The sequence below is a fragment of the Heterodontus francisci genome, chromosome 50 (genome assembly GCF_036365525.1).
Source record: "Heterodontus francisci isolate sHetFra1 chromosome 50, sHetFra1.hap1, whole genome shotgun sequence".
Classification (NCBI taxonomy): domain Eukaryota; kingdom Metazoa; phylum Chordata; class Chondrichthyes; order Heterodontiformes; family Heterodontidae; genus Heterodontus; species Heterodontus francisci.
In genome coordinates, this window is record NC_090420.1 from 7,978,496 (window position 1) to 8,120,653 (window position 142,158).

The following is a 142,158-nucleotide window of genomic DNA, read 5'->3' on the forward strand; positions in this document are numbered from 1 at the left end:
TGTTTCAATTGGTTAAATTTGAAAATTCCTGTTAATGCTTCAATTAGTTATCTTTGGTGATTCCTGCTGGTGTTTCAATTAGTTATCTTTGGAGATTCCTGTTAATGTTTCAATTAGTTAACTTTGTAGATTCCTGTACGTGTTTCAATTAATTATCTTTGGAGATTCCTGTTAGTGTTTCAATTCGTTAACTTTCGAGTTTCCTGTTAGTGTTTCAATTTGAAAACTTTGGCGATCCCTGTTAGTGTTTCAATTAGTAAACTTTGGTTCTCCATGTTAGAGTTTCTATTAGTTAACTTTGGAGATTCCTGAGATGTTTTCAATTATTTAACTTTGGAAATTACTGTTAGTGTTTCAATTTGCTATCTTTGGAGATTCATGTTCGTGTTTCAATTAGTTAACTTTGGAAATTCCTGTACGAGATTGAATTAGTTACCTTTGGGGATTCCTGTTAATGTTTCAAATAGATATCTTTGGAGACTCCGGTTAGTGTTTCAATTAGTTAACTTTGGGAATTCGTGTTAGTGTTTCAATTGGTTAAATTTGAAAATTCCTGTCAATGCTTCAATTAGTTATGTTTGGTGATTCCTGCTGGTGTTTCAAATAGATATCTTTGGAGATTCCTGTTAGTGTTTCAATTAGTTAACTTTGGGAATTCCTGTTAGTGTTTCAATTGGTTAAATTTGAAAATTCCTGTTAATGCTTCAATTAGATATCTTTGGTGATTGCTGCTGGTGTTTCAATTAGTTAACTTTGGAGATTCCAGTTAATGTTTCAATTAGTTAACTTTGTAGATTCCTGGACATGTTTGAATTAATTATCTTTGGAGATTCCTGTTAATGTTTCAATTTGTGAACTTTGGAAATTCCAGTTTGTGTTTCAATGAGTTATATTTGGAGATTCCTGTTAGTGTTTCAATTAGTTAAATTTCGAGATTCCTGTGAGTGTTTCAATTATAAAACTTTGGCGATCCCTGTTAGTGTTTCAATTTGCTATCTTTGGAGAATCATGTTCGTGTTTCAATTAGTCAACTTTGGAAATTCCTGTACGAGATTGAATTAGTTAACTTTGGGGATTCCTGTTAATGTTTCAATTAGTTATCTTTGGAGATTCCTGTTAGTGCTTCAAATAGATATCTTTGGAGATTCCTGTTAGTGTTTCAATTAGTTAACTTTGGGAATTCCTGTTAGTGTTTCAATTGGTTAAATTTGAAAATTCCTGTTAATGCTTCAATTAGTTATCTTTGGTGATTCCTGCTGGTGTTTCAATTAGTTATCTTTGGAGATTCCTGTTAATGTTTCAATTAGTTAACTTTGTAGATTCCTGTACGTGTTTCAATTAATTATCTTTGGAGATTCCTGTTAGTGTTTCAATTAGTTAACTTTCGAGTTTCCTGTTAGTGTTTCAATTTGAAAACTTTGGCGATCCCTGTTAGTGTTTCAATTAGTAATCTTTGGTTCTCCATGTTAGAGTTTCTATTAGTTAACTTTGGAGATTCCTGAGATGTTTTCAATTATTTAACTTTGGAAATTACTGTTAGTGTTTCAATTTGCTATCTTTGGAGATTCATGTTCGTGTTTCAATTAGTTAACTTTGGAAATTCCTGTACGAGATTGAATTAGTTACCTTTGGGGATTCCTGTTAATGTTTCAAATAGATATCTTTGGAGACTCCGGTTAGTGTTTCAATTAGTTAACTTTGGGAATTCCTGTTAGTGTTTCAATTGGTTAAATTTGAAAATTCCTGTCAATGCTTCAATTAGTTATCTTTGGTGATTCCTGCTGGTGTTTCAAATAGATATCTTTGGAGATTCCTGTTAGTGTTTCAATTAGTTAACTTTGGGAATTCCTGTTAGTGTTTCAATTGGTTAAATTTGAAAATTCCTGTTAATGCTTCAATTAGATATCTTTGGTGATTGCTGCTGGTGTTTCAATTAGTTAACTTTGGAGATTCCTGTTAATGTTTCAATTAGTTAACTTTGTAGATTCCTGGACATGTTTGAATTAATTATCTTTGGAGATTCCTGTTAATGTTTCAATTTGTGAACTTTGGAAATTCCAGTTTGTGTTTCAATGAGTTATCTTTGGAGATTCCTGTTAGTGTTTCAATTAGTTAAATTTCGAGATTCCTGTGAGTGTTTCAATTATAAAACTTTGGAGATCCCTGTTAGTGTTTCAATTAGTTAACTTTGGAGATTCCTGTTAATGTTTCAATTAGTTCACTTTGTAGATTCCTGGACATGTTTGAATTAATTATCTTTGGAGATTCCTGTTAATGTTTCAATTTGTGAACTTTGGAAATTCCAGTTTGTGTTTCAATGAGTTATCTTTGGAGATTCCTGTTAGTGTTTCAATTAGTTAAATTTCGAGATTCCTGTGAGTGTTTCAATTATAAAACTTTGGCGATCCCTGTTAGTGTTTCAATTAGTAAACTTTGGATCTCCATGTTAGAGTTTTTATTAGTTATCTTTGGAGATTCCTGTTCGTGTTTCAATTAGTTAACTTTGGAGATTCCTGAGAGGTTTTCAATTATTTAACTTTGGAAATTACTGTTGGTGTTTCAATTTGCTATCTTTGGAGATTCCTGTTAATGTTTCAATTAGTTAACTTTGTAGATTCCTGGACATGTTTGAATTAATTATCTTTGGAGATTCCTGTTAATGTTTCAATTTGTGAACTTTGGAAATTCCAGTTTGTGTTTCAATGAGTTATCTTTGGAGATTCCTGTTAGTGTTTCAATTAGTTAAATTTCGAGATTCCTGTGAGTGTTTCAATTATAAAACTTTGGCGATCCCTGTTAGTGTTTCAATTAGTAAACTTTGGATCTCCATGTTAGAGTTTTTATTAGTTATCTTTGGAGATTCCTGTTCGTGTTTCAATTAGTTATCTTTGGAGATTCCTGTTAGTGCATCAAATAGATATCACTGGTGATTGCTGCTGGTGTTTCAATTAGTTAACTTTGGAGATTCCTGTTAATGTTTCAATTAGTTCACTTTGTAGATTCCTGGACATGTTTGAATTAATTATCTTTGGAGATTCCTGTTAATGTTTCAATTTGTGAACTTTGGAAATTCCAGTTTGTGTTTCAATGAGTTATCTTTGGAGATCCTTCTGAGTGTTTCAATTAGAAAACTTTGGAGATCCCTCTGAGTGTTTCAATTAGTTATCTTTGGAGATCCCTGTTAGTGTTTCAATTAGTTAACTTTCGAGATTCCTGATAGTGTTTCAATTAATTATCTTTGTAGATTCCTGTTCGTGTTTCAATTAGTTAACTTTGGAGATCCCTCTTAGTGTTTCCATTAGATATCTTTGGAGATCCCTGTTAGTGTTTCTAATAGAAAACTTTGGCGATCCCTGTTAGTGTTTCAATTATTTAACTTTGGAGATCCCTCTTAGTGTTACAATTAGATATCTTTGGAGTTCCCTCTTAGTGTTTCAATTAGTTAACTTTGGAGATCCCTGTAAGTGTTTCCATTAGATAACTTTGGAGATCCCTGTTAGTGTCTCAATTAGTTAACTTTGGAGATCCCTGTTAGTGTCTCAATTAGTTAAATTTCGAGATTCCTGTTAGAGATTCAATTATAAAACTTTGGCGATCCCTGTTAGTGTTTCAATTAGTAAACTTTGGATCTCCATGTTAGAGTTTCAATTAGTTAACTTTGGAGATTCCTGAGAGGTTTTCAATTATTTAACTTTGGAAATTACTGTTAGTGTTTCAATTTGCTATCTTTGGAGAATCATGTTCGTGTTTCAATTAGTCAACTTTGGAAATTCCTGCACGAGATTGAATTAGTTAACTTTGGGGATTCATGTTAATGTTTCAATTAGTTATCTTTGGAGATTCCTGTTAGTGCTTCAAATAGATAGCTTTGGAGATTCCTGTTAGTGTTTCAATTAGTTAACTTTGGGAATTCCTGTTAGTGTTTCAATTGGTTAAATTTGAAAATTCCTGTTAATGCTTCAATTAGTTATCTTTGGTGATTCCTGCTGGTGTTTCAATTAGTTATCTTTGGAGATTCCTGTTAATGTTTCAGTTAGTTAACTTTCGAGTTTCCTGTTAGTGTTTCAATTTGAAAACTTTGGCGATCCCTGTTAGTGTTTCAATTAGTAAACTTTGGTTCTCCATGTTAGAGTTTCAATTTGTTAACTTTGGAGATTCCTGAGATGTTTTCAATTATTTAAGTTTGGAAATTACTGTTAGTGTTTCAATTTGCTATCTTTGGAGATTCATGTTCGTGTTTCAATTAGTTAACTTTGGAAATTCCTGTACGAGATTGAATTAGTTACCTTTGGGGATTCCTGTTAATGTTTCAAATAGATAGCTTTGGAGACTCCGGTTAGTGTTTCAATTAGTTAACTTTGGGAATTCCTGTTAGTGTTTCAATTGGTTAAATTTGAAAATTCCTGTCAATGCTTCAATTAGTTATCTTTGGTGATTCCTGCTGGTGTTTCAAATAGATATCTTTGGAGATTCCTGTTAGTGTTTCAATTAGTTATCTTTGGAGATTCCTGTTCGTGTTTCAATTGGTTAAATTTGAAAATTCCTGTTAATGCTTCAATTAGATATCTTTGGTGATTGCTGCTGGTGTTTCAATTAGTTAACTTTGGAGATTCCTGTTAATGTTTCAATTAGTTCACTTTGTAGGTTCCTGGACATGTTTGAATTAATTATCTTTGGAGATTCCTGTTAATGTTTCAATTTGTGAACTTTGGAAATTCCAGTTTGTGTTTCAATGAGTTATCTTTGGAGATTCCTGTTAGTGTTTCAATTAGTTAAATTTCGAGATTCCTGTGAGTGTTTCAATTATACAACTTTGGCGATCCCTGTTAGTGTTTCAATTAGTAAACTTTGGATCTCCATGTTAGAGTTTTTATTAGTTATCTTTGGAGATTCCTGTTCGTGTTTCAATTAGTTAACTTTGGAGATTCCTGAGAGGTTTTCAATTATTTAACTTTGGAAATTACTGTTGGTGTTTCAATTTGCTATCTTTGGAGATTCATGTTCGTGTTTCAATTAGACAACTTCGGAAATCCTGTACGAGATTGAATTAGTTAACTTTGGTGATTCCTGCTAGTGTTTCAATTAGTTATCATTGGAGATTCCTGTTAATGTTTCTATTGGTTAACTTTGTAGATTCCTGTACGTGTTTCAATTAATTATCTTTGGAGTTTCCTGTTCGTGTTTCAATTAGTTAACTTTGGAGATCCTTCTTAGTGTTTCAATTAGTTATCTTTGGAGATCCCTGTTAGTGTTTCGATTAGTTAACTTTGGAGATCCCTGTTAGTGTTTCAATTAGTTAACTTTGGAGATTGCTGTTAGTGTTTCAATTAGAAAACTTTGGCGATCCCTGTTCGTGTTTCAATTTGTTAACTTTGGAGATTCCTGTTCGTGTTCCAGTTTGGTAACTTTGGTGATTCCTGTTACTGTTTCAATTTGTTAACTTTGGAAATTCCTGTTAATGCTTCAATTAGTTATCTTTGGAGATTCCTGTTGGTGTTTCAATTAGTTATCTTTGGAGATTCCTGTTAATGTTTCAATTAGTTAACTTTGTAGATTCCTGTACGTGTTTCAATTAATTATCTTTGGAGATTCCTGTTAGTTTATCAATTAGTTAACTTTGGAGATTCCTGTTAATGTTTCAATTAGTTAACATTGTAGATTCCTGCACGTGTTTGAATTAATTATCTTTGGAGATTCCTGTTAATGTTTCAATTAGATAACTTTGGAGATCCCTGTTAGTGTTTCAATTTGTGAACTTTGGAAATTCCTGTTTGTGTTTCAATGAGTTATCTTTGGTGATTCCTGTTACTGTTTCAATTAGATAACTTTTGACATCCCTCTTAGTGTTTCAATTAGTTATCTTTGGAGATCCCTGTAAGTGTTTCAATTTGATAACTTTGGAGATCTCTGTTAGTGTTTCAATTAGTTAACTATCGATTTTCCTGTTAGTGTTTCAATTTGAAAACTTTGGCGATCCCTGTTAGTGTTTCAATTAGTAAACTTTGGTTCTCCATGTTAGAGTTTCTATTAGTTAACTTTGGAGATTCCTGAGAGGTTTTCAATTATTTAACTTTGGAAATTACTTGTTGGTGTTTCAATTTGCGATCTTTGGAGATTCATGTTCGTGTTTCAATTAGTTAACTTTGGAAATTCCTGTACGAGATTGAATTAGTTAACTTTGGGGATTCCTGTTAATGTTTCAAATAGATATCTTTGGAGACTCCTGTAAGTGTTTCAATTAGTTAACTTTGGAGATTCCTGTTCGTGTTCCAGTTTGGTAACTTTGGTGATTCCTGTTACTCTTTCAATTTGTTAACTTTGGAAATTCCTGTTTATTCTTCAATTAGTTATCTTTGGTGATTCCTGCTGGTGTTTCAATTAGTTATCTTTGGAGATTCCTGTTAATGTTTCAATTAGTTAACTTTGTAGATTCCTGTACGTGTTTCAATTAATTATCTTTGGAGATTCCTGTTAGTTTTTCAATTAGTTAACTTTGGAGATTCCCGTTAATGTTTCAATTAGTTAACTTTGTAGATTCCTGTCCGTGTTTGAATTAGTTATCTTTGGAGATTCCTTTTAATGTTTCAATTAGTTAACTTTGGAGATCCCTGTTAGTGTTTCAATTTGTGAACTTTGGAAATTCCTGTTTGTGTTTCAATGAGTTATCTTTGGAGTTTCCTGTCAGTGTTTCAATTAGATAACTTTGGACATCCCTCTTAGTGTTTCAATTAGTTATATCTGGAGATCCCTCTAAGCGATTCCTGTTTGTGTTTCAATGAGTTATCTTTGGAGTTTCCTGTCAGTGTTTCAATTAGATAAGTTTGGACATCCCTCTTAGTGTTTCAATTAGTTATATCTGGAGATCCCTCTAAGCGTTTCAATTTGAAAACTTTGGCGATCCCTGTTAGTGTTTCAATTAGTAAACTTTGGTTCTCCATGTTAGAGTTTCTATTAGTTAACTTTGGAGATTCCTGAGAGGTTTTCAATTATTTAACTTTGGAAATTACTGTTTGTGTTTCAATTTGCGAGCTTTGGAGATACATGTTCGTGTTTCAATTAGTTAACTTTGGAAATTCCTGTACGAGACTGAATTAGTTAACTTTGGGGATTCCTGTTAATGTTTCAAATAGATATCTTTGGAGACTCCTGTTAGTGTTTCAATTGGTTAATTTTGGGAATTCCTGTTAGTGTTTCATTTTGGTTAAACTTGAAAATTCCTGTCAAATCTTCAATTAGTTATCTTTGGTGATTCCTGCTGGTGTTTCAAATAGATATCTTTGGAGATTCCTGTTAGTGTTTCAATTAGTTAACTTTGGGAATTCCTGTTAGTGTTTCAATTGGTTAAATTTGAAAATTCCTGTTAATGCTTCAATTAGTTATCTTTGGTGATTCCTGCTGATGTTTCAATTAGTTAACTTTGGAGATTCCTGTTAATGTTTCAATTAGTTAACTTTATCGATTTCTGTACGTGTTTGAATTAATTATCTTTGGAGCTTCCTGTTAATGTTTCAATTTGTGAACTTTGGAAATTCCTGTTTGTGTTTCAATGAGTTATCTTTGGAGATTCCTGGTAGTGTTTCAATTCGATAAGTTTGGAGATTCCTGTGAGTGTTTCAATTAGTTAACTTTCGAGTTTCCTGTTAGTGTTTCAATTTGAAAACTTTGGCGATCCCTGTTAGTGTTTCAATTCGTAAACTTTGGATCTCCATGTTAGACTTTCTATTAGTTAACTTTGGAGATCCCTGTTACTGTTTTCATCAGTTATCTTTGGAGATTCCTGTTCGTGTTTCATCAGCTAAATTTCGAGATTCCGGTTAGTGTTTCAATTCATTATCTTTGGGGACCTGTCAGTGTTTCAATTTTTTAACTTTGGAAATTTCTGTTAGTGTTTCAATTGGTTAACTTTGGAGAGTCCTGTTAGTGTTTCAATTAGTTATCTTTGGAGATTCCTGTTCATGTTTCAATTAGTTAACTTTGGCGATCCCTGTTCGTGTTTCAATTAGTTAATTATGGAGATTCCAGTTAGTGTTTCAATTAACTAACTTTGGAGATTCCTTTTAGTGTTTCAATTAGGTAACTTTGGAAATTACTGTTAGTATCTCAATTAGTTTTGTTTGGAGATTACTGTTAGTGTTTCAATTCGAAAACTTTGGATCTCCATGTTCGAGTTTCTATTAGTGATCTTTCGAGATTCCCTTTAGTGTTTCAATCAGTTAATTTTGGAGATCCCAGTTAGTGTTGCAATTAACTATCTTTGGAGATTCCTTTTAGTGTTTCAATTCGTTACATTTGGAGATCCCTGTGTGTGTTTCAATTGGTTAACTTTGGAGATTCCTGTTAGTGTTTCAATGAGTTAACTTTGGAGATCCCTGTTATTCTTTCCATCAGTAATCTTTGGAGATTCCTGTTCGTGTTGAATCAGCTAACTTTGGAAATTCCTGTTAGTGTTTCAATTGGTTAACTATGGAGAGTCCTCTTAGTGTTTCAGTTAGTTATCTTTTGAGATTCCTGTTAATGTTTCAATTAGTTAACTTTGGCGATCCCTGTTAGTGTTTCAATTAGTTAATTTTGGAGATCCCAGATACTGCTTCAATTAACTAACTTATGAGATTCCTGTTAGTGTTTCAATTAGTTATTTTTGGAGATTCCTGTTAGTGTTTCAATTAGTTAACTTTGGAGATTCCTGTTAATGTTTCAATTAGTTCACTTTGTAGATTCCTGGACATGTTTGAATTAATTATCTTTGGAGATTCCTGTTAATGTTTCAATTTGTGAACTTTGGAAATTCCAATTTGTGTTTCAATGAGTTATCTTTGGAGATTCCTGTTAGTGTTTCAATTAGTTAAATTTCGAGATTCCTGTGAGTGTTTCAATTATAAAACTTTGGCGATCCCTGTTAGTGTTTCAATTAGTAAACTTTGGATCTCCATGTTAGAGTTTTTATTAGTTATCTTTGGAGATTCCTGTTCGTGTTTCAATTAGTTAACTTTGGAGATTCCTGAGAGGTTTTCAATTATTTAACTTTGGAAATTACTGTTGGTGTTTCAATTTGCTATCTTTGGAGATTCCTGTTAATGTTTCAATTAGTTAACTTTGTAGATTCCTGGACATGTTTGAATTAATTATCTTTGGAGATTCCTGTTAATGTTTCAATTTGTGAACTTTGGAAATTCCAGTTTGTGTTTCAATGAGTTATCTTTGGAGATTCCTGTTAGTGTTTCAATTAGTTAAATTTCGAGATTCCTGTGAGTGTTTCAATTATAAAACTTTGGCGATCCCTGTTAGTGTTTCAATTAGTAAACTTTGGATCTCCATGTTAGAGTTTTTATTAGTTATCTTTGGAGATTCCTGTTCGTGTTTCAATTAGTTATCTTTGGAGATTCCTGTTAGTGCATCAAATAGATATCACTGGTGATTGCTGCTGGTGTTTCAATTAGTTAACTTTGGAGATTCCTGTTAATGTTTCAATTAGTTCACTTTGTAGATTCCTGGACATGTTTGAATTAATTATCTTTGGAGATTCCTGTTAATGTTTCAATTTGTGAACTTTGGAAATTCCAGTTTGTGTTTCAATGAGTTATCTTTGGAGATCCTTCTGAGTGTTTCAATTAGAAAACTTTGGAGATCCCTCTGAGTGTTTCAATTAGTTATCTTTGGAGATCCCTGTTAGTGTTTCAATTAGTTAACTTTCGAGATTCCTGATAGTGTTTCAATTAATTATCTTTGTAGATTCCTGTTCGTGTTTCAATTAGTTAACTTTGGAGATCCCTCTTAGTGTTTCCATTAGATATCTTTGGAGATCCCTGTTAGTGTTTCTAATAGAAAACTTTGGCGATCCCTGTTAGTGTTTCAATTATTTAACTTTGGAGATCCCTCTTCGTGTTACAATTAGATATCTTTGGAGTTCCCTCTTAGTGTTTCAATTAGTTAACTTTGGAGATCCCTGTAAGTGTTTCCATTAGATAACTTTGGAGATCCCTGTTAGTGTCTCAATTAGTTAACTTTGGAGATCCCTGTTAGTGTCTCAATTAGTTAAATTTCGAGATTCCGGTTAGAGATTCAATTATAAAACTTTGGCGATCCCTGTTAGTGTTTCAATTAGTAAACTTTGGATCTCCATGTTAGAGTTTCAATTAGTTAACTTTGGAGATTCCTGAGAGGTTTTCAATTATTTAACTTTGGAAATTACTGTTAGTGTTTCAATTTGCTATCTTTGGAGAATCATGTTCGTGTTTCAATTAGTCAACTTTGGAAATTCCTGCACGAGATTGAATTAGTTAACTTTGGGGATTCATGTTAATGTTTCAATTAGTTATCTTTGGAGATTCCTGTTAGTGCTTCAAATAGATATCTTTGGAGATTCCTGTTAGTGTTTCAATTAGTTAACTTTGGGAATTCCTGTTAGTGTTTCAATTGGTTAAATTTGAAAATTCCTGTTAATGCTTCAATTAGTTATCTTTGGTGATTCCTGCTGGTGTTTCAATTAGTTATCTTTGGAGATTCCTGTTAATGTTTCAATTAGTTAACTTTGTAGATTCCTGTACGTGTTTCAATTAATTATCTTTGGAGATTCCTGTTAGTGTTTCAGTTAGTTAACTTTCGAGTTTCCTGTTAGTGTTTCAATTTGAAAACCTTGGCGATCCCTGTTAGTGTTTCAATTAGTAAACTTTGGTTCTCCATGTTAGAGTTTCTATTAGTTAACTTTGGAGATTCCTGAGATGTTTTCAATTATTTAACTTTGGAAATTACTGTTAGTGTTTCAATTTGCTATCTTTGGAGATTCATGTTCGTGTTTCAATTAGTTAACTTTGGAAATTCCTGTACGAGATTGAATTAGTTACCTTTGGGGATTCCTGTTAATGTTTCAAATAGATATCTTTGGAGACTCCGGTTAGTGTTTCAATTAGTTAACTTTGGGAATTCCTGTTAGTGTTTCAATTGGTTAAATTTGAAAATTCCTGTCAATGCTTCAATTAGTTATCTTTGGTGATTCCTGCTGGTGTTTCAAATAGATATCTTTGGAGATTCCTGTTAGTGTTTCAATTAGTTAACTTTGGGAATTCCTGTTAGTGTTTCAATTGGTTAAATTTGAAAATTCCTGTTAATGCTTCAATTAGATATCTTTGGTGATTGCTGCTGGTGTTTCAATTAGTTAACTTTGGAGATTCCTGTTAATGTTTCAATTAGTTAACTTTGTAGATTCCTGGACATGTTTGAATTAATTATCTTTGGAGATTCCTGTTAATGTTTCAATTTGTGAACTTTGGAAATTCCAGTTTGTGTTTCAATGAGTTATCTTTGGAGATTCCTGTTAGTGTTTCAATTAGTTAAATTTCGAGATTCCTGTGAGTGTTTCAATTATAAAACTTTGGCGATCCCTGTTAGTGTTTCAATTAGTAAACTTTGGATCTCCATGTTAGAGTTTTTATTAGTTATCTTTGGAGATTCCTGTTCGTGTTTCAATTAGTTATCTTTGGAGATTCCTGTTAGTGCATCAAATAGATATCACTGGTGATTGCTGCTGGTGTTTCAATTAGTTAACTTTGGAGATTCCTGTTAATGTTTCAATTAGTTCACTTTGTAGATTCCTGGACATGTTTGAATTAATTATCTTTGGAGATTCCTGGTAATGTTTCAATTTGTGAACTTTGGAAATTCCAGTTTGTGTTTCAATGAGTTATCTTTGGAGATTCCTGTTAGTGTTTCAATTAGTTAAATTTCGAGATTCCTGTGAGTGTTTCAATTATACAACTTTGGCGATCCCTGTTAGTGTTTCAATTAGTAAACTTTGGATCTCCATGTTAGAGTTTTTATTAGTTATCTTTGGAGATTCCTGTTCGTGTTTCAGTTAGTTAACTTTGGAGATTCCTGAGAGGTTTTCAATTATTTAACTTTGGAAATTACTGTTGGTGTTTCAATTTGCTATCTTTGGAGATTCATGTTCGTGTTTCAATTAGACAACTTCGGAAATCCTGTACGAGATTGAATTAGTTAACTTTGGTGATTCCTGCTAGTGTTTCAATTAGTTATCATTGGAGATTCCTGTTAATGTTTCTATTGGTTAACTTTGTAGATTCCTGTACGTGTTTCAATTAATTATCTTTGGAGTTTCCTGTTCGTGTTTCAATTAGTTAACTTTGGAGATCCTTCTTAGTGTTTCAATTTGTTATCTTTGGAGATCCCTGTTAGTGTTTCGATTAGTTAACTTTGGAGATCCCTGTTAGTGTTTCAATTAGTTAACTTTGGAGATTGCTGTTAGTGTTTCAATTAGAAAACTTTGGCGATCCCTGTTCGTGTTTCAATTTGGTAACTTTGGTGATTCCTGTTACTGTTTCAATTTGTTAACTTTGGAAATTCCTGTTAATGCTTCAATTAGTTATCTTTGGTGATTCCTGTTGGTGTTTCAATTAGTTATCTTTGGAGATTCCTGTTAATGTTTCAATTAGTTAACTTTGTAGATTCCTGTACGTGTTTCAATTAATTATCTTTGGAGATTCCTGTTAGTTTATCAATTAGTTAACTTTGGAGATTCATGTTAATGTTACAATTAGTTAACATTGTAGATTCCTGCACGTGTTTGAATTAATTATCTTTGGAGATTCCTGTTAATGTTTCAATTAGATAACTTTGGAGATCCCTGTTAGTGTTTCAATTTGTGAACTTTGGAAATTCCTGTTTGTGTTTCAATGAGTTATCTTTGGTGATTCCTGTTAGTGTTTCAATTAGATAACTTTTGACATCCCTCTTAGTGTTTCAATTAGTTATCTTTGGAGATCCCTGTAAGTGTTTCAATTTGATAACTTTGGAGATCTCTGTTAGTGTTTCAATTAGTTAACTATCGATTTTCCTGTTAGTGTTTCAATTAGTAAACTTTGGTGATCCCTGTTAGAGTTTCTATTAGTTAACTTTGGAGATTCCTGAGAGGTTTTCAATTATTTAACTTTGGAAATTACTTGTTGGTGTTTCAATTTGCGATCTTTGGAGATTCATGTTCGTGTTTCAATTAGTTAACTTTGGAAATTCCTGTACGAGATTGAATTAGTTAACTTTGGGGATTCCTGTTAATGTTTCAAATAGATATCTTTGGAGACTCCTGTAAGTGTTTCAATTAGTTAACTTTGGAGATTCCTGTTCGTGTTCCAGTTTGGTAACTTTGGTGATTCCTGTTACTCTTTCAATTTGTTAACTTTGGAAATTCCTGTTTATTCTTCAATTAGTTATCTTTGGTGATTCCTGCTGGTGTTTCAATTAGTTATCTTTGGAGATTCCTGTTAATGTTTCAATTAGTTAACTTTGTAGATTCCTGTACGTGTTTCAATTAATTATCTTTGGAGATTCCTGTTAGTTTTTCAATTAGTTAACTTTGGAGATTCCCGTTAATGTTTCAATTAGTTAACTTTGTAGATTCCTGTCCGTGTTTGAATTAGTTATCTTTGGAGATCCCTGTTAGTGTTTCAATTTGTGAACTTTGGAAATTCCTGTTTGTGTTTCAATGAGTTATCTTTGGAGTTTCCTGTCAGTGTTTCAATTAGATAACTTTGGACATCCCTCTTAGTGTTTCAATTAGTTATATCTGGAGATCCCTCTAAGCGTTTCAATTAGATAACTTTGGAGATCTCTGTTAGTGTTTCAATTAGTTAACTTTCGAGTTTCATGTTAGTGTTTCAATTTGAAAACTTTGGCGATCCCTGTTAGTGTTTCAATTAGTAAACTTTGGTTCTCCATGTTAGAGTTTCTATTAGTTAACTTTGGAGATTCCTGAGAGGTTTTCAATTATTTAACTTTGGAAATTACTGTTTGTGTTTCAATTTGCGAGCTTTGGAGATACATGTTCGTGTTTCAATTAGTTAACTTTGGAAATTCCTGTACGAGACTGAATTAGTTAACTTTGGGGATTCCTGTTAATGTTTCAAATAGATATCTTTGGAGACTCCTGTTAGTGTTTCAATTGGTTAATTTTGGGAATTCCTGTTAGTGTTTCATTTGGTTAAACTTGAAAATTCCTGTCAATGCTTCAATTAGTTATCTTTGGTGATTCCTGCTGGTGTTTCAAATAGATATCTTTGGAGATTCCTGTTAGTGTTTCAATTAGTTAACTTTGGGAATTCCTGTTAGTGTTTCAATTGGTTAAATTTGAAAATTCCTGTTAATGCTTCAATTAGTTATCTTTGGTGATTCCTGCTGATGTTTCAATTAGTTAACTTTGGAGATTCCTGTTAATGTTTCAATTAGTTAACTTTATCGATTTCTGTACGTGTTTGAATTAATTATCTTTGGAGCTTCCTGTTAATGTTTCAATTTGTGAACTTTGGAAATTCCTGTTTGTGTTTCAATGAGTTATCTTTGGAGATTCCTGGTAGTGTTTCAATTCGATAAGTTTGGAGATTCCTGTGAGTGTTTCAATTAGTTAACTTTCGAGTTTCCTGTTAGTGTTTCAATTTGAAAACTTTGGCGATCCCTGTTAGTGTTTCAATTCGTAAACTTTGGATCTCCATGTTAGACTTTCTATTAGTTAACTTTGGAGATCCCTGTTACTGTTTCCATCAGTTATCTTTGGAGATTCCTGTTCGTGTTTCATCAGCTAAATTTCGAGATTCCGGTTAGTGTTTCAATTCATTATCTTTGGGGACCTGTCAGTGTTTCAATTTTTTAACTTTGGAAATTTCTGTTAGTGTTTCAATTGGTTAACTTTGGAGAGTCCTGTTAGTGTTTCAATTAGTTATCTTTGGAGATTCCTGTTCATGTTTCAATTAGTTAACTTTGGCGATCCCTGTTCGTGTTTCAATTAGTTAATTATGGAGATTCCAGTTAGTGTTTCAATTAACTAACTTTGGAGATTCCTTTTAGTGTTTCAATTAGGTAACTTTGGAAATTACTGTTAGTATCTCAATTAGTTTTGTTTGGAGATTACTGTTAGTGTTTCAATTCGAAAACTTTGGATCTCCATGTTCGAGTTTCTATTAGTTATCTTTCGAGATTCCCTTTAGTGTTTCAATCAGTTAATTTTGGAGATCCCAGTTAGTGTTGCAATTAACTATCTTTGGAGATTCCTTTTAGTGTTTCAATTCGTTACATTTGGAGATCCCTGTGTGTGTTTCAATTGGTTAACTTTGGAGATTCCTGTTAGTGTTTCAATGAGTTAACTTTGGAGATCCCTGTTATTCTTTCCATCAGTAATCTTTGGAGATTCCTGTTCGTGTTGAATCAGCTAACTTTGGAAATTCCTGTTAGTGTTTCAATTGGTTAACTTTGGAGAGTCCTCTTAGTGTTTCAGTTAGTTATCTTTTGAGATTCCTGTTAATGTTTCAATTAGTTAACTTTGGCGATCCCTGTTAGTGTTTCAATTAGTTAATTTTGGAGATCCCAGATACTGCTTCAATTAACTAACTTAGGAGATTCCTGTTAGTGTTTCAATTAGTTATTTTTGGAGATTCCTGTTAGTGTTTCAATTAGTTAACTTTGGCAATTACTGTTAGTGTTTCAATTAGTTTTATTTGGAGATTACTGTTAGTGTTTCAATTGGAAAACTTTGGCGATCCCTGTTAGTGTTTCAATTATTTAACTTAGGATATCCCTGTTAGTGTTACAATTAGTTAACTTTGGAGATTCCTCTTCGTGTTTCCATTAGTTAACTTTGGATATCCCTGTTAGTGTTTCAATTAGTTATCTTTGGAGATTCCTTTTAGTGTTTCAATTAGTTAACTTTTAAATTCCTGTTAGTGTTTCAATTAGTTATCGTTGGAGATTCCTGTAAGTGTTTTCATAAGATAACTTTGGAGATCCATGTTAGTGTTTCAATTAGTTATCTTTGGAGATTCCTGTTAGTGTTTCAATTTATTAAATTTGGAGATCCCTGTTATTGTTTCAATTAATTAACTTTCGAGATTCCTGTTAGTGTTTCAATTAGTTAACTTTGGAGATCCATGTTAGTGTTTCAATTAGTTAGCTTTGGCGATTCCTGTTCCTGTTTCAATCAGTTAACTTTGGAAATTCCTGTTAGTGTTTAAATTGGTTATCTTTGGCGATTCCTGTTTGAGTTTCAATTTGTTAACTTTGGAGAGTCCTGTTTGTGTTTCAAATAGATATATTTGGATATTCCTGTTAGTGTTTCAATTAGTTAACTTTGGGAATTCCTGTTAGTGTTTCAATTGGTTAAATTTCAAATTTCCTATCAATGCTTCAATTAGTTATCTTTAGTGATTCCTGCTGGTGTTGCAATTAGTTATCTTTGGAGATTCCTGTTAATGTTTCAATTAGTTAACTTTGGAGATCCTTCTTAGTGTTTCAATTAGTTATCTTTGGAGATCCCTGTTAGTGTTTCAATTAGTTAACTTTGGAGATCCCTGTTAGTGTTTCAATTAGTTAACTTTGGAGATCCCTGTCAGTGTTTCAATTAGAAAACATTGGCGATCCCTGTTAGTGTTTCAATTATTTAACTTAGGAGATCCATGTTAGTGTTTCAATTAGTTAACTTTGGAGATTCCTGTTCGTGTTCCAATGAGTTAACTTTGGCGATTCCTGTTCCTGTTTCAATTAGTTAACTTTGGAAATTCCTGTTAGTGTTTAAATTGGTTATCTTTGGAGATTCCTGTTTGAGTTTCAATTTGTTAACTTTGGAGATTCCTGTTCGTGTTCCAATGAGTTAACTTTGGCGATTCCTGTTCCTGTTTCAATATGTTAACTTTGGAAATTCCTGTTAGTGTTTCAATTAGTTAACTTTGGAGATCCATGTTCGTGCTTCAATTATTTAACTTTGGAGATCCCTGTTTGTGTTTCAATTGGTTAACTTTGGAGATCCCACTTAGTGTTTCATTGAGTTATCTTTGGCGATTCCTGTTAATATTTCAATTTGGTAACTTTGGAGATCCCTGTTATTGTTTCCATCAGTTATCTTTGGAGATTCCTGTTCGTGTTACATCAGCTAACTTTCGAGATTCCTGTCAGTGTTTCAATTCGTTATCTTTGGGGACCTGTTAGTGTTTCAATTTGTTAACTTTGGAAATTCCTGCTCGTGTTTCAATTGGTTAACTTTGGAGAGTCCTGTTAGAGTTTCAATTAGTTATCTTTGGAGATTCCTGTTAATGTTTCAATTAGTTAACTTTGGCGATCCCTGTTAGTGTTTCAATTAGTTAATTTTGGAGATCTCAGTTAGTGTTTCAATTGACTAACTTTGGAAATTACTGTTAGTGTTTCAATTCGTTTAATTTGGAGATTCCTGTTAGTGTTTCAATTGGAAAAGTTTGGAGATCCCTGTTTGTGTTTCAATTAGTTAACTTTGGAGATCCCTGTTTGTGTTTAAATTAGTTAACTTTGGAGATCCCTGTTTGTGTTTCAATTTGTTAACTTTGGAGATTCCTGTTCGTGTTTCAGACAGTTAACTTTGGCGATCACTGACAATGATTCAATTAGTTAATTTTGGGATACTGTTCGTGTTTCAATTACTTATCTTTGGAAATTACTGTTCGTGTTTCAATTAGTTATCGTTGGAGATTCCTGTTAGTGTTTCAATTAGTTAACTTTGGAGATCCCTGTTAGTGTTTCAATTAGCTAACTTTGGAGATCCCTGTTAGTGTTTCAATGAGTTAACTTTGGAGATTCCTGTCAGTGTTTCAATTAGAAAACTTTGGCGATCCCTGTTAGTGTTTCAATTATTTAACTTAGGAGATCCCTGTTAGTGTTTCAATTTGTTAACTTTGGAGATTCCTGTTCGTGTTCCAATGAGTTAACTTTGGCGATTCCTGTTCCTGTTTCAATTTGTTAACTTTGGAAATTCCTGTTAATGTTTCAATTAGTTATCTTTGGAGAGTCCTGCTTGTGTTTCAATTAGTTAACTTTGGGAATTCCTGTTAGTGTTTCAATTGGTTAAATTTCAAAATTCCTGTTAATGCTTCAATTAGTTATCTTTGGTGATTCCTGCTGGTGTTTCAATTAGTTATCTTTGGAGATCCCTGTTAATGTTTCTATTAGTTAACTTCGTAGATTCCTGTTCGTGTGTCAATTAATTATCTTTGGAGATTCCAGTGAGTGTTTCAATTAGGTAACTTTGGAGATCCTTCCTGGTGTTTCAATTAGTTATCTTTGGAGATGCCTGTTAGTGTTTCAATTAGTTAACTTTGGAGATCCCTGTTATTGTTTCCATCAGTTATCTTTGGAGATTCCTGTTCGTGTTACATCAGCTAACTTTCGAGATTCCTGTCAGTGTTTCAATTCGTTATCTTTGGGGACCTGTTAGTGTTTCAATTTGTTAACTTTGGAAATTCCTGCTCGTGTTTCAATTGGTTAACCTTGGAGAGTCCTGTTAGTGTTTCAATTAGTTATCTTTGGAGATTCCTGTTAATGTTTCAATTAGTTAACTTTGGCGATCCCTGTTAGTGTTTCAATTAGTTAATTTTGGAGATCTCAGTTAGTGTTTCAATTGACTAACTTTGGAAATTACTGTTAGTGTTTCAATTCGTTTAATTTGGAGATTCCTGTTAGTGTTTCAATTGGAAAAGTTTGGAGATCCCTGTTTGTGTTTCAATTAGTTAACTTTGGAGATCCCTGTTTGTGTTTAAATTAGTTAACTTTGGAGATCCCTGTTTGTGTTTCAATTTGTTAACTTTGGAGATTCCTGTTCGTGTTTCAGACAGTTAACTTTGGCGATCACTGACAATGATTCAATTAGTTAATTTTGGGATACTGTTCGTGTTTCAATTACTTATCTTTGGAGATTCCTGTTAGTGTTTCAATTAGTTATCATTGGAGATTCCAGTTAGTGTTTCAATTAGTTAACTTTGGATATTCGTGTTAGTGTTTCAATTAGTTAACTTTGGAAATTACTGTTCGTGTTTCAATTAGTTATCGTTGGAGATTCCTGTTAGTGTTTCAATTAGTTAACTTTGGAGATCCCTGTTAGTGTTTCAATTAGCTAACTTTGGAGATCCCTGTTAGTGTTTCAATTAGTTAACTTTGGAGATTCCTGTCAGTGTTTCAATTAGAAAACTTTGGCGATCCCTGTTAGTGTTTCAATTATTTAACTTAGGAGATCCCTGTTAGTGTTTCAATTTGTTAACTTTGGAGATTCCTGTTCGTGTTCCAATGAGTTAACTTTGGCGATTCCTGTTCCTGTTTCAATTTGTTAACTTTGGAAATTCCTGTTAATGTTTCAATTAGTTATCTTTGGAGAGTCCTGCTTGTGTTTCAATTAGTTAACTTTGGGAATTCCTGTTAGTGTTTCAATTGGTTAAATTTCAAAATTCCTGTTAATGCTTCAATTAGTTATCTTTGGTGATTCCTGCTGGTGTTTCAATTAGTTATCTTTGGAGATCCCTGTTAATGTTTCTATTAGTTAACTTCGTAGATTCCTGTTCGTGTGTCAATTAATTATCTTTGGAGATTCCAGTGAGTGTTTCAATTAGGTAACTTTGGAGATCCTTCCTGGTGTTTCAATTAGTTATCTTTGGAGATGCCTGTTAGTGTTTCAATTAGTTAACTTTGGAGATCCCTGTTAGTGTTTCAATTAGTTAACTTTGGAGATTCCTGTCAGTGTTTCAATTAGTTAACTTTGGGAATTCCTGTTCGTGTTTCAATTGGTTAAATTTCAAAATTCCTGTTAATGCTTCAATTAGTTATCTTTGGTGATTCCTGCTGGTGTTTCAATTAGTTATCTTTGGAGATCCCTGTTAATGTTTCTATTAGTTAACTTCGTAGATTCCTGTTCGTGTTACAATTAATTATCTTTGGAGATTCCAGTCAGTGTTTCAATTAGTTAACTTTGGAGATCCTTCCTGGTGTTTCAATTAGTTATCTTTGGAGATACCTGTTAGTGTTTCAATTAGTTAACTTTGGAGATCCCAGTTAGTGTTTCAATTAGTTAACTTTGGAGATTCCTGTCAGTGTTTCAATTAGAAAACTTTGGCGATCCCTGTCAGTGTTTCAATTAGTTATCGTTGGAGATTCCTGTTAGTGTTTCAATTAGTTAACTTTTGAGATCCCTGTTAGTGTTTCAATTACTGATCTTTGCAGATCCCTGTAAGTGTTTTCATAAGATAACTTTGGAGATCCCTGTTAGTGTCTCAATTAGTTAAATTTCGAGATTCCTGTTGTGTTTCAATTATAAAACTTTGGATCTCCAAGTCAGAGTTTCAATTAGTTATCTTTGGAGATTCCTGTTAGTGTTTCAATTTGTTAAATTTGGAGATCCCTGTTCGTGTTTCAATTAGTTAACTTTGGAAATTCCTGTACGAGATTGATTTAGTTAACTTTGGGGATTCCTGTTAATGTTTCAATTAGTTATCTTTGGAGAGTCCTGTTTGTGTTTCAAATAGATATATTTGGAGATTCCTGTTAGTGTTTCAATTAGTTAACTTTGGGAATTCCTGTTAGTGTTTCAATTGGTTAAATTTCAAATTTCCTATTAATGCTTCAATTAGTTATCTTTAGTGATTTCGGCTGGTGTTGCAATTAGTTATCTTTGGAGATTCCTGTTAATGTTTCTATTAGTTAACATCGTAGATTCCTGTTCGTGTTTCAATTAGTTAACTTTGGAGATTCCTGTCAGTGTTTCAATTAGTTAACTTTGGAGATCCATGTTAGTGTTTCAATTAGTTAACTTTGGAGATTCCTGTTCGTGTTCCAATGAGTTAACTTTGGCGATTCCTGTTCCTGTTTCAATTAGTTAACTTTGGAAATTCCTGTTAGTGTTTAAATTGGTTATCTTTGGAGGTTCCTGTTTGAGTTTCAATTTGTTAACTTTGGAGATTCCTGTTCGTTTTCCAATGAGTTAACTTTGGCGATTCCTGTTCCTGTTTCAATTTGTTAACTTTGGAAATTCCTGTTAGTGTTTAAATTGGTTATCTTTGGAGATTCCTGTTTGTGTTTCAATTTGTTAACTTTGGAGATTCCTGTTCGTGTTCCAATGAGTTAACTTTGGCGATTCCTGTTCCTGTTTCAATTTGTTAACTTTGGAAATTCCTGTTAATGTTTCAATTAGTTATCTTTGGAGAGTCCTGTTTGTGTTTCAAATAGATATCTTTGGAGTTTCCTGTTAGTGTTTCAATTAGTTAACTTTGGGAATTCCTGTTCGTGTTTCAATTGGTTAAATTTCAAAATTCCTGTTAATGCTTCAATTAGTTATCTTTGGTGATTCCTGCTGGTGTTTCAATTAGTTATCTTTGGAGATCCCTGTTAATGTTTCTATTAGTTAACTTCGTCGATTCCTGTTCGTGTTTCAATTAATTATCTTTGGAGATTCCAGTCAGTGTTTCAATTAGTTAACTTTGGAGATCCTTCCTGGTCTTTCAATTAGTTATCTTTGGAGATCCCTGTTCGTGTTTCAATTAGTTAACTTTGGAGATTCCTGTCAGTGTTTCAATTAGAAAACTTTGGCGATCCCTGTTAGTGTTTCAATTATTTAACTTAGGAGATCCCTGTTAGTGTTTCAATTAGTTAACTTAGGAGATTCCTGTTCGTGTTCCAATGAGTTAACTTTGGCGATTCCTGTTCCTGTTTCAATTTGTTAACTTTGGAAATTCCTGTTAGTGTTTCAATTAATTAACTTTCGAGATTCCTGTTAGTGTTTCAATTAGTTAACTTTGGAGATCCATGTTCGTGCTTCAATTATTTAACTTTGGAGATCCCTGTTTGTGTTTCAATTGGTTAACTTTGGAGATTCCTGTTAGTGTTTCAATTAGTTAACTTTGGAGATTCCTGTCAGTGTTTCAATTAGAAAACTTTGGCGATCCCTGTTAGTGTTTCAATTATTTAACTTAGGAGATCCCTGTTAGTGTTTCAATTAGTTAACTTAGGAGATTCCTGTTAGTGTTTCAATTAGTTAACTTTGGAAATTCCTGTTAGTGTTTCAATTAATTAACTTTCGAGATTCCTGTTAGTGTTTCAATTAGTTAACTTTGGAGATCCATGTTCGTGCTTCAATTATTTAACTTTGGAGATCCCTGTTTGTGTTTCAATTGGTTAACTTTGGAGATTCCTGTTAGTGTTTCAATTTGTTAACTTTGGAGATTCCTGTTAGTGTTTCAATTAGTTAACTTTGGAGATTCCTGTTCCTGTTTCAATTTGTTAACTTTGGAAATTCCTGTTAGTGTTTCAATTAATTAACTTTCGAGATTCCTGTTAGTGTTTCAATTAGTTAACTTTGGAGATCCATGTTCGTGCTTCAATTATTTAACTTTGGAGATCCCTGTTTGTGTTTCAATTGGTTAACTTTGGAGATTCCTGTTAGTGTTTCAATTAGTTAACTTTGGAGATTCCTGTTAGTGTTTCAATTAGTTAACTTTGGAGATTCCTGTTAGTGTTTCAATTAGTTAACTTTGGCGATTCCTCGTAATGTTACAATTAGTTCACTTTGGCGATCCCTGTTAGTGTTTCAATTAGTTAATTTTGGAGATCGCAGTTTGTGTTTCAATTAACCAAGTTTCGAAATTACTGTTAGTGTTTCAATTAGTTTTATTTGGAGATTCCTGTTAGTGTTTCAATTGGAAAAGTTTGGCAATCCCTGTTAGTGTTTCAATTATTTAACTTAGGAGATCCCTGTTCGTGTTCCAATTAGTTAACTTTGGCGATTCCTGTTATTGTTTCAATTTGTTAACTTTGGAAATTGCTGTTAGTGTTTCAATTAGTTCTCTTTGGAGATTCCTGTTAGTGTTTCAATCAGTTAACTTTGGCGATCACTGACAATGATGCAATAGTTAATTTTGGGATACTGTTCGTGTTTCAATTACTTGTCTTTGGAGATTCCTGTTCGTGTTTCAATTAGTTATTTTTGGAGATTCCTGTTAGTGTTTCAATTAGCTAACTTTGGCGATCCCTGTTAGTGTTTCAATTAGTAAACGTTGGATGTCCATGTTAGAGTTTCTATTAGTTATCTTTGGAGATTCCTGTTAGTGTCTCAATTAGTTACCGTTGGAGATTCCTGAGAGTGTTTCAATTAATAATCTTTGGAGATTCCTGTTAGTATTACAATTAGTTAACTTTGGAGATCCTTCTTAGTGTTTCAATTAGTTATCTTTGGAGATCCCTGTTAGTGTTTCAATTAGTTAACTTAGGAGATCCCTGTTAGTGTTTCAATTATTTAACTTTGGAGATCCCTGTTAGTGTTTCAATTAGTTAACTTTGGAGATTCCTGTTAGTGTTTCAATTATTTAACTTAGGAGATCCCTGTTAGTGTTTCAATTAGTTAACTTTGATGATCCCTGTTTGTGTTTCAATTTGTTAACTTTGGAGATTCCTGTTCGTGTTCCAATTAGTTAACTTTTGCGATTCTTTTTACTGTTTCAATTTGGTAACTTTGGAAATTCCTGTTAGTGTCTCAATTAGTTATCTTTGGAGATTCCTCTTAGTGTTTCTATGAGCTAACTTTGGAGATCCCTCTTAGTGTTTCAATTTGTTAAATCTGGAGATCCCTGTTCGTGTTTCAATTAGATATGTTTTGAAATTCCTGTTAATGTTTGAATTAGTTAACTTTGGAGATTTCTGTTAGTGTTTCAATTAGTTATCTTTGGAGATTCCTGAGAGTGTTTCAATTATTTAACTTTGGAAATTACTGTTAGTGTTTCAATTTGCTATCTTTGGAGCTTCATGTTCGTGTTTCAATTAGTTATCTTTGGAATTTCCTGTACGAGATTGAATTAGTTAACTTTGGGGATTCCTGTTAATGTTTCAATTAGTTTTCTATGGAGATTCCTGTGCGTGTTTCAAATAGATATCTTTGGAGATTCCTGTTAGTGTTTCAAATAGATATCTTTGGGAATTGCAGTTAGTGTTTCAATTGGTTAAATTTGAAAATTCCTGTTAATGCTTCAAATTGTTTTCTTTGGAGATTCCTGTTAATGTTTCAATTAATTAATCTTGGAGATCCCTCTTCGTGTTTCAAATGTGTAACTTTGGAGATTCCTGTTGGTGTTTCAATTAGTTATCTTTGTAGATTCCTGTTAGTGTTTCAGTTAATTATCTTTGGAGATTCCTGTTAGTGTTTCAATTAGTTAACTTTGGAGATCCTTCTTAGTGTTTCAATTAGTTATCTTTGGAGATCTCTGTTAGTGTTTCAATTAGTTAACTATGGAGATCCCTGTTGGTGTTTCAATTAGTTACCTTTGGAGATCCCTGTTGGTGTTTCAATTAGTTAAATTTGGAGACTCCTGTTAGTGTTTCAATTAGAAAACTTTGGCGATCCCTGTTCGTGTTTCAATTAGTTAACTTTGGAGATCCCTGTTTGTGTTCCAATTAGTTAACTTTGGAGACTCCTGTTAGTGTTTCAATTAGAAAACTTTGGCGATCCCTGTTTGTGTTTCAATTAGTTAACTTTGGAGATCCCTGTTAGTGTTTCAATTAGTTATCTTTGGAGATCCCTGATAGTGTTTCAATTAGTTAACTTTGGAGATCCCTGTTCGTGTTCCAATTAGTTAACTTTGGAGATTCCTGTTCCTGTTTCAATTTGTTAACTTTGGAAATTCCTGTTAGTGTTTCAATTAATTAACTTCCGAGATTCCTGTTAGTGTTTCAATTAGTTAACTTTGGAGATCCATGTTCGTGCTTCAATTATTTAACTTTGGAGATCCCTGTTTGTGTTTCAATTGGTTAACTTTGGAGATTCCTGTTAGTGTTTCAATTAGTTAACTTTGGAGATTCCTGTTAGTGTTTCAATTAGTTAACTTTGGCGATTCCTCGTAATGTTACAATTAGTTCACTTTGGCGATCCCTGTTAGTGTTTCAATTAGTTAATTTTGGAGATCGCAGTTTGTGTTTCAATTAACCAAGTTTCGAAATTACTGTTAGTGTTTCAATTAGTTTTATTTGGAGATTCCTGTTAGTGTTTCAATTGGAAAAGTTTGGCAATCCCTGTTAGTGTTTCAATTATTTAACTTAGGAGATCCCTGTTCGTGTTCCAATTAGTTAACTTTGGCGATTCCTGTTATTGTTTCAATTTGTTAACTTTGGAAATTGCTGTTAGTGTTTCAATTACTTGTCTTTGGAGATTCCTGTTCGTGTTTCAATTAGTTATTTTTGGAGATTCCTGTTAGTGTTTCAATTAGCTAACTTTGGCGATCCCTGTTAGTGTTTCAATTAGTAAACGTTGGATGTCCATGTTAGAGTTTCTATTAGTTATCTTTGGAGATTCCTGTTAGTGTCTCAATTAGTTACCGTTGGAGATTCCTGAGAGTGTTTCAATTAATAATCTTTGGAGATTCCTGTTAGTATTACAATTAGTTAACTTTGGAGATCCTTCTTAGTGTTTCAATTAGTTATCTTTGGAGATCCCTGTTAGTGTTTCAATTAGTTAACTTAGGAGATCCCTGTTAGTGTTTCAATTATTTAACTTTGGAGATCCCTGTTAGTGTTTCAATTAGTTAACTTTGGAGATTCCTGTTAGTGTTTCAATTATTTAACTTAGGAGATCCCTGTTAGTGTTTCAATTAGTTAACTTTGATGATCCCTGTTTGTGTTTCAATTTGTTAACTTTGGAGATTCCTGTTCGTGTTCCAATTAGTTAACTTTTGCGATTCTTTTTACTGTTTCAATTTGGTAACTTTGGAAATTCCTGTTAGTGTCTCAATTAGTTATCTTTGGAGATTCCTCTTAGTGTTTCTATGAGCTAACTTTGGAGATCCCTCTTAGTGTTTCAATTTGTTAAATCTGGAGATCCCTGTTCGTGTTTCAATTAGATATGTTTTGAAATTCCTGTTAATGTTTGAATTAGTTAACTTTGGAGATTTCTGTTAGTGTTTCAATTAGTTATCTTTGGAGATTCCTGAGAGTGTTTCAATTATTTAACTTTGGAAATTACTGTTAGTGTTTCAATTTGCTATCTTTGGAGCTTCATGTTCGTGTTTCAATTAGTTATCTTTGGAATTTCCTGTACGAGATTGAATTAGTTAACTTTGGGGATTCCTGTTAATGTTTCAATTAGTTTTCTATGGAGATTCCTGTGCGTGTTTCAAATAGATATCTTTGGAGATTCCTGTTAGTGTTTCAAATAGATATCTTTGGGAATTGCAGTTAGTGTTTCAATTGGTTAAATTTGAAAATTCCTGTTAATGCTTCAAATTGTTTTCTTTGGAGATTCCTGTTAATGTTTCAATTAGTTAATCTTGGAGATCCCTCTTCGTGTTTCAAATGTGTAACTTTGGAGATTCCTGTTAGTGTTTCAATTAGTTATCTTTGTAGATTCCTGTTAGTGTTTCAGTTAATTATCTTTGGAGATTCCTGTTAGTGTTTCAATTAGTTAACTTTGGAGATCCTTCTTAGTGTTTCAATTAGTTATCTTTGGAGATCTCTGTTAGTGTTTCAATTAGTTAACTATGGAGATCCCTGTTGGTGTTTCAATTAGTTACCTTTGGAGATCCCTGTTGGTGTTTCAATTAGTTAAATTTGGAGACTCCTGTTAGTGTTTCAATTAGAAAACTTTGGCGATCCCTGTTCGTGTTTCAATTAGTTAACTTTGGAGATCCCTGTTTGTGTTCCAATTAGTTAACTTTGGAGACTCCTGTTAGTGTTTCAATTAGAAAACTTTGGCGATCCCTGTTTGTGTTTCAATTAGTTAACTTTGGAGATTCCTGTTAGTGTTTCAATTAGTTATCTTTGGAGATCCCTGATAGTGTTTCAATTAGTTAACTTTGGAGATCCCTGTTCGTGTTCCAATTAGTTAACTTTGGAGATTCCTGTTAGTATTTCAATTAGTTATCTTTGGAGATCCCTGTTTGTGTTTCAATTAGTTAACTTTGGAGATCCCTGTTCGTGTTCCAATTAGTTAACTTTGGCGATTCTTGTTACTGTTTCAATTTGTTAACTTTGGAAATTCCTGTTCGTGTTTCAATTAGTTATCTTTGGATACACCTCTTAGTGTTTCTAATAGCTAACTTTGGAGATCCCTGTTAGTGTTTTAATTAGTTAAATTTTGAGATCCCTGTTAGTGTTTCAATTAGTTATCTTTGGAGATTCCTGAGAGTGTTTCAATTATTTAACTTTGAAAATTACTGTCAGTGTTTCAATTTGCTATCTTTGGAGATTCATGTTCGCGTTTCAATTAGTTATCTTTGGAAATTCCTGTACGAGAGTGAATTTGTCAACTTTGGGGATTCCTGTTAATGTTTCAATTAGTTTTCTTTGGAGATTCCTGTTCGTGTTTCAAATAGATATCTTTGGAGATTCCTGTTAGTGTTTCAATTAGTTATCATTGGGAATTCCTGTTAGTGTTTCAATTGGTTAAATTTGAAAATTCCTGTTAATGCTTCAAATTGTTATCTTTGGAGATTCCTGTTAATGTTTCAATTAGTTAATCTTGGAGATCCCTGTTAGTGTTTCAAATGAGTAACTTTGGAGATTCCTGTTCGTGTTTCAATTAGTTATCTTTGTAGATTCCTGTTAGTGTTTGAATTAATTATCTTTGGAGATTCCTGTTAGTGTTTCAATTAGTTAACTTTCGAGATCCTTCTTACTGTTTCGATTAGTTATCTTTGGAGATCTCTGTTAGTGTTTCAATTAGTTAACTTTGGAGATCCCTGTTAGTGTTTCAATTAGTTATCTTTGGAGATCTCTGTTAGTGTTTCAATTAGTTAACTTTGGAGATCCCTGTTAGTGATTCAATTAGTTAACTTTGGAGATCCCTGTTTGTGTTTCAATTTGTTAACTTTGGAGATACCTGTTTGTGTTCCAATAAGTTAACTTTGACGATTCCAGTTATTGTTTCAATTTGTTAACTTTGGAAATTCCTGCTAGTGTTTCAATTAGTTATCTTTGGAGATTCCTGTTAGTGTTTCAATTAGGTAACGTTGGAGATCCCTCTTCGTGTTTCAATTAGATATCTTTGGAGATCCCTGTATGTGTTTCAATTTGTTAACTTTGGAGATTCCTGTTCGTGTTTGAATTAGTTATCTTTGGAGATCCCTGATAGTGTTTCAATTAGTTAACTTTGGAGATCCCTGTTTGTGTTTCAATTTGTTAACTTTGGAGATTCCTGTTCGTGTTCCAATTAGTTAACTTTGGCGATTCTTGTTACTGTTTCAATTTGTTAACTTTGGAAATTCATGTTCGTGTTTCAATTAGTTATCTTTGGATATACCTCTTAGTGTTTCTATTAGCTAACTTTGGAGATCCCTGTTAGCGTTTCAATTAGTTAAATTTTGAGATCCCTGTTAGTGTTTCAATTAGTTATCTTTGGAGATTCCTGAGAGTGTTTCAATTATTTAACTTTGGAAATTACTGTCAGTGTTTCAATTTGCTATCTTTGGAGATTCATGTTCGTGTTTCAATTAGTTATCTTTGGAAATTCCTGTACGAGATTGAATTAGTTGACTTTGGGGATTCCTGTTAATGTTTCAATTAGTTTTCTATGGAGATTCCTGTGCGTGTTTCAAATAGATATCTTTGGAGATTCCTGTTAGTGTTTCAAATAGATATCTTTGGGAATTGCAGTTAGTGTTTCAATTGGTTAAATTTGAAAATTCCTGTTAATGCTTCAAATTGTTTTCTTTGGAGATTCCTGTTAATGTTTCAATTAGTTAATCTTGGAGATCCCTCTTCGTGTTTCAAATGTGTAACTTTGGAGATTCCTGTTAGTGTTTCAATTAGTTATCTTTGTAGATTCCTGTTAGTGTTTCAGTTAATTATCTTTGGAGATTCCTGTCAGTGTTTCAATTAGTTAACTTTGGAGATCCTTCTTAGTGTTTCAATTAGTTATCTTTGGAGATCTCTGTTAGTGTTTCAATTAGTTAACTATGGAGATCCCTGTTGGTGTTTCAATTAGTTACCTTTGGAGATCCCTGTTGGTGTTTCAATTAGTTAACTTTGGAGACTCCTGTTCGTGTTTCAATTAGAAAACTTTGGCGATCCCTGTTCGTGTTTCAATTAGTTAACTTTGGAGATCCCTGTTTGTGTTCCAATTAGTTAACTTTGGAGACTCCTGTTAGTGTTTCAATTAGAAAACTTTGGCGATCCCTGTTCGTGTTTCAATTAGTTAACTTTGGAGATTCCTGTTAGTGTTTCAATTAGTTATCTTTGGAGATCCCTGATAGTGTTTCAATTAGTTAACTTTGGAGATCCCTGTTCGTGTTCCAATTAGTTAACTTTGGAGATTCCTGTTAGTGTTTCAATTAGTTATCTTTGGAGATCCCTGATAGTGTTTCAATTAGTTAACTTTGGAGATCCCTGTTCGTGTTCCAATTAGTTAACTTTGGCGATTCTTGTTACTGTTTCAATTTGTTAACTTTGGAAATTCCTGTTCGTGTTTCAATTAGTTATCTTTGGATACACCTCTTAGTGTTTCTAATAGATAACTTTGGAGATCCCTGTTAGTGTTTTAATTAGTTAAATTTTGAGATCCCTGTTAGTGTTTCAATTAGTTATCTTTGGAGATTCCTGAGAGTGTTTCAATTATTTAACTTTGAAAATTACTGTCAGTGTTTCAATTTGCTATCTTTGGAGATTCATGTTCGCGTTTCAATTAGTTATCTTTGGAAATTCCTGTACGAGAGTGAATTTGTCAACTTTGGGGATTCCTGTTAATGTTTCAATTAGTATTCTTTGGAGATTCCTGTTCGTGTTTCAAATAGATATCTTTGGAGATTCCTGTTAGTGTTTCAATTAGTTATCATTGGGAATTCCTGTTAGTGTTTCAATTGGTTAAATTTGAAAATTCCTGTTAATGCTTCAAATTGTTATCTTTGGAGATTCCTCTTAATGTTTCAATTAGTTAATCTTGGAGATCCCTGTTTGTGTTTCAAATGAGTAACTTTGGAGATTCCTGTTCGTGTTTCAATTAGTTATCTTTGTAGATTCCTGTTAGTGTTTGAATTAATCATCTTTGGAGATTCCTGTTAGTGTTTCAATTAGTTAACTTTCGAGATCCTTCTTACTGTTTCGATTAGTTATCTTTGGAGATCTCTGTTAGTGTTTCAATTAGTTAACTTTGGAGATCCCTGTTAGTGTTTCAATTAGTTATCTTTGGAGATCTCTGTTAGTGTTTCAATTAGTTAACTTTGGAGATCCCTGTTAGTGATTCAATTAGTTAACTTTGGAGATCCCTGTTTGTGTTTCAATTTGTTAACTTTGGAGATACCTGTTTGTGTTCCAATAAGTTAACTTTGACGATTCCAGTTATTGTTTCAATTTGTTAACTTTGGAAATTCCTGCTAGTGTTTCAATTAGTTATCTTTGGAGATTCCTGTTAGTGTTTCAATTAGATAACGTTGGAGATCCCTCTTCGTGTTTCAATTAGATATCTTTGGAGATCCCTGTAAGTGTTTCAATTTGTTAACTTTGGAGATTCCTGTTCGTGTTTGAATTAGTTATCTTTGGAGATCCCTGATAGTGTTTCAATTAGTTAACTTTGGAGATCCCTGTTTGTGTTTCAATTTGTTAACTTTGGAGATTCCTGTTCGTGTTCCAATTAGTTAACTTTGGCGATTCTTGTTACTGTTTCAATTTGTTAACTTTGGAAATTCATGTTCGTGTTTCAATTAGTTATCTTTGGATATACCTCTTAGTGTTTCTATTAGCTAACTTTGGAGATCCCTGTTAGTGTTTCAATTAGTTAAATTTTGAGATCCCTGTTAGTGTTTCAATTAGTTATCTTTGGAGATTCCTGAGAGTGTTTCAATTATTTAACTTTGGAAATTACTGTCAGTGTTTCAATTTGCTATCTTTGGAGATTCATGTTCGCGTTTCAATTAGTTATCTTTGGAAATTCCTGAACGAGATTGAATTTGTCAACTTTGGGGATTCCTGTTAATGTTTCAATTAGTTTTCTTTGGAGATTCCTGTTCGTGTTTCAAACTGATATCTTTGGTGATTCCTGTTAATGTTTCAATTAGTTATCATTGGGAATTCCTGTTAGTGTTTCAATTGGTTAAATTTGAAAATTCCTGTTAATGCTTCAAATTGTTATCTTTGGAGATTCCTGTTAATGTTTCAATTAGTTAATCTTGGAGATCCCTGTTAGTGTTTCAAATGAGTAACTTTGGAGATTCCTGTTAGTGTTTCAATTAGTTATCTTTGTAGATTCCTGTTCGTGTTTCAATTAGTTATCTTTGGAGATTCCTGTTCGTGTTTCAATTAGTTAACTTTAGAGATCCTTCTTACTGTTTGGATTAGTTATCTTTGGAGATCTCTGTTGGTGTTTCAATTAGTAAACTTTGGAGATCCCTGTTAGTGTTTCAATTAGTTAACTTTGGAGATCCCTGTTAGTGTTTCAATTAGTTAACTTTGGAGATCCCTGTTCGTGTTTCAATTAGTTAACTTTGGAGATCCCTGTTTGTGTTTCAATTTGTTAACTTTGGAGATCCCTGTTTTTCTTCCAATAAGTTAACTTTGACGATTCCAGTTATTGTTTCAATTTGTTAACTTTGGAAATTCCTGCTAGTGTTCCAATTAGTTATCTTTGGAGATTCCTGTTAGTGTTTCAATTAGATAACGTTGGAGATCCCTCTTCGTGTTTCAATTAGATATCTTTGGAGATCCCTGTAAGTGATTCAACTTGTTAACTTTGGAGATTCCTGTTAGTGTTTGAATTAGTTATCTTTGGAGATCCCTGACAGTGTTTCAATTAGTTAACTTTGGAGATCCCTGTTTGTGTTTCTATTTGTTAACTTTGGATATACCTCTTAGTGTTTCTATTAGCTAACTTTGGAGATCCCTGTTAGTGTTTCAATTAGTTAAATTTTGAGATCCCTTTTAGTGTTTCAATTAGTTATCTTTGGAGATTCCTGAGAGTGTTTCAATTATTTAACTTTGGAAATTACTGTCAGTGTTTCAATTTGCTATCTTTGGAGATCCTTCTTACTGTTTGGATTAGTTATCTTTGGAGATCTCTGTTGGTGTTTCAATTAGTTAACTTTGGAGATCCCTGTTAGTGTTTCAATTAGTTATCTTTGGAGATCTCTGTTAGTGTTTCAATTAGTTAACTTTGGAGATCCCTGTTAGTGTTTCAATTAGTTAACTTTGGAGATCCCTGTTCGTGTTTCAATTAGTTAACTTTGGAGATCCCTGTTTGTGTTTCAATTTGTTAACTTTGGAGATCCCTGTTTTTCTTCCAGTAAGTTAACTTTGACGATTCTAGTTATTGTTTCAATTTGTTAACTTTGGAAATTCCTGCTAGTGTTCCAATTAGTTATCTTTGGATACACCTCTTAGTGTTTCTATTAGCTAACTTTGGAGATCCCTGTTAGTGTTTTTTATTAGTTAAATTTTGAGATCCCTGTTAGTGTTTCAATTAGTTATCTTTGGAGATTCCTGTTCGTGTTCCAATTAGTTAACTTTGGCGATTCTTGTTACTGTTTCAATTTGTTAACTTTGGAAATTCATGTTCGTGTTTCAATTAGTTATCTTTGGATATACCTCTTAGTGTTTCTATTAGCTAACTTTGGAGATCCCTGTTAGTGTTTCAATTAGTTAAATTTTGAGATCCCTGTTAGTGTTTCAATTAGTTATCTTTGGAGATTCCTGAGAGTGTTTCAATTATTTAACTTTGGAAATTACTGTCAGTGTTTCAATTTGCTATCTTTGGAGATTCATGTTCGCGTTTCAATTAGTTATCTTTGGAAATTCCTGAACGAGATTGAATTTGTCAACTTTGGGGATTCCTGTTAATGTTTCAATTAGTTTTCTTTGGAGATTCCTGTTAATGTTTCAATTAGTTAATCTTGGAGATCCCTGTTAGTGTTTCAAATGAGTAACTTTGGCGATTCTTGTTACTGTTTCAATTTGTTAACTTTGGAAATTCCTGTTCGTGTTTCAATTAGTTATCTTTGGATACACCTCTTAGTGTTTCTATTAGCTAACTTTGGAGATCCCTGTTAGTGTTTTTTATTAGTTAAATTTTGAGATCCCTGTTAGTGTTTCAATTAGTTATCTTTGGAGATTCCTGAGAGTGTTTCAATTATTTAACTTTGGAAATTACTGTCAGTGTTTCAATTTGCTATCTTTGGAGATTCATGTTCGCGTTTCAATTAGTTATCTTTGGAAATTCCTGAACGAGATTGAATTTGTCAACTTTGGGGATTCCTGTTAATGTTTCAATTAGTTTTCTTTGGAAATTCCTGTTCGTGTTTCAAATAGATATCTTTGGAGATTCCTGTTAGTGTTTCAATTAGTTATCATTGGGAATTCCTGTTAGTGTTTCAATTGGTTAAATTTGAAAATTCCTGTTAATGCTTCAAATTGTTATCTTTGGAGATTCCTGTTAATGTTTCAATTAGTTAATCTTGGAGATCCCTGTTAGAGTTTCAAATGAGTAACTTTGGAGATTCCTGTTCGTGTTACAATTAGTTATCTTTGTAGATTCCTGTTAGTGTTTGAATTAATTATCTTTGGAGATTCCTGTTAGTGTTTCAATTAGTTAACTTTAGAGATCCTTCTTACTGTTTCGATTAGTTATCTTTGGATATCTCTATTAGTGTTTCAATTAGTTAACTTTGGAGATCCCTGTTAGTATTTCAATTAGTTATCTTTGGAGATCCCTGTTAGTGTTTCAATTAGTTAACTTTGGAGATCCCTGTTTGTGTTTCAATTTGTTCACTTTGGAGATCCATGTTTGTGTTCCAATAAGTTAACTTTTACGATTCCAGTTATTGTTTCAATTTGTTAACTTTGGAAATTCCTGCTAGTGTTTCAATTAGTTTTCTTTGGAGATTCCTGTTCGTGCTTCAAACAGATATCTTTGGAGATTCCTGTTAGTGTTTCAATTAGTTATCATTGGGAATTCCTGTTAGTGTTTCAATTGGTTAAATTTGAAAATTCTTGTTAATGCTTCAAATTGTTATCTTTGGAGATTCCTGTTAATGTTTCAATTAGTTAATCTTGGAGATCCCTGTTTGTGTTTCAAATGAGTAACTTTGGAGATTCCTGTTAGTGTTTCAATTAATTATCTTTGGAGATTCCTGTTAGTGTTTCAATTTGTTAACTTTGGAGATTCCTGTTAGTGTTTCAATTAGTTATCTTTGGAGATCCCTGATAGTGTTTCAATTAGTTAACTTTGGAGATCCCTGTTTGTGTTTCAATTTGTTAACTTTGGAGATTCCAGTTCGTGTTCCAATTAGTTAACTTTGGCGATTCTTGTTACTGTTTCAATTTGTTAACTTTGGAAATTCCTGTTCGTGTTTCAGTTAGTTATCTTTGGATATACCTCTTAGTGTTTCCATTAGCTAACTTTGGAGATCCCTGTTAGTGTTTCAATTAGTTAAATTCTGATATCCCTGTTAGTGTTTCAATTAGTTATCTTTGGAGATTCCTGAGAGTGTTTCAATTATTTAACTTTGGAAATTTCTGTCAGTGTTTCAATTTGCTATCTTTGGAGATTCATGTTCGCGTTTCAATTAGTTATCTTTGGAAATTTATGTACGAGATTGAATTTGTCAACTTTGGGGATTTTTGTTAATGTTTCAATTAGTTTTCTTTGGAGATTCCTGTTCGTGTTTCAAATAGATATCTTTGGAGGTTCCTGTTAGTGTTTCAATTAGTTATCATTGGGAATTCCTGTTAGTGTTTCAATTGGTTAAATTTGAAAATTCCTGTTAATGCTTCAAATTGTTATCGTTGGAGATTCCTGTTAATGTTTCAATTAGTTAATCTTGGAGATCCCTGTTAGAGTTTCAAATGAGTAACTTTGGAGATTCCTGTTAGTGTTTCAATTAGTTATCTTTGTAGATTCCTGTTAGTGTTTCAATTAATTATCTTTGGAGATTCCTGTTCGTGTTTCAATTAGTTAACTTTAGAGATCCTTCTTACTGTTTCGATTAGTTATCTTTGGAGATCTCTGTTGGTGTTTCAATTAGTTAACTTTGGAGATCCCTGTTAGTGTTTCAATTAGTTATCTTTGGAGATCTCTGTTAGTGTTTCAATTAGTTAACTTTGGAGATCCCTGTTAGTGTTTCAATTAGTTAACTTTCGAGATCCCTGTTCGTGTTTCAATTAGTTAACTTTGGAGAACCCTGTTCGTGTTTCAATTTGTTAACTTTGGAGATCCCTGTTTTTGTTCCAATAAGTTAACTTTGACGATTCCAGTTATTGTTTCAATTTGTTAACTTTGGAAATTCCTGCTAGTGTTTCAATTAGTTATCTTTGGAGATTCCTGTTAGTGTTTCAATTAGATAACGTTGGAGATCCCTCTTCGTGTTTCAATTAGATATCTTTGGAGATCCCTGTAAGTGATTCAATTTGTTAACTTTGGAGATTCCTGTTAGTGTTTCAATTAGTTATCTTTGGAGATCCCTGATAGTGTTTCAATTAGTTAACTTTGGAGATCCCTGTTTGTGTTTCAATTTGTTAACTTTGGAGATTCCTGTTCGTGTTCCAATTAGTTAACTTTGGCGATTCTTGTTACTGTTTCAATTTGTTAACTTTGGAAATTCCTGTTCGTGTTTCAATTAGTTATCTTTGGATATACCTCTTAGTGTTTCTATTAGCTAACTTTGGAGATCCCTGTTAGTGTTTCAATTAGTTAAATTTTGAGATCCCTGTTAGTGTTTCAATTAGTTATCTTTGGAGATTCCTGAGAGTGTTTCAATTATTTAACTTTGGAAATTACTGTCAGTGTTTCAATTTGCTATCTTTGGAAATTCATGTTCGCGTTTCAATTAGTTATCTTTGGAAATTCCTGAACGAGATTGAATTTGTCAACTTTGGGGATTCCAGTTCATGTTTCAATTAGTTTTCTTTGGAGATTCCTGTTAATGTTTCAATTTGTTATCTTTGGAGATCCCTGTTAGTGTTTCAAATGAGTAACTTTGGAGATTCCTGTTAGTGTTCCAATTAGTTAAATTTTGAGATCCCTGTTTGTGTTTCAATTTGTTAACTTTGGAGATTCCTGTTCGTGTTTCAATTAGTTAACTTTGGAGATCCCTGTTAGTGTTTCAATTAGTTAACTTTGGAGATCCCTGTTCGTGTTTCAATTAGTTAACTTTGGAGATCCCTGTTTGTGTTTCAATTTGTTAACTTTGGAGATCCCTGTTTTTCTTCCAATAAGTTAACTTTGACGATTCCAGTTATTGTTTCAATTTGTTAACTTTGGAAATTCCTGCTAGTGTTTCAATTAGTTATCTTTGGAGATTCCTGTTAGTGTTTCAATTAGATAACGTTGGAGATCCCTCTTCGTGTTTCAATTAGATATCTTTGGAGATCCCTGTAAGTGATTCAACTTGTTAACTTTGGAGATTCCTGTTAGTGTTTGAATTAGTTATCTTTGGAGATCCCTGATAGTGTTTCAATTAGTTAACTTTGGAGATCCCTGTTTGTGTTTCAATTTGTTAACTTTGGAGATTCCTGTTCGTGTTCCAATTAGTTAACTTTGGCGATTCTTGTTACTGTTTCAATTTGTTAACTTTGGAAATTCCTGTTCGTGTTTCAATTAGTTATCTTTGGATATACCTCTTAGTGTTTCTATTAGCTAACTTTGGAGATCCCTGTTAGTGTTTCAATTAGTTAAATTTTGAGATCCCTGTTAGTGTTTCAATTAGTTATCTTTGGAGATTCCTGAGAGTGTTTCAATTATTTAACTTTGGAAATTACTGTCAGTGTTTCAATTTGCTATCTTTGGAGATTCATGTTCGCGTTTCAATAAGTTATCTTTGGAAATTCCTGAACGAGATTGAATTTGTCAACTTTGGGGATTCCTGTTAATGTTTCAATTAGTTTTCTTTGGAGATTCCTGTTAATGTTTCAATTAGTTAATCTTGGAGATCCCTGTTAGTGTTTCAAATGAGTAACTTTGGCGATTCTTGTTACTGTTTCAATTTGTTAACTTTGGAAATTCCTGTTCGTGTTTCAATTAGTTATCTTTGGATACACCTCTTAGTGTTTCTATTAGCTAACTTTGGAGATCCCTGTTAGTGTTTTTTATTAGTTAAATTTTGAGATCCCTGTTAGTGTTTCAATTAGTTATCTTTGGAGATTCCTGAGAGTGTTTCAATTATTTAACTTTGAAAATTACTGTCAGTGTTTCAATTTGCTATCTTTGGAGATTCATGTTCGCGTTTCAATTAGTTATCTTTGGAAATTCCTGTACGAGATTGAATTTGTCAACTTTGGGGATTCCTGTTAATGTTTCAATTAGTTTTCTTTGGAAATTCCTGTTCGTGTTTCAAATAGATATCTTTGGAGATTCCTGTTAGTGTTTCAATTAGTTAATCTTGGAGATCCCTGTTAGAGTTTCAAATGAGTAACTTTGGAGATTCCTGTTCGTGTTACAATTAGTTATCTTTGTAGATTCCTGTTAGTGTTTGAATTAATTATCTTTGGAGATTCCTGTTAGTGTTTCAATTAGTTAACTTTAGAGATCCTTCTTACTGTTTCGATTAGTTATCTTTGGATATCTCTATTAGTGTTTCAATTAGTTAACTTTGGAGATCCCTGTTAGTGTTTCAATTAGTTATCTTTGGAGATCCCTGTTAGTGTTTCAATTAGTTAACTTTGGAGATCCCTGTTTGTGTTTCAATTTGTTCACTTTGGAGATCCATGCTTGTGTTCCAATAAGTTAACTTTTACGATTCCAGTTATTGTTTCAATTTGTTAACTTTGGAAATTCCTGCTAGTGTTTCAATTAGTTTTCTTTGGAGATTCCTGTTCGTGCTTCAAACAGATATCTTTGGAGATTCCTGTTAGTGTTTCAATTAGTTATCATTGGGAATTCCTGTTAGTGTTTCAATTGGTTAAATTTGAAAATTCTTGTTAATGCTTCAAATTGTTATCTTTGGAGATTCCTGTTAATGTTTCAATTAGTTAATCTTGGAGATCCCTGTTTGTGTTTCAAATGAGTAACTTTGGAGATTCCTGTTAGTGTTTCAATTAATTATCTTTGGAGATTCCTGTTAGTGTTTCAATTTGTTAACTTTGGAGATTCCTGTTAGTGTTTCAATTAGTTATCTTTGGAGATCCCTGATAGTGTTTCAGTTAGTTAACTTTGGAGATCCCTGTTTGTGTTTCAATTTGTTAACTTTGGAGATTCCAGTTCGTGTTCCAATTAGTAAACTTTGGCGATTCTTATTACTGTTTCAATTTGTTAACTTTGGAAATTCCTGTTCGTGTTTCAGTTAGTTATCTTTGGATATACCTCTTAGTGTTTCCATTAGCTAACTTTGGAGATCCCTGTTAGTGTTTCAATTAGTTAAATTCTGATATCCCTGTTAGTGTTTCAATTAGTTATCTTTGGAGATTCCTGAGAGTGTTTCAATTATTTAACTTTGGAAATTTCTGTCAGTGTTTCAATTTGCTATCTTTGGAGATTCATGTTCGCGTTTCAATTAGTTATCTTTGGAAATTTATGTACGAGATTGAATTTGTCAACTTTGGGGATTTTTGTTAATGTTTCAATTAGTTTTCTTTGGAGATTCCTGTTCGTGTTTCAAATAGATATCTTTGGAGGTTCCTGTTAGTGTTTCAATTAGTTATCATTGGGAATTCCTGTTAGTGTTTCAATTGGTTAAATTTGAAAATTCCTGTTAATGCTTCAAATTGTTATCGTTGGAGATTCCTGTTAATGTTTCAATTAGTTAATCTTGGAGATCCCTGTTAGAGTTTCAAATGAGTAACTTTGGAGATTCCTGTTAGTGTTTCAATTAGTTATCTTTGTAGATTCCTGTTAGTGTTTCAATTAATTATCTTTGGAGATTCCTGTTCGTGTTTCAATTAGTTAACTTTAGAGATCCTTCTTACTGTTTCGATTAGTTATCTTTGGAGATCTCTGTTGGTGTTTCAATTAGTTAACTTTGGAGATCCCTGTTAGTATTTCAATTAGTTATCTTTGGAGATCTCTGTTAGTGTTTCAATTAGTTAACTTTGGAGATCCCTGTTAGTGTTTCAATTAGTTAACTTTCGAGATCCCTGTTCGTGTTTCAATTAGTTAACTTTGGAGAACCCTGTTCGTGTTTCAATTTGTTAACTTTGGAGATCCCTGTTTTTGTTCCAATAAGTTAACTTTGACGATTCCAGTTATTGTTTCAATTTGTTAACTTTGGAAATTCCTGCTAGTGTTTCAATTAGTTATCTTTGGAGATTCCTGTTAGTGTTTCAATTAGATAACGTTGGAGATCCCTCTTCGTGTTTCAATTAGATATCTTTGGAGATCCCTGTAAGTGATTCAATTTGTTAACTTTGGAGATTCCTGTTAGTGTTTCAATTAGTTATCTTTGGAGGTCCCTGATAGTGTTTCAATTAGTTAACTTTGGAGATCCCTGTTTGTGTTTCAATTTGTTAACTTTGGAGATTCCTGTTCGTGTTCCAATTAGTTAACTTTGGCGATTCTTGTTACTGTTTCAATTTGTTAACTTTGGAAATTCCTGTTCGTGTTTCAATTAGTTATCTTTGGATATACCTCTTAGTGTTTCTATTAGCTAACTTTGGAGATCCCTGTTAGTGTTTCAATTAGTTAAATTTTGAGATCCCTGTTAGTGTTTCAATTAGTTATCTTTGGAGATTCCTGAGAGTGTTTCAATTATTTAACTTTGGAAATTACTGTCAGTGTTTCAATTTGCTATCTTTGGAAATTCATGTTCGCGTTTCAATTAGTTATCTTTGGAAATTCCTGAACGAGATTGAATTTGTCAACTTTGGGGATTCCAGTTCATGTTTCAATTAGTTTTCTTTGGAGATTCCTGTTAATGTTTCAATTTGTTATCTTTGGAGATCCCTGTTAGTGTTTCAAATGAGTAACTTTGGAGATTCCTGTTAGTGTTCCAATTAGTTAAATTTTGAGATCCCTGTTTGTGTTTCAATTTGTTAACTTTGGAGATTCCTGTTCGTGTTCCAATTAGTTAACTTTGGCGATTCTTGTTACTGTTTCAATTTGTTAACTTTGGAAATTCCTGTTCGTGTTTCAATTAGTTATCTTTGGAGATTCCTGAGAGTGTTTCAATTATTTAACTTTGGAAATTACTGTCAGTGTTTCAATTTGCTATCTTTGGAGATTCATGTTCGCGTTTCAATTAGTTATCTTTGGAAATTCCTGAACGAGATTGAATTTGTCAACTTTGGGGATTCCTGTTAAAGTTTCAATTAGTTTTCTTTGGAGATTCCTGTTCGTGTTTCAAATAGATATCTTTGGAGATTCCTGTTAGTGTTTCAATTAGTTATCATTGGGAATTCCTGTTAGTGTTTCCATTGGTTAAATTTGAAAATTCCTGTTAATGCTTCAAATTGTTATCTTTGGAGATTCCTGTTAATGTTTCAATTAGTTAATCTTGGAGATCCCTGTTAGTGTTTCAAATGAGTAACTTTGGAGATTCCTGTTCGTGTTTCAATTAGTTATCTTTGTAGATTCCTGTTAGTGTTTCAATTAATTATCTTTGGAGATTCCTGTTAGTGTTTCAATTAGTTAACTTTAGAGATCCTTCTTACTGTGTCGATTAGTTATCTTTGGAGATCTCTGTTAGTGTTTCAATTAGTTAACTTTGGAGATCCCTGTTAGTGTTTCAATTAGTTATCTTTGGAGATCTCTGTTAGTGTTTCAATTAGTTAACTTTGGAGATCCCTGTTAGATTTTCAATTAGTTAACTTAGGGGATCCCTGTTAGTGTTTCAATTATTTAACTTTGGAGACCTCTGTTAATGTTTCAATTAGTTAACTTTGGCGATTCCTGTTAATGTTTCAATTTGTTAACATTGGATATCCCTGTTATTGTTTCAACAAGTGAGCCTTGGAGATTCCCGTTAGTGCGTCAATCAGTTAACTTTGGAGATCCCTGTTAGTGTTTCAATTAGTTATCGTTGATGAACCCTGTTAGTGTTTCAATTAGTTAACTTTGGCGTTTCCTGTTACTGTTTCAATTAGTTATCCTTGGAGATTCCTGTTCGTGTTTCCATTAGTTATCTTTGGAGATTCCTGTTCGCGTTTCATCAGCTATCTTTCGAGATTCCTGTCAGTGTTTCAATTTGCTAACTTTAGAAATTCCTGTTAGTTTTTCAATTGGCTAACTTTGGAGAGACCTGTTAGTGTTTCAATTAGTTATCTTTGAGGATTCCTCTTAATGTTTCAATTAGTTAATCTTGGAGATTCCTGTTAGTGTTTCAATTAGTTATTTTTGGAGATTAATTTTAGCGTTTCAATTAGTTAACTTTGGAAATTACTGTTAGTGTTTCTTTTAGTTAACTTTGGAGATTCCTGTTAGTGTTTGAATTATTTTACTTAGGAGATCCCGGTTAGTGTTTCAATTATTTAAATTTGGAGATCCCTTTTAGGGTTTCAATTGTTTAACTTTCGAGATTTTTCTTAGAGTGTCAATTAGTTAACTTTGGAGATCCATGTTCGTGCTTCAATTAATTAAATTAGGGATCCCTGTTCGTGTTTCAATTGGTTAGCTTTGGAGATTCCTTTTAGTGTTTGAATTAGTTAACTTTGGCGATTCCTGTTAATGTTTCAATTAGTAAACTTTGGAGATCCCTGCTATTGTTTCAATTAGTTGTCTTTGGAGATTCCTGTTAGTGTTTCAATCAGTTAACTTTGGAGATCCCTGTTCGTGTTTCAATTAGTTATCGTTGGAGATCCCTGTTAGTGTTTCAATTAGTTAACTTTGGCGATTCATGTTACTGTTTCAATTAGTTATCCTTGTAGATTCCTGATAGTGTTTCCATTATTTATCTTTGGAGATTCCTGTTCGTGTTTCAATGAATTAACTTTCGAGATTCCTGCTTGTGTTTCAATTGGTTATCCTTGGGGGCCTGTCAGTGTTTCAATTTGTTAAGTTTGGAAATTCCTGCTAGTGTTTCAATTAGTTATCTTTGGAGATTCCGGTTAATGTTTCAATTAGTTAACTTTGGCGATCCCTGTTCGTGTTTCAATTAGTTAATTTTGGAGATCCCTGCTACTGTTTAAATGAGCTTACTTTGGAGATTCCCGTTAGTGTTTCAATTAGTTAACTTTGGAAATTACTGTTCGTGTTTCAATTTGTTATCTTTGGAGATTCCTGTTCGTGTTTCAATTCGAAAACTTTGGCTATCCCTGTTAGTGTTTCAATTAGTTAACTTTGGAGATCCATGTTAGTGCTTCAATTATTTAACTTAGGGGATCCCTGTTAGTGTTTCAATTATTTAACTTTGGAGACCTCTGTTAATGTTTCAATTAGTTAACTTTGGCGATTCCTGTTAATGTTTCAATTTGTTAACATTGGATATCCCTGTTATTGTTTCAACAAGTGAGCCTTGGAGATTCCTGTTAGTGCGTCAATCAGTTAACTTTGGAGATCCCTGTTAGTGTTTCAATTAGTTATCGTTGATGAAGCCTGTTAGTGTTTCAATTAGTTAACTTTGGCGTTTCCTGTTACTGTTTCAATTAGTTATCCTTGGAGATTCCTGTTCGTGTTTCCATTAGTTATCTTTGGAGATTCCTGTTCGCGTTTCATCAGCTATCTTTCGAGATTCCTGTCAGTGTTTCAATTTGCTAACTTTAGAAATTCCTGTTAGTTTTTCAATTGGCTAACTTTGGAGAGACCTGTTAGTGTTTCAATTAGTTATCTTTGAGGATTCCTCTTAATGTTTCAATTAGTTAATCTTGGAGATTCCTGTTAGTGTTTCAATTAGTTATTTTTGGAGATTAATTTTAGTGTTTCAATTAGTTAACTTTGGAAATTACTGTTAGTGTTTCAATTAGTTATCTTTGGAGATTCCTGTTAGTGTTTCTATTAGTTAAATTTGGAAAATCCTATTAGAGTTTGAATTAGTTAAGTTTGGGGATTCCAGGTTGTGTTTCAATTAGTTATCATTGGAGATTCCTGCTTGTGTTTCAATTAGCTATCTTTGGAGATCCCTGTTAGTGTTTCAGTTAGTTATCTTTGGAGATTCCTTTTAGTGTTTCAATTACTTATCTTTGGAAATTCCTGTTAGTGTTTCAATTAATTAACTTTGGCGATCACTGATAATGTTTCAATTAGTTAATTTTCGGATACTGTCAGTTTTTCAATTAGTAAACTTTGGAGATACCTGTTTGTGTTTCAATTAGTTAACTTTGGAAATTCCTGTTACTGTTTCTCTTAGTTAACTTTCGAGATTCCTGTTGGTGTTGCAATTAGAAAACGTTGGAGATCCCTGTTAGTGTTTCAATTAGTTATCTTTGGAGATTCCTGTCAGGGTTTCAATTAGCTAACTTTAGGGATCCCTGTTAGTGTTTCAATTAGTTATCATTGGAGATTCCTGTTCGTGTTTCAATTAGTTATCTTTGGAGATTCCTGTTAGTCTTTCAATTAGTTAACTTTGGTGATCCCTGTTAGTGTTTCAATTAGCTAACTTTCGACATTCCTGTTAGTGTTTCAATTAGAAAACGTTGGCGATCCCTGTCCGTGTTTCAATTAGTTAACTTTGGAGATCCATGTTAGTGTTTCAGTTAGTTATCTTTCGAGATTCCTGTTCGTGTTTCAATTAGTTACCTTTGGAGATTCCTGTTAGTGTTTCAATTATTTAACTTAGGAGATCCCAGTTAATGTTTCAATTATATAACTTTGGAGATCCATGTCTGTGCTTCAATTACTTAACTTAGGGGATCCCTGTTAGTGTTTCAATTAGTTAGCTTTGGAGATCCCTGTTTGTGTTTCAATTAGTTAACTTTGGAGATTCCTGTTAGTGTTTCAATTAGTTAACTTTGGAGATCCCTGTTTGTGTTTCAATTAGTTAACTTTGGAGATTCCTGTTAGTGTTTCAATTAGTTAACTTTGGAGATCCCTGTTTGTGTTTCAATTGGTTAGCTTTGGAGATTCCTGTTAGTGTTTCAATTAGTTAACTTTGGAGATTCCTGTTAATGTTTCAATTATCTAACTTTGGAGATCCCTGTTATTGTTTCAACTAGTTATCTTTGGAGATTCCTGTTAGTGTTTCAATCAGTTAACTTTGGATATCCCGGTTCGTGTTTCAATTAGTTAACTTTGGCGATTCCTGTCACTGTTTCAATTAGTTATCCTTGGAGATTCCTGTTCATGTTTCATCAGTTAACTTTCGAGATTCCTGTTAGTGTTTCAATTCGTTATTTTGGGGACCTGTCAGTGTTTCAATTTGTTTAACTTTGGAAATTCCTGTTAGTGTTTCAATTTGTTAACTTTGGAGAGTCCGGTTAGTGTTTCAATTAGTTATCTTTGGAGATTCCTGTTAATGTTTCCATTAGTTAACTTTGGCGATCCCTGTTATTGTTTCAATTAGTTAATTTTGGCGATCCCTGTTAGTGTTTCAATTAGTTAATTTTGGAGATCCCTGTTAGTGTTTCAATTAGTTAACTTTGGAGATTCCTGTTAGTGTTTCAATGAGTTATCTTTGGCGATTCCTGTCAGTGTTTCAATTAGTTAACTTTTTCGATTCCTGTTAATGTTTCAATTAGTTAACTTTGGAGATCCCTGTTATTGTTTCAACTACTTATCTTCGGAGATTCCTGTTAGTGTTTCAATCAGTTAACTTCGGTGATCCCTGTTAATGTTTCAATTAGTTACCGTTGCAGATCCCTGTTCGTGTTTCAATTAGTTAACGTTGGCGATTCCTGTTACTGTTTCAATTAGTTTTCCTTGGAGATTCCTGTTCATGTTTCATCAGTTAACTTTCGAGATTCCTGTTAGTGTTTCCATTCGTTATCTTAGGGGAGGTGTCAGTGTTTCAATTTTTTAACTTTGGAAATTCCTGTTAGTGTTTCAATTAGTTACCTTTGGAGAGTCCCGTTAGTGTTTCAATTAGTTATGCTTGGAGATTCCTGTTAGTGTTTCCATTAGTTATCTTTGGAGATTCCTGTTCATGTTTCATCAGTTAACTTTCGAGATTCTTGTTAGTGTTTCAATTCGTTATTTTGGGGACCTGTCAGTGTTTCAATTTGTTATCTTTGGAAATTCCTGGAGATTCCTGTTAATGTTTCCATTAGTTAACTTTGGCGATCCCTTTTAGTGTTTCAAATAGTTAATTTTGGCGATCCCTGGCGAATCCTCTGGCGAATCTCTGGAGATTCCTGTTAGTGTTTCAATTAGTTACCTTTGGAGAGTCCTGTTGGTGTTTCAATTTGTTATATTTGGAGATTCCTGTTAATGTTTCAATTAGTTAACTTTGGCGATCCCTGTTAGTGTTTCAATTAGTTAATTTAGGCGAACCCTGTTAGTGTTTCAATTAGATATCATTGGAAATTACTGTTATTGTTGCAATTTGTTATCTTTGGAGATTCCTGTTAGTGTTTCAATTAGTTATCTTTGGAGATTCCTGTTAGTCTTTCAATTAGTTAACTTTGGTGATCCCTGTTAGTGTTTCAATTAGCTAACTTTCGAGATTCCTGTTAGTGTTTCAATTAGAAAACGTTGGCGATCCCTGTCCGTGTTTCAATTAGTTAACTTTGGAGATCCATGTTAGTGCTTCAGTTAGTTATCTTTCGAGATTCCTGTTCGTGTTTCAATTAGTTACCTTTGGAGATTCCTGTTAGTGTTTCAATTATTTAACTTAGGAGATCCCAGTTAGTGTTTCAATTATATAACTTTGGAGATCCATGTCTGTGCTTCAATTACTTAACTGAGGGGATCCCTGTTAGTGTTTCAATTAGTTAACTTTGGAGATCCCTGTTTGTGTTTCAATTAGTTAACTTTGGAGATTCCTGTTAGTGTTTCAATTAGTTAACTTTGGAGATCCCTGTTTGTGTTTCAATTAGTTAACTTTGGAGATTCCTGTTAGTGTTTCAATTGGTTAACTTTGGAGATTCCTGTTAATGTTTCAATTATCTAACTTTGGAGATCCCTGTTATTGTTTCAACTAGTTATCTTTGGAGATTCCTGTTAGTGTTTCAATCAGTTAACTTTGGAGATCCCTGTTCGTGTTTCAATTAGTTAACTTTGGCGATTCCTGTCACTGTTTCAATTAGTTATCCTTGGAGATTCCTGTTAGTGTTTCCATTCGTTATTTTGGGAACCTGTCAGTGTTTCAATTTGTTAACTTTGGAAATTCCTGTTAGTGTTTCAATTAGTTAACTTTGGAGAGTCCTGTTTGTGTTTCAATTAGTTATCTTTGGAGATTCCTGTTAATGTTTCCATTAGTTAACTTTGGCGATCCCTTTTAGTGATTCAAATAGTTAATTTTGGCGATCCCTGTTAGTGTTTCAATTAGTTAATTTTGGAGATCCCTGTTCGTATTTCAATTAGTTAACTTTGGAGATCCCTGTTAGTGTTTCAATTAGTTAACTTTGGAGATTCCTGTTAATCTTTCAATGAGGTAACTTTGGAGATCCCTGTTATTGTTTCAACTAGTTATCTTTGGCGATTCCTGACAGTGTTTCAATTTGTTAACTTTGGCGATTCCTGTTAATGTTTCAATTAGTTAACTTTGGAGATCCCTGTTATTGTTTCAACTACTTATCTTTGGAGATTCCTGTTAGTGTTTCAATTAGTTACCTTTGGAGAGTCCTGTTGGTGTTTCAATTAGTTATCTTTGGAGATTCCTGTTAATGTTTCAATTAGTTAACTTTGGCGATCCCTGTTAGTGTTTCAATTAGTTAATTTTGGCGAACCCTGTTCGTGTTTCAATTAGATAATTTTGGAGATCCCTGTTCGTGTTTCACTTAGTTAACTTTGGAGATTCCTGTTCGTGTTTCAATTAATTATCTTTGGAGATTCCTGTTACTGTTACAATTAATTATCTTTGGAGATTCCTGTTACTGTTACAATTAGTTATCTTTGGAGATCCCTGTTAGTGTTTCAATTAATTATCTTTGGAGATTCCTGTTACTGTTTCAATTAGTTAACTTTACAGATCCCTGTTAGTGTTTCAATTAGTTAACTTTGGAGATCCCTGTTAGTGTTTCAATTAGTTAACTTTGGAGATTCCTGTTCGTATTTCAATTAATTATCTTTCGTGATTCCTGTTACTGTTTCAATTAGTTATCTTTGGACATTCCTGTTAATATTTCAATTAGTTAACTTTGGAGATCCCTGTTAGTGTTTCAATAAGTTAACTTTGGAGATCCCTTTTTGTGTTTCAATTAGTTATCCTTGGAGATTCCTGTTAGAGTTTCAATTAGTTATCTTTGGAGATGCCTGTTAGTGTTTCAATTAGTTAACTTTGGAGATCCCTGCCAGTGTTTCAATTAGTTATCTTTGGTGATTCCTGCTGGTGTTTCAATTAGTTATCTTTGGAGATTCCTGTTCGTGTTTCAATTAATTATCTTTCGAGATTCCTGTTACTGTTTCAATTAGTTATCTTTGGGGACCTGTTAGTGTTTCAGTTTATTAACTTTGGAAATTCCTGTTTGTGTTTCAATTCGTTAAATTTGCAGAGTCCAGTTATTGTTTTAATTAGTTATCTTTGGAGAGTCCTGTTATTGTTTCAATTAGTTACCTTTGGAGAATCCTGTTAATGTTTCAATTAGTTAACTTTGGCGATCCCTGTTCGTGTTTCAATTATTTAATTTTGGAGATTCCTGTTCGTGTTTCAATTAGTTATCAATGGAGATTCCTGTTCGTGTTTCAATTAGTTAACTTTGGAGGTCCATGTCTGTGCTTCAACTATTTAACTTAGGGGATCCCTGTTAGTGTTTCAATTAGTTATCTTTGGAGATCTTTAAGTCATCTTTATGGGCGGCACAGTGGCGCAGTGGTTATCCCCGCTGCCTCACAGCTCCAGGGACCCGGGTTCGATTCTGGGTACTGCCTGTGAGGAGTTTGCAAGTTCTCCCTGTGTCTGCGTGGGTTTTCGCCGGGTGCTCCGGTTTCCTCCCACATCCAAAGACTTTCAGGTGATAGGTAAATTGGCCATTGTGAATTGCCCTCAGTGTGGGGAAGTGATATGGAATAGGGGATTACTGCAGGGTTAGTGTAAATGGGTGGTTGTTGGTCGGCACAGACTCGGTGGGCCGAAGGGCCTGTTTCAGTGCTGTATCTCGAAATAAAAAAAAATAAATAATCCCTGTTCGTGTTTCAATTAATTATCTTTGGAGATTCCTGTTCGCATTTCAATTAGTTAACTTTGGAGATTCCTGTTCGTGTTTCAATTAATTATCTTTGGAGATTCCTGTTAGTGTTTCAATTAGTTATCTTTGGAGATTCCTGTTAGTGTTTCAATTAGTTAACTTTGGAGATTCGTGTTACTGTTTGAATTAGTTAACTTTGGAGATCCCTTTTAGTGTTTCAAATCGTTAACTTTGGAGATTCCTCGAAGTGTTTCAATTAGTTATCTTTGGAGGTCAATGTTAGTGTTTCAATTAGCTAACATTGGAGATTCCTGTTAGTGTTTCAATTAGTTACCTTTGGAGATTCCTGTTAATGTTTCAATTAGTTATCTTTGGAGTTTCCTGAGAGTGTTTCAATTATTTAACTTTGGAGATTCCTGTTCTTGTTTCAATTAATTATCTTTCGAGATTCCTGTTACTGTTACAATTAGTTATCTTTGGTGACCTGTTAGTGTTTCAGTTTATGAACTTTGGAAATTCCTGTTAGTGTTTCAATTAGTTAAATTTGCAGAGTCCAGTTAGTGTTTTAATTAGTTATCTTTGGAGAGTCCTGTTAGTGTTTCAATTAGTTAACATTGGCGATCCCTGTTAGTGTTTCAATTAGTTAACATTGGCGATCCCTGTTAGTGTTTCAATTAGTTAATTTTCGAGATTCCTGTTAGTGTTTCAATTAGTTATCTTTGGACATTCCTGTTAGTATTTCAATTAGTTAACTTTGGAGATCCCTGTTAGTGTTTCAATAAGTTAACTTTGGAGATCCCTTTTTGTGTTTCAATTAGTTATCTTTGGAGATTCCTGTTAGTGTTTCAATTAGTTAACTTTGGAGATCCCTGCCAGTGTTTCAATTAGTTATCTTTGGTGATTCCTGCTGGTGTTTCAATTAGTTATCTTTGGAGATTCCTGTTCGTGTTTCAATTAATTATCTTTCGAGATTCCTGTTACTGTTTCAATTAGTTATCTTTGGGGACCTGTTAGTGTTTCAGTTTATTAACTTTGGAAATTCCTGTTTGTGTTTCAATTCGTTAAATTTGCAGAGTCCAGTTATTGTTTTAATTAGTTATCTTTGGAGAGTCCTGTTATTGTTTCAATTAGTTACCTTTGGAGAATCCTGTTAATGTTTCAATTAGTTAACTTTGGCGATCCCTGTTCGTGTTTCAATTATTTAATTTTGGAGATTCCTGTTCGTGTTTCAATTAGTTATCAATGGAGATTCCTGTTCGTGTTTCAATTAGTTAACTTTGGAGGTCCATGTCTGTGCTTCAACTATTTAACTTAGGGGATCCCTGTTAGTGTTTCAATTAATTATCTTTGGAGATCTTTAAGTCATCTTTATGGGCGGCACAGTGGCGCAGTGGTTATCCCCGCTGCCTCACAGCTCCAGGGACCCGGGTTCGATTCTGGGTACTGCCTGTGAGGAGTTTGCAAGTTCTCCCTGTGTCTGCGTGGGTTTTCGCCGGGTGCTCCGGTTTCCTCCCACATCCAAAGACTTGCAGGTGATAGGTAAATTGGCCATTGTGAATTGCCCTCAGTGTGGGGAAGTGATATGGAATAGGGGATTACTGCAGGGTTAGTGTAAATGGGTGGTTGTTGGTCGGCACAGACTCCGTGGGCCGAAGGGCCTGTTTCAGTGCTGTATCTCGAAATAAAAAAAAAAAATAATCCCTGTTCGTGTTTCAATTAATTATCTTTGGAGATTCCTGTTCGCATTTCAATTAGTTAACTTTGGAGATTCCTGTTACTGTTTCAATTCGTTATCTTTCGAGATCCCTGTTAGTGTTTCTTTCAATTAGTTAACATTGGAGATTCCTGTTGGTGTTTCAATTAATTATGTTTGGAGATTCCTGTTAATGTTTCAAATAATTATCTTTCGAGATTCCTGTTAGTGTTTCAATTAGTTATCTTTGGAGATTCCTGTTAGTGTTTCAATTAGTTAACTTTGGAGATTCGTGTTACTGTTTGAATTAGTTAACTTTGGAGATCCCTTTTAGTGTTTCAAATCGTTAACTTTGGAGATTCCTCGAAGTGTTTCAATTAGTCATCTTTGGAGGTCAATGATAGTGTTTCAATTAGCTAACATTGGAGATTCCTGTTAGTGTTTCAATTAGTTACCTTTGGAGATTCCTGTTAAGGTTTCAATTAGTTATCTTTGGAGTTTCCTGAGAGTGTTTCAATTATTTAACTTTGGAGATTCCTGTTCTTGTTTCAATTAATTATCTTTCGAGATTCCTGTTACTGTTACAATTAGTTATCTTTGGTGACCTGTTAGTGTTTCAGTTTATGAACTTTGGAAATTCCTGTTAGTGTTTCAATTAGTTAAATTTGCAGAGTCCAGTTAGTGTTTTAATTAGTTATGTTTGGAGATTCCTGTTAATGTTTCAATTAGTTAACTTTGGTGATCCCTGTTAGTGTTTCAATTAGTTAATTTTGGAGATTCCTGTTCGTGTTTCAATTAGTTATCATTGGTGATTCCTGTTCGTGTTTCAATTAGTTAACTTTGGAGATTCCTGTTCGTGTTTCAGGTCGATATCCTTGGAGATCCATGTTCGTGTTTCAATTAGTTAAATTTGGAGATTCCTGTTTGTGTTTCATTTAGTTAACTTTGGAGGTCCATGTCAGTGCTTCAATTATTTAACTTAGGGGATCCCTGTTAGTGTTTCAATTGGTTAGCTTTGGAGAATCCTGTTAGTGTTTCAATTAGTTATCTTTGGCGATTCCTGTTAATGTTTCAATTAGTTAACTTTGGAGATCCCTGTTATTGTTTCAACTACCTATCTTTGGAGATTCCTGTTCGTGTTTCAATTAGATAACTTTCGAGATTCCTGTTATTGTTTCAGCTAGCTATCTTTGGAGATTCCTGTTCGTGTTTCAATCAGTTAACTTTGGAGATTCCTGTTAGTGTTTCAATTCGTTATCTTTGGTGGACCTGTCAGTGTTTCAGTTTGTTAACTTTGGAGATCCGTGTTACTGTTTCAATTAGTTAACTTTGGCGATCCCTGTTCGTGTTTGAATTCGTTAACTTTGGAGATCCCAGTTAGTGTTTCAAATCGTTAACTTTGGAGATTCCTCGAAGTGTTTCAATTAGTTATCTTTGGAGATCAATGTTAGTGTTTGAATTAGCTAACATTGGAGATTCCTGTTAGTGTTTCCATTAGTTATCATTGGAGATTCCTGTTAATGTTTCAATTAGTTAACTTTGGAGTTTCCTGAGAGTGTTTCAATTATTTAACTTTGGAAATTCCTGTTTGTGTTTCAATTAGTTATCTTTGGAGATCTTGAAGTTATCTTTATGGGCGGCACAGTGGCTAGCCCGCAGACTCACAGCTCCAGGGACCCGGGTTCGATTCTGGATACTGCCTGTACGGAGTTTGCAAGTTCTCCCTGTGTCTGCGTGGGTTTTCGCCGGGTGCTCCGGTTTCCTCCCACATCCAAAGACTTGCAGGTGATAGGTAAATTGGCAATTGTGAATTGCCCTTAGTGTATGGAAGTGATAGGGAATAGGGGATTATTGTAGGGTTCGTATAAATGGGTGGTTGTTGGTCAGCACAGATTCGGTGGGCCGAAGGGCCTGTTTCAGTGCTGTATCTCTAAATAAAAAATAAATAAATAAATAATCCCTGTTGGTGTTTTAATTAGTTATCTTTGGATATTTCTGTTACTGTTTCAATTAGTTAACTTTGGAGATCCCTGCCAGTGTTCCAATTTGTTATCTTTGGAGATTCCTGCTGGTGTTTCAATTAGTTAACTTTGGAGATTCCTGTTCGTATTTCAATTAATTATCTTTCGAGATTCCTGTTACTGTTTCAATTAGTTATCTTTGGAGATTCCTATTAGAGTTTCAATTAGTTAACTTTGGAGATTCCTGTTCGTGTTTCAATTAATTAAATTTGCAGAGTCCAGTTAGTGTTTCAATTAGTTATCTTTGGAGATTACTGTTACTGTTTCAATTAGTTATCTTTGGGGACCTGTTATTGTTTCAGTTTATTAACTTTGGAAATTCCTTTTAGTGTTTCAATTAGTTAAATTTGCAGAATCCGGTTAGTGTTTTAATTAGTTATCTTTGGAGAGTCCTGTCAGTGTTTCAATTAGTTTTCTTTGGAGATTCCTGTTACTGTTTCAATTAGTTAACTTTTTAGATTCCTGTTCGTATTTCAATTAATTATCTTTCGAAATTCCTGTTACTGTTTCAATTATTTATCTTTGGGGACCTGTTAGTGTTTCAGTTTATTTACTTGGGAAATTCCTGTTAGTGTTTCAATTAGTTAAATTTGCAGAGTCCAGTTAGTGTTTTAATTAGATATCTTTGGAGAGTCCTGTTAGTGTTTCAATTAGTTAACATTGGCGATCCCTGTTAGTGTTTCAATTAGTTAATTTTCGAGATTCCTGTTAGTGTTTCAATTAGTTACATTTGGAGATTCCTGTTTGTGTTTCAATTAGTTAACTTTGGATGTCCATGTCAGTGTTTCAATTACTTAACTTAGGGGATCCCTGTTCGTGTTTCAATTCGTTAAATTTGGAGATCCCTGTTTGTGTTTCAATTGGTTAGCTTTGGGGATCCCTGTTGGTGTTTAAATTAGTAAACTTTTGAGATTCCTGTAAGTGTTTCAATTTGATGAATTTGGCGATCCCTGTTAGTGTTTCAATTATTTAACTTAGGAGATCCTTGTTAGTGTTTCAATTCGTTATCTTTGGAGATTCCTGTTAGTGTTTCAATTAGTTATCTTTGGAGATTCCTGTTAGTGTTTCAATTAGTTAACTTTGGCGATCCCTGTTAGTGTCTCAATTCGTTAATTTTGGAGATCCCTGTTAATGTTTCAAATCGTTTACTTTGGAGATTCCTCTAAGTGTTTCAATTAGTTATCTTTGGAGATCCCTGTTAGTGTTTCAATTAGCTAACTTTGGAGATTCCTGTTAGTGTTTCAATTAGTTATCTTTGGAGATTCCTGTTAGTGTTTCAATTAGTTATTTTTGGAGATCCCTGTTAGTGTTTCAATTAGTTATCTTTGCAGATCCCTGTTAATGTTTCAATTAGTTATCTTTGGAGTTTCCTGACAGTGTTTCAAATATTTAGCTTTGGAAATTCCTGTTTGTGTTTCAATTAGTTATCTTTGGAGATTCCTGTTACAGTTTCAATTAGTTATCTTTGGAGATCCCTGTTAGTGTTTCAATTAGTTAACTTTGGAGATCCCTGCCAGTGTTTCAATTAGTTATCTTTGGTGATTCCTGTTAGTGTTTCAATTAGTTATCTTTGGAGATTCCTGTTCGTATTTCAATTAATTATCTTTCGAGATTCCTGTTACTGTTTCAATTAGTTAACTTTGGAGATCCTTGTGAGTGTTTCAATTACTTAACTTTGGAGATCCCTGTTATTGTTTCAATTAGTTAACTTTGGAGATCCCTGCCAATGTTTCAATTAGTTATCTTTGGTGATTCCTGTTCGTGTTTCAATTAGTTAACTTTGGAGATTCCTGTTATTGTTTCAATTAATTATTTTTCGAGATTCCTGTTACTGTTTCAATTAGTTATCTTTGTGGAGCTGTTAGAGTTTCAATTTATTAACTTTGGAGATTCCTGTTAGTGTTTCAATTAGTTAACTTTGGAGAGTCCTGTTAGTGTTTCAATTAGTTATCTTTGGAGATTCCTGTTAGTGTTTTAATTAGTTAACTTTGGCGATCCCTGTTAATGTTTCAAATAGTTAATTTTGGAGATCCCTGCCAGTGTTGCAATTAGTTATCTTTGGAGATTCCTGTTTATGTTCCAATCAGTTATCTTTGGAGATTCCTGTCAGGGTTTCAATTAGCTAGCTTTGGGGATCCCTGTTACTGTATAAATTAGTTAACTTTGGAGATTCCTGTAATTGTTTCAATTTGATAAATTTGGCGAACCATGTTCGTGTTTCAATTATTTCACTTAGGAGATCCTTGTTAGTGTTTCAGTTAGTTTACAATGGAGATCGTTGTTAGTGTTTCAAGTAGTTATTTTTGGAGATTCCTGTTCGTCTTTCAATTCGATAAATTTGGAGATCCCTGTTAGTGTTTCAATTACTTATCTTTGGCGATTCCTGTTTGAGTTAATATTACTTATCTTTGGAGATTCCTGTTAGTGTTTCTATTAGTTATCATTGGAGATTCCTGTTCGTGTCACAATTCGTTAACTTTGTAGATTCCTGTTAGTGTTTCAATTAGTTATCTTTGGGCACCTGATAGTGTTTCAATTTCTTAACTTTGGAAATTCCTGTGAGTGTCTCAATTCGTTTATTTTGGAGATCCCTGTTAGTGTTTCAATTAGTTATCTTTGGGCACCTGATAATGTTTCAATTTCTTAACTTTGGAAAGTCCTGTGAGTGTTTCACTTAGTTATCTTAGGAGATTCCTGTTCGTGCTTCAATTAGTTATCTTTGGAGATTCCTGTTAGTGTTTCAATTAGTTATCTTTGGAGATTCCTGTCAGTGTTTCAATTAGTTATCTTTGGCCATCCTTGTTAGTGTTTCAATTAGTTAACTTTGGAGATTCCTGTTAGTGTTTCAATTAGTTAGCTTTGGCGATAACTGACAATGTGTCAATTAGTTAATTCTGGGACACTGTTAGTGTTTCAATTAGATATCTTTGGAGGTTCCTGCTGGTGTTTCAATCAGTTAACTTTGGAGAGCCCTGTTATTGTTTCAACTACTTATCTTTGGAGATCGCTGTTAGTGTTTCAATTAGTTATCGTTGGAGATCCCTGTTAGAGTTTCAATTAGTTAACTTTGGGGATTCCTGTTCCTGTTTCATCAGTTAACTTTCGAGATTCCTGTTAGTGTTTCAATTCGTTATCTTTGGGGATCTGTCAGTGTTTCAATTTGTTAACTTTGGAAATTCCTGTTAGTGTTTCAATTAGTTAACTTTGGAGAATCCTGTTAGTGTTTCAATTCGTTATCTTTGGAGATTCCTGTTAATGTTTCAATTAGTTAACTTTGGCGATCCTGTTAGTGTTTCAATTAGTTAATTTTGGCGATCCCTGTTAGTGCTGCAGTTAGTTAATTTTGGAGACTCCTGTTTGTGTTTCAATTAGTTATCTTTGGAGATTCCTGTTCCTGTTTCAATTAGATAACTTTGGAAATTCCTGTTAGTGTTTCAATTAGTTAACTTTGGATATTCCGGTTAGTGTTTCAATTAGAAAACGTTGGCGATCCCTCTCCTTGTTTCAATCAGTTAACTATGGATCTCCATGTTCGTGTTTCAATTAGTTATCTTTGGATATTCCTGTTCGTGTTTCAATTTGTTAAATCTGGAGATCCCTGTTAGGGTTTCAGTTGGTTAACTTTCGAGATTCCTGTCAGTGTTTCAATTAGTTAACTTTGGAGATCCATGTCAGTGCTTCAATTATTTAACTTAGGGGATCCCTGTTAGTGTTTCCAATTAGTTAGCTTTGGAGATCCCTGTTTGTGTTTCAATTGGTTAGCTTGGAAGATTCCTGTTAGTGTTTCAATTAGTTATCTTTGGCGATTCCTGTTAAGGTTTCAATTAGTTAACTTTGGAGATCCCTGTTATTGTTTCAACTAGCTATCTTTGGAGATTCCTGTTAATGTTTCAATTAGTTAACTTTCGAGATTCCTGTTAGTGTTTCAATTCGTTATCTTTGGGGACCTGTCAGTGTTTCCTTTGTTAACTTTGGAAATTCCTGTTAGTGTTCCAATTAGTTATCTTTGGAGATTCCTGTTAGTGTTTCAATTGGTTAATTTTGGAGATCCCTGTTAGTGTTTCAAATCGTTAACTTTGGATATTCCTGTTAGTGTTTCAATTAGTTATCTTTGGAGATTTCTCTTAGTGTTTCAATTAGTTATCTTTGGAGATTCCTGTTAGTGTTTCAATTAGTTATCTTTGGAGATTCCTGTTAGTGTTTCAATTAGCTAACTTTGGATATTCCTGTTAGTGTTTCAAATAGTTTTCTTTGGGGATTCCTGTTAATGTTTCAATTAGTTTAATTTGGAGATCACTGTTAGTGTTTCAATTAATTAACTTTGGAGATTCCTGTTATTGTTTCAGTTAGTTAACTTTCGAAATTCCTGTTAGTGTTTCAATTAGTTATCTTTGGAAATTCCTGTTCGTGTTTCAATTCGATATCTTTGGGGACCTGTTAGAGATTCAATTAGTTATCTTTGGAAATTCCTGTTCTCGTTTCAATTCGTTATCTTTGGGGACCTGTTGGAGTTTCAATTTGTTAACCTGGGAAATTCCTGTTAGTGTTTCAATTAGTTATCTTTGGAGATTCCTGCTAATGATTCAATAAGTTAACTTTGGCGATCCCTGTTAGTAATTCAATTAGTTAACTTTGGAGATCCCTGTTAGTGTTTCAGTTAGTGACCTTTGGATATTCCTGTTCGTGTTTCAATCAGTTAACTTTGGAAATTACTGTTATTGTTGCAATTTGTTATCTTTGGAGATTCCTGTTAGTGTTTCAATTAGATAACTTTGGAAATTCCTGTTAGTGATTGAATTCGTTAACTTTGGGAATTCCTGTTAGTGTTTCAATAAGTTAAATTTGGAAATTCCTGTTAATGTTTCAATTAGTTATCTTTGGTGATTCCTGCTGGTGTTTCAATTAGTTATTTTTGGAGATCCCTGTTAGTGTTTCAATTAGTTAACTTTGGAGATCCCTGTTAGTGTTTCAATTAGTTAATTTTGGAGATTCCTTTTAGTGTTTCAATTAGTTATCTTTGGAGATTCCTGTTAGTGTTTCAATTACTTAACTTTGGAAATGACTGTTATTGTTGCAATTTGTTATCTTTGGATATTCCTGTTAGTGTTTCAATTAGTTAACTTTTAAAATTCCTGTTAGTGCTTCAATCAGTTAACTTTGGAGAATCCTGTCAGTGTTTCAATTAGATATCTTTGGAGATTCCTGTTAGTGTTTCAATTCGCCAACTTTGGGAATTCCTGTTAGTGTTTTAATTAGTTAAATTTGGAGATCCCTGTCAGTGTTTCAATTAGTTATCTTTGGAGATCCCTGGAAGTGTTTCAATTAGTTAACTTTGGAGATCCCTGTTCGTGTTTTAATTAGTTAAATTAGGAGATCCCTGTCCGTGTTTCAATTCGTTATCTTTGGTGATTCCTGCTGGTGTTTCAATTAGTTATCTTTGGAGATTCCTGTTAGTATTTCAATTAGTTTACTTTGGAGATTCCTGTTCGTGTTTCAATTAATTATCTTTCGAGATTTTTGTTACTGTTTCAATTAGTTAACTTTGGAGATCCCTGTTAGTGTTTCAATTAGTTAAATTTGGAAATTCCTGTTAGTGTTTCAATTAGTTATCTTTGGAGATTCCTGTTAGTGTTTCAATTAGTTATCTTTGGAGATTCCTGTTAGTGTTTCAATTAGTTAACTTTGGAAATTCCTGATAGTGATTGAATTCGTTAACTTTGGAGATTCCTGTTCGTGTTTCAATTTGTTAAATTTGGAAATTCATGTTAATGTTTCAATTAGCTTTCTTTGGAGATTCCTGAGAGTGTTTCAATTATTTAACTTTCTAAATTCCTGTTAGTGCTTCAATCAGTTAACTTTGGAGAATCCTGTCAGTGTTTCAATTAAATATCTTTGTAGATTCCTGTTAGTGTTTCAATTCGTTAACTTTGGGAATTCCTGTTAGTGTTTTAATAAGTTAAATTTGAAAATTCCTGTTAATGTATCAATTAGTCATCTTTGGTGATTCCTGCTGGGGTTTCAATTAGTTACCTTTGGAGATCCCTGTAAGTGTTTCAATAAGTTAACTTTGGAGAACCTTGTTAGTGTTTCACTTAGTTATCTTTGGCGATTTCTGTTATTGTTTCAATTTGTTAACTTTGGAAATTCCTGTTAGTGCTTCAATTAGTTATCTTTGGAGATTCCTGTTAGTGTTTCAATTAGTTATCTTTGGAGATTACTGGTAGTGTTTCAATTGGCTAACTTTGGAGATCCCTGTAATTGTTTCAATCAGTTATCTTTGGACATCCCTGTTAGTGTTTCAATTAGTTGTATTTGGAGAATCCTGTTATTGTTTCAATTAGTTAACTTTGGAAATTCCTGTTAGTGCTTCAATTAGTTATCTTTGGAGATTCCTGTTAGTGTTTCAATTAGTTATCTTTGGAGATTACTGGTAGTGTTTCAATTGGCTAACTTTGGAGATCCCTGTAATTGTTTCAATCAGTTATCTTTGGACATCCCTGTTAGTGTTTCAATTAGTTGTCTTTGGAGAATCCTGTTATTGTTTCAATTAGTTAACTTTGGAGACTCCTGTTCGTGTTTCAATTAGTTTTCTTTGGAGATTCCTGTTAGTGTTTCAATTAGTTAACTTTGGAGATTCCTGTTTGTGTTTCAATTAATTAACTTTGGAGATCCCTGTTATTGTTTCAGTTAGTTATCTTTCGAAATTCCTGTTAGTGTTTCAATTACTTAACTTTGGAAATTCCTGTTCGTGTTTCAATTCGTTATCTTTGGGGACCTGTTAGTGTTTCAATTTCTTAACTTTGGAAATTCCTGTTAGTGTTTCAATTAGTTGTCTTAGGAGATTCCTGCTAATGTTTCAATTCCTTAACTTTGGAGATCCCTATTAGTGTTTCTATTAGTTACTTTTGGGCATCCCTGTCAGTGTTTCAATTCTTTAACTTTGGAGATTCCTGTTAGTGTTTCAATTAGTTATATTTGGAGATTGCTGTTAGTGTTTCAATTAGCTAACATTGGAGATCCCTGTTAGTGTTTCAATTAGTTAGCTTTGGAGATTCCCGTTCGTGTTTCAATTAGTTAACTTTGGAAATTACTGTTAGTGTTGCAATTTGTTATCTTAGGTGATTCCTGCTGGTATTTCAATTAGTTATCTTTGGAGATCCCTGTAAGTGTTTCAATTAGTTAACTTTGGAGATCCCTGTTAGTGTTTCAATTAGTTAGCTTTGGAGATTCCTGTTAGTGTTGCAATTAGATCACTTTGGAGATCACTGTTACTGTTTCAATTTGTTAACTTTGGAGATTCCTGTTTCTGTTTCAATTAGTTAACTTTGGCAATTTCTGTTATTGTTTCAATTTGTTAACTTTGGAAATTCCTGTTCGTGCTTCAATTAGTTATCTTTGGAGATTCCTGTTAGTGTTTCAATTAGTTATCTTTGGAGATTACTCTTAGTGTTTCAATTGGCTAACTTTGGAGATCCCTGCAATTGTTTCATTCAGTTATCTTTGGACATCCCTGTTAGTGTTTCAATTGGTAGTCTTTGGAGATTCCTGTTATTGTTTCAATTAGTTAACTTTGGAGACTCCTGTTAGTGTTTCAATTAGATAACTTTGGAGATTCCTGTTAGTGTTTCAATTAGTTATATTTCGAAATTCCTGTTCGTGTTTCAATTAATTATCTTTGGAAATCCCTGTTAGTGTTTCCATTAGTTATCTTTGGAGATTCCTGTTAATGTTTCAAATAGTTAACGTTCGAGATTCCTGTTCGTGTTTCAATTCGTTATCTTTGGGGACCTGTTAGTGTTTCAATTTCTTAACTTTGGAAATTCCTGTTAGTGTTTCAATTAGTTGTCTTAGGAGATTCCTGCTAATGTTTCAATTCCTTAACTTTGGAAATCCCTATTAGTGTTTCTATTAGTTAATTTTGGAGATCCCTGTCAGTGTTTCAATTCTTTAACTTTGGAGATTCCTGTTAATGTTTCAATTAGTTATATTTGGAGATCCCTGTTAGTGTTTCAATTAGCTAACATTGGATATCCCTGTTAGTGTTTCAATTAGTTACCTTTGGAGATTCCTGTTCGTGTTTCAATTAGTTAACTTAGGAAATTACTGTTAGTGTTGAAATTTGTTATCTTTGGTGATTCCTGCTGGTATTTCAATTAGTTATGTTTGGAGATCCCTGTAAGTGTTTCAATTAGTTAACTTTGGAGATTCCTGTCAGTGTTTTCATTAGTTAAATTTGGTGATCCCTGTTAGTGTTTCAATTAGTTGTCTTTGGAGATCCCTGTGTGTGTTTCAAATAGTTATCTTTGGAGATCCCTGTAAGTGTTTCAATTAGTTAACTTTGGAGATCCCTGTTAGTGTTTCAATTCGTTATCTTTGGAGATTCCTGTTAGGATTTCAATTAGTTCACTTTGGAGATTCCTGTTCGTGTTTCAATTAATTATCTTTCGAGATTTTTGTTACTGTTTCATTTAGTTAACTTTGGAGATCCCTGTTCGTGTTTCAATTAGTTAGCTTTGGAGATCCCTGTAAGTGTTTCAATTACTTAACTTTGGAGATTCCTGTTAGTGTTTCAATTCGATAACTTTGGAGATTCCTGTTAGTGTTTCAATTAGTTAACATTGGAGATTCCTGTTCGTTTTCAATTAGTTATCTTTGGAGATCCCTGTTAGTGTTTCAATTAGCTAACTCTGGAGATCCTTATTATAGTTTCAATTATTTATCTTTGGAAATCCCTTTCAGTGTTTCAATTAGCTAACTTTGGAGATCCATATTATAGTTTCAATTAGTTATCTTTGGAGATCCCTGTCAGTGTTTCAAATAGTTATCTTTGGAGATTCCTGTTATTGTTTCAATTAGATAACTTTGGAAATTCCTGTTAGTGTTTCAATTAGCTGACTTTGGCGATTCCTGTTATTGTTTCAATTAGTTAACTTTGGAGATTCCTGTTACTGTTTCAATTAGTTAACTTTGGCGATTCCTGTTAGTGTTTCAATTAGCTAACATTGGAGATCCCTGTTAGTGTTTCAATTAGTTACCTTTGGAGATTCCTGTTCGTGTTTCAATTAGTTAACTTTGGAAATTACTGTTAGTGTTGCAATTTGTTATCATTGGTGATTCCTGCTGGTATTTCAATTAGTTATCTTTGTAGATCCCTGTTAGTGTTTCAATTAGTTATCTTTGGAGATCCCTGTAAGTGTTTCAATTAGTTAACTTTGGAGATCCCTGTTAGTGTTTTAATTAGTTAAATTTGGAGATCCCTGTTAGTGTTTCAATTCGTTATCTTTGGAGATTCCTGTTAGTATTTCAATTAGTTAACTTTGGAGATTGCTGTTCGTGTTTCAATTAATTATCTTTCGAGATTTTTGTTACTGTTTCAATTAGTTAACTTTGGAGATCCCTGTTAGTGTTTCAATTAGTTAGCTTTGGAGATCCCTGTAAGTGTTTCAATTAGTTAACTTTGGAGATTCCTGTTAGTGTTTCAATTAGATAACTTTGGAGATTCCTGTTAGTGTTTCAATTAGTTAACTTTGGAGATTCCTGTTCGTTTTCAATTAGTTATCTTTGGAGATCCCTGTTATGTTTCAATTAGCTAACTTTGGAGATCCTTATTATAGTTTCAATTAGTTATCTTTGGATATCCCTGTCAGGGTTTCAATTAGCTAACTTTGGAGATCCATATTATAGTTTCAATTAGTCATCTTTGGAGATCCCTGTCAGTGTTTCACTTAGTTATCTTTGGAGATTCCTGTTATTGTTTCAATTAGATAACTTTGGAAATTCCTGTTAGTGTTTCAATTAGCTATCTTTGGAGATCCCTGTTAGTGTTTCAATTAGTTATCTTTGGAGATCCATATTAGTATTTCAGTTTGTTTTCTTTGGAGATTCCTGTTAGTGTTTCAATGAATTAACTTTGGAGATTCCTGTTCGTGTTTCAATCAGCTACTTTTTGAGATCCCTGGTTTTGTTTCAATTAGTTAACTTTGGAAATTCCTGTTAGTGTTTCAATTAGTTATCTTTGGAGATTGCTGTTCGTGTTTCAATTAGTTATCGTTGGAGCTTCCTGTTATTGTTAAAATTATTTAACTTTGGAGATTCCTTTTGGTGTTTCAATTAGTTATCTTTGGGGACCTGTTGGTGTTTCAGTTAGTTAACTTTGGAGATCCCTGTTATTGCTACAATTATTTAACTTTGGAGATTCCTGTTATAGTTTCAATTTGTTAACTTTGGAAATTACTGTTAGTGTTTCAATTAGTTATCTTTGGTGTTTCCTGTTAGTGTTTCAATTAGTAATCGTTGGAGAGTCCTGTTAGTGTTTCAATTAGTTAACTTTGGAGATCCCTGTTAGTGTTTCAATTAGTTAACTTTGGAGATTCCTGTTTGTGTTTCAATTAGTTATCTTTGGAGATTACTGTTGGTGCTTCCATCTGTTAACTTTGGAGAATCCTGTCAGTGTTTCAATTAGATATCTTTGGAGATTCCTGTTCCTGTTTCAATTAGATAACTTTGGAAATTCCTGTTAGTGTTTCAATTAGTTAACTTTGGATATTCCGGTTAGTGTTTCAATTAGAAAACGTTGGCGATCCCTCTCCTTGTTTCAATCAGTTAACTATGGATCTCCATGTTCGTGTTTCAATTAGTTATCTTTGGATATTCCTGTTCGTGTTTCAATTTGTTAAATCTGGAGATCCCTGTTAGGGTTTCAGTTGGTTAACTTTCGAGATTCCTGTCAGTGTTTCAATTAGTTAACTTTGGAGATCCATGTCAGTGCTTCAATTATTTAACTTAGGGGATCCCTGTTAGTGTTTCCAATTAGTTAGCTTTGGAGATCCCTGTTTGTGTTTCAATTGGTTAGCTTGGAAGATTCCTGTTAGTGTTTCAATTAGTTATCTTTGGCGATTCCTGTTAAGGTTTCAATTAGTTAACTTTGGAGATCCCTGTTATTGTTTCAACTAGCTATCTTTGGAGATTCCTGTTAATGTTTCAATTAGTTAACTTTCGAGATTCCTGTTAGTGTTTCAATTCGTTATCTTTGGGGACCTGTCAGTGTTTCCTTTGTTAACTTTGGAAATTCCTGTTAGTGTTCCAATTAGTTATCTTTGGAGATTCCTGTTAGTGTTTCAATTGGTTAATTTTGGAGATCCCTGTTAGTGTTTCAAATCGTTAACTCTGGATATTCCTGTTAGTGTTTCAATTAGTTATCTTTGGAGATTTCTCTTAGTGTTTCAATTAGTTATCTTTGGAGATTCCTGTTAGTGTTTCAATTAGTTATCTTTGGAGATTCCTGTTAGTGTTTCAATTAGCTAACTTTGGATATTCCTGTTAGTGTTTCAAATAGTTTTCTTTGGGGATTCCTGTTAATGTTTCAATTAGTTTAATTTGGAGATCACTGTTAGTGTTTCAATTAATTAACTTTGGAGATTCCTGTTATTGTTTCAGTTAGTTAACTTTCGAAATTCCTGTTAGTGTTTCAATTAGTTATCTTTGGAAATTCCTGTTCGTGTTTCAATTCGATATCTTTGGGGACCTGTTAGAGATTCAATTAGTTATCTTTGGAAATTCCTGTTCTCGTTTCAATTCGTTATCTTTGGGGACCTGTTGGAGTTTCAATTTGTTAACCTGGGAAATTCCTGTTAGTGTTTCAATTAGTTATCTTTGGAGATTCCTGCTAATGATTCAATAAGTTAACTTTGGCGATCCCTGTTAGTAATTCAATTAGTTAACTTTGGAGATCCCTGTTAGTGTTTCAGTTAGTGACCTTTGGATATTCCTGTTCGTGTTTCAATCAGTTAACTTTGGAAATTACTGTTATTGTTGCAATTTGTTATCTTTGGAGATTCCTGTTAGTGTTTCAATTAGATAACTTTGGAAATTCCTGTTAGTGATTGAATTCGTTAACTTTGGGAATTCCTGTTAGTGTTTCAATAAGTTAAATTTGGAAATTCCTGTTAATGTTTCAATTAGTTATCTTTGGTGATTCCTGCTGGTGTTTCAATTAGTTATTTTTGGAGATCCCTGTTAGTGTTTCAATTAGTTAACTTTGGAGATCCCTGTTAGTGTTTCAATTAGTTAATTTTGGAGATTCCTTTTAGTGTTTCAATTAGTTATCTTTGGAGATTCCTGTTAGTGTTTCAATTACTTAACTTTGGAAATGACTGTTATTGTTGCAATTTGTTATCTTTGGATATTCCTGTTAGTGTTTCAATTAGTTAACTTTTAAAATTCCTGTTAGTGCTTCAATCAGTTAACTTTGGAGAATCCTGTCAGTGTTTCAATTAGATATCTTTGGAGATTCCTGTTAGTGTTTCAATTCGCCAACTTTGGGAATTCCTGTTAGTGTTTTAATTAGTTAAATTTGGAGATCCCTGTCAGTGTTTCAATTAGTTATCTTTGGAGATCCCTGGAAGTGTTTCAATTAGTTAACTTTGGAGATCCCTGTTCGTGTTTTAATTAGTTAAATTAGGAGATCCCTGTCCGTGTTTCAATTCGTTATCTTTGGTGATTCCTGCTGGTGTTTCAATTAGTTATCTTTGGAGATTCCTGTTAGTATTTCAATTAGTTTACTTTGGAGATTCCTGTTCGTGTTTCAATTAATTATCTTTCGAGATTTTTGTTACTGTTTCAATTAGTTAACTTTGGAGATCCCTGTTAGTGTTTCAATTAGTTAACTTTGGAGATCCCTGTTAGTGTTTCAATTAGTTAAATTTGGAAATTCCTGTTAGTGTTTCAATTAGTTATCTTTGGAGATTCCTGTTAGTGTTTCAATTAGTTATCTTTGGAGATTCCTGTTAGTGTTTCAATTAGTTAACTTTGGAAATTCCTGATAGTGATTGAATTCGTTAACTTTGGAGATTCCTGTTCGTGTTTCAATTTGTTAAATTTGGAAATTCATGTTAATGTTTCAATTAGCTTTCTTTGGAGATTCCTGAGAGTGTTTCAATTATTTAACTTTCTAAATTCCTGTTAGTGCTTCAATCAGTTAACTTTGGAGAATCCTGTCAGTGTTTCAATTAAATATCTTTGTAGATTCCTGTTAGTGTTTCAATTCGTTAACTTTGGGAATTCCTGTTAGTGTTTTAATAAGTTAAATTTGAAAATTCCTGTTAATGTATCAATTAGTCATCTTTGGTGATTCCTGCTGGGGTTTCAATTAGTTACCTTTGGAGATCCCTGTAAGTGTTTCAATAAGTTAACTTTGGAGAACCTTGTTAGTGTTTCACTTAGTTATCTTTGGCGATTTCTGTTATTGTTTCAATTTGTTAACTTTGGAAATTCCTGTTAGTGCTTCAATTAGTTATCTTTGGAGATTACTGGTAGTGTTTCAATTGGCTAACTTTGGAGATCCCTGTAATTGTTTCAATCAGTTATCTTTGGACATCCCTGTTAGTGTTTCAATTAGTTGTATTTGGAGAATCCTGTTATTGTTTCAATTAGTTAACTTTGGAAATTCCTGTTAGTGCTTCAATTAGTTATCTTTGGAGATTCCTGTTAGTGTTTCAATTAGTTATCTTTGGAGATTACTGGTAGTGTTTCAATTGGCTAACTTTGGAGATCCCTGTAATTGTTTCAATCAGTTATCTTTGGACATCCCTGTTAGTGTTTCAATTAGTTGTCTTTGGAGAATCCTGTTATTGTTTCAATTAGTTAACTTTGGAGACTCCTGTTCGTGTTTCAATTAGTTTTCTTTGGAGATTCCTGTTAGTGTTTCAATTAGTTAACTTTGGAGATTCCTGTTTGTGTTTCAATTAATTAACTTTGGAGATCCCTGTTATTGTTTCAGTTAGTTATCTTTCGAAATTCCTGTTAGTGTTTCAATTACTTAACTTTGGAAATTCCTGTTCGTGTTTCAATTCGTTATCTTTGGGGACCTGTTAGTGTTTCAATTTCTTAACTTTGGAAATTCCTGTTAGTGTTTCAATTAGTTGTCTTAGGAGATTCCTGCTAATGTTTCAATTCCTTAACTTTGGAGATCCCTATTAGTGTTTCTATTAGTTACTTTTGGGCATCCCTGTCAGTGTTTCAATTCTTTAACTTTGGAGATTCCTGTTAGTGTTTCAATTAGTTATATTTGGAGATTGCTGTTAGTGTTTCAATTAGCTAACATTGGAGATCCCTGTTAGTGTTTCAATTAGTTAGCTTTGGAGATTCCCGTTCGTGTTTCAATTAGTTAACTTTGGAAATTACTGTTAGTGTTGCAATTTGTTATCTTAGGTGATTCCTGCTGGTATTTCAATTAGTTATCTTTGGAGATCCCTGTAAGTGTTTCAATTAGTTAACTTTGGAGATCCCTGTTAGTGTTTCAATTAGTTAGCTTTGGAGATTCCTGTTAGTGTTGCAATTAGATCACTTTGGAGATCACTGTTACTGTTTCAATTTGTTAACTTTGGAGATTCCTGTTTCTGTTTCAATTAGTTAACTTTGGCAATTTCTGTTATTGTTTCAATTTGTTAACTTTGGAAATTCCTGTTCGTGCTTCAATTAGTTATCTTTGGAGATTCCTGTTAGTGTTTCAATTAGTTATCTTTGGAGATTACTCTTAGTGTTTCAATTGGCTAACTTTGGAGATCCCTGCAATTGTTTCATTCAGTTATCTTTGGACATCCCTGTTAGTGTTTCAATTGGTAGTCTTTGGAGATTCCTGTTATTGTTTCAATTAGTTAACTTTGGAGACTCCTGTTAGTGTTTCAATTAGATAACTTTGGAGATTCCTGTTAGTGTTTCAATTAGTTATATTTCGAAATTCCTGTTCGTGTTTCAATTAATTATCTTTGGAAATCCCTGTTAGTGTTTCCATTAGTTATCTTTGGAGATTCCTGTTAATGTTTCAAATAGTTAACGTTCGAGATTCCTGTTCGTGTTTCAATTCGTTATCTTTGGGGACCTGTTAGTGTTTCAATTTCTTAACTTTGGAAATTCCTGTTAGTGTTTCAATTAGTTGTCTTAGGAGATTCCTGCTAATGTTTCAATTCCTTAACTTTGGAAATCCCTATTAGTGTTTCTATTAGTTAATTTTGGAGATCCCTGTCAGTGTTTCAATTCTTTAACTTTGGAGATTCCTGTTAATGTTTCAATTAGTTATATTTGGAGATCCCTGTTAGTGTTTCAATTAGCTAACATTGGATATCCCTGTTAGTGTTTCAATTAGTTACCTTTGGAGATTCCTGTTCGTGTTTCAATTAGTTAACTTAGGAAATTACTGTTAGTGTTGAAATTTGTTATCTTTGGTGATTCCTGCTGGTATTTCAATTAGTTATGTTTGGAGATCCCTGTAAGTGTTTCAATTAGTTAACTTTGGAGATTCCTGTCAGTGTTTTCATTAGTTAAATTTGGTGATCCCTGTTAGTGTTTCAATTAGTTGTCTTTGGAGATCCCTGTGTGTGTTTCAAATAGTTATCTTTGGAGATCCCTGTAAGTGTTTCAATTAGTTAACTTTGGAGATCCCTGTTAGTGTTTCAATTCGTTATCTTTGGAGATTCCTGTTAGGATTTCAATTAGTTCACTTTGGAGATTCCTGTTCGTGTTTCAATTAATTATCTTTCGAGATTTTTGTTACTGTTTCATTTAGTTAACTTTGGAGATCCCTGTTCGTGTTTCAATTAGTTAGCTTTGGAGATCCCTGTAAGTGTTTCAATTACTTAACTTTGGAGATTCCTGTTAGTGTTTCAATTCGATAACTTTGGAGATTCCTGTTAGTGTTTCAATTAGTTAACATTGGAGATTCCTGTTCGTTTTCAATTAGTTATCTTTGGAGATCCCTGTTAGTGTTTCAATTAGCTAACTCTGGAGATCCTTATTATAGTTTCAATTATTTATCTTTGGAAATCCCTTTCAGTGTTTCAATTAGCTAACTTTGGAGATCCATATTATAGTTTCAATTAGTTATCTTTGGAGATCCCTGTCAGTGTTTCAAATAGTTATCTTTGGAGATTCCTGTTATTGTTTCAATTAGATAACTTTGGAAATTCCTGTTAGTGTTTCAATTAGCTGACTTTGGCGATTCCTGTTATTGTTTCAATTAGTTAACTTTGGAGATTCCTGTTACTGTTTCAATTAGTTAACTTTGGCGATTCCTGTTAGTGTTTCAATTAGCTAACATTGGAGATCCCTGTTAGTGTTTCAATTAGTTACCTTTGGAGATTCCTGTTCGTGTTTCAATTAGTTAACTTTGGAAATTACTGTTAGTGTTGCAATTTGTTATCATTGGTGATTCCTGCTGGTATTTCAATTAGTTATCTTTGTAGATCCCTGTTAGTGTTTCAATTAGTTATCTTTGGAGATCCCTGTAAGTGTTTCAATTAGTTAACTTTGGAGATCCCTGTTAGTGTTTTAATTAGTTAAATTTGGAGATCCCTGTTAGTGTTTCAATTCGTTATCTTTGGAGATTCCTGTTAGTATTTCAATTAGTTAACTTTGGAGATTGCTGTTCGTGTTTCAATTAATTATCTTTCGAGATTTTTGTTACTGTTTCAATTAGTTAACTTTGGAGATCCCTGTTAGTGTTTCAATTAGTTAGCTTTGGAGATCCCTGTAAGTGTTTCAATTAGTTAACTTTGGAGATTCCTGTTAGTGTTTCAATTAGATAACTTTGGAGATTCCTGTTAGTGTTTCAATTAGTTAACTTTGGAGATTCCTGTTCGTTTTCAATTAGTTATCTTTGGAGATCCCTGTTATGTTTCAATTAGCTAACTTTGGAGATCCTTATTATAGTTTCAATTAGTTATCTTTGGATATCCCTGTCAGGGTTTCAATTAGCTAACTTTGGAGATCCATATTATAGTTTCAATTAGTCATCTTTGGAGATCCCTGTCAGTGTTTCACTTAGTTATCTTTGGAGATTCCTGTTATTGTTTCAATTAGATAACTTTGGAAATTCCTGTTAGTGTTTCAATTAGCTATCTTTGGAGATCCCTGTTAGTGTTTCAATTAGTTATCTTTGGAGATCCATATTAGTATTTCAGTTTGTTTTCTTTGGAGATTCCTGTTAGTGTTTCAATGAATTAACTTTGGAGATTCCTGTTCGTGTTTCAATCAGCTACTTTTTGAGATCCCTGGTTTTGTTTCAATTAGTTAACTTTGGAAATTCCTGTTAGTGTTTCAATTAGTTATCTTTGGAGATTGCTGTTCGTGTTTCAATTAGTTATCGTTGGAGCTTCCTGTTATTGTTAAAATTATTTAACTTTGGAGATTCCTTTTGGTGTTTCAATTAGTTATCTTTGGGGACCTGTTGGTGTTTCAGTTAGTTAACTTTGGAGATCCCTGTTATTGCTACAATTATTTAACTTTGGAGATTCCTGTTATAGTTTCAATTTGTTAACTTTGGAAATTACTGTTAGTGTTTCAATTAGTTATCTTTGGTGTTTCCTGTTAGTGTTTCAATTAGTAATCGTTGGAGAGTCCTGTTAGTGTTTCAATTAGTTAACTTTGGAGATCCCTGTTAGTGTTTCAATTAGTTAACTTTGGAGATTCCTGTTTGTGTTTCAATTAGTTATCTTTGGAGATTACTGTTGGTGCTTCCATCTGTTAACTTTGGAGAATCCTGTCAGTGTTTCAATTAGATATCTTTGGAGATTCCTGTTCCTGTTTCAATTAGATAACTTTGGAAATTCCTGTTAGTGTTTCAATTAGTTAACTTTGGATATTCCGGTTAGTGTTTCAATTAGAAAACGTTGGCGATCCCTCTCCTTGTTTCAATCAGTTAACTATGGATCTCCATGTTCGTGTTTCAATTAGTTATCTTTGGATATTCCTGTTCGTGTTTCAATTTGTTAAATCTGGAGATCCCTGTTAGGGTTTCAGTTGGTTAACTTTCGAGATTCCTGTCAGTGTTTCAATTAGTTAACTTTGGAGATCCATGTCAGTGCTTCAATTATTTAACTTAGGGGATCCCTGTTAGTGTTTCCAATTAGTTAGCTTTGGAGATCCCTGTTTGTGTTTCAATTGGTTAGCTTGGAAGATTCCTGTTAGTGTTTCAATTAGTTATCTTTGGCGATTCCTGTTAAGGTTTCAATTAGTTAACTTTGGAGATCCCTGTTATTGTTTCAACTAGCTATCTTTGGAGATTCCTGTTAATGTTTCAATTAGTTAACTTTCGAGATTCCTGTTAGTGTTTCAATTCGTTATCTTTGGGGACCTGTCAGTGTTTCCTTTGTTAACTTTGGAAATTCCTGTTAGTGTTCCAATTAGTTATCTTTGGAGATTCCTGTTAGTGTTTCAATTGGTTAATTTTGGAGATCCCTGTTAGTGTTTCAAATCGTTAACTTTGGATATTCCTGTTAGTGTTTCAATTAGTTATCTTTGGAGATTTCTCTTAGTGTTTCAATTAGTTATCTTTGGAGATTCCTGTTAGTGTTTCAATTAGTTATCTTTGGAGATTCCTGTTAGTGTTTCAATTAGCTAACTTTGGATATTCCTGTTAGTGTTTCAAATAGTTTTCTTTGGGGATTCCTGTTAATGTTTCAATTAGTTTAATTTGGAGATCACTGTTAGTGTTTCAATTAATTAACTTTGGAGATTCCTGTTATTGTTTCAGTTAGTTAACTTTCGAAATTCCTGTTAGTGTTTCAATTAGTTATCTTTGGAAATTCCTGTTCGTGTTTCAATTCGATATCTTTGGGGACCTGTTAGAGATTCAATTAGTTATCTTTGGAAATTCCTGTTCTCGTTTCAATTCGTTATCTTTGGGGACCTGTTGGAGTTTCAATTTGTTAACCTGGGAAATTCCTGTTAGTGTTTCAATTAGTTATCTTTGGAGATTCCTGCTAATGATTCAATAAGTTAACTTTGGCGATCCCTGTTAGTAATTCAATTAGTTAACTTTGGAGATCCCTGTTAGTGTTTCAGTTAGTGACCTTTGGATATTCCTGTTCGTGTTTCAATCAGTTAACTTTGGAAATTACTGTTATTGTTGCAATTTGTTATCTTTGGAGATTCCTGTTAGTGTTTCAATTAGATAACTTTGGAAATTCCTGTTAGTGATTGAATTCGTTAACTTTGGGAATTCCTGTTAGTGTTTCAATAAGTTAAATTTGGAAATTCCTGTTAATGTTTCAATTAGTTATCTTTGGTGATTCCTGCTGGTGTTTCAATTAGTTATTTTTGGAGATTCCTGTCAGTGTTTTCATTAGTTAAATTTGGTGATCCCTGTTAGTGTTTCAATTAGTTGTCTTTGGAGATCCCTGTGTGTGTTTCAAATAGTTATCTTTGGAGATCCCTGTAAGTGTTTCAATTAGTTAACTTTGGAGATCCCTGTTAGTGTTTCAATTCGTTATCTTTGGAGATTCCTGTTAGGATTTCAATTAGTTCACTTTGGAGATTCCTGTTCGTGTTTCAATTAATTATCTTTCGAGATTTTTGTTACTGTTTCATTTAGTTAACTTTGGAGATCCCTGTTCGTGTTTCAATTAGTTAGCTTTGGAGATCCCTGTAAGTGTTTCAATTACTTAACTTTGGAGATTCCTGTTAGTGTTTCAATTCGATAACTTTGGAGATTCCTGTTAGTGTTTCAATTAGTTAACATTGGAGATTCCTGTTCGTTTTCAATTAGTTATCTTTGGAGATCCCTGTTAGTGTTTCAATTAGCTAACTCTGGAGATCCTTATTATAGTTTCAATTATTTATCTTTGGAAATCCCTTTCAGTGTTTCAATTAGCTAACTTTGGAGATCCATATTATAGTTTCAATTAGTTATCTTTGGAGATCCCTGTCAGTGTTTCAAATAGTTATCTTTGGAGATTCCTGTTATTGTTTCAATTAGATAACTTTGGAAATTCCTGTTAGTGTTTCAATTAGCTGACTTTGGCGATTCCTGTTATTGTTTCAATTAGTTAACTTTGGAGATTCCTGTTACTGTTTCAATTAGTTAACTTTGGCGATTCCTGTTAGTGTTTCAATTAGCTAACATTGGAGATCCCTGTTAGTGTTTCAATTAGTTACCTTTGGAGATTCCTGTTCGTGTTTCAATTAGTTAACTTTGGAAATTACTGTTAGTGTTGCAATTTGTTATCATTGGTGATTCCTGCTGGTATTTCAATTAGTTATCTTTGTAGATCCCTGTTAGTGTTTCAATTAGTTATCTTTGGAGATCCCTGTAAGTGTTTCAATTAGTTAACTTTGGAGATCCCTGTTAGTGTTTTAATTAGTTAAATTTGGAGATCCCTGTTAGTGTTTCAATTCGTTATCTTTGGAGATTCCTGTTAGTATTTCAATTAGTTAACTTTGGAGATTGCTGTTCGTGTTTCAATTAATTATCTTTCGAGATTTTTGTTACTGTTTCAATTAGTTAACTTTGGAGATCCCTGTTAGTGTTTCAATTAGTTAGCTTTGGAGATCCCTGTAAGTGTTTCAATTAGTTAACTTTGGAGATTCCTGTTAGTGTTTCAATTAGATAACTTTGGAGATTCCTGTTAGTGTTTCAATTAGTTAACTTTGGAGATTCCTGTTCGTTTTCAATTAGTTATCTTTGGAGATCCCTGTTATGTTTCAATTAGCTAACTTTGGAGATCCTTATTATAGTTTCAATTAGTTATCTTTGGATATCCCTGTCAGGGTTTCAATTAGCTAACTTTGGAGATCCATATTATAGTTTCAATTAGTCATCTTTGGAGATCCCTGTCAGTGTTTCACTTAGTTATCTTTGGAGATTCCTGTTATTGTTTCAATTAGATAACTTTGGAAATTCCTGTTAGTGTTTCAATTAGCTATCTTTGGAGATCCCTGTTAGTGTTTCAATTAGTTATCTTTGGAGATCCATATTAGTATTTCAGTTTGTTTTCTTTGGAGATTCCTGTTAGTGTTTCAATGAATTAACTTTGGAGATTCCTGTTCGTGTTTCAATCAGCTACTTTTTGAGATCCCTGGTTTTGTTTCAATTAGTTAACTTTGGAAATTCCTGTTAGTGTTTCAATTAGTTATCTTTGGAGATTGCTGTTCGTGTTTCAATTAGTTATCGTTGGAGCTTCCTGTTATTGTTAAAATTATTTAACTTTGGAGATTCCTTTTGGTGTTTCAATTAGTTATCTTTGGGGACCTGTTGGTGTTTCAGTTAGTTAACTTTGGAGATCCCTGTTATTGCTACAATTATTTAACTTTGGAGATTCCTGTTATAGTTTCAATTTGTTAACTTTGGAAATTACTGTTAGTGTTTCAATTAGTTATCTTTGGTGTTTCCTGTTAGTGTTTCAATTAGTAATCGTTGGAGAGTCCTGTTAGTGTTTCAATTAGTTAACTTTGGAGATCCCTGTTAGTGTTTCAATTAGTTAACTTTGGAGATTCCTGTTTGTGTTTCAATTAGTTATCTTTGGAGATTACTGTTGGTGCTTCCATCTGTTAACTTTGGAGAATCCTGTCAGTGTTTCAATTAGATATCTTTGTTGATTCCTGTGAGTGTTTCAATTCGTTAACTTTGCGAATTCCTGTTAGTGTTTTAATAAGTTAAATTTGAAAATTCCTGTTAATGTTTCAATTAGTTATCTTTGGTGATTCCTGCTGGTGTTTCAATTAGATACCTTTGGAGATCCCTGTAAGTGTTTCAATTAGTTAACTTTGGAGATCCTTGTTAGTGTTTCACTTAGTTATCCTTGGAGATCCCTGTTAGTGTTTCAATTAGATATTTTGGAGATCCCTGCCAGTGTTTCAATTAGTTATCTTTGGTGATTCCTGCTGGTGTTTCAATTAGTTATCTTTGTAGATTCCACTTAGTATTTCAATTAGTTTACTTTGGAGATCCCTGGTAGTGTTTCAATTAGTTAACTTTGGAGATCCCTGTTTGTGTTTCAATTAGTTAACTTTGGATATTCCTGTGAGTGTTTCAGTTAGATAACTTTGGCGAACCCTGTTAGTGTTTCAATTAGATAACGTAGGAGATCCCTGTTACTGTTTCAATTTGTTAACTTTGGAGATTCCTGTTTCTGTTTCAATTCGTTAACATTGGCGATTCCTGTTATTTTTTCAATTTGTTAACTTTGGAAATTCCTGTTAGTGTTTCAATTAGTTATCTTTGGAGATTCCTGTTCGTGTTTCAATTAGTTATCTTTGGAGATTACTGTTAGTGTTTCAATTAGCTAACTTTGGAGATCCTTGTAATTGTTTCAATCAGTTATCTTTGGACATCCCTGTTAGTGTTTCAATTAGTTAAATTTGGAGCACCATGTTATTGTTTCAATTAGTTATCTTTGGAGATTCCTGTTATTGTTTCAATTAGTTAACTTTGGAGACTCCTGTTAATGTTTCAATTAGTTTACTTTGGAGAATACTGTTCGTGTTTCAATTAGTTATCTTTGGAGATCCCTGTTAGTATTTCAATTAGTTTACTTTGGAGATTCCTGTTCGTGTTTCAATGAATTATCTTTCGAGATTTTTGTTACTGTTTCAATTAGTTAACTTTGGTGATCGCTGTTAGTGTTTCAATTAGGAATCTTTGGAGATCCCTGTTAGTGTTTCAATTAGTTATCTTTGGTGATTCCTGCTGGTGTTTCAATTAGTTATCTTTGGAGATTTTTGTTACTGTTTCAATTAGTTAACTTTGGAGATCCCTGTTAGTGTTTCACTTCGGAATCTTTGGAGTTCCCTGTTAGTGTTTCAATTAGTTAACTTTGGAGATCCCTGTTAGTGTTTCAATTAGTTAACTTTGGAGATCCCTGTTAGTGTTTCAATTAGTCAACTTTGGAGATTCCTGTTAGTGTTTCAATTAGTTATCTTTGGAGATTCCTGTTAGTGTTTCAATTAGTTATCTTTGGAGATTCCAGTTAGTCTTTCAATTAGTTAACTTTGGAAATTCCTGTTAGTGATTGAATTCGTTAACTTTGGGGATTCCTGTTCGTGTTTCAATTTGTTAAATTTGGAAATTCCTGTTAATGTTTCTATTAGCTTTCTTTGGAGATTCCTGAGAGTGTTTCAATTATTTAACTTTGGAAATTCCTGTTAGTTCTTCAATCAGTTAACTTTGGAGAATCCTGTCAGTGTTTCAATTAGATATCTTTGTTGATTCCTGTTAGTGTTTCAATTCGTTAGCTTTGGGAATTCCTGTTAGTGTTTTAATAAGTTAAATTTGAAAATACCTGTTTATGTTTCAATTAGTTATCTTTGGTGATTCCTGCTGTTGTTTCAATTAGTTACATTTGGAGATCCCTGTAAGTGTTTCAATTAGTTAACTTTGGAGAACCTTGTTAGTGTTTCACTTAGTTATCTTTGGAGATCCCTGTTAGTGTTTCAATTAGTTAACTTTGGAGATCCCTGCCAGTGTTTCAATTAGTTATCTTTGGTGATTCCTGCTGGTGTTTCAATTAGTTATCTTTGTAGATTCCACTTAGTATTTCAATTAATGTACTTTGGAGATCCCTGTTAGTGTTTCTATTCGTTATCTTTGGAGATCCCTGTTAGTGTTTCAATTCGTTATCTTTGGGGACCCGTTCGAGTTTCAATTTGTTAACTTTGGAAATTCCTGTTAGTGTTTCAATAAGTTATCTTTGGAGATTCCTGATAATGCTTCAATAAGTTAAATTTGGCGATCCCTGTTTGTGATTCAATTAGTCAACTTTGGAGATTCCTGTTAGTTTTTCAATTAGCTATCTTTGGAGATCCCTGTTAGTGTTTCAGTTAGTTCCCTTTGGAGTTTCCTGTTAGTGTTTCAATTAGTTAACTTTGGAAATTACTGTTAGTCTTGCAATTTGTTATCTATGGAGATTCCTGTTCGTGCTTCAATTAGTTAACTTTGGAGAATCCTGTCAGTGTTTCAATTAGTTAACTTTGGGGATTCCTGTTAGTGTTTCAATTTGTTAAATTTGGAAATTCCTTTTAATGTTTCAATTAGTTATCTTTGGAGATTCCTGAGAGTGTTTCAATTATTTAACTTTGGAAATTCCTGTTAGTGCTTCAATTTGTTAACTTTGGAGAATCCTGTCATTGTTTCAATTAGATATCTTTGGAGATTCCTGTTAGTGTTTCAATTCGTTAACTTTGGGAATTCCTGTTAGTGTTTCAATAAGTTAAATTTGAAAATTGCTGTTAATGTTTCAATTAGTTATCTTAGGTGAGGCCGGCTGGTGTTTCAATTAGTTATATTTGGAGATCCCTGTTAGTGTTTCAATTAGTTGACTTTGGAGATCCCTGCCAGTGTTTCAATTAGTTATCTTTGGTGATTCCTGCTGGTGTTTCAATTTGTTAACTTTGGAGATTCCTGTTAGTGTTTCTATTAGTTATCTTTGGAGATCCCAGTTAGTGTTTCAATTAGTTTACTTTGGAGATTCCTGTTCGTGTTTCAATGAATTATCTTTCGAGATTTTTGTTACTGTTTCAATTAGTTAACTTTGGTGATCGCTGTTAGTGTTTCAATTAGGAATCTTTGGAGATCCCTGTTAGTGTTTCAATTAGTTATCTTTGGTGATTCCTGCTGGTGTTTCAATTAGTTATCTTTGGAGATTTTTGTTACTGTTTCAATTAGTTAACTTTGGAGATCCCTGTTAGTGATTCACTTCGGAATCTTTGGAGTTCCCTGTTAGTGTTTCAGTTAGTTAACTTTGGAGATCCCTGTTAGTGTTTCAATTAGTTAACTTTGGAGATCCCTGTTAGTGATTCACTTCGGAATCTTTGGAGTTCCCTGTTAGTGTTTCAGTTAGTTAACTTTGGAGATCCCTGTTAGTGTTTCAATTAGTTAACTTTGGAGATCCCTGTTAGTGTTTCAATTAGTCAACTTTGGAGATTCCTGTTAGTGTTTCAATTAGTTATCTTTGGAGATTCCTGTTAGTGTTTCAATTAGTTATCTTTGGAGATTCCAGTTAGTCTTTCAATTAGTTAACTTTGGAAATTCCTGTTAGTGATTGAATTCGTTAACTTTGGGGATTCCTGTTCGTGTTTCAATTTGTTAAATTTGGAAATTCCTGTTAATGTTTCTATTAGCTTTCTTTGGAGATTCCTGAGAGTGTTTCAATTATTTAACTTTGGAAATTCCTGTTAGTTCTTCAATCAGTTAACTTTGGAGAATCCTGTCATTGTTTCAATTAGATATCTTTGTTGATTCCTGTTAGTGTTTCAATTCGTTAGCTTTGGGAATTCCTGTTAGTGTTTTAATAAGTTAAATTTGAAAATACCTGTTTATGTTTCAATTAGTTATCTTTGGTGATTCCTGCTGTTGTTTCAATTAGTTACATTTGGAGATCCCTGTAAGTGTTTCAATTAGTTAACTTTGGAGAACCTTGTTAGTGTTTCACTTAGTTATCTTTGGAGATCCCTGTTAGTGTTTCAATTAGTTAACTTTGGAGATCCCTGCCAGTGTTTCAATTAGTTATCTTTGGTGATTCCTGCTGGTGTTTCAATTAGTTATCTTTGTAGATTCCACTTAGTATTTCAATTAATGTACTTTGGAGATCCCTGTTAGTGTTTCTATTCGTTATCTTTGGAGATCCCTGTTAGTGTTTCAATTCGTTATCTTTGGGGACCCGTTCGAGTTTCAATTTGTTAACTTTGGAAATTCCTGTTAGTGTTTCAATAAGTTATCTTTGGAGATTCCTGATAATGCTTCAATAAGTTAAATTTGGCGATCCCTGTTTGTGATTCAATTAGTTAACTTTGGAGATTCCTGTTAGTTTTTCAATTAGCTATCTTTGGAGATCCCTGTTAGTGTTTCAGTTAGTTCCCTTTGGAGATTCCTGTTAGTGTTTCAATTAGTTAACTTTGGAAATTACTGTTAGTGTTGCAATTTGTTATCTATGGAGATTCCTGTTCGTGCTTCAATTAGTTAACTTTGGAGAATCCTGTCAGTGTTTCAATTAGTTAACTTTGGGGATTCCTGTTAGTGTTTCAATTTGTTAAATTTGGAAATTCCTTTTAATGTTTCAATTAGTTATGTTTGGAGATTCCTGAGAGTGTTTCAATTATTTAACTTTGGAAATTCCTGTTAGTGCTTCAATTTGTTAACTTTGGAGAATCCTGTCATTGTTTCAATTAGATATCTTTGGAGATTCCTGTTAGTGTTTCAATTCGTTAACTTTGGGAATTCCTGTTAGTGTTTCAATAAGTTAAATTTGAAAATTCCTGTTAATGTTTCAATTAGTTATCTTAGGTGAGGCCGGCTGGTGTTTCAATTAGTTATATTTGGAGATCCCTGTTAGTGTTTCAATTAGTTAACTTTGGAGATCCCTGCCAGTGTTTCAATTAGTTATCTTTGGTGATTCCTGCTGGTGTTTCAATTTGTTAACTTTGGAGATTCCTGTTAGTGTTTCTATTAGTTATCTTTGGAGATCCCTGTTAGTGTTTCAATTAGTTAACTTTGGAGATCCCTGTTAGAGTTTCAATTAGTTAACTTTGGAGATTCTTGTTAGTGTTGCAATTAGAAAACTTCGGAGATCCCTGTTACTGTTTCAATTTGTTAACTTTGGAGATTCCTGTTAGTGTTTCAGTTAGTTATCTTTGGAGATTACTGGTAGTGTTTCAATTGGCTAACTTTGGAGATCCCTGTTAGTGTTTCAATTAGTTGTCTTTGGAGAATCCTGTTATTGTTTCAATTAGTTAACTTTGGACATCCCTGTTAGTGTTTCAATTAGTTGTCTTTGGAGAATCCTGTTATTGTTTCAATTTGTTAACTTTGGAGATTCCTGTTAGTGTTTCTATTAGTTATCTTTGGAGATCCCTGTTAGTGTTTCAATTAGTTAACTTTGGAGATCCCTGTTAGTGTTTCAATTAGTTAACGTTGGAGATCCCTGTTCGTGTTACAATGAGTTACCTTTGGAGAGCCCTGTTAGTGTTTCAATGAGTTAACTTTGGAGATTCCTGTTAGTGTTTCAATGAGTTCGCTTTGGAAATTAATGTTCGTGCTTCAATCAGTTAACTTTGGAGATCCCTGTTAATGTTTCAATTAGTTAACTTTGGAATTCACTGTTAATGTTTCAATTAGTTATATTTGGAGATCCCTGTTCGTGTTTCAATTAGTTAACTTTGGAAATTCCTGTTAGTGTTTCAATTAGTTAACTTTGGAAATTCCTGTTAGTGTTTCAATTTGTTAACTTTGGTGATTCCAGTTATTGTTTCAATTAGTTAACTTTGGAAATCCGTGATAATTTTTCAATTCGTTAACTTTGGCGATCCCAGTTAATGTTTCAATTAGTTATATTTGGAGATCCCTGTTCGTGTTTCAATTAGCTGACTTTGGAATTCACTGTTAATAAGAACAAAGAACAAAGATAATTACAGCACAGGAACAGGCCCTTCGGCCCTCCAAGCTTGCGCCGATCCAGATCCTCTCTCTAAACATGTCGCCTATTTTCTAAGGTTCTGTATCTCTTTTCTTCCTGCCCATTCATGTATCTGTCTAGATACATCTTAAAAGACTCCATCGTGCCCGCATTTACCACCTCCGCTGGCAATGCGTTCCAGGTGCCCACCACCCTCTGCGTAAAGAACTTTCCACGCATATCCCCCCTAAACTTTTCCCCTTTCACTTTGAACTCGTGTCCTCTAGTAATTGAAACCCCCACTCTGGGAAAAAGCCTCTTGTTATCCACCCTGTCTATACCTCTCATGATTTTGTACACCTCAATCAGGTCCCCCCTCAACCTCCGTCTTTCTAATGAAAATAATCCTAATCTGCTCAAGGTCTCTTCATAGCTAGCGCCCTCCATACCAGGCAACATCCTGGTGAACCTCCTCTGCACCCTCTCCAAAGCATCCACATCCTTTTGATAATGTGGCGACCAGAACTGTACGCAGTATTCCAAATGTGGCCGAACCAAAGTCCTATACAACTGTAACATGACCTGCCAACTCTTGTACTCAATGCCCCGTCCGATGAAGGAAAGCATGCCGTATGCCTTCTTGACCACTCTATTTACCTGCGTTGCCACCTTCAGGGAACAGTGGACCTGAACACCCAAATCTCTCTGGACATCAATTTTCCCCAGGACTTTTCCATTTACTGTATAGTTCACTCTTGAATTGGATCTTCCAAAATGCATCACCTCGCATTTGCCCTGATTGAACTCCATCTGCCATTTCTCTGCCCAACTCTCCAATCTATCTATATTCTGCTGTATTCTCTGACAGTCCCCTTCACTATCTGCTACTCCACCAATCTTAGTGTCGTCTGCAAATTTGCTAATCAGTCCACCTATACTTTCCTCCAAATCATTAATGTATATCACAAACAACAGTGGTCCCAGCACGGCTCCCTGTGGAACACCACTGGTCACACGTCTCCATTTTGAGAAACTCCCTTCTACTGCTACTCTCTGTCTCCTGTTGCCCAGCCAGTTCTTTATCCATCTAGCTAGTACACCTTGGACCCCAAGCGCCTTCACTTTCTCCATCAGCCTGCCATGGGGAACCTTATCAAACGCCTTACTGAAGTCCATGTATATGACATCGACAGCCCTTCCCTCATCAATCAACTTTGTCACTTCCTCAAAGAATTCTATTAAGTTGGTAAGACATGACCTTCCCTGCACAAAACCATGTTGCCTATCACTGATGAGCCCATTTTCTTCCAAATGGGAATAGATCCTATCCCTCAGTATCTTCTCCAGCAGCTTCCCTACCACTGACGTCAGGCTCACCGGTCTATAATTACCTGGATTATCCCTGCTACCCTTCTTAAACAAGGGGACAACATTAGCAATTCTCCAGTCCTCCGGGACCTCACCCGTGTTTAAGGATGCTGCAAAGATATCTGTTAAGGCCCCAGCTATTTCCTCTCTCGCTTCCCTCAGTAACCTGGGATAGATCCCATCCGGACCTGGGGACTTGTCCACCTTAATGCCCTTTAGAATACCCAACACTTCCTCCCTCCTTATGCCGACTTGACCTAGAGTAATCAAACATCTGTTCCTAACCTCAACATCCGTCATGTCCCTCTCCTCGGTGAATATTGATGCAAAGTACTCGTTTAGAATCTCACCCATTTTCTCTGAGTCCAAGCATAACATTCCTCCTTTGTCCTTTAGTGGGCCAATCCTTTCTCTAGTTACCCTCTTTCTCCTTATATATAATGTTTCAATTAGTTAACTTTGGAGATCCCTGTTAGTGTTTCAATTAGTTATGTATGGCGATCCCTGTTAATGTTTCAATTAGTTAACTTTGGAGATCCCTGTTCGTGTTTCAATTAGTTAAATTTGGAGATCCGTGTTAGTGTTTCAATTAGTTAAGTATGGCGATCCCTGTTAATGTTTCAGTTAGTGAACTTTGGAGATCCCTGTTAGTGTTTCAATTAGTTCACTTTGGACATTCCTGTTAGTGTTTCAATTCGTTATCTTTGGAGATCCCTGTTAGTGTTTCAATTAGTTAACTTTGGAGATCCCTGTAAGTGTTTCAATTAGTTATCTTTGGAGATCGCTGTTAGTGTTTCGATGAGTTAACTTTGGAGATCCCTGTTAGTGTTTCAATTAGTTATCTGAGGCGAATCCTGTTAGTGTTTCAATTAGTTAACTTTGGAGATCCCTGTTAGTGTTTCAATTATTCAACTTTGGAGATTCCTGTTAGTGCTTCAAATAGCTAACTTTGGAGTTTCCTGTTACTATTTCAAAAAGTTAACTTTGGAAATTCCAGTTAGAGTTTCAATGAGTTAACTTTGGAAATTTCTGTTAGTGTTTCAATTCATTAACTTTGGAGATTCCTGTTAGTGTTTCAATTAGTTAACTTTGGAAATTCCTGTTAGTGTTTCAATTAGTTATCTTTGGAGAATCCTCTTAGAGTTTCAATGAGTTAACTTTGGAAATTCCTGTTAGTGTTTCAATTCATTAACTTTGGAGATTCCTGTTAGTGTTTCAATCAGTTAACTTTGGAGATCCCTGTTAGTGTTTCAATTAGTTATATTTGGAGAACCCTGTTAATGTTTCATTTAGTTAACTTTGGAGATCCCTGTTAGTGTTTCAATTAGTTATATTTGGAGAAACCTGTTAATGTTTCAATTTGTTAACTTTGGAATTCATGTTAATGTTTCAATTAGTTAACTTTGGAGATCCCTGTTAGTGTTTCAAATAGTTAACTTTGGAGATCCCTGTTAGTGTTTCAATTCGTTATCTTTGGAGATCCCTGTTAGTGTTTCAATTAGTTAACTTTGGAGATCCCTGTTAGTGTTTCAGTTAGTTAACTTTGGAGATCCCTGTAAGTGTTTCAATTAGTTATATTTGGAGAACCCTGTTAATGTTTCAATTAGTTAACTTTGGAATTCACTGTTCATGTTTCAATTAATTATCTTTGGAGATCCCTAATATTGTTTCAATCAGTTAACTTTGGAATTCACTGTTAATGTTTCAATTAGTTAACTTTGGAGATCACTGTTAGTGTTTCAATTCGTTATCTTTGGAGATCCCTGTTTGAGTTTCAATTAGTTAACTTTGGAGATCCCTGTTCGTGTTTCAATTAGTTAACTTTGGAGATTCCTGTTAGTGCTTCAATTAGCTAACTTTGGAGTTTCCTGTTACTATTTCAAAAAGTTAACTTTGGAAATTCCAGTTAGTGTTTCAAATAGTTAACTTTGGAAATTCCTGTTAGTGTTTCAATTAGTTAACTTTGGAAATTCCTGTTAATGTTTCAATTTGTTAACTTTGGAGATTCCTGTTAGTGTTTCAATCAGTTAACTTTGGAGATCCCTGTTAGTGTTTCAATTAGTTATATTTGGAGATCCCTGTTAATGTTTCAATTAGTTAACTTTGGAATTCACTGTTAATGTTTCAATTAGTTAACTTTGGTGATTCCAGTTATTGTTTCGATTAGTTAACTTTGGAGATCCCTGTTCGTGTTTCAATTAGTTAAAATTGGAATTCACTGTTAATGTTTCTATCAGTTAACTTTGGAGATTCCTGTTCGTGTTTCAATTAGTTAACTTTGGAGATCCCTGTGATTGTTTCAATTCATTAACTTTGGAGATCCGTGTTAGTGTTTCAATTAGTTAATTATGGCGATCCCTGTTAATGTTTCAATTAGTTAACTTTGGAGATCCCTGTTCGTGTTTCAATTTGTTAACTTTGGAGATCCCTGTGATTGTTTAAATTCATTAACTTTGGAGATCAGTTTTAGTGTTTCAATTAGTTAATTATGGCGATCCCTGTTAATGTTTCAATTAGTTAACTTTGGAGATTCCTGTTCATGTTTCAATTAGTTAACTTTGGAGATCTCTGTGATTGTTTCAATTAGTTAAGTATGGCGATCCCTGTTAATGTTTCAATTAGTTAACTTTGGAGATCCCTGTTAGTGTTTCAATTATTCAACGTGGGAGATTCCTGTTAGTGTTTCAATGAGTTAACTTTGGAAATTCATGTTAGTTTTTCATTTGATTATCTTTGGGGATCCCTGTCAGTGTTTCAAATAGTTAACTTTGGAGATCCCTGTTAGTGTTTCTGTTATTCAACTTGGCAGATTCCTGGTAGTGTTTCAATCAGTTAACTTTGGAAATTCATGTTAGTTCTTCATTTGATTATCTTTGGAGATCCCTGTCAGTGTTTCAATTAGTTAACTATGGAGATCCCTGTTAGTGTTTCAATTAGTTACCTATGGAGATCCCTGTTCGTGTTTCATTTAGATAACTTTGGAGATCCCTGTTAATGTTTCAATTAGATAACTTTGGAGTTTCCTGTTACTATTTCAAAAAGTTAACTTTGGAAATTCCAGTTAGTGTTTCAAATCGTTAACTTTGGAAATTCCTGTTAGCGTTTCAATTAGTTAACTTTGGAAATTCCTGTTAATGTTTCAATTTGTTAACTTTGGAGATTCCTGTTAGTGTTTCAATCAGTTAACTTTGGAGATCCCTGTTAGTGTTTCAATTAGTTATATTTGGAGATCCCTGTTAATGTTTCAATTAGTTAACTTTGGAATTCACTGTTAATGTTTCAATTAGTTAACTTTGGTGATTCCAGTTATTGTTTCTATTAGTTAACTTTGGAGATCCCTGTTGGTGTTTCAATTATTCAACTTTGGAGATTCCTGTTAGTGCTTCAATTAGCTAACTTTGGAGTTTCCTGTTACTATTTCAAAAAGTTAACTTTGGAAATTCCAGTTAGTGTTTCAAATAGTTAACTTTGGAGATTCCTGTTAGTGTTTCAATTAGTTAACTTTGGAGATCCCTGTTAGTGTTTCAATTAGTTATATTTGGAGATCCTTGTTAATGTTTCAATTAGTTAACTTTGGAATTCACTGTTAATGTTTCAATTAGTTATATTTGGAGATCCCTGTTCGTGTTTCAATTAGTTAACTTTGGAAATTCCTGTTAGTGTTTCAATTAGTTAACTTTGGAAATTCCTGTTAGTGTTTCAATTTGTTAACTTTGGTGATTCCAGTTATTGTTTCAATTAGTTAACTTTGGAAATCCGTGATAATTTTTCAATTCGTTAAATTTGGCGATCCCAGTTAATGTTTCAATTAGTTATATTTGGAGATCCCTGTTCGTGTTTCAATTAGCTGACTTTGGAATTCACTGTTAATGTTTCAATTAGTTAACTTTGGAGATCCCTGTTAGTGTTTCAATTAGTTATGTATGGCGATCCCTGTTAATGTTTCAATTAGTTAACTTTGGAGATCCCTGTTCGTGTTTCAATTAGTTAACTTTGGAGATCCCTGTGATTGTTTCAATTAGTTAAATTTGGAGATCCGTGTTAGTGTTTCAATTATTTAAGTATGGCGATCCCTGTTAATGTTTCAGTTAGTTAACTATGGAGATTCCTGTTCATGTTTCAAATAGTTAACTTTGGAGATCCCTGTTAGTGTTTCAATTATTCAACTTGGCAGATTCCTGTTAGTGTTTCAATGAGTTAACTTTGGAAATTCATGTTATTTTTTCATTTGATTATCTTTGGAGATCCCTGTCAGTGTTTCAATTAGTTAACTTTGGAGATCCCTGTTAGTGTTTCAATTAGTTAACTTGGCAGATCCCTGTTCGTGTTCCAATTAGTTAACTTTGGCGATCCCTGTTAATGTTTCAATTAGTTAACTTTCGAGATCCCTGTTAGTGTTTCAATTCGTTAACTTTGATGACCCTGTTAGTCTTTCAATTAGATAACTTTGGAGAACACTGTTAGCGCTTCAATTAGTTAAATATGGAACTCCCTGTTCGTGTTTCATTGAGTTAACTTTGGAAATTCATGTTTGTGTTTCAATTAATTAACTTTGGAGACCACTGACAGTGTTTCAATTAGTTAAATTTGCAGATTTCCGTTCGTGTTCTAATTAGTTAAGTTCGGAGATCCTTGTTATTGTTTCCATTAGTTAACTTTGGAGATTCCTCTTCATGTTTCAGTTAGTTAACTTTGGAGATCCCTGTTAGTGTTTCAGTCAGTTAACTTTGGAAATTCAGGTTAGTGTTACAATTAATTAACTTTGGAGATCCCTTACATTGATACAATTACATAAATTTGGAAATTATTTGTACTGTTTCAATTAGTTAACTTTGGAGATTCCTATCAGTGTTTCAATGAGATAACTTTGGAGAACACTGTTTGCGTTTCAATTAGTTAAATTTGGAGATCCCTGTTCGTGTTTCATTGAGTTAACTTTGGAAATACATGTTAGTGTTTCAATTAGTTAACTATGGAGATCCCTGTTAGTGTTTCAATAGGTTAACGTTGGAGATTCTTGTTTTTGTCTCAATCAGTTCAATTTGGAGATGCCTGTTAATGTTTCAATTTGTTAACTTTGGAGATCCCTGTTAGTATTTCAATTAGTTAACTTTGGTGATTCCTGTTAGTGTTTCAATTAGTGAACTTTGGAGATCCCTGTTAGTGTTTCAATTAGTTCACTTTGGACATTCCTGTTAGTGTTTCAATTCGTTATCTTTGGAGATCCCTGTTAGTGTTTCAATTAGTTAACTTTGGAGATCCCTGTTAGTGTTTCAGTTAGTTAGCTTTGGAGATCCCTGTAAGTGTTTCAATTAGTTATATTTGGAGAACCCTGTTAATGTTTCAATTAGTTAACTTTGGAATTCACTGTTCATGTTTCAATTAATTATCTTTGGAGATCCCTATTAGTGTTTCAATCAGTTAACTTTGGAATTCACTGTTAATGTTTCAATTAGTTAACTTTGGAGATCACTGTTAGTGTTTCAATTCGTTATCTTTGGAGATCCCTGTTAGAGTTTCAATTAGTTAACTTTGGAGATCCCTGTTCGTGTTTCAATTAGTTAACTTTGGAAATTCATGTTAATGTTTCAATTAATTAACATTGGAGATCCCTGACATTGTTTCAATTATTTAACTTTGGAAATTCTTTTTAGTGTTTCAATTAATTAACATTGGAGATCCCTGATAGTGTTTCCATTGTTTATCTTTTGAGATTCATGTTGTTGTTTCAATGAGTTAACTTTGGAGATCCCTGTTCGTGTTACAATTAGTTAACTTTGGAGAACCCTGTTAGTGTTTCAATGAGTTAAATTTGGAGATCCCTGTTATTGTTTCAATGACTTCGCTTTTGAAATTAATGTTCGTGTTTCAATTAATGAACTTCGGAGATCCCTGACAGTGTTTCAATTAGTTAAAATAGGAAATTATTTTTAGTGCTTCAATTAATTAACATTGGAGATCCCAGACAGTGTTTCAATTAGTTAAATTTGGAAATTCTTTTTCGTGTTTCAATTCGTTAACTTTGGAGATCCCTGTTAGTATTTCAATTAGTTAAGATAGGAGATCCCTGTTAGTGTTTCAATTAGTTATCTTTGGAGATCCCTGTTAGTGTTTCAATTAGTTATCTTTGGAGATCGCTGTTAGTGTTTCGATGAGTTAACTTTGGAGATCCCTGTTAGTGTTTCAATTAGTTATCTGAGGCGAATCCTGTTAGTGTTTCAATTAGTTAACTTTGGAGATCCCTGTTAGTGTTTCAATTATTCAACTTTGGAGATTCCTGTTAGTGCTTCAATTAGCTAACTTTGGAAATTCCTGTTAGTGTTTCAATTAGTTATCTTTGGAGAATCCTGTTAGAGTTTCAATGAGTTAACTTTGGAAATTCCTGTTAGTGTTTCAATTCATTAACTTTGGAGATTCCTGTTAGTGTTTCAATTAGTTAACTTTGGAGATCCCTGTTAGTGTTTCAATTAGTTATATTTGGAGAACCCTGTTAATGTTTCATTTAGTTAACTTTGGAGATCCCTGTTAGTGTTTCAATTAGTTATATTTGGAGAAACCTGTTAATGTTTCAATTTGTTAACTTTGGAATTCACTGTTAATGTTTCAATTAGTTAACTTTGGAGATCCCTGTTAGTGTTTCAAATAGTTAACTTTGGAGATCCCTGTTAGTGTTTCAATTCGTTATCTTTGGAGATCCCTGTTAGTGTTTCAATTAGTTAACTTTGGAGATCCCTGTTAGTGTTTCAGTTAGTTAACTTTGGAGATCCCTGTACGTGTTTCAATTAGTTATATTTGGAGAACCCTGTTAATGTTTCAATTAGTTAACTTTGGAATTCACTGTTCATGTTTCAATTAATTATCTTTGGAGATCCCTAATAGTGTTTCAATCAGTTAACTTTGGAATTCACTGTTAATGTTTCAATTAGTTAACTTTGGAGATCACTGTTAGTGTTTCAATTCGTTATCTTTGGAGATCCCTGTTAGAGTTTCAATTAGTTAACTTTGGAGATCCCTGTTCGTGTTTCAATTAGTTAACTTTGCAGATTCCTGTTAGTGCTTCAATTAGCTAACTTTGTAGTTTCCTGTTACTATTTCAAAAAGTTAACTTTGGAAATTCCAGTTAGTGTTTCAAATAGTTAACTTTGGAAATTCCTGTTAGTGTTTCAATTAGTTAACTTTGGAAATTCCTGTTAATGTTTCAATTTGTTAACTTTGGAGATTCCTGTTAGTGTTTCAATCAGTTAACTTTGGAGATCCCTGTTAGTGTTTCAATTAGTTATATTTGGAGATCCCTGTTAATGTTTCAATTAGTTAACTTTGGAATTCACTGTTAATGTTTCAATTAGTTAACTTTGGTGATTCCAGTTATTGTTTCAATTAGTTAACTTTGGAGATCCCTGTTCGTGTTTCAATTAGTTAAAATTGGAATTCACTGTTAATGTTTCTATCAGTTAACTTTGGAGATTCCTGTTCGTGTTTCAATTAGTTAACTTTGGAGATCCCTGTGATTGTTTCAATTCATTAACTTTGGAGATCCGTGTTAGTGTTTCAATTAGTTAATTATGGCGATCCCTGTTAATGTTTCAATTAGTTAACTTTGGAGATCCCTGTTCGTGTTTCAATTAGTTAACTTTGGAGATGCCTGTGATTGTTTAAATTCATTAACTTTGGAGATCCGTGTTAGTGTTTCAATTAGTTAAGTATGGCGATCCCTGTTAATGTTTCAATTAGTTAACTTTGGAGATTCCTGTTCATGTTTCAATTAGTTAACTTTGGAGATCTCTGTGATTGTTTCAATTAGTTAAGTATGGCGATCCCTGTTAATGTTTCAATTAGTTAACTTTGGAGATCCCTGTTAGTGTTTCAATTATTCAACTTGGGAGATTCCTGTTAGTGTTTCAATGAGTTAACTTTGGAAATTCATGTTAGTTTTTCATTTGATTATCTTTGGAGATCCCTGTCAGTGTTTCAATTAGTTAACTTTGGAGATCCCTGTTAGTGCTTCAGTTATTCAACTTGGCAGATTCCTGGTAGTGTTTCAATGAGTTAACTTTGGAAATTCATGTTAGTTCTTCATTTGATTATCTTTGGAGATCCCTGTCAGTGTTTCAATTAGTTAACTATGGAGATCCCTGTTAGTGTTTCAATTAGTTACCTATGGAGATCCCTGTTCGTGTTTCAATTAGATAACTTTGGAGATCCCTGTTAATGTTTCAATTAGATAACTTTGGAGATCCCTGTTAGTGTTTCAATTAGTGAACTTTGGCGATCCCTGTTAATGTTTCAATTCGTTAACTTTGGAGATCCCTGTTAATTTTTCAATTCGCTAACTTTGGAGATCCCTGTTAATGTTTCAATTAGATAACTTTGGAGATCCCTGTTAGTGTTTCAATTAGTTGTCTTTGGAGATTTCTCTTAGTGTTTCATTAAGTTAACTTTGGAGATTCCTGTTCGTGTTTCAATGAGTTAACTTTGGAAATTCCTGTTAGTACTTCAATTTGTGAACTTTGGAGATTCCTGTTAGTGTTTCAATTAGTTAACTTTGGAGATCCCTGTTAGTGTTTCAATTAGTTAACTATGGCGATCACTGTTAATGTTTCAATTAGTTAACTTTGGAGATCCCTGTTAGTGTTTCAATTCGTTAACTTTGGAGATCCCTGTTAGTGTTTCAATTAGTTAACTTTGGAGATCCCTGTTAGTGTTTCAGTTAGTTAACTTTGGAGATCCCTGTAAGTGTTTCAATTAGTTATATTTGGAGAACCCTGTTAATGTTTCAATTAGTTAACTTTGGAATTCACTGTTCATGTTTCAATTAATTATCTTTGGAGATCCCTATTAGTGTTTCAATCAGTTAACTTTGGAATTCACTGTTAATGTTTCAATTAGTTAACTTTGGAGATCACTGTTAGTGTTTCAATTCGTTATCTTTGGAGATCCCTGTTAGAGTTTCAATTAGTTAACTTTGGAGATCCCTGTTCGTGTTTCAATTAGTTAACTTTGGAAATTCATGTTAATGTTTCAATTAATTAACATTGGAGATCCCTGACATTGTTTCAATTATTTAACTTTGGAAATTCTTTTTAGTGTTTCAATTAATTAACATTGGAGATCCCTGATAGTGTTTCCATTGTTTATCTTTTGAGATTCATGTTGTTGTTTCAATGAGTTAACTTTGGAGATCCCTGTTCGTGTTACAATTAGTTAACTTTGGAGAACCCTGTTAGTGTTTCAATGAGTTAAATTTGGAGATCCCTGTTATTGTTTCAATGACTTCGCTTTTGAAATTAATGTTCGTGTTTCAATTAATGAACTTCGGAGATCCCTGACAGTGTTTCAATTAGTTAAAATAGGAAATTATTTTTAGTGCTTCAATTAATTAACATTGGAGATCCCAGACAGTGTTTCAATTAGTTAAATTTGGAAATTCTTTTTCGTGTTTCAATTCGTTAACTTTGGAGATCCCTGTTAGTATTTCAATTAGTTAAGATAGGAGATCCCTGTTAGTGTTTCAATTAGTTATCTTTGGAGATCCCTGTTAGTGTTTCAATTAGTTATCTTTGGAGATCGCTGTTAGTGTTTCGATGAGTTAACTTTGGAGATCCCTGTTAGTGTTTCAATTAGTTATCTGAGGCGAATCCTGTTAGTGTTTCAATTAGTTAACTTTGGAGATCCCTGTTAGTGTTTCAATTATTCAACTTTGGAGATTCCTGTTAGTGCTTCAATTAGCTAACTTTGGAGTTTCCTGTTACTATTTCAAAAAGTTAACTTTGGAAATTCCAGTTAGTGTTTCAAATAGTTAACTTTGGAAATTCCAGTTAGAGTTTCAATGAGTTAACTTTGGAAATTCCTGTTAGTGTTTCAATTCATTAACTTTGGAGATTCCTGTTAGTGTTTCAATTAGTTAACTTTGGAAATTCCTGTTAGTGTTTCAATTAGTTATCTTTGGAGAATCCTGTTAGAGTTTCAATGAGTTAACTTTGGAAATTCCTGTTAGTGTTTCAATTCATTAACTTTGGAGATTCCTGTTAGTGTTTCAATTAGTTAACTTTGGAGATCCCTGTTAGTGTTTCAATTAGTTATATTTGGAGAACCCTGTTAATGTTTCATTTAGTTAACTTTGGAGATCCCTGTTAGTGTTTCAATTAGTTATATTTGGAGAAACCTGTTAATGTTTCAATTTGTTAACTTTGGAATTCACTGTTAATGTTTCAATTAGTTAACTTTGGAGATCCCTGTTAGTGTTTCAAATAGTTAACTTTGGAGATCCCTGTTAGTGTTTCAATTAGTTAACTTTGGAGATCCCTGTTAGTGTTTCAATTAGTTATATTTGGAGAACCCTGTTAATGTTTCATTTAGTTAACTTTGGAGATCCCTGTTAGTGTTTCAATTAGTTATATTTGGAGAAACCTGTTAATGTTTCAATTTGTTAACTTTGGAATTCACTGTTAATGTTTCAATTAGTTAACTTTGGAGATCCCTGTTAGTGTTTCAAATAGTTAACTTTGGAGATCCCTGTTAGTGTTTCAATTCGTTATCTTTGGAGATCCCTGTTAGTGTTTCAGTTAGTTAACTTTGGAGATCCCTGTACGTGTTTCAATTAGTTATATTTGGAGAACCCTGTTAATGTTTCAATTAGTTAACTTTGGAATTCACTGTTCATGTTTCAATTAATTATCTTTGGAGATCCCTAATAGTGTTTCAATCAGTTAACTTTGGAATTCACTGTTAATGTTTCAATTAGTTAACTTTGGAGATCACTGTTAGTGTTTCAATTCGTTATCTTTGGAGATCCCTGTTAGAGTTTCAATTAGTTAACTTTGGAGATCCCTGTTCGTGTTTCAATTAGTTAACTTTGCAGATTCCTGTTAGTGCTTCAATTAGCTAACTTTGTAGTTTCCTGTTACTATTTCAAAAAGTTAACTTTGGAAATTCCAGTTAGTTTTTCAAATAGTTAACTTTGGAAATTCCTGTTAGTGTTTCAATTAGTTAACTTTGGAAATTCCTGTTAATGTTTCAATTTGTTAACTTTGGAGATTCCTGTTAGTGTTTCAATCAGTTAACTTTGGAGATCCCTGTTAGTGTTTCAATTAGTTATATTTGGAGATCCCTTTTAATGTTTCAATTAGTTAACTTTGGAATTCACTGTTAATGTTTCAATTAGTTAACTTTGGTGATTCCAGTTATTGTTTCAATTAGTTAACTTTGGAGATCCCTGTTCGTGTTTCAATTAGTTAAAATTGGAACTCACTGTTAATGTTTCTATCAGTTAACTTTGGAGATTCCTGTTCGTGTTTCAATTAGTTAACTTTGGAGATCCCTGTGATTGTTTCAATTCATTAACTTTGGAGATCCGTGTTAGTGTTTTCAATTAGTTAATTATGGCGATCCCTGTTAATGTTTCAATTAGTTAACTTTGGAGATCCCTGTTCGTGTTTCAATTAGTTAACTTTGGAGATCCCTGTGATTGTTTAAATTCATTAACTTTGGAGATCCGTGTTAGTGTTTCAATTAGTTAAGTATGGCGATCCCTGTTAATGTTTCAATTAGTTAACTTTGGAGATTCCTGTTCATGTTTCAATTAGTTAACTTTGGAGATCTCTGTGATTGTTTCAATTAGTTAAGTATGGCGATCCCTGTTAATGTTTCAATTAGTTAACTTTGGAGATCCCTGTTAGTGTTTCAATTATTCAACTTGGGAGATTCCTGTTAGTGTTTCAATGAGTTAACTTTGGAAATTCATGTTAGTTTTTCATTTGATTATCTTTGGAGATCCCTGTCAGTGTTTCAATTAGTTAACTTTGGAGATCCCTGTTAGTGCTTCAGTTATTCAACTTGGCAGATTCCTGGTAGTGTTTCAATGAGTTAACTTTGGAAATTCATGTTAGTTCTTCATTTGATTATCTTTGGAGATCCCTGTCAGTGTTTCAATTAGTTAACTATGGAGATCCCTGTTAGTGTTTCAATTAGTTACCTATGGAGATCCCTGTTCGTGTTTCAATTAGATAACTTTGGAGATCCCTGTTAATGTTTCAATTAGATAACTTTGGAGATCCCTGTTAGTGTTTCAATTAGTGAACTTTGGCGATCCCTGTTAATGTTTCAATTCGTTAACTTTGGAGATCCCTGTTAATTTTTCAATTCGCTAACTTTGGAGATCCCTGTTAATGTTTCAATTAGATAACTTTGGAGATCCCTGTTAGTGTTTCAATTAGTTGTCTTTGGAGATTTCTCTTAGTGTTTCATTAAGTTAACTTTGGAGATTCCTGTTCGTGTTTCAATGAGTTAACTTTGGAAATTCCTGTTAGTACTTCAATTTGTGAACTTTGGAGATTCCTGTTAGTGTTTCAATTAGTTAACTTTGGAGATCCCTGTTAGTGTTTCAATTAGTTAACTATGGCGATCACTGTTAATGTTTCAATTAGTTAACTTTGGAGATCCCTGTTAGTGTTTCAATTCGTTAACTTTGGAGATCCCTGTTAGTGTTTCAATGAGTTAACTTTGGATTTGAGGAGGGGCGTGAGGGAGGGGAGTGGTAGAGTGGGGGAGGGGGAGGGAAGTGGAAGAATGGGAGAGTGGGAGGGGGAGTGGGGAATAGTGGCATGGAGCGGGGAAGTGGAGCGGGGGAGGGGGAATGGAGTGGGGGTGGGGTGTGTGGGAGGGGAAGGGGAGTGGGGAAAGGTAGAGGGGGAGTGGGGGAGTGGGAGTGGGGGAGGGTTGTGACGGAGGGATGTGTGATAGGGGAGTGAGGGAAGGGAGTGGAGGATGGGAGTGGGGTTGGTGAGGCAGAGGAGGAGGGGAGAGGGCATGGGGAGTGTAGGAGGGTGACGGGCGTGAGGGGGAGGGGAGGGTGGAAGGGAGTGGGTGAAAGGAGTGGGGAGTGAGGGAGGCGTGGGCAGAGTAGAAGAGGATTGCGGGTGTTGGGGAGCGAGTGTGGGGGAGTGTGAGTGGGATTGGGGGAGGGTAGCTGGGAGGGAGAGGAGGTGTGAGGCGGAGAGGGTTGTGAGTGAGGTGTGTAGGGGAGGGAGAGAGGAATGGGGATTGGAGTGGAAGATGAGAGTGAAGGAGGAGAGTGGGGGGTGGGGAAGGGGAGTGAGGGAGGGGGAAGTGGAGTTGGGAAGGTGGAGTATGGGAGGGGAAGGCGTATGGTAGTGGGGGAGGTGGGATGTAGTGGGGGAGGTGGAGGGTAGTTGGGGAGTGGTGGAGGGGCATGCAGGAGGGGCATGGGGAGGGGTGTGGAGGATGGGAGTCGCTGAGGGGAATGGGGAGGGGAAAGGGAGTGTGGCAGGGGAGTGGCGGTGGGCATGGTGAGAGAGGAGGGGGAAGAGATTGGGGGAGGGGAGTGGAGGTGGGATTGGGGAGGGCAGTGAGAAAAGGGAGTGGGGAGGGGAGTGGTGGAGGTGCGTGGGGGACAGAAGTGCGGGAGGGGAGTGAGGGAGGAGAGTGAGGCGGGAAAGGGGGAGTGAGGGGGAGAGGGGGTGAGTGGGTGGTGTAAGGGAGCGGAGAGAGAATTTGGGAGTGGAGTGGAGGATGGGAGTGCGGAAGGAGAATGGGGGAGTGGGGAAGGAATGAGGGAGGGGAGTTGAGGAGGGGAGTGGGGGAGGGGAGAGGGGGAGGGAGATGTGGATGGGGAGGAGAGGGGTATGATGAGGCGAGTGTGGGAAGGGAATATGAGATTGGGGGGAATGAGAGTTGAGTTGGGGAAGGGGAGTCTGGGAGTGGAGTAGGGGAGGGGAGGGGAGGGGGAAGGGGAGTGGGGGAGTGGAGTAGGGGAGGGGAGGGGGAAGGGGAGTGGGGGAGTGGAGTAGGGGAGGGGAGGGGGAAGGGGAGTGGGGGAGTGGAGTAGCGGAGGGGAGGGGGAAGGGGTTTGGGGGAGTGGGGGAGGGGTGTGTGGTGGGGGATGTGGGAGGGGAAGGGGAGTGGAGGAGGAGAGAGGGAGTGAGGGAGTGGGGAGTGGAGGGAGAGTGGGGAAGAGGAGGTGGGTGAGGGGGAGCGGTGTTGGGGAGTGGGGAGGGTAGTGGGGAAGGGGAGTGGGGGAGTGGGGACGGGGAGTGGGGGCGGGAAGTTGGGGAGATGAGTGGGAAAGCGGATTGGGCGAGGGGGGACTGGGGAAGGGGAGTGGGGGAGGGTAGTGGGCAGATGAGTGGGCGCGAGGTTGGGGGATGGAGGGGATTGAGGAATGGAGTGTAGAGGGGGAGGAGAGTTAGCGCTGTGGGGGTGCGGAGTTTGGGGAGTGTGGGAGGGGAGGGCGAGAGGTGGAGGGGAGTTAGGCGAGTGGCGGAGCGGTGTGGGTAGAATGTGGTGCGACGATGGGAGGGGTGGGAAGAGGAGTGGGGTATGTTTGTGGGGTGGGGAAGTTGGCAAGGGGAGTGGGGCAGGAGAGGGAGTGGGGTAGGTGGAGTGGGGGAGGGGAATGGGGAGGGGAATGAGAGACGGGAGTGGGAGAGAGAAGTGGGAGTGTGGTTGGAGTAGGGAAGGAGAGTGTGGGAAGGGGAGTCAGTGTGTGAAGTGGGGGTGGGGAGAGGGGAAAGGGGAGTGGAGGGGGCGTGGGGAAAGGAGGGGTGTCTTGCGGCTAGTGGGAAAAGGAGGGGCGTGGGCAATGGAGGGAGTGGGGCAGGGGAGAGGCAAGAGAGTGCGGGATGGAAGGGATTGAGGGTGCGTGGGAGAGGGTGACTGGGATTGGGGAAGTTGAGTGGGATTGGGAAGGGGAGTGCGGGAGGGGCTGGCGTGGGGAGTGGGGGAGGATTGGGGAAAGGGTTGGGGAGGGGTGTGTGGGAGGGCAGTTTAGGAGGGGAGAGGGGGATAGGAGTAGGGGAGGGAGTGGGGGATGAGAGTGGGGATGGGAGTTGGGGAGGGGATGGGGAGGGGAGGGATGGGGGATGGAGTGGGGAGGAGGAGAGGAGTAAGGGGAGTGGGGTGCAGTGGTTGGGGAGTGGGGAGGGGAGAGGGGGTGGGGAGTTAGGGGAGTGGAGGTTGGGGAGTGGGTCGGGGTGTGCGGTGGGGAGGGGATTGGGGGATAGGAGGGAGGGGGAGAGGAGGGTGTGGGGTAAGGGGAGAGGAGGGAGTAGGGGAAGGGAATGGAGAGGGGAATGGGAGACAGGACTGGGAGAGAGGAGTGGGAGAGTGGGAGGGAGTTGGGAAGGGGACTGGGGAAGGAGTGGAGGTGGGAGGGTGTGGAGGATGGTAGGGCAGTGAGGGATGGGAGTTACGAGGGATGTGGGGAAGGGGATTGTGAGAGGAGAGTGGGGGAGGAGAGTGGGGAGGAGAAGGAGGGAGGGGCTTGAGGGAAGGGAGGGGAGTGGGGGAGGGGAGTAGGGGAGGGGAGGAGGAACGGGAGTGGGAGAGGAGAGAGAGTGTGAGTGGGGGAGGGAGGTGAGTGGGGGATGTGGGGGGAACAGAGAGGAGTGGAGGATTGGAGTAAGGGGAGTTGGGGATGGAGTTGGGGGAGGGGTAAGGGCAGGGGATGGGGAGAGGAGCAGGGAGAGGAATGGGCAAGGTGACTGGGAGAGAGGAATGGGAGACAGGAGAGAGTGTGCGGCGTGGGGTAGCGGCGGGGAGATGGGAGGGGAGTGGGGAGGGGAAAGCGGGAGGGAGTGGAGTGGGAAGTAGTGAGGGGACTGCGGAAGGCAGGCGAGTGGGGAGGGCAGTGGATGGGGAGAGGAGCAGGGAGAGGAATGGGCAAGGTGACTGGGAGAGAGGAATGGGAGACAGGAGAGAGTGTGCGGCGTGGGGTAGCGGCGGGGAGATGGGAGGGGAGTGGGGAGGGGAAAGCGGGAGGGAGTGGAGTGGGAAGTAGTGAGGGGACTGCGGAAGGCAGGCGAGTGGGGAGGGCAGTGGAGAAGGGGTGTGGGGAATGTGACTCGCGGAGGATAGTGGGGGAGATGGAAGGTAGTGGGGATGGGAGTGGAGGAGGATAGTGAAGAATGGGAGGGGCAGAGGGGATTGGGGAGGGGAAGAGGAGAAGTAGATGGGTAAGGGAGTGGGGGAACAGAGTGGGGAATGGGACAGGGAAGGGAGGGGAATAGGGAGGGGATTGGGGCGTGTAGGGGAGGGAAGTGAGGAGTGGGGAGTGGAGTGGAGGTTGTGAGTGACGGAGGCGTGTGAGGGAGTGGGGAATGGGGACGTGGAGTGGGGTAGGGGAGGGAGAAGGGGAGTGGGGAGGGGTAAGGGGAGGGGAAAGGGGAGCGGTGGAGGGGTGGGGGAGAAGGGTGTGGAAGAGGGTGAAGGGGAGCGTGGGAGGGTTGTGGGTGAGGGGTGTGGGGGAGGGGGAAGGGGAGCGGGGCGGGGTTTGGGGGTCGCGCGTGGGGAGTGGTGTGGGGCAGGGGAATAGGGGAGCGGAGTGGGGGAGGGGGCTGTGGGAGCGGAAGGGAAGTGGGAGACGGGAGGGGAGGAGGGAAGGGAGTGGGGAGCGGAATGGGGGAACGGAATGGTGGAAGGGTTGGGGGAGGGGCTGGGGAGGGAAGTGGGGGAGGGGAGTGGGAAGCGGTGTGCGGGAGGGGAGTGGGGGAGGGCAGTGCAGAATGGGGGTAGGGGAGGGGAGGCAGAAGAGGAGTGGGGGAGGGGATGGGGTCTGTAGTAGGGGGAGTGGCGTGAGGGGAGAGGGGGAGTGGAGGGGGAGGGGAAGTTGGAAAGGGGAGTGTGGGAAGGGTGTGGGGGAAGGGATTGGGTATGGGGAGTAGGGGAGGGGAGGGGAGTGGAGGAACGGACTTGGGGAAGGGAGTAGGAGGAGGGTTTGGGGATGGGGTGCGGAGGAGGGGTAGGGCAGTGCAGAAGGGGAGTAGGGGTGCGGGTGAGGGAGAGTGGGGGGGTGACTGGGATTGGGTGAGGGTAGTGAGGAGGGAGAGGGAGTGTGAGGGGGAGATGGTTGTGAGTGGGTGGAATATGGGAGGGGAGAGAGGAGTGGGGAGTGGAGTGGGGGATGGAAGTGAGGGAGGACAGTGGAGGAGTGGGCGATGGGAGTGCAGTGGGTTGGGCAGGGGAGTGGGGAGGTGACAGAGAGGGGAGGGGAGGGGAGCAGGGAGAGGAATGGGTGATGTGACAGGGAAAGTGGAGTGGGAGATGGGAGTGAATGTGTGGAGTGGGGTAGGGGAGTGGAGAGGGGAGGGGACTGGTGAGGGTAGTGGGGAAGGGAGGGGAGTGGGGAGGGCAGTGGAGAAGGGGTGTGGGGAAGGGGACTCGCAGAGGGCAGCGGGGGATGTGGAGGGTATGGGGAGGGGAGAGGCAGAAAGGAGTGGCAGAGGGGAGTGGGGTAAGCTGATGAGGAGAAGGGTAGGTGACTGGTGGAGGGGATTGGGGAGGGGGAGGTCGGGGGAATAGTGTGGGGAAGGGGAAATGGAGGAATGGGAGGGGGAAGGGCAGGGAGTGGGATGGGAGTGGGGGAGGGGTGTGGGGAGGGGGAGCGGGCGGGGAGTGAATGAGGGAGGGCAGTGGGGTGGGGAGCAGGGGACGGGTAGGGGGGTTAGGGGAGTGGGGGTGCAGAGTTAACGGAGTGGGGGAGGGGAGATGGAGAGTGGGAGGGGAGTGGGGTAGGTGGGTGTGGGAGGGGTGTTAGGGATGTGGGCGTGAGGGGTGGGGAGGGGAGTGGGGGAGGTGAGTGGGATGGGGAGGTTGGCGAGGGGTGTGGGGCTGGGGAGGGAGTGGAGAGGTTGAGTGGGATTGGGGGAGGGTGAGTGGGATTGGGAGACTGTTGTGGGGAGAGAGAGGGGATGTGAGGGGGAGAGGGTGGTGAGTGGGAGGTGTAGGGGAGCGGAGAGAGGAGTGGGGAGCAGGGGACGGGGAGGGGAATGAGGTAGGAGAGAGGGGGAGTGGGGGAGCGGAGGGGAGTGGGGAATAGGGGAGTGGGAAATGGGGCCTTGGAGTTGGGGAGGGGGAAGGGGAGTGGGGGAGCGGAGTGGGGAAGGGGGGTGGAAGGGGAGTTGGGGAGGGATTGGGGATGGGATGCGGGGGAGGGGTAGGGCAGTGCAGAAGGGTCGTGGGGGAGTGGGTGAGGGAGAGTGGGGAGGGTGAGTGGGATTGGGTGAGGGTAGTGGGGAGGGAGAGGGAGTGTGAGGGGGAGATGGTGGTGAGTGGGGGGTATATGGGCGGTGAGAGAGGAGTGGTCAGTGGGGTGCGGGATGGAAGTGTGGGAGGACAGTGGAGGAGTGGGCGATGGTAGTGCAGTGGGTTGGGCAGGGGAGTGGGGGAGGTGACAGAGAGGAGGGGGAGGGGAGCAGGGAGAGGAATGGGCGATGTGACAGGGAAAGTGAAGTGGGAGATGGGAGTGAGTGGGTGGAGTGGGGTAGGGGAGTGGAGAGGGGAGGGGACTGGTGAGGGTAGTGGGGAAGGGAGGGGAGTGGGGAGGGCAGTGGAGAAGGGGTGTGGGGAAGTGGACTCGCAGATGGCAGCGGGGGAGGTGGATGGTAAGGGGAGGGGAGTGGCAGAGGGGAGTGGCAGAGGGGAGTGCGGTAAGCTGATGAGGAGAAGGGTAGGTGACTGGTGGAGGGGATTGGGGTGGGGGAGGTTGGGTGAATACTGTGGGGAAGGGGAAATGAAGGAAGGGGAGGGGGAAGGGTGGGGAGGGGAATGGGAGTGGGGTGCGGAGTGGGGGAGGGGGAGCGGGCGGGGAGGGAATGAGGGAGGGCAGTGGGGTGGGGAGCAGGGAATGGGTAGGGGGTTACGGGAGTGGGGGTGCAGAGTTGGGGGAATGGGGAAGGGGAGATGGAGGATGGGCAGGGAGTGGGGGAGGTGGGTGTGGGAGGGGAGTTAGGGATGTGGGCGTGAGGGGTGGGGAGGGGAGTGGGGGAGGTGAGTGGGATGGGGAGGTTGGCGAGTGGAGTGGGGCTGGGGAGGGAGTGGGGAGGCTGAGTGGGATTGGGGGAGGGTGAGTGGGATTGGGGGACTGTTGTGGGGAGAGAGAGGGGATGTGAGGGGGAGAGGGTGGTGAGTGCGAGGTGTAGGGGAGCGGAGAGAGGGGTGGGGAGCAGGGGACGGGGAGGGGAGTGAGGTAGGAGAGAGGTGGAGTGGGGGAGGGGGAGGGGAGTGGGGAACAGGGGAGTGGGAAATGGAGGCATGGAGTTGGGGAGGGCGAAGGGGAGTGGGGGAGCGGAGTGGGGAAGGAAGTGGAAGGGGAGTTGGGGAGGGTAGTGGGATAGGGGAGTGAAAGGGGAGTGACGTAGGGAAGAGTAAAGGGTGTGGGGGAGGGGAGTTATGAGGGGAGTGGGGGAGCGTAGTAGGGTAGGGGATAGGGAGGGGTGTGGGGGAGGTGAGCGGCAGGGAGGGGAGTGGGGGAGTGAGAGAGGTAGGGGACGGGAGACGGGGAGGGGAGTGGCGTGGGGAAAGGAGTGGAGGTCGGAGCTTGTGGAGGATGGTATGGCAGTGAGGGAGGGGAGTTGCGAGGGATGTGGGGCTGGGGATTGTGGGAGGAGAGTGGGGGAGGAGAGTGGGGGAGGAGAGTGGGGGAGGGGAGGAGGAATGGGACTGGGAGAGCAGAGAGTGTGTGAGTGGGAGGTAAGTGGAGTGTGTAGGGGAGGGGAGAGAGGAGTGGGGAGTGGAGTGGAGGATAGGAGTGTGGGGAGTTGGGGAGGGGAGTTGGGGAGGGATGTGGGGGAGAGGTATGGGCAGGGGATGGGGAGAGGAGCAGGGAGAGGAATGGGCAAGGTGACTGGGAGAGAGGAATGGGAGACAGGAGAGAGTGTGCGGAGTGGTGTAGCAGAGGGGAGATGGGAGGGGAGTGGGGAGGGGAATGCGGGAGGGTGTGGAGTGGGAAGTGAGGGCAGTGCGGAAGGCAGGGGAGTGGGGAGGGCAGTGGAGAAGGGGTGTGGGGAATGGAACTCGCGGAGGATAGTGGGGGAGGTGGAAAGTAGTGGGGGAGGGAAGTGGAGGAGGATAGTGAAGGATGTGAGTGGCGGAGGGGGAAGGAGGGAAGAGGAGAAGGAGATGGGTAAGGGAGCCGGGGAATAGAGTGGGGAAGGTGAGGGGGAAGGGAGTGGGGGTGTACGGGAGGGGAGTGAGGAGTGGGAAGTGGAGTGGAGGATGTGAGTGAGGGAGGCGAGTGGGGGAGTGGGGAATGGGGAGTGGAGTGGGGGAGGGGAGGGAGAAGGGGGGTGGGGAGGGGAAAGGTGAGCGGTGGAGGGGTGGGGGAAAGGTTGTGGAAGAGGGTGAAGGGGAGAGGGGGAGGGGTGTGGGAGAGGGGTGTCGGGTAGGGGTGTGAGGGAGGGGGAAGTGGAGCGGTGGTGGGGTGTGGGGGATGGTTATGGGGGTGTGGTGTGGGGCAGGGGAAAAGGCGAGGGGAGAGGGGAGGGGGATGTGGGAGCGGAAGGGAAGTGCGAGACGGGAGGGGAGGAGGGAAGGGAGGGGGGAGCGGAATGGGGGAGGCGTTGGGGAGGGAAGGATGAGAGGGGGTGGGGGAGCGGAGTGCGGGTGCGGAGTGGGGAGGGGAGTGGATGATGGGGGTAGGGGAGGGGAGGCAGAAGAGGAGTGGGCGGTGAGGATGGGTTGTGTAGGAGAGGGAGTGGCGTGAGGGGGAGCAGAGGGGGAGGGGAGGGTGGAAATGAGTGGTGGAAGGGTGTGGGGGAAGGGATTGGGGATGGGGAGTAGGAAACGGAGTTGGGGAAGGGATTGGGTATGGGGAGTGCGGGAGTGGTAGGGGCAGTGCAGAAGGGGCGTGTGGCTTATGGGGAGGGCGAGTGCGGAAGGGTGAGTGGGATTGGGAGAGGGTAGTGGGGAGGGAGAGGGCGTGTGAGGGGGAGAGGGTGATGCGTCGGGGGTATATGGGAGGGGAAGAGAGGTGTGGGGAGTGGAGTGGGGGATGGAAGTGAGTGAGGAGAACACGGGAGTGGGCGATGGGAGTGCTGTGGGTTGGGGAGGGGAGTGAGGGAGGTGACAGAGAGGGGACGGGGAGGGGAGCAGAGAGAGGAATGGGCGATGTGACAGGGAAGGTGGAGTGGGAGATGGGAGTGAGTGTGTGGAGTGGGGAAGGGGAGTGAAGAGGGGAGGGAAGTGGTGAGGGTTGTGGGGAAGGGAGCGGAGTGGGGAGGGCCGTGGAGAAGGGGTGTGGGGAAGGGGACTCGCAGAGGGTTACAGGGGATGTGGAGGGTAGGGGGGAGGGGAGTGGCAGAGGGGTGTGGGGAAACCCGATGAGGAGTAGGGTAGGTGACAGGCGGAGGAGATTGGGGAGGGGGAAGTTAGGGGGGGAATAGAGTGGGTAAGGGGAGAGTGAAGGAAGGGGAGTGGGAAGGGCGGGGAGCGGGATGGGAGTGGGCGTGGGGAGTGGGGGAGGGGGAGAGGATGGGGAGGGAATGAGGGAGGGAAGTGGGGTGGGGAGCAGGGGACGGGGAGGGGAGTTAGGGGGTGGGGGTGCAGAGTTAGGGGACTGGGGGAGGGGAGAGGGAGAGGGGAGGGGAGTGGGAGCGGGGAGTGTGGGAGGGGAATGGGGGATTGAGGCGGTTGGCGAGGGGAGTGGGGCTGGGGAGGGAGAGGGGGACGGTGATTGGGATTGGGGGAGGGTGACTGGGATTGGGGGAGGGTTGTAGGTAGAGAGACGGGATGTGAGGGGGAGAGGGTGGTGAGTGGGGGGTGTAGGGGATGGTAGAAAGGTGTGGGGAGCAGGGGACGGGGAGGGAGTGAGGGAGGAGAGTGGGGGAGTGGGGGAGGGGAGTGGGGATTAGGGGAGTGGGATATGGGGGCTTCGAGTGGGTGAGGGGGAAGGGGAGTGGGGGAGTGGAGTGAGGGAGGGGTCTGAGGTAGGGGTGGGGAGTAGAGGAGGGGAGTGGGGAAGGGGTATGTGGGGGAGGGTAGTGGGGAGGGGAGTGGAAGGGGAGTGGGGTAGGGGAGTGGGGAAGGGGTGGAAGGGGAGTGGGATAGCATAGTGTGGGAGGGGATTGGGAAGGGGAGTGGTGTAGGGGATTGGAATGGGCGTGCGGTAGGGGACTGGGTAGGGGCTGGGCAGAGGGTGCAAAGGGGAGTGGGGGAGGGGAATGGGAAGGGGGTTGAGGGAGGGGAGTGGGGAGGGATGTGGGGGAGGGGAGTGGGAAGGGAGTGGTGCAGGGGAGTGGGGGAGGCAGTGGGAAGGGGAGTGTTGTAGGGGATTGGAAGGGGTGTGCGGGAGGGGAGTGGGATGGGGAGTGGGGGAGGGGTGTGGGAAGGGGAGTGGGGGACAGGAATGGAGGAGGGGATTGGGAAGGGGAGTGGGAGACGGGTGTGGAAAGGTGAGTGGGGGAGGGGACTGTGGAGGGGGTGTTGGAGGGTTGTGAGTAGGGGAGTGGGGGAGAGGTGTGGGTAGGGGAGTGGGAGAGGGGAGTGAGTAAGCGGGTGGGGGAGGGGAGTGGGGGAGGGGAGAGGGGAAGGAGAGTGCGGCAGGGGAGTGGCGGGGAGTGAGGGAGTGGAGTGGAGGAGAGGGGGTGCGGAAGGAAGTGAAGGAGCGGAGTGCAGAGGGGAATAGGGGAGGTGAGTGGGAGAGGGGTGTGTGGGAGGGGAGTTGGGGAGGGGAGTGGCAGGGGAGTGGGGGAAGGGAGTGTGGGAAGGGATTGGAGGAGGGGAGTGGGGAGGGGATTGGGAAGGCGAGTGTTGTAGGGGAATGGAAGGGGAGTGTGGGAAGGGAGTGGGATGGGGAGTGGGGGAGGGGAGTGGGAAGGGGAGTGGGGGAGGGTTGTGGGAAGGGGAGTGGGGGAGGGGAGTGGCGGAAGGGAGTGGGGGAGGGGATTGGGAACGGGAGTGCGGCAGGGGAGAGGAGGAAGGAGGGTGAGGGGAGTGGAAGCGGGAGAGGGTAGGGTAGAGGAGGGGGAGAGGAGAGGGGTAGCGAGTGGGGGAGGGGAGAGGGTTAGGGAGTGGGAGAGGGGGAGGGGAGAGGGGGAGGGGAGTGGGGGACAGAGGGTGCGGAGGGAAATGAAGGAGGGGAGTGCGCAGGGGAGTAGGGGAGGGGAGCGGTGGAGGGGAGTGGGGGAGGGGAGTGGGGTTGGGGAGTGGAGGAGGGTTGTCGGGAAGGGGAGTTTAGGAGGTATGTGGGAGAGGTGGAGGGGATTGGGAGACGGGCAGTGGGAGTGGTGTGGGGGCGGGGAAGGGAGGAGGGGAGAGTGGGTGGTGATTGGAGGGGAAGGGAAGGAGGTAACGTGAATGGGGGAGGGATTTGGGGAGGGGAGTTGGGAGGGGAGTGGGAGGAGGAGAGGGGGAGGGGACTGGGAGACGGGCAGTGGGAGTGGAGTGGGGGCTGGGAGGGGAGTGGGGGAGGGGAAGGGAGGTGGGAGAGGAGATGGGAGAGGAGGGGGAGAGGGGAGGGATAGCGAGTGGGGGAGGGGAGAGGGGTAGCGAGTGGGAGAGGGGGCGGGGAGTGGGGGATAGTGGGTGCGGAGCGAAGTGAAGGAGGGGAGTGAGGAGGGGAGTAGAGAGGGGAGTGGGGTAGGGGAGGGTAGTGGGAGAGGGTAGTGGGGGAGGGGAGTGGGTGAAAAGGAGTGCGGGAGCGGAGTGGGAGGGGAGTGGGGGTGTGGAGTGGGGGAAGGGATTGTGAGGGGAGTTGGGAGGGGAGTGGGAGAGGGGGAGGGGTGGGGAGACGCGTAGGTTAGCCGTGAGGGGAGTGCGGGAGGGGAGTTGCATAGGGGAGTGGATGAGTGGAGTGGGAGGGGAGAGTGGTAGTGGAGTGGGAGGGAAGTGGGATCGGAGGGGGTGGGGCGTGGGAGGTTAGTGGGGGGCGAGGAGGTGAGTGGGGGATGGTAGGGGTGTGGGGAGGGGAGGTGCAATGCGGTGGGGCGCGGGGTGGAGAGGTGGTGGGGAGTGGGGGAGGTGAGTGGGAGGGGAGTGGGGCCAGAGAGGGGAGGGGAGTTGGAGCGGGGTATGTTGGAGGGGAGTGTGAGGGGACTCGGGGAGGTGAGTGTGGGTGGGGTGTCGAGGAGGGGAGTGGGGGAGGGGAGTGGGGTAGGAGAGAGGAGGGGAGTCTGTGAGTGGAGCAGGCGAGAGTGAGGGGGGTTGGGGAGGGGAGTGGATGAGGGGACCGGTGGGGTGAGAGGAGAGGGTAGAGGAGGTGGAGAGGAGATGTGTAGCGAGTGGGAGTGGCGGAGGGAAGCGGGGGAGGGGAGTGAGGCGGGGAGTAGGGGAAGGGAGTGGGGAGGGTAGTGGGGGAGTGGAGTGGGGGTGGGTAGTGGCTGAAAGGGAGGGCGGGAGCGGAGTGGGAGGGGAGTGAGGGTGCGGAGTGGGGGAAGGGATTGTGAGGGGAGTTGGGAGGGCAGTGGGAGAGGGGGAGGGGAGTGGGAAGGGGAGTGCGGAGGGGTGTGGGAGTGGAGTAGGGGTGGGGAGACACGTAGGTTAGCGTGAAGGGAGTGGGGGAGGGGAATGTGGGTGGAGAGTGGGAAGTTGAGGTGGGGGAGGGGAGTGACAGAGGGGAGTGGGAGAGTGGAGTGGGTTAGGGGTCTGGGGGAGGGGAGTGGAAGTGGAGTGGTGTAGGTGAGTGGGGTGGTGTGTGGGGGAGCGGAGTGGGTTAGTGGTGTGGGGGAGGGGCGTGGGGAAGGGGGTGTGAAGGGGAGTGGGGGAGGGAAGTCGGAAGGGGAGTGGGGGTGGGGATTGGGTGGTGGGGCAGGGGAGTGGGGGCGGGGAGTGGGAAGGGTGTGGGGGAGGGGAGAGGGGGAACAGAGTGGGGGATGGGATTGGGGAGGGGAATTGTGTAGGGGAGTGGAAGCGGAGTGCGGGAGGGGAGTGGGTAGTGGTGGGGGAGGGGTGAGATGGTGAATGGGGGAGGGGAGTGGGAAGGGGAATGGTCTAGGGGAGTGTGAAGGGGGTTGGGGGAGGGGGTGGGTGTGGGGAGAGGGGGACGGGTGTGGGAAGGGGAGTGGGGAAGGGGAGTGGAAGGGCAGTTCGGGAGCGGAGTGGGAAGGGGAGTGGGGGAGGGAAGTGGGGGAAGGGAGTGGGGGAATGGTGTGGGGGAGGAGATTGGGAAGGGGAGTGGTGTAGGGGAGTGTAAGGTGAGTGGGGGAGGGGACTGCGTAGGGAGGTAGGGATGGGGTGCGGGATGGGGAGTGGGAGAGGGGAGTGGGGGAGGGGAGTGGCTGGAGGGTGGAGGAGGGGAGTGGTGAAGGGGAGGGGAGGGGGAGAGGAGAGGGGAGAGGAGGGTGTGAGGAGAGGGGTAGCGAGTGGGAGTGGCGGAGGGAAGTGGGGGAGGGGAGTGTGGGAGGGGAGAAGGGGAGGTGAGTGGGGTAGGGGAGTGGGGGAGTGGTGGAGCAGAGGGGCGTAGGGGAGGCGAGGGGAGAGGAGAGGGGAGAGTAGAGGGAGAGGAGAGGGTTAGCGAGTGGGAGTGGCGGAGGGAAGTGGGGGAGGGGAGTGTGGGAGGGGAGATGGTGGGGTAGGGGAGTGGGGGAGTGGTGGAGCGGAGGGCATATGGGGGGGAGGGGAGAGGAGAGGGGAGAGGAGAGGGAGAGGAGAGGGTTAGCGAGTGGGAGTGGCGGAGTGAAGTGGGGGAGGGGAGTGTGGGAAGAGGATTGTCGGAGAGGAGCGCAGGAGGGGAGTGGGGGAGGCTGTGGGAGAGGGGAGTGGAGAAGGGGAGTGGGGGAGGGAAGAGGACGGGAGTGGGGGAGGGGAGAGGAGTGGAGTGGGGGAGGGGAGCGTATGTAGGAGAGGAGAGGGGTAGTGAGTGGGTGTGGTGGAGGGAAGTGAGGAGGGGTGTGTGGGAGGGGTGAAGGGGAGGGGAGTGGGGAGGAGAGTCTGAAAGGGGAGAGGGGAGGTGAGTGGGGGAGGGGAGTTGGGAAGGGGAGTGGTGGAGGGGAGTGGGGGATGGGAGTGGGAAGGGGCGTGGGTGAGGGACAGTAGGGGAGGGGAGTGGGGAGGGACAGTGGGGGAGGGGAGTGGAACGGGAGTGGGGGAGGGGAATGGAAGGGGTGTCTGGAAGTGGAGTGGGGGTTGGGGAGGGAAGTGGAACGTGAGTCGGGGAGGGGAGGGGAGTGGGGTAGGGGAGTGGGAGAGTGGTGGAGCGGAGGGGCGTGGGAGATGGGAGGGGAGAGGAGAGGAGAGGGGAGAGGAGAGGGAGAGGAGAGGGGTAGCGAGTGGGAGTGGCGGAGGGAAGTGGGGGAGGGGACTGTGGGAAGGGGATTGCGGGAGCGGAGCGCAGGAGGGGAGTGGGGGTGGCTGTGGGAGAGGGGAGTGGGAAGGGGAGTGGGGGAGGGGAGAGGAGGGGAGTGGGGGAGAGGAGAGGATGGGAGTGGGGGAGGGGAACGTATGGAGGAGAGGAGTAGCGAGTGGGAGTGGGGGAGGGAAGTTGGGAGGGGAGTGTGGGAGGGGTGAAGGGGAGGGGAGTGGGGGAGGAGAGTGGGAAAGGGCAGTGGGGGAGTGGATTGGGGGTGGGGAGTGTGAAGGGGCGTGGGGGAGGGACAGTAGGGGAGGGGAGTGGGGGGGACAGTGGGGGAGGGGAGTGGAAGGGGAGTATGGAAGGGGAGTGGGGGAGGGGGAGGGAAGTTGAACGGGAGTCGGGGAGGGGAGCGGAATTCGGGATGGGAGTGGAAGGGGAGTGGGGGAGGGGAGTGTGTGGGGGAGTGGGGGAGGGGAGTGTATGAGGGAGTGGGGGAGGAGAGTGTGTGGGGGAGTGGGGACGGGAGTATATGAGGGAGTGGGGTAGGGGAGTGGGGTAGGTGAGTTGGGGAGGGGTGTAGGGGAGGGGTGTGGGGGAGGGGTGTAGGGAGGGGAGAGGGGGAGGGTAGTGGGGAGGGGAGTGGGAGAGGGTAGTGGGAGAGGGGAGGGGAGAAGGGGATGGATGGGGAATGGGGGAGGGGAGCGGACTCGGGCGAGGAGACGGAAGAGGAGAGGGGTAGCGAGTGGTAGTTGGGGAGGGGCGGGGGGTAGGGAAGTGGGGGAGGGGAGTTGGGAAGGGGAGTGGATAAGGGGAGTGGGTTAGGGAAGTGGGGAGGGGAGTACTAAGGGGTGTAGGAAGGGGAGTGGGGGAGGGACAGTGGGGGAGGGGAGTGGGGAAGGGGAGTGGAAGAGGGGTTTTGGAATGGGAGTGGGGGTGTGGCGTGGGGGAGGGGAGTAGGGGAGGTGAGTGGGGGAGGGAAGTGGCGAAGCGGAGTGGGGGAGGGGAGTACGAAAGGATGTGGGAAGGGGAGTGGGGGATGGACAATGGGGGAGAGGAGTTGGGAGGGACAGTGGGTAAGGGGAGTGGGTAGGAGTGTGGGGCAGTGGAGTGGGGAGGGGAATGGAGTATGGAAGTGGGGAGGGGTGTGGGGTAGGGAAGTGGGAAGGGGAGTGGAAGGTCACTGGGGGAGGGGTTGGGGAGGTGTGTGCGGGAGGGGAGAGGGGAGAAAAGAGGGAAGGGGAGGGGGAAGGGGAGTGGTAGGGGAAGGGGAGAGTGTGAGAGCTAGCGGAGTGAGGAGGAGAGTGGGGAGGGGATTTGGTAGGGGACTGGGGGAGGGGAGTGGGGTTGGGGAGTGGGTGTGCAAAGGGGAGTGGGGAGGGGAGTGAGGGTGCAGTGTTTGGGGAGTAGGGGAGGGGAGAGGGGGAGGGGGCGGGGAGTGAGGGGAGTGGAGGGAGTGGGGGAGTGGCAGTGGAGGGTGAGGTGGAGGTGGACTGGAGGGAGTGGGGACGGGTATGGGGAGGGCAATGGGATACAGGACTGGGAGAGAGGTGTGGGAGAGGGGGAGGGAGTAGGGAAGGGGAGTAGGGAAGGTGAGCGGGGGAAGGAGAGGAGGTGGGAGGGTGTGGAGGAGGGGAGGACAGTGAGGGAGGGGATTTGCGAGGGATGTGCGGGAGGAGAGTGCGGGAGGAGAGTGCGGGAGGAGAGTGCGGGTGGATAGTGCGGGAGCAGAGTGGGCGAGGAGAGGGAGGGAGGCGAGTGAGGGAAGGGAGGGGTGGCATGTGGCAGAGGAGAGAGAGTGTTAGTGGGAGAGGGAGGTGAGTGGGGGTGTATGGGAGGGGGGGATATGAGTGGGGAGTGGAGTGAGGTTGGGGGAATAGAAGTGGGACGGGAAGTGGGGGAAGGGAATGGGGATGTGGGGGAGGGGGAAGGGAATGGGGATGAAGGAGAGGGTGGAAGGAGAGTGAGTGAGGGAGAAGGGGAGTTTGGGAGGGGAAGGAGAGCGGGGTGGGATGTGGGGGAGGGGTGTGGGGAAGGGAAAGGGGGTGGGGGAGGGTTGTGGGGGAGGGGAGTGGGGAAGAGGGAAGGGGAGCGGGGGAGTGGGAAGCAGATCGGGGAAGGGGTGTGGCGATGAGGAGTGGGAAAGAGTTGTGGGGTAGGGTGTGGGGCAGGGGAGTAGGGGAGGGGAGGGGGGAAAGGGGATGTGGGAGGGGAAGGGGAGTGGGGCAGGAGAGTGGGGGGAGGGACTGGGGGAAAGGAGCGGGGAAAGGGAGTGGGTATGTCAGGGAGGGTGTGTGGGGGATGGGAGTGGGGGAGGGGAATGGGACGGGGAGTGGAGAGGGGAGTGGGGGAGAGGGTGTTGTGTGGGGCGTGTAGAGGTTGGGAGAGAGGAGGATGGGAGTGAGAGAAGTGAGTGGGGGAGAGGGCAATAGGGGCGTGGAGTGGGGGAAGGGGACGAAGAAGGGGAGTGAGTGAGGGTAAAGAGGAGCGGGGGATGGGTGTCGGAGAGGAGTGTGGGAGAGGGGGTGTGGGAGGGGACTGGGACGGGGAGTGTAGAGGGGAGTGGGGGAGGGGAGTGGCAGAGAGGAGTGAGAAGGGGAGTGGGGAGGATAGTGGGGGAGGGGAGTCGGAAGGTGGGTGGGGAGGAGAGAGGGGGAGGGGAGTGGGAAGGGGTGGGGGAGGGCAGCAGTGTAGGGGAGTAGGGGATGGGAGTGGGAAGGGGTGTAGGGGAGGGGAGTGGGAAGGGGAGTGGGAAGGAGAGTGGGGGAGGGGATTGGGAAGGGGAGTGGGGAAGGGTGTTGGGGAGGGGAATGGGAAGGTCAGTGCGGGAGGGAAGTGGGAAGGAGATTGGGGGAAGGGTGTGGGGGAGAGGAGTGGGCAGGGGAGTGGGGGAGGGGAGTGGGAAGGGGAGTGGTGGAGGGTGTGTGGAGGGAGTGGAGGAGGGGAATGGGGAGGGGAATGGGAGACAGGTGTGGGAGAGTGGGAGGGAGTCGGGAAGGGGAGTGGGGGAAGGAATGGAGGTGGGAGGGTGTGGATGAGGGGAGGGCGGTGAGGGAGGGGAGTTGCGAGGGATGTGGGGGAGGACAGTGGGGGAGGAGAGGGAGGGAAGGAAGTGAGGGAGGGGAGGGGTGGGGAGTGGGATTGGAGAGAGAGTGTGAAAGGGAGGTGAGTGAGGGGTTTAGGGGAGGGGAGAGATGAGTGGGGAGTGGAGTGGAGGATGGAAGTGTGGTTGGGGGAATGGGATTGGGTGAAGGGAGTGGGAGAGGTTGAAGGCGAGGGGGAGGGGAGAAGGAGGAGGGAGGGGTTTTAGGAAGGGGAGTTTTGGAGGTTAGTGTGTGAGTGGCGTAGGGGGAGGGGAGTGGGGAAAAGATGCATGGAGCGGGGGTGGGTGAGGGGGAAGCAGAGTGAGTGAGGGGGAAGGGGAGCGGGGAAGGGACGTAGGGGTGGGGAGTGGGGGAAGTTTGTGAGAAAGGTGTGTGGCGGCGGAGAGTAGGGGAGGGGAGTGGGAAACGGGGTTGTGGGAGGGGAAGGGGAGTTGGGCAGGGTAAGGGGAATGGGGCGGGGAGTGGGGGAAGGGACTGGGGGAAGGGACTGGGGGAGGGAGCTAGTGAAGGGAGTGGGGGAGGGGAAAGTGTTGCTGGGAAGGGGTGTGGGAGAGGGGTGTGGGGGAGCGGTTTGGGGGGAGGGGATTATGAGACGGGAGTGTGGGAGGTTAGTGGGGGAGGGGGATGTGGGAGCTGGAGGTAAGTGGGAGAACGGAAGGGAGGAGGGAGGGGAGTGGGTAGCAGAATAGGGTAGGGGAGGGGACGAAGAAGAGGAGTGGGCGAGGGGATGGTGAGTGTAGGCGGGGGAGTGGGAGAAAGGTCTGGGGCATGGGAGTGGGAATGGGGAGTGGGGTAGGGGAGTGGGGGATGGGTAAGGCAGTGGAGAAGGGGCATGTGAGTGAGGGGTAGGGAGAGTGGGGGAGGATGAGTGGGATTGGGGGAGGGTAGTGGGGAGGGAGAGGGAGTGTGAGGGGGAGAATGTAGTGAGTGGCGGGTACAGAGGAGGGGAGATGGGAGTGGAGTGCGGGAAGGAAGAAAGGGACGGGTGTGGGGGAGTGGGGGTGGGGAGTAAATGTGGTTGAGGAGGGGAGTGTGGGAGGGGAAAGGGGAGGGATCTGGGAAACGGGAGTGAGTGTGCAGAGTGGGGTAGGGGAGGGGAGAGGGGAGTGGATAGGGGAAGGGAGCACAGTAGTGAGGGGAGTGGGAAAAGGAGGGGAGTGGGGAGGGCAGTGGAGAAGGGGTGTGGTGAAGGGGACTCGCGGAGGATAGTGGGGTAGGTGGAGGGTCGTGGGGGAGGTTAGCGCCGGAGCATAGTGAAGGATGGGAGTGGTGGGGAGTGGAGAAGGTGTGTGGGGAAGGGGAATCACGGACGGATGCGGGGGAGGTGGAGGGGGAGCTGGGAGTGGGTGTAGGGAGCGGGAAGGAGAATGGGGGAGGGGAGTGGGGAGTGGGGGAGGGGAGTGCGGAGTGGGGGAGGGGAGTGGGCGTGGGGGAGGTGACTGAGAGAAGGGTAGGGGAGTGCGAGATAGGGAGTGGGAGGTGAGTAGGGAAGCGGAGTGGGAGTGGGGGAGGGGAAAGGACGGGAGTGGGGGAGGGGAGAGAGAAGGGGAGGAGAGTGGGAGGGGAGGGGTGGGAGAGGGGAGAGTGGGAAGGGGAAGGAGAGAGGGGTGAGTGGTAGGGGAGTGGGAAGGCGTGTGGGGGAGGGAAGTGGGAAGGATTTGGGGTGGGGTGTGGGGGAGTGGAGTGGGAAGGAGAGTGGGGGAGGGGAGTGGGAAGGGGGTGTGAATGGGAGTGGGGGAGGGTTGTTCGGGAAGGGGAGCGGTGGAGGGGAGGGGGAAGGATGGTGGGGGAGGGGTGGAGTGGAGGATACAGGCGGAGCTTGTGGGAGTGGAGGGGGCAGGTGGGAGAGGTGAGTGGGAGGGCAGTGGGGGAAGGGAGTGAGGAGTGAGGGAGGAGAGTGGGGGAGAGTTATTGTGGGACGGGTGTGTGGAGTGGCAGTGAGGAGGGGAGTGGGGAAGGGGAGTGAGGGAGGAGAGTGTGGGAGGGGAGTGGGGGAGGGGAGCGGTAGAGGGGAGTGGGGTAGGGGAGTGGGTGTGGGGAGTGGGGATGGGGAGGGAGGTTGAGGAGTGGGAGAGGATCTTGGGGAGGGGGCTATGGGAGGGGGAGGGAAGTGGGAGATAGGAGGGGAGGAGGGAGGGGAGTGGGGAGCGGAATGAGGGTTGGGAGTGGCGGATGAGTGTAGCAGAGGGGAGGCAGAAGAGGGGTGGGCGAGGGCATGGGGAGTGTAGGAGGGTGGTATGGCGTGAGGGGGAAGGGGAGGGGATGGGGGAAGGGAGTGGAAGAAGGTTTGTGGGGATTGGGAGTTGGGACCTGGGGTGAGGGGGAGGGAGAATGGGGAGGGTGAGTGGGATTGGGGAGGGTAGTGGGAGGGACGGGGAGTGTGAGGGGAAGAGGGTGGTGAGTGGTGGGTATAGGGGGGATAAGAGGAGTTTAGATTGGAGTGGGGGATGGGTGTGAGGGAGGAGAGTGGGGGAGTTGGGGAGGGAAGAGCAGGGGGTTGGGGAGGGGAGTGGGGGAAGGGACAGGGAGGGTGGGGGGCAGGGAGAGGAATGGTAGAGGTGACAGGGAGAGTGGAGTGGGAGATGGGAGTGAATGTGCGGAGTGAGGTAGTGGAGGGGAGAGGGGAGGGAAGTGGAGAAGGGTGTGGGGAAGGGGATTCGCGGAGTGTAGCGGGGCAGGTGGAGGGGAGTGGGGGATGGGTGTGGGAGAGGGGGAGGGGTGTGGGAGGGAAGAGATTGAGGGTAGGGTGGGGAGGAGAGGCGGGAGGAGAGTGGGAGGGGGAGGGGAGAGTGTGACTGGTAGCGTAGTGAGAAGGAGAATGGGGAGGGGAATTGGGAGTGGACAGGGGGAGGGGAGTGGAGGTGAGTGGGGGAGGGGAGTGGGGGAGAGGGGGAGCAAAGGTGAGTAGGCGAGGGGATTGGGGGTGCAAAGGGGAGTGGGGGAGGGGAGTGGTGGTGTAGTGTTTGGGGAGTGGGGAGGGGAGAAGGGGAGGGGAGTGGGGGTGTGGATTGAGTGAGGGGAGCGTGGGGATGGGAGTGAGGTTGGGGCGAGATGGAGGGGAGTGAGGGAGGGGATTGTGGGAGGGAAGTGGGGGAGCGTTGTGCGGGACCGGATTGGTGGAGGGTAGTGGCGGAGGCGAGTGGGGTAGGGGGTAGTGGAGCGGGGGAGGGGTGTGGGGAAGGGTACTGGGGGAGGAGGCTGTGGGAGGGGGAGGGAAGTGGGAGATAGGAGGGGAGGAGGGTGGGAAGTGGGGAGCGGAATGGGGACGGAAGTGGGGGAGGGGAGTGGGGGATGAGGGTAGCAGAGGGGAGGCAGAAGAGTGGTGGGCGAGGGTATGGGGAGTGCAGGAGTGGGAGTGGCGTGATGGGGAGGTGGCGGGGAGGAGGAAAGGGAGTGGAAGAAGGGTGCGGGGATGGGGAGTAGGGGAGGGGTAGGTGTCGAGAAGGGGCGTGGGGGTGAGGGGGAGGGAGAATGGGGGAGGGGTGTGGGGCAGGGGAGTAGGGGAGGGGTTTGGGGAAAGGCGATGTGGGAGGGGAAAGGGAGTGGGTCAGGAGGGGAGTGGGGAAGGGAGAGGAAGGGGTAAGGGAGGAGAGTGGAATGGGGGAGGGGTGGAGGTGAGTGGGGGAGGGGATGGGAGTGAGGGTGGGATGGGAGTGGGGAACGAGTGGGGCGACGGGAGGGGCGAAGGGATTGGGAGTTACGAGAGGAGGAGGGGAGGAGACAGGTGGAGGGGAGGAGATAGGTGGAGGGGAGGAGAAAGGCGGATATGAGGGGAGTGGGTGAGGGGAGTGGAGGAGGGGAGTGGGGGAGGGGAGAGGAGGAGGGGAGTGGGGGAGGGGAAGGGTGTGTGGGAGAGGAGGGGAGATTGGGGAGGAGGGGTAAAGGTGAGGAGAGGGTTGGGGAGGGTTCAGAAGGGGAGAGAAGGGGAGTGGGGAAAGTGGTGGGGGATGGGTCTGGGCAGGTGTGTGGGGTGTGGGGAGGGGAGTGAGGAGGGCAGTAGGGTCGGGGAGTGGGGGAGGGAGTGGAGGAGGGGGAGGGGAGTTGGGGAGAGGAATGGAGGAGGGGTGGGTGAAGGGAGTGGGAGAGGGCAAGTGGGAGTGGGTGAGGGGAGCGGAGAGGGGGAGGGGAGTTGGAGAGGGGCAGGTGGTGGGTGGTGGGGGAGTGGAGTGGGGGAGTGGAGCGGAGAGGGTGAGGGGAGTGGGAGTGAGGGACGTGGAGGGTAGTGGGGGAGGGTAGTGGGAGAGGGGGCGTGAGTGCGGGAGGGGAGTGGGAGAGGAGAGTGGGTAAGTGGGGGAGGGAAGAGCAGGTGTTGGGGAGGGGAGTGGGGGAGGGGACAGGGAGGGGTGGGGAGCAGCGAGAGGAATGGTTGAGGTGACAGGGAGAGTGGAGTGGGAGATGGGAGTGAATGTGCGGAGTGAGGTAGTGGAAGGGAGAGGGGAGGGAAGTGGAGAAGGGGTGTGAGGAAGGGGACTCGCGGAGTGTAGCGGGGCAGGTGGAGGGGAGTGGGGGAGGGGTGTGGGAGGGGGGATGGGTGTGGGAGAGGGGGTGTGGGAGAGTTGGAGTGGTAGAGTGGGAGTGGGGGAGAGGGAGTGGGGGAGGGGAGTGGGGGAGGGGAGTGGGGGAGGGGAGTGGAGAGGGGGAGGGGAGAGTTGGAGGGTAGCGTAGTGAGAAGGAGAGTGGGGAGGGGAATTGGGAGTGCACAGGGGGAGGGGAGTGGAGGTGAGTTGGGGAGGGGAGTGGGGTAGAGGGGGAGCAAAGGGGAGTGGGGTAGGGGATTCGGGGTGCAAAGGGTAGTGGGGGAGGGGAGTGGTGCTGAAGTGTTTGGGGAGTGGGGGAGGGGAGTGGTTGAGGGGAGTGGGGGTGTGGATTGATGGTGGGGAGTGGGGGAGGGGAGTGTGGGAGGGGAGTGGGGGAGGGCTGTGGGAGGGGGAGGGAAGTGGGAGATAGGAGGGGAGGAGGGTGGGAAGTGAGGAGCGGAATGGGGACGGAAGTGGTGGAGGGGAGTGGGGGAGCAGAGTGTTGGAGGGGAGTGGTGGATGAGGGTAGCAGACGGGAGGCAGAAGAGGGGTGGGCGAGGGTATGGGGAGTGTAGGTGTGGGATTTCCGTGAGGGGGAGAGGCGGGGAGGGGGAAAGGGAGTGGAAGAAGGGTGCTGGGATGGGGAGTGGGGGAGGGGCAGGGTGTGGAGAAGGGGCGTGGGGGTGAGGGGGAGGGGGAATGGGGAGGGTGAGTGGGATTGGGCGAGTGTTGTGGCGGAGGGGAGTGGGGAAGGGTTGTGGGGGAGGGGTGTGGGGCAGGGGAGTAGGGGAGGGGTTTGGGGAAAGGGGATGTGGGAGGGGATAGGGAGTGGGTCAGGAGGGGAGTGGGGAAGGGAGAGGAAGGGGTAAGGGAGTAGAGTGGAATGGGGGAGGGGTGGAGGTGAGTGGGGGAGGGGATGGGAGTGAGGGTGGGATGGGAGTGGGGGACGAGTGGTGCGAGGGGAGGGGCGAAGGGATTGGGAGTTGCGAGAGGAGGAGGGGAGGAGACAGGTGGAGGGGAGGAGATAGGTGGAGGGGAGGAGAAAGGCGGATATGAGGGGAGTGGGTGAGGGGAGTGGAGGAGGGGAGTGGGGGAGGGGAGAGGAGGAGGGGAGTGGGGGAGGGGAAGGGTGTGTGGGAGAGGAGGGGAGATTGGGGAGGAGGGGTAAAGGTGAGGAGAGGGTTGGGGAGGGTTCAGAAGGGGAGAGAAGGGGAGTGGGGAAAGTGGTGGGGGATGGGTCTGGGCAGGTGTGTGGGGTGTGGGGAGGGGAGTGAGGAGGGCAGTAGGGTCGGGGAGTGGGGGAGGGAGTGGAGGAGGGGGAGGGGAGTTGGGGAGAGGAATGGAGGAGGGGTGGGTGAAGGGAGTGGGAGAGGGCAAGTGGGAGTGGGTGAGGGGAGCGGAGAGGGGGAGGGGAGTTGGAGAGGGGCAGGTGGTGGGTGGTGGGGGAGTGGAGTGGGGGAGTGGAGCGGAGAGGGTGAGGGGAGTGGGAGTGAGGGACGTGGAGGGTAGTGGGGGAGGGTAGTGGGAGAGGGGGCGTGAGTGCGGGAGGGGAGTGGGAGAGGAGAGTGGGTAAGTGGGGGAGGGAAGAGCAGGTGTTGGGGAGGGGAGTGGGGGAGGGGACAGGGAGGGGTGGGGAGCAGCGAGAGGAATGGTTGAGGTGACAGGGAGAGTGGAGTGGGAGATGGGAGTGAATGTGCGGAGTGAGGTAGTGGAAGGGAGAGGGGAGGGAAGTGGAGAAGGGGTGTGAGGAAGGGGACTCGCGGAGTGTAGCGGGGCAGGTGGAGGGGAGTGGGGGAGGGGTGTGGGAGGGGGGATGGGTGTGGGAGAGGGGGTGTGGGAGAGTTGGAGTGGTAGAGTGGGAGTGGTAGAGTGGGAGTGGGGGAGAGGGAGTGGGGGAGAGGGAGTGGGGGAGGGGAGTGGGGGAGGGGAGTGGAGAGGGGGAGGGGAGAGTTGGAGGGTAGCGTAGTGAGAAGGAGAGTGGGGAGGGGAATTGGGAGTGCACAGGGGGAGGGGAGTGGAGGTGAGTTGGGGAGGGGAGTGGGGTAGAGGGGGAGCAAAGGGGAGTGGGGTAGGGGATTCGGGGTGCAAAGGGTAGTGGGGGAGGGGAGTGGTGCTGAAGTGTTTGGGGAGTGGGGGAGGGGAGTGGTTGAGGGGAGTGGGGGTGTGGATTGATGGTGGGGAGTGGGGGAGGGGAGTGTGGGAGGGGAGTGGGGGAGGGCTGTGGGAGGGGGAGGGAAGTGGGAGATAGGAGGGGAGGAGGGTGGGAAGTGAGGAGCGGAATGGGGACGGAAGTGGTGGAGGGGAGTGGGGGAGCAGAGTGTTGGAGGGGAGTGGTGGATGAGGGTAGCAGACGGGAGGCAGAAGAGGGGTGGGCGAGGGTATGGGGAGTGTAGGTGTGGGATTTCCGTGAGGGGGAGAGGCGGGGAGGGGGAAAGGGAGTGGAAGAAGGGTGCTGGGATGGGGAGTGGGGGAGGGGCAGGGTGTGGAGAAGGGGCGTGGGGGTGAGGGGGAGGGGGAATGGGGAGGGTGAGTGGGATTGGGCGAGTGTTGTGGCGGAGGGGAGTGGGGAAGGGTTGTGGGGGAGGGGTGTGGGGCAGGGGAGTAGGGGAGGGGTTTGGGGAAAGGGGATGTGGGAGGGGATAGGGAGTGGGTCAGGAGGGGAGTGGGGAAGGGAGAGGAAGGGGTAAGGGAGTAGAGTGGAATGGGGGAGGGGTGGAGGTGAGTGGGGGAGGGGATGGGAGTGAGGGTGGGATGGGAGTGGGGGACGAGTGGTGCGAGGGGAGGGGCGAAGGGATTGGGAGTTGCGAGAGGAGGAGGGGAGGAGACAAGTGGAGCGGAGGAGATAGGTGGAGGGGAGGAGAAAGGCGGAGATGAGCGGTGTGGGGCATGGGAGTGGTTGAGGGGAGTGTAGGAGGGGAGTGGGGGAGGGGAAGGGTGAGTGGGAGAGGAGGGGAGAGGGGGAGGAGGGGTAAAGGTGAGGAGAGGGTTGGGGAGGGTTCAGAATGGGAGAGAAGGGGAGTGGGGAAAGGGGTGAGGGATGAGTCTGGGCAGGTGTGTGGGGTGTGGGGAGCGGAGTGAGGAGGGCAGTAGGGTCGGGTAGTGGGTTAGGAAGTGGTAGAGGGGGAGGGGAGTGGGGGAGAGGGATGGAGGAGGGGCGGGTGAGGGGAGTGGGAGAGGGCAAGTGGGAGTGGGAGAGGGGAGAGGGGAGCGGAGAGGGGGATTGGAGTGGGAGAGGGGCAGGTTGTGGGTGGTGGGGAAGTGGAGTGGGGGAGGGGAGTGGGAGTGGGGGACTTGGAGGATAGTGGGGAGGGTCGTGGGAGAGGGGCGGTGAGTGGGGGAGGGGTGTGGGAGAGGGGGAGTGGGAGTGGGAGGGAAGTGGGGGAGGGGAGAGGATTTGACAGAATATAGGAGGGGAGTGGGGGAGGGGAGTGGGAAGGTTATTGGGAGGGGTGTGGGAGTGGGGGCGGGGAGTGGGGGAGGATAGTTGGACTAGGGAGGGGAGAGGGGAGAGGGGAGTGGGGGAGGGGGAGTGGGCGTGTGAGAGCGGGAGTGGGAGGGAAGTGGAGGTTTGGGACAGGAGAGGGGAGCAAGAGAGTGGGAGTGGCAAGGGGAGAGTGAGGGGAGTGGGGGATGTGAGTGGGGGATGGGGAATTGGAGGGGAGCGGGAAGGGCAGTGGGGAAGGGGGAGTGGGAGGGAAAAAAAGAACAAAGAACAAAGAAAATTACAGCACAGGAACAGGCCCTTCGGCCCTCCAAGCCTGCGCCGATCCAGATGCTCTATTTAAACATGTCACCTATTTTCTGCGGGTCTGTGTCTCTACTTCCTGCCCATTCATGTATCTGTCTCGATACATCTTAAAAGACGCTATCGTGCCCGCATCTTCTACCTCCGCTGGCAACGCGTTCCAGGTACCCACCACCCTCTGCGAAAAGAACTTTCCATGCATATCCCCCCTAAACTTTTCCCCTCTCACTTTGAACTCGTGTCCTCCAGTAATTGAATCCGCCACTCTGGGAAATTGCTTCTTGCTATCCAAAAGGGGCGGCACAGTGGTGCAGTGGTTAGAACCGCAGACTTACAGCTCCAGCGACCAAGGTTCAATTCTGGGTACTGCCTGCGTGGAGTTTGCAAGTTCCCCCGCTGTCTGCATGGGTTTCCTCCGGGTGCTCCGGTTTCCTCCCACATGCCAAAGACTTGCAGGTTGATAGGTAAATTGGCCATTAGCAATTACCCCTAGTGTAGGTAGGTGGCAGGGAAATATAGGGACAGGTGGGGTTGTGGTAGGAATATGGAATTAGTGCAGGATTAGCATAAATGGGTGGTTGATGGTCGGCACAGACTCGGTGGGCCGAAGCGCCTGTTTCACTTCTGTATCTCCAAATTAAACTAAAACCTGTCGATACCTCTCATGATTTTGTACACCTCAATCAGGTCCCCCCTCAACCTCCGCCTTTCTAATGAAAATAATCCGAATCTACTCAACCTAGCGCCCTCCATACCAGGCAACATCCTGGTGAACCTCCTCTGCACCCTCTCCAAAGCATCCACATCCTTTTGGTAATGTGGCGACCAGAACTGCATGCAGCATTCCAAACGTGGCCGAACCAAAGTCCTATACAACTGTAACATGACCTGCCAACTCTTGTACTCAATACCCCGTCCGATGAAGGCAAGCATGCCATATGCCTTCTTGACCACTCTATTGACCTGCGTTGCCACCTTCAGGGAACAATGGACCTGAACACCCAAATCTCTCTGCACATCAATTTTCCCCAGGACTTTTCCATTTACTGTATAGTTTACTCTTTAATTGGATCTTCCAAAAAGCATCACCTCGCATTTGCCCTGATTGAACTCCATCTGCCATTTCTCTGCCCAACTCTCCAATCTATTTATATTCTGATGTATTCTCTGACAGTCCCCTTCACTATTTGCTACTCCACCAATCTTCGTGTCGTCTGTAAACTTGCTAATCAGTCCACCTATACTTTCCTCCAAATCATTTATGTATATCACAAACAACAGTGGTCCCAGTACGGATCCCTGTGGAACACCACTGGTCACACATCTCCATTTTGAAAAACTCCCTTCCACTGCTACTCTCTGTCTCCTGTTGCCCAACCAGTTCTTTATCCATCTAGCTAGTACACCTTGGACCCCATGTGACTTCACTTTCTCCATCAGCCTACCATGAGGCACCTTATCAAACGCCTTACTGAAGTCCATGTATATGACATCTACAGCCCTTCCCTCATCAATCAACTTTGTCACTTCCTCAAAGAATTCTATTAAGGTGGTAAGGCATGACCTTCCCTGCACAAAACCATGTTGCCTATCACTGTTAAGCCCATTTACTACCAAATGGGAATAGATTCGATCCCTCAGTATCTTCTCCAGCAGCTTCCCGACCACTGACGTCAGGCTCACCGGTCTATAATTACCTGGATTATCCCTGCTACCCTTCTTAAACAAGGGGACAACATTAGCAATTCTCCAGTCCTCCGGGACATCACCCGTGTTTAAGGATGCTGCAAAGATATCTGTTAAGGCCCCAGCTATCTCCTCTCTCGCTTCCCTCAGTAACCTGTGATAGATCCCATCCAGACCTGGGGACTTGTCCACCTTAATGCCCTTTAGAATACCCAACACTTCCTCCCTCCTTATGCCGACTTGACCTAGAGTAATCAAACATGTGTTCCTAACCTCAACTTCCATCATGTCCCTCTCCTCGGTGAATACCGATGCAAAGTATTCGTTTGGAATCTCAACCATTTTCTCTGACTCCAAGCATAACTTTCCTCCTTTGTCCTTCAGTGGGCCAATCCTTTCGCTAGTTACCCTCTTTCTCCTTATATATGATTGAAATGCTTTGGGATTTTCCTTAACACTGTTTGCTAAAGATATTTCATGACCCCTTTCAGCCCTCTTAATTCCTCGTTTCAGATTGGTCCTACATTCCCGATATTCTTTCAAAGCTTCGTCTTTCTTCAGCAGCCTAGACATTATGTATGCTTCATTTTTCCTGTTAGCGAGTTTCACAATTTCACGTGTCATCCATGGTTGCCTTATCTTGCCATTTCTATCCCTCATTTTCACAGGAACATTTCTGTCCTGCACGCTAATCAACCTCTCTTTAAAAGCCTCCCACATATCACATGTGGATTTACCTTCAAACAGCTGCTCCCAATCTACATTCCCCAGCTCCTGCCGAATTTTTGTATCGTTGGCCTTCCCCCAATTTAGCACTCTTCCTTTCGGACCACTCTCGTCTTTGTCCATGTGTATTTTAAAGCTTACGGAATTGTGATCACTATTCCCAAAGTAGTCCCCTACTGAAGCTTCAACCACCTGGCCGGGCTCATTCCCCAACACCAGGTCCAGTATGGCCCCTTCCCGAGTTGCACTATTTACATACTGCTCTGGCAAACCCTCCTGGATGCTCCTTATATATTCTGCTCCATCTGGACCACTAATACTAAGTGAATCCCAGTCAATATTGGGAACATTAAAATCTCCTATCACCACCACCCTGTTGCTCCTACATCTTTCCATAATCTGTTTACATATTTGTACCTCTATCACACGCTCGCTGTTGGGAGGCCTGTCGTCCAGCCCCAACATTGTTACCGCACCCTTCCTATTTCTGAGTTCTGTCCACATTGCCTCACTGCTCGAGTCCTCCATAGTGCCCTCCTTCAGCACAGCTGTGATAGCCTCTTTGACCAGTAATGGAACTCCTCCACCCCTTTTACCTCCCTCTCTATCCCGCTTGAAGCATCGATATCCTGGGACATTTAGTGGGGGAGGGGAGTGGGGGAGGGGAGGGGAGAGAGGGAGAGGGGGAGGGGAGAGTGGGAGGGGAAGGGGGAGAGGAGAGGCGGAAGGGGAGTGGTAGGGGATGGGAGAGTGGGAGGGGTAGCGGAGTGAGGAGAGTGGGGGTGGAAGAGAGTGGGGAGGGGATTTGGGAGTGGACTGGGGGAGGGGAGTGGAGTAGGGGGAGGGGAGGGGAGCGGGGAAGGGGAGTGGGTGAGTGGGGAGAAAAGGGGAGTGAGGGAGGGGTGTGGGGATGCAAAGGGGAGTGGGGAGGGGAGTGGGGGTGCAGTGTTTGGGGGCTAATGAAGGGGAGATGGGGAGGGGGAGAGGAGCCTGTGTGGGGAGAGGGAGAGGGGGCGGGGAGATAGGGAGTGGTGTTGGGGAGTGGGGGAGAGGTGGGAGTGGGGGAGGTGAGTGGAGGGAGTGGGGGAGGGGTGGGGGAGGGGAATGGGGATAGAAATGGGAAACAGGACTGGGAGAGAGGTGTGGGAGAGGAGGAGGGAGTAGGGAAGGTGAGTGGGGGAAGGAGTGGAGTTGGGAGGTTGTGGAGGAGGGGATGGCACTGAGGGAGGTGAGTGGTGAGGGATGTGGGGGAGGAGAGTGGGGGAGGAGAGGGAGTGAGGGGAGTGAGGGAGGGGAGGGGGTGGGAGTGCTGGAGAGGAGAGAGAGTGTGTGAGGGAGAGGGAGGTGATTGGGGTTTTAGCGGAGGGGAGAGAGGAGTGGAGTGAAGTGGAGGATTGGAGTGGGGGAGGGGAGTGGGAAGGGGAGCGGCGTGGGGGAGGGGTGTGGGAAGGGGTGTGGAGTGGTGGCGAGGTGTTGGGGAGGGGAGTGGGAGGGGAGTCGGGCAAGGGCGAGGGGGGAGAGGAGGGGGGTAAGGGCGGAGAGGGGAATTGGGGAGGGGAGGGGCGAGGAGGTTGGGTGTGGGGAGAGGCGCAGGGGAGTGGGTGTGGATAGTGGGGGAGGGGACTGTGGGAGGGGAGGGAATTAGGGGTCGGGAGTGTGGGTGGGGAGTGGGAGTGGGGGTTGGGGTGTGGGGGGTGAGGAGTGGAGGTGGGGAGGAGGGAGGGGAGTGGAGTGCGGAATGGGGGAGGGGAGTGGCGGAGGAGTGTCGCAGAGGGGAAGCAGAAGAGGGGTGGGTATAGGGGAGGGGAGAGAGGAGTGGGGATTGGAGTGGGGGATGGGAGTGAGGGAGGAGAGTGGGGGAGTGGTTGAGGGAAGTGCAGGGGGTTGGGGAGGGGAGCGGGGAGCAGGGAGAGGAATAGGCAAGGCGACAGGGAGAGTGGAGTGGGAGATGGCAGTGAATGTGCGGAGTGGGATAATGGAGGGGAGAGGTGAGGGAAGTGGAGAAGGGGTTTGGGGATGGGGACTCGCGGAGGGTAGCGGGGCAGGTGGAGGGGTGTGGCAGACGGGTGTAGTAGAGGGGGAGGGGAGTGGGAGAGTGGGTGAGCTCGAGTGGGGTTGTGGGAGGGGAGTGGGAGAGGGGAGTGGGAGTGGGAGTGGGGGAGGGGGAGGGGGAGTGGGAGGGGATTGAGGGAGGAGAGTGGGGGAGCGGAGTGGAGAGGGGAGGGGTTGGGGACAGTTGGTGGCGAGGGGGGAGGGGAGAGGCGGAAGGGAAGTGGGAGGGGGAGGGGGTGTGTGAGAGGCAGCGGAGTGAGAAGGAGAGTGGGAGGGGAATTGGGAAGGGAAAGGGGGAGGGGAGTGGGGGAGAGGGGGAGTGAAGGGGAGTGGGGTAGGGGAGTGGTGGTGCAGTGTTTGGGGAGTGGGGGATGGGGGAGGGGAAAAGGGGAGAGTGAGAGGAGTAAGGGAGGAGAGAGGGAGAGGGGGCGGGGTGTTAGGGAAGTGGGGTTGGGGAGTGGGGGAGTGGAGGGAGTGGGAGAGGGGGAGTGGAGGGAGTGGGGGAGGGGAATGGCGAGGGGAATGGGTTGCAGGACTGGGAGAGAGGAGTGGGAGAGGGGGAGGAGTAGGGAAGGGGAGTGGGGAAAGGAGTGGAGGTGGGAGGGTGTGGAGGAGGGGAATGGGGGAGGGGAGTGGGGAGGGGAGTGGGGAGGGGAGTGGGGGAGGGATGTGGGTGTGTCGAGTGGGCGAGGGATTAGGGGATGGGGATTGTGGGAGGGTGTGGGGGAGGGGTGAGGGGGAGGGGAGTAGGGGAGGGGAGTGTGGTTGGAATGCGAGTGGGGCAGGAGAAGGGGAGTGGGGCGGGGAGTGGGGGAAGGGACTGGGGGAAGGGAGTAGGGGAGGAGAAAGGGGAGCGGGGGAGGGTTGTGGGAGAGGTGTGGGGGGGAGGGGTTTGGGGGAGGGGAATAGGGGACAGGAGAGCGGGAGGGTAGTGGGGGAGGGGGATGTGGGAGGGGAGGGAAGTGTGAGATAGGAGGGGAGGGGAGTAGGGAGCAGAATGGGGGTGGAGAGTGCGGGAGGGGAGTGGAGAATGGGGGTAGGGGAGGAGAAGCAGAAGAGGAGTGGGCCACGGGATGGGGAGTGTAGGAGGGGGCAAGGGTGTGGGGGAGGGGAGTGGGGGAGGAGAGTGGAGTAGGGGAGTGGGGGACGGGTAGGGCAGTGGAGAAAGGGCATGGGATAGGGGTAGGGAGAGTGGGGGAGGGTGAATGGGATTGGGGGTGGGTAGTGGGGAGGGAAAGGGAGTGTGTGGGGGAGAAGGTAGTGAGTGGAGGGTATAGAGGAGGGTAATGAGAGTGGAGTGCAGAATTGGAGTGAGGGACGAGTTTGGGGGAGTGGGGGAGGGGAGTGCAGGGGGATGGAAGGGGAGTGGGGGAGGGAAAGGGGACTAGGTGTGAGGGGGAGTGGGGAGTGGGAGGGATGTGGGAGACGGGAGTGAGTGTGACGAGTGGGGTAGGGGAGGGGAGTGGAGTGGGGAAGGGAGGGTAGTAGTGAGGTGAGTGGGAAAAGGAGGAGAGTGGGGAGGGCAGTGGAGAAGGGGTTTGGAGAAGGGGACTCGCGGAGGATAGTGGGGTAGGTGGAGTGTCGTGGGGGAGTTTAGCGCCGGAGCGTAGTGAAGGATGGGAGTGGTGGAGGGAAGTGGGGGAGGCTGATGAGGAGTAGGGGAGGGGTGTTGTGGATGGGATTGGGGAGGGGGAAGGGAGTGGGGGAATGGAGTGTGGAAGGGGAGGGGAAAGATAGCGGAGGGGGATGGCTGTGGTGGTGGGGAGTGGAGAAGGAGTGTGGGGAAGGGGACTCGCGGAGGATAGCGGGGGAGGTGGAGGGGAGTGGGGTAGGAGAGTGGAGGAAGGGAGTGTGAAGGAGAGTGGGGGAGGGGAGTCGGGAGTGGTGGATGGGTGTGCGGAGCGGGGGAGGGGAGTGGAAGATGGGGAGTTGGGAGAGGGGGAGGGGAGTGGGAGAGGGGGAGCGGAATTGTGGAGGGGAGTGGGAGTGGGGAGGGGGAGTGGGAGGGGAGTGGGGGAGGGGAGGAGAAAGGGGAGAGGGAAGTGGGAGGGGAGAGTGGGAAGGGGCAGGGGAGAGGGGGAGGGGAGTGGGAAGGTGAGTGGGGAGGGAAGTGGGAAGGAGGGTGTGGGAGGGGTGTGGTGGAGGGGAGTGGGAAGCAAGGTGGGGGAGGGGTGTTGGGGAGGAGGGTGGGAAGTCCCTGACTCCTTCACGTGCAGGAGGCGTGTCCATCTTCAGATCTTGTTTGACCACATGACGGCACTGGAGCTGCGGATGGAATCACTTTGGATCATCCGCGATGCTTTTTTTTTAGAATGAGAACATTACAGCGCAGTACAGGCCCTTCGGCCCTCGATGTTGCGCCGACCTGTGAAACCATCTGACGGACACTATTCCATTTTCATCCATATGTCCATCCAATGACCAGTTAAATGCCCTTAAAGTTGGCGAATCGACTACTGCTGCAGGCAGGGCGATTCACGCCCTTACTACTCTCTGAGTAAAGAAACTAGTCTCACATCTGTGCTATATCTATCACCCCTCAACTTGAAGCTTTGTCCCCTCGTGTTTGCCATCACCATCCGAGGAAAAAGACGCTCACTATCCACCCTATCTAACCCTCTGAGGAGGTCGAGGAAAGCACGTTTAGTGAATTGGTCACACCGCAGATTAGGATTGCTGAGGGAGAAAGGAAATGGGTGACCAAAAGGCAGAGAAAGAGCAGGAAGGCAGTGCAGGTGTCCCATGCGATCATCTCCCACCAAAACAGGTATACCGTTTCGAATACTGATGGGGGAGATGGCTCACCAGGGGAAGGCAGCAGTAGCCAGTTTCATGGCACCGTGGCTGGCTCTGCTGTTCAGAAGGCTGGGAAAAGAGGGGAAGGGCTATAGTCATAGGGGATTCGATTGCAAGGGGAGTAGATAGGCGGTTTTGTGGTCGAAAGCAAGACTCCCGAATGGTATGTTGCTCCCAGGTGCACGGGTCAGCGATGTCTCAGATCGGCTGCCGAACATTCTGAAGGGGGAGCGTGAACAGCCAGTTGTCATTGTGCACGAAGGCACCAATGATGTAGGTAAAAAACGGGATGAGGTCCGACAAGCAGAATTTAGGGAGTTAGGAGCCAAGTTAAAAAGTAGGACCTCAGAGGTAGTAATCTCAGGATTGCTACCAGTGCCACGTGATAGTCAGAGTAGACACGTGTAGTGTCTCCCACCCACCCTCCTCCTCTAACCAAAAAAAAAGGACTCTGGTGTGTTGATAAGGTAAGCTTTTTATTTAAAAAGTTCAGTCCGTCGGATTGCTAAGCGAACAAGTTTTGACTTTTTTTTTTTCATTTGGTTTTTCAGTAGATTTGTTGGGAATCCAGAATAGTGGGAATGGAGGTTAAGGCAGTTGTATGTTCCTCCTGCAGGATTTGGGAGGTACGGGTCGCCAAGAGTGTCCCTGCTGAATGCATCTGCGGGAAGTGCACCCAACCCCAGCTCCTCGCAGACCGCGTTAGGGAACTGGAGCTGGAGCTGGATGAACTTCGGATCATTCGGGAGGCGGAGGGGATTATTGACAGGAGTTATAGGGAGGCAGTCACACCTCAGGTAAAAGAAGTAGGTGGATGGGTTACCGTCAGGGGAAGGAAAGGGAACCAGCAGGCAGTGCAGGGATCCCCTGTGGCCGTTTCCCTCAACAACAGGTAGACCGTTTTGGATACTGTTGGCGGGGACGACTTACCAGGGGTAAGCAATGGGGTGCAGGTCTCTGGCACAGAGTCTGTCCCTGTTGCTCAGAAGGGAAAGGGGAAGAGGAGCAGAGCATTAGTCATTGGGGACTCCATAGTTAGGGGAACAGATAGGAGGTTCTGTGGGAACGAGAGAGACTCACGGTTGGTGTGTTGCCTTCCAGGTGCCAGGGTACGTGATGTCTCTGATCGTGTTTTTGGGATCCTTAAGGGGGAGGGGGAGCACCCCCAAGTCGTGGTCCACATAGGCACCAACGACATAGGTAGGAAGAGAGATGGGGATTTAAGGCAGAAGTTCAGGGAGCTAGGGTGGAAGCTAAGAGCGAGAACAACCAGAGTTGTTATCTCTGGGATGTTGCCCGTGCCACGTGCTAGCGAAGAGAGGAATAGGGAGAGAGAGGAGTTGAACACGTGGCTGCAGGGTTGGTGTAGGAGGGAGGGTTTTGGTTTCCTGGATAATTGGGGATCTTTCTGGGGGAGGTGGGACCTCTACAAACAGGATGGTCTTCAGCTGAACCAGAGGGGTACCAATATCCTGGGGGGGAGATTTGTTAGTGCTCTTCGGGGGGGTTTAAACTAAATCAGCAGGGGAATGGGAACATAAATTGTAGTTCCAGTGTACAGGCTGTTGAGAGTAGTGAGGTAGGGGATAAGGTTACAAGGACGCAAGAGGGCACTGGCAAGCAAGAACTTGGTTTAAAGTGTGTCTACTTCAACGCCAGGAGCATCCGGAACAAGGTGGGTGAGCTTGCAGCATGGGTTGGTACCTGGGATCTCGATGTTGTGGCCATTTCAGAGACATGGGTAGAGCAGGGGCAGGAATGGATGTTGCAGGTTCCGGGATTTAGATGTTTCAGTAAGAACAGAGAAGAGGGTAAAAGACCGGGGGGGGGGGGGGGGTGTGGCATTGTTAATCAAGGAGAGTATTACAGCGTCAGAAAGGACGTTTGAGGACTCGTCTACTGAGGTAGTATGGGCCGAGGTTAGAAACAGGAGAGGAGAGGTCACCCTGTTGGGAGTTTTCTATAGACCTCCGAATAGTTCCAGAGATGTAGAGGAAAGGATAGCGAAGATGATTCTCGACAGGAGCGAGAGTAACAGGGTAGTTGTTTTGGGGGACTTTAACTTTCCAAATATTGACTGGAAATACTATAGTTCGAGTACTTTAGATGGGTCTGTTTTTGTCCAGTGTGTGCAGGAGGGTTTTCTGACACAGTATGTGGACAGGCCAACCAGGGGCGATGCCACATTGGATTTGGTACTGGGTAATGAACCCGGCCAGGTGTTCGATTTTGATGCAGGTGAGCACTTTGGCGATAGTGATCACAATTCGGTTAGGTTTACCTTAGCGATGGGCAGGGACAGGTATATACCGCAGGGCAAGAATTATAGCTGGGGGAAAGGAAATTATGACGCGATTAGGCAAGATTTAGGATGTGTAGGATGGGGAAGGAAACTGCAGGGGATGGGCACAAACGAAATGTGGAGCTTATTCAAGGAGCAGCTACTGCGTTTCCTTGATAAGTATGTATCTGTCAGGCAGGGAGGAAGTTGTCGAGCGAGGGAGCCGTGGTTTACTCAAGAAGTTGAAGCGCTTGTCAAGAGGAAGAGGGCGGCTTATGTTCGGATGAGACGTGAAGGCTCAGTTAGGGCGCTTGAGAGTTAGAAGCTAGCCAGGAAGGATCTAAAGGGAGGGCTAAGAAGAGCAAGGAGAGGACACGAGAAGTCATTGGCGGATAGGATCAGGGAAAACCCTAAGGCTTTCTAAAGGTATACCAGGAATAAAAGAATGATAAGAGTGAGAACAGGGCCAATCAAGGATAGTAGTGGGAAGTTGTGTGCGGAATCAGAGGAGATAGGGGAAGCGTTAAATGAATATTTTTCGTCAGTATTTACAGTAGAGAAAGAAAATGTTGCCGAGGAGATTATTGAGATACAGCCTACTAGGCTAGATGGGATTGAGATTCACAAGGAGGAGGTGTTAGCAATTTTGGAAAGAGTGAAAATAGATAAGTCCCCTGGGCCAGATGGGATTTATCCTCGGATTCTCTGGGAAGCGAGGGAGGAGATTGCAGAGCCGTTGTTGTTGATCTTTATGTCGTCATTGTCGACAGGAGTAGTGCCAGAGGACTGGAGGATAGCAAATGTTGTCCCCTTGTTCAAGAAGGGGAGTAGAGACAGCCCTGGTAATTATAGACCTGTGAGCCTCACTTCGGTTGTGGGTAAAATGTTGGAAAGGGTTATAAGAGATAGGATTTATAATCATCTTGAAAAGAATAAGTTCATTTGCGATAGTCAGCACGGTTTCGTGAAAGGTAGGTCGTGCCTCACAAACCTTATTGAGTTTTTCGAGAAGGTGACCAAACAGGTGGATGAGGGTAAAGCCGTGGATGTGGTGTATATGGATTTCAGTAAGGCGTTTGATAAGGTTCCCCACGGTAGGCTATTGCAGAAAATACGGAAGCATGGGGTTGAAGGTGATTTAGAGCTTTGGATCAGAAATTGGCTTGCTGAAAGAAGACAGAGGGTGGTGGTTGATGGCAAATGTTCATCCTGGAGTTTAGTTACTAGTGGTGTACCGCAAGGTTCTGTTTTGGGGCCACTGCTGTTTGTCATTTTTATAAATGACCTGGATGAGGGTGTAGAAGGGTGGGTTAGTAAATTTGCGGATGACACGAAGGTCGGTGGAGTTGTGGATAGTGTCGAAGGGTGTTGTAGGATACAGAGGGACATAGATAGGCTGCAGAGCTGGGCTGAGAGATGGCAAATGGAGTTTAATGCGGAAAAGTGGGAGGTGATTCACTTTGGAAGGAGTAACAGCAATGCAGAGTACTGGGCTAATGGGAAGATTCTTGGTAGTGTAGATGAGCAGAGAGATCTTGGTGTCCAGGTACATAAATCCCTGAAAGTTGCTACCCAGGTTAATAGGGCTGTTAAGAAGGCATATGGTGTGTTAGCTTTTATTAGTAGGGGGATCGAGTTTCGGAGCCACGAGGTCATGATGCAGCTGTACAAAACTCTGGTGCGGCCGCACCTTGAGTATTGCGTGCAGTTCTGGTCACCGCATTATAGGAAGGATGTGGAAGCTTTGGAAAGGGTGCAGAGGAGATTTACTAGGATGTTGCCTGGTATGGAAGGAAGATCTTACGAGGAAAGGCTGAGTGACTTGGGGTTGTTTTCGTTAGAGAGAAGGAGGAGGAGAGGTGACTTAATAGAGACATACAAGATAATCAGAGGGTTAGATAGGGTGGATAGTGAGAGTCTTTTTCCTCGGAAGATGATGGCAAACACGAGGGGACATAGCTTTAAGTTGAGGGGTGAAAGATATAGGACAGATGTCAGAGGTAGTTTCTTTACGCAGAGAGTAGTAAGGGCGTGGAACGCCCTGCCTGCAACAGTAGTAGACTCGCCAACTTTAAGGGCATTTAAGTGGTCATTGGATAGACATATGGATGAAAATGGAATAGTGTAGGTCAGATGATCGGTGCAACATCGAGGGCCGAAGGGCCTCTACTGCGCTGTAATGTTCTAATTCTAATTCTAAAAATGAAAGAAAAGTCAGGATGAATGCGTGGCTTGAGAGATGGTGCAGGAGGGAGGGGTTCAGATTTTTGGGACATTGGGACCGAGTCTGGGGAGGTGGGACAATTACAAATTGGGTGGTCGACACCTGGGCCGGACTGGAACCAATGTGCTTGGGGGTGCTTTTGCTAACGCTGTTGGGGTGGGTTTAAACTAATGTGGCAGGGGGATGGGAACCAAATGAGGAGGTCAGTGGACAGTAAGGAGGTAGTAATTAAAGCCTGTAAGGAACGAGATAATGAAGTCAGCATAACTAAGGGGAAGAGTATGCAGGGAGCAGATGATGAATGCAAAGGGACGGGTGGTCTGAGGTGCATTTGTTTTAATGCAGGAAGTGTAGTAGGTAAGGCAGATGAACTTATGGCTTGGATTAGTACCTGGGAGTATGATGTTATTGCTATTACTGAGACTTGGTTGAAGGAAGGGCACGATTGGCAACTAAATATCCCAGGATATTGATGCTTCAGGCGGGATAGAGTGGGAGGTGAAAGGGGTGGAGGAGTTGCATTACTGGTCAAAGAGGATATCACAGCTGTGCTGAAGGAGGGCACGAAGGAGGACTCGAGCAGTGAGGCAATATGGGCAGAACTCAGAAATAGGAAGGGTGCGGTAACAATGTTGGGGCTGTACGACAGGCCTCCCAACAGCGAGCGTGTGATAGAGGTACAAATATGTAAACAGATTATGGAAATATGCAGGAGCAACAGGGTGGTGGTGATAGGAGATTTTAATTTTCCCAATATTGACTGGGATTCACTTCGTGTTCGAGGTCTAGATGGAGCGGAATTCGTAAGGAGCATCCAGGAGGGTTTTCTAGAGCAGTATGTAAATAGTCCAACTCCTGAAGGGGCCATACTGGACCTGGTGTTGGGGAATGAGCCCGGCCAGGTGGTTGAAGATTCGGTAGGGAACAACTTTGGGAATATTGATCACAATTCCGTACGTTTTAGAATACTCATGGGCAAAGACAAGAGTGGTCCGAAACGAAGAGTGCTAAATTGGGGGAAGGCCAACGATACCAAAATTCGGCAGGAGCTGGGGAATGTAGATTTGGAGCAGCTGTTTGAAGGTAAATCCACATTTGATATGTGGGAGGCTTTTAATGAGAGGTCGATTAGCGTGCAGGAGAGACATGTTCCTGTGAAAATGTGGGATAGAATTGGCAAGATTAGGGAACCATGGATGACAGGTGAAATTGTGAAACTGGCGAAGAGGAAAAATGAAGCATACGTAACGTCTAGCAGGCTGAAGAAAGACGAAGCTCAGAAAGAATATCGGGATTGTAGGACCAATCTGAAACGAGGAATTAAGAGGGCTAAAAGAGGTCATGAAATATATTTAGCAAACAGGGTTAAGGAAAATCCCAAAGCCTTTTATTCATATACAAGGAGAAAGAGGGTAACTAGAGAAAGGATTGGCCCACTCAAGGACAAAGGAGGAAAGTTATGCGTGGAGTCAGAGAAAATGGTTGAGATTCTAAACGAGTACTTTGCATCGGTATTCACCGAGGAGAGGGACATGACGGATGTTGAGGTGAGGGATAGATGTTTGATTACTCGAGGTCAAGTCGGCATAAGGAGGGAGGAAGTGTTGGGTACTCCAAAAGGCATTAAGGTGGACAAGACCCCAGCTCCAGATGGGATCTATCCCAGGTTACTGAGGGAAGCGAGAGAGGAAATAGCTGAGGCCTTAACAGATATCTTTGCAGCATCCTTAAACACGGGTGAGGTCCCGGAGAACGGGAGAATTGCTAATGTTGTCCCCTTGTTTAAGAAGTGTAGCAGGGATAATCCAGGTAATTATAGACCGGTGAGCCTGACGTCAGTGGTAGGGAAGCTGCTGGAGAAGATACTGAGGGATAGGATCTATTCCCATTTGGAGGAAAATGGGCTTATCAGTGATAGGCAACATAGTTTTGTACAGGGAAGGTCATGCCTTACCGCCTTAATAGAATTCTTTGAGGAAGTGACAAAGTTGATTGATGAGGGAACAGCTGTAGATGTCATATACATGGACTTCAGTAAGGCGTTTGATAAGGTTCCTCATGGTAGGCTGATGGAGAAAGTGAAGTTGCACGGGGTCCAAGGTGTACTAGCTGGATGGATAAAGAACTGGCTGGGCAACAGGAGACAGAGAGTAGCAGTAGAAGGGAGTTTCTCAAAATGGAGACATGTGACCAGTAGTGTTCCACAGGGATCCGTGCTGGGACCACTGTTGTTTGTGATATACATAAATGATTTGGAGGAAAGTACAGGTGGTCTGATTAGCAAGTTTGCAGACGACACGAAGATTGGTGGAGTAGCAGATCGTGAAGGGGACTGTCAGAGAATACATCAGAACATAGATAGATTGGAGAGTTGGGAAGAGAAATGGCAGATGGAGTTCAATCAGGGCAAATGCGAGGTGAAGCTTTTTGGAAGATCCAATTCAAGAGTGAACTATACAGTAAATGGAAAAGTCCTGGGGAAAATTGATGCACAGAGAGATTTGGGTGTTCAGGTCCATTGTTCCCTGAAGGTGGCAACGCAGGTCAAGAGAGTGGTCAAGAAGGCATATGGCATGCTTTCCTTCATCGGACGGGGTATTGAGTACAAGAGTTGACCGGTCATGTTACAGTTGTATAGGACTTTGGTTCGGCCACATTTGGAATACTGCATGCAGTTCTGGTCGCCATATTACCAAAAGGATGTGGATGCTTTGGAGAGGGTGCAGAGGAGGTTCACCAGGATGTTGCATGGTATCGAGGGCGCTAGCTATGAAGAGAGGTTGAGTAGATTAGGATTATTTTTATTAGAAAGACGGAGGTTGAGGGGGTACCTGATTGAGGTGTACAAAATCATGAGAGGTATAGACAGGGTGGATAGCAAGAAGCTTTTTCCCAGAGTGGGGGATTCAATTATTAGGGGTCACGAGTTCAAAGTGAGAGAGAAAATGTTTCGGAGGGGTATGCGTGGAAAGTTCTTGACGCAGAGGGTGGTGGGTGCCTGGAACGCATTGCCAGCGGAGGTGGTAGACGCGGGCACGATAGCGTCTTTTAAGATGTATCTAGACAGATGCATGAATGTGCAGGAAGCAAAGAGATACAGACCCTTAGAAAATAGGCGACATGTTTAGATAGAGGAGCTGGATCGGCGCAGGCTTGGAGGGCCGAAGGGCCTATTCCTGTGCTGTAATTTTCTTTGTCCTTTCTTTGTCACTGCGAGCGTCTCATGATCCACCGTTTCTCTCTTTAATGAGGAATCAGCATGTCACTGCGAGCAACTTATGACCCATAGGCTCGGTCTCTAATCAGGAACAAGTACGTCACTGCGAGTGCTTCATGACCCACTGGTTCTCCCTCTAATGAGGCATCAGTCCCTCACTGTGAGTGCCTCATGACCACCAGGCTCTCTCTCTAATGAGGAATCAGTACATCAGTGCGACTGCCTCATTATCCACCGAATCTCTTTCTAATGAGGAGTCAGTACATCAGTGCGAGTGCTTCATGACCCAACGACTCTCTTTCTAATGAGGAGTCAGTACATCAGTGCGAGTGCTTCATGACCCAACGACTCTCTTTCTAATGAGGAGTCAGTACATCACTGCGAGTGCTTCATGACCCAACGACTCTCTTTCTAATGAGGAATCAGTACATCAGTGCGAGTGCTTCATGACCCAACGACTCTCTTTCTAATGAGGAGTCAGTACATCAGTGCGAGTGCTTCATGACCCAACGACTCTCTTTCTAATGAGGAGTCAGTACATCAGTGCGAGTGCTTCATGACCCAACGACTCTCTTTCTAATGAGGAGTCAGTACATCAGTGCGATTGCTTCATGACACAACGACTCTCTTTCTAATGAGGAGTCAGTACATCAGTGCGAGTGCTTCATGACCCAACGACTCTCTTTCTAATGAGGAGTCAGTACATCAGTGCGAGTGCTTCATGACCCAACGACTCTCTTTCTAATGACGAGTCAGTACATCAGTGCGAGTGCTTCATGACCCAACGACTCTCTTTCTAATGAGGAGTCAGTACATCAGTGCGAGTGCTTCATGACCCAACGACTCTCTTTCTAATGAGGAATCAGTACATCAGTGCGAGTGCTTCATGACCCAACGACTCTCTTTCTAATGAGGAGTCAGTACATCAGTGCGAGTGCTTCATGACCCAACGACTCTCTCTTTAATGAGGAATCAGTACATCAGTGCGAGTGCTTCATGACCGAACGACTCTCTTTCTAATGAGGAGTCAGTACATCAGTGCGAGTGCTTCATGACCCAACGACTCTCTTTCTAATGAGGAGTCAGTACATCAGTGCGAGTGCTTCATGACCCAACGACTCTCTTTCTAATGAGGAATCAGTACATCAGTGCGAGTGCTTCATGACACAACGACTCTCTTTCTAATGAGGAGTCAGTACATCAGTGCGAGTGCTTCATGACCCAACGACTCTCTTTCTAATGAGGAGTCAGTACATCAGTGCGAGTGCTTCATGACCCAACGACTCTCTTTCTAATGAGGAGTCAGTACATCAGTGCGATTGCTTCATGACACAACGACTCTCTTTCTAATGAGGAGTCAGTACATCAGTGCGAGTGCTTCATGACCCAACGACTCTCTTTCTAATGAGGAGTCAGTACATCAGTGCGAGTGCTTCATGACCCAACGACTCTCTTTCTAATGAGGAATCAGTACATCAGTGCGAGTGCTTCATGACCCAACGACTCTCTTTCTAATGAGGAGTCAGTACATCAGTGCGAGTGCTTCATGACCCAACGACTCTCTTTCTAATGAGGAGCCAGTACATCAGTGCGAGTGCTTCATGACCCAACGACTCTCTTTCTAATGAGGAGTCAGTACATCAGTGCGAGTGCTTCATGACCCAACGACTCTCTCTTTAATGAGGAATCAGTACATCACTGCGAGTGTTTCATGACCCAACGACACTCTTTCTAATGAGGAATCAGTACATCAGTGCGATTGCTTCATGACCCAACGACTCTCTTTCTAATGAGGAATCAGTACATCAGTGCGATTGCTTCATGACCCAATGACTCTCTTTCTAATGAGGAATCAGTACATCAGTGCGAGTGCTTCATGACCCAACGACTCTCTCTTTAATGAGGAATCAGTACATCAGTGCGACTGCCTCATTATCCACCGACTCTCTTTCTAATGAGGAGTCAGTACATCAGTGCGAGTGCTTCATGACCCAACGACTCTCTTTCTAATGAGGAGTCAGTACATCAGTGCGAGTGCTTCATGACCCAACGACTCTCTTTCTAATGAGGAGTCAGTACATCAGTGCGAGTGCTTCATGACCCAACGACTCTCTTTCTAATGAGGAGTCAGTACATCAGTGCGAGTGCTTCATGACCCAACGACTCTCTGTTTAATGAGGAATCAGTACATCAGTGCGACTGCCTCATTATCCACCGACTCTCTTTCTAATGAGGAGTCAGTACATCAGTGCGAGTGCTTCATGACCCAACGACTCTCTTTCTAATGAGGAGTCAGTACATCAGTGCGAGTGCTTCATGACCCAACGACTCTCTTTCTAATGACGAGTCAGTACATCAGTGCGAGTGCTACATGACCCAACGACTCTCTTTCTACTGAGGAGTCAGTACATCAGTGCGAGTGCTTCATGACCCAACGACTCTCTTTCTAATGAGGAATCAGTACATCAGTGCGAGTGCTTCATGACCCAACGACTCTCTTTCTAATGAGGAGTCAGTACATCAGTGCGAGTGCTTCATGACCCAACGACTCTCTCTTTAATGAGGAATCAGTACATCAGTGCGACTGCCTCATTATCCACCGACTCTCTTTCTAATGAGGAGTCAGTACATCAGTGCGAGTGCTTCATGACCCAACGACTCTCTTTCTAATGAGGAGTCAGTACATCAGTGCGAGTGCTTCATGACCCAACGACTCTCTTTCTAATGAGGAGTCAGTACATCAGTGCGAGTGCTTCATGACCCAACGACTCTCTTTCTAATGAGGAGTCAGTACATCAGTGCGAGTGCTTCATGACCCAACGACTCTCTTTCTAATGACGAGTCAGTACATCAGTGCGAGTGCTTCATGACCCAACGACTCTCTTTCTAATGAGGAGTCAGTACATCAGTGCGAGTGCTTCATGACCCAACGACTCTCTTTCTAATGAGGAATCAGTACATCAGTGCGAGTGCTTCATGACCCAACGACTCTCTCTTTAATGAGGAATCAGTACATCAGTGCGAGTGCTTCATGACCGAACGACTCTCTTTCTAATGAGGAGTCAGTACATCAGTGCGAGAGCTTCATGACCCAACGACTCTCTTTCTAATGAGGAGTCAGTACATCAGTGCGAGTGCTTCATGACCCAACGACTCTCTTTCTAATGAGGAGTCAGTACATCACTGCGAGTGCTTCATGACCCAACGACTCTCTTTCTAATGAGGAATCAGTACATCAGTGCGAGTGCTTCATGACCCAACGACTCTCTTTCTAATGAGGAGTCAGTACATCAGTGCGAGTGCTTCATGACCCAACGACTCTCTTTCTAATGAGGAGTCAGTACATCAGTGCGAGTGCTTCATTACCCAACGACTCTCTTTCTAATGAGGAGTCAGTACATCAGTGCGATTGCTTCATGACACAACGACTCTCTTTCTAATGAGGAGTCAGTACATCAGTGCGAGTGCTTCATGACCCAACGACTCTCTTTCTAATGAGGAATCAGTACATCACTGCGAGTGCCTCATTATCCACCGACTCTCTTTCTAATGAGGAATCAGTACATCAGTGCCAGTGCTTCATGACCCAACGACTCTTTCTTATGAGGAATCAGTACATCACTGCGAGTGCTTCATGACCCAACGACTCTCTTTCTAATGAGGAGTCAGTACATCACTGCGAGTGCTTCATGACCCAACGACTCTCTTTCTAATGAGGAATCAGTACATCAGTGCGAGTGCTTCATGACCCAACGACTCTCTTTCTAATGAGGAGTCAGTACATTAGTGCGAGTGCTTCATGACCCAACGACTCTCTTTCTAATGAGGAGTCAGTACATCAGTGCGAGTGCTTCATGACCCAACGACTCTCTCTTTAATGTGGAATCAGTACATCAGTGCGAGTGCTTCATGACCCACCGACTCTCTTTCTAATGAGGAATCAGGACATTAGTGCGAGTGCTTCATGACCCAACGACTCTCTTTCTAATGAGGAATCAGTACATCAGTGCGAGTGCTTCATGACCCAACGACTCTCTTTCTAATGAGGAGTCAGTACATCAGTGCGAGTGCTTCATGACCCAACGACTCTCTTTCTAATGAGGAGTCAGTACATCAGTGCGAATGCCTCATTATCCACCGACTCTCTTTCTAATGAGGAGTCAGTACATCAGTGCGAGTGCCTCATTATCCACCGACTCTCTTTCTAATGAGGAGTCAGTACATCAGTGCGAGTGCTTCATGACCCAACGAGTCTCTTTCTAATGAGGAATCAGTACATCAGTGCGAGTGCTTCATTACCCAACGACTCTCTTTCTAATGAGGAGTCAGTACATCAGTGCGAGTGCTTCATGACCCAACGACTCTCTTTCTAATGAGGAAGCAGTACATCACTGCGAGTGCTTCATGACCCAACGACTCTCTTTCTAATGAGGAGTCAGTACATCAGTGCGAGTGCTTCATGACCCACCGACTCTCTTTCTAATTAGGAGTCAGTACATCAGTGCGAGTGCTTCATGACCCAACGACTCTCTTTCTAATGAGGAGTCAGTACATCAGTGCGAGTGCCTCATTATCCACCGACTCTCTTTCTAATGAGGAATCAGTACATCAGTGCGAGTGCTTCATGACCCAACGACTCTCTTTCTAATGAGGAGTCAGTACATCAGTGCGAGTGCTTCATGACCCAACGACTCTCTTTCTAATGAGGAAGCAGTACATCACTGCGAGTGCTTCATGACCCAACGACTCTTTTTCTAATGAGGAGTCAGTACATCAGTGCGAGTGCTTCATGACCCACCGACTCTCTTTCTAATGAGGAGTCAGTACATCAGTGCGAGTGCTTCATGACCCAACGACTCTCTTTCTAATGAGGAGTCAGTACATAAGTGCGAGTGCCTCATTATCCACCGACTCTCTTTCTAATGAGGAGTCAGTACATCAGTGCGAGTGCTTCATGACCCAACGACTCTCTCTTTAATGAGGAATCAGTACATCAGTGCGAGTGCTTCATGACCCAACGACTCTCTTTCTAATGAGGAGTCAGTACATCAGTGCGAGTGCTTCATGACCCAACGACTCTCTCTTTAATGAGGAATCAGTACATCAGTGCGAGTGCTTCATGACCCACCGACTCTCTTTCTAATGAGGAATCAGGACATTAGTGCGAGTGCTTCATGAGCCAACGACTCTCTTTCTAATGAGGAATCAGTACATCAGTGCGAGTGCTTCATGACCCAACGACTCTCTTTCTAATGAGGAGTCAGTACATCAGTGCGAGTGCTTCATGACCCAACGACTCTCTTTCTAATGAGGAGTCAGTACATCAGTGCGAATGCCTCATTATCCACCGACTCTCTTTCTAATGTGGAGTCAGTACATCAGTGCGAGTGCCTCATTATCCACCGACTCTCTTTCTAATGAGGAGTCAGTACATCAGTGCGAGTGCTTCATGACCCAACGACTCTCTTTCTAATGAGGAATCAGTACATCAGTGCGAGTGCTTCATGACCCAACGACTCTCTTTCTAATGAGGAGTCAGTACATCAGTGCGAGTGCTTCATGACCCAACGACTCTCTTTCTAATGAGGAAGCAGTACATCACTGCGAGTGCTTCATGACCCAACGACTCTCTTTCTAATTAGGAGTCAGTACATCAGTGCGAGTGCTTCATGACCCACCGACTCTCTTTCTAATGAGGAGTCAGTACATCAGTGCGAGTGCTTCATGACCCAACGACTCTCTTTCTAATGAGGAGTCAGTACATCAGTGCGAGTGCCTCATTATCCACCGACTCTCTTTCTCATGAGGAATCAGTACATCAGTGTGAGTGCTTCATGACCCAACGACTCTCTTTCTAATGAGGAATCAGTACATCAGTGCGAGTGCTTCATGACCCAACGACTCTCTTTCTAATGAGGAGTCAGTACATCAGTGCGAGTGCCTCATTATCCACCGACTCTCTTTCTCATGAGGAATCAGTACATCAGTGCGATTGCTTCATGACCCAACGACTCTCTTTCTAATGAGGAAGCAGTACATCACTGCGAGTGCTTCATGACCCACCGACTCTCTTTCTAATGAGGAATCAGTACATCAGTGCGAGTGCTTCATGACCCACCGATTCTCTTTCTAATGAGGAATCAGTACATCAGTGCGGGTGCTTCATGACCCAACGACTCTCTTTCTAATGAGGAGTCAGTACATCAGTGCGAGTGCTTCATGACCCAACGACTCTCTTTCTAATGAGGAAGCAGTACATCACTGCGAGTGCTTCATGACCCAACGACTCTCTCTTTAATGAGGAATCAGTACATCAGTGCGACTGCTTCATTATCCACCGACTCTCTTTCTAATGAGGAATCAGTACATCAGTGCGAGTGCTTCATGACCCAACGACTCTCTTTCTAATGAGGAATCAGTGCATCAGTGCGAGTGCTTCATGACCCAACGATTCTCTTTCTAATGAGTAATCAGTGCATCAGTGCGAGTGCTTCATGACACAACGACTCTCTTTCTAATGAGGAATCAGTACATCAGTGCGAGTGCTTCATGACCCAACGACTCTCTTTCTAATGAGGAGTCAGTACATCAGTGCGTGTGCTTCATGACCCAACGACTCTCTTTCTAATGAGGAGTCAGTACATCAGTGCGAGTGCTTCATGACCCAACGACTCTGTTTCTAATGAGGAGTCAGTACATCAGTGCGAGTGCTTCATGACCCAACGACTCTCTTTCTAATGAGGAGTCAGTACATCAGTGTGAGTGCTTCATGACCCAACGACTCTCTTTCTAATGAGGAGTCAGTACATCAGTGTGAGTGCTTCATGACCCAACGACTCTCTTCCTAATGAGGAATCAGTACATCAGTGCGAGTGCTTCATGACCCAACGACTCTCTTTCTAATGAGGAGTCAGTACATCAGTGCGAGTGCTTCATGACCCAACGACTCTCTTTCTAATGAGGAGTCAGTACATCAGTGTGAGTGCTTCATGACCCAACGACTCTCTTTCTAATGAGGAGTCAGTACATCAGTGTGAGTGCTTCATGACCCAACGACTCTCTTTCTAATGAGGAATCAGTACATCAGTGTGAGTGCTTCATGACCCAACGACTCTCTTTCTAATGAGGAATCAGTACATCAGTGCGAGTGCTTCATGACCCAACGACTCTCTTTCTAATGAGGAATCAGTACATCAGTGCGAGTGCTTCATGTCCCAACGACTCTCTTTCTAATGAGGAATCAGTACATCAGTGCGAGTGCTTCATGACCCAATGACTCTCTTTCTAATAAGGAATCAGTACGTCAATGCGAATGATTCATGACCCAACGACTCTCTTTCTAATGAGGAGTCAGTACATCAGTGCGAGTGCTTCATGACCCAACGACTCTCTTTCTAATGAGGAATCAGTACATCAGTGCGAGTGCTTCATGACCCAACGACTCTCTTTCTAATGAGGAATCACTACATCAGTGCGATTGCTTCATGACCCAACGACTCTCTTTCTAATGAGGAGTCAGTACATCAGTGCGAGTGCTTCATGACCCAACGACTCTCTTTCTAATGAGGAATCACTACATCAGTGCGATTGCTTCATGACCCAACGACTCTCTTTCTAATGAGGAGTCAGTACATCAGTGCGATTGCTTCATGACCCAACGACTCTCTTTCTAATGAGGAGTCAGTACATCAGTGCGAGTGCTTCATGACCCAACGACTCTCTTTCTAATGAGGAGTCAGTACATCAGTGCGAGTGCTTCATGACCCAACGACTCTCTTTCTAATGAGGAATCAGTACATCAGTGCGAGTGCTTCATGACCCAACGACTCTCTTTCTAATGAGGAGTCAGTACATCAGTGCGAGTGCTTCATGACCCAACGACTCTCTTTCTAATGAGGAGTCAGTACATCAGTGCGAGTGCTTCATGACCCAACGACTCTCTTTCTAATGAGGAATCAGTACATCAGTGCGAGTGCTTCATGACCCAACGACTCTCTTTCTAATGAGGAGTCAGTACATCAGTGCGAGTGCTTCATGACCCAACGACTCTCTTTCTAATGAGGAGTCAGTACATCAGTGCGAGTGCTTCATGACCCAACGACTCTCTTTCTAATGAGGAGTCAGTACATCACTGCGAGTGCCTCATTATCCACCGACTCTCTTTCTAATGAGGAGTCAGTACGTCAATGCGAGTGCTTCATGTCCCAACGACTCTCTTTCTAATGAGGAATCAGTACATCAGTGTGAGTGCTTCATAACCCAACGACTCTCTTTCTAATGAGGAGTCAGTACATCAGTGTGAGTGCTTCATGACCCAACGACTCTCTTTCTAATGAGGAATCAGTACATCAGTGTGAGTGCTTCATGACCCAACGACTCTCTTTCTAATGAGGAGTCAGTACATCAGTGTGAGTGCTTCATGACCCAACGACTCTCTTTCTAATGAGGAGTCAGTACATCAGTGCGAGTGCTTCATGACCCAACGACTCTCTTTCTAATGAGGAATCAGTACATCACTGCGAGTGCCTCATTTTGCACCGACTCTCTTTCTAATGAGGAGTCAGTACATCAGTGCGATTGCTTCATGGCACAACGACTCTCTTTCTAATGAGGAGTCAGTACATCAGTGCGAGTGCTTCATGACCCAACGACTCTCTCTTTAATGAGGAATCAGTACATCAGTGCGAATGCTTCATGACCCAACGACTCTCTTTCTAATGAGGAGTCAGTACATCAGTGCGAGTGCTTCATGACCCAACGACTCTCTTTCTAATGAGGAGTCAGTACATCAGTGCGAGTGCTTCATGACCCAACGACTCTCTTTCGAATGAGGAGTCAGTACATCAGTGTGAGTGCTTCATGACCCAACGACTCTCTTTCTAATAAGGAATCAGTACATCAGTGCGAGTGCTTCATGACCCAACGACTCTCTTTCTAATGAGGAGTCAGTACATCAGTGCGAGTGCTTCATGACCCAACGACTCTCTTTCTAATGAGGAATCAGTACATCAGTGCGATTGCTTCATGACCCAACGACTCTCTTTCTAATGAGGAGTCAGTACATCAGTGCGATTGCTTCATTACCCAACGACTCTCTTTCTAATGAGGAGTCAGTACATCAGTGTGAGTGCTTCATGACCCAACGACTCTCTTTCTAATGAGGAATCAGTACGCCACTGCGAGTGCTTCATGACCCAACGACTCTCTTTCTAATGAGGAGTCAGTACATCAGTGCGAGTGCTTCATAACCCAACGACTCTCTTTCTAATCAGGAGTCAGTACATCAGTGCGAGTGCTTCATGACCCAACGACTCTCTTTCTAATGAGGAATCAGTACATCAGTGTGAGTGCTTCATGACCCAACGACTCTCTTTCTAATGAGGAATCAGTACATCAGTGCGAGTGCTTCATGACCCAACGACTCTCTTTCTAATGAGGAGTCAGTACATCAGTGCGAGTGCTTCATGACCCAACGACTCTCTTTCTAATGAGGAGTCAGTACATCAGTGCGAGTGCTTCATGACCCAACGACTCTTTCTAATGAGGAGTCAGTACATCAGTGCGAGTGCTTCATGACCCAACGACTCTCTTTCTAATGAGGAGTCAGTACATCAGTGCGAGTGCTTCATGACCCAACGACTCTCTTTCTAATGAGGAGTCAGTACATCAGTGCGAGTGCTTCATGACCCAACGACTCTCTTTCTAATGAGGAGTCAGTACATCAGTGCGAGTGCTTCAT